Source organism: Rhododendron vialii, chromosome 8a, assembly GCF_030253575.1.
Source record: "Rhododendron vialii isolate Sample 1 chromosome 8a, ASM3025357v1".
Classification (NCBI taxonomy): Eukaryota; Viridiplantae; Streptophyta; class Magnoliopsida; order Ericales; family Ericaceae; genus Rhododendron; species Rhododendron vialii.
The window spans coordinates 8936145-9080323 of NC_080564.1; the positions used below are offsets into that span (position 1 = coordinate 8936145).

At 37.6% G+C, this 144179-nt stretch overlaps 10 protein-coding genes across 11 annotated transcripts; 7 read left to right on the forward strand and 3 right to left on the reverse strand.

Moving 5' to 3' along the window:
- Nucleotides 1-23170: 23170 nt before the first annotated feature.
- Nucleotides 23171-29034, forward strand: LOC131335645 (transcription factor bHLH18-like). The gene is made up of 5 exons (XM_058371100.1): nt 23171-23225; nt 23439-23502; nt 24325-24906; nt 27714-28082; nt 28862-29034. The coding sequence occupies exons 2-5, from the start codon at nt 23470-23472 to the stop codon at nt 28934-28936; spliced, it is 1059 nt and encodes a 352-aa protein (XP_058227083.1). The 5' UTR covers nt 23171-23225; nt 23439-23469; the 3' UTR covers nt 28937-29034.
- A 6274-nt stretch (nt 29035-35308) lies between these two features.
- On the forward strand, nt 35309-81234 carry LOC131335649 (cytochrome c oxidase subunit 6a, mitochondrial). Of its 2 annotated transcripts, none has more exons than XM_058371106.1 (5): nt 35309-35325; nt 72924-73107; nt 74312-74418; nt 74667-74709; nt 80935-81234. In XM_058371106.1, the coding sequence occupies exons 2-5, from the start codon at nt 72996-72998 to the stop codon at nt 80970-80972; spliced, it is 300 nt and encodes a 99-aa protein (XP_058227089.1). In that variant the 5' UTR covers nt 35309-35325; nt 72924-72995; the 3' UTR covers nt 80973-81234. The 2 variants fall into 2 exon arrangements, with proteins under 2 accessions (XP_058227089.1, XP_058227088.1); XM_058371105.1 differs by having other exon boundaries at nt 35309-35321.
- LOC131335646 (leucine-rich repeat receptor-like serine/threonine-protein kinase BAM1) lies at nt 42185-47688 on the forward strand. Its single transcript, XM_058371101.1, has 4 exons — nt 42185-42753; nt 43359-44568; nt 45227-46180; nt 47013-47688. Exons 1-4 carry the CDS (start codon nt 42319-42321, stop codon nt 47471-47473), a joined length of 3060 nt encoding a protein of 1019 aa, XP_058227084.1. The 5' UTR covers nt 42185-42318; the 3' UTR covers nt 47474-47688.
- On the forward strand, nt 63184-66436 carry LOC131335647 (tubulin alpha chain-like). Its single transcript, XM_058371102.1, has 4 exons — nt 63184-63465; nt 64641-64875; nt 64973-65343; nt 65578-66436. Exons 1-4 carry the CDS (start codon nt 63373-63375, stop codon nt 66232-66234), a joined length of 1356 nt encoding a protein of 451 aa, XP_058227085.1. The 5' UTR covers nt 63184-63372; the 3' UTR covers nt 66235-66436.
- On the forward strand, nt 68059-71395 carry LOC131335648 (uncharacterized). Its single transcript, XM_058371104.1, has 4 exons — nt 68059-68260; nt 69013-69403; nt 70104-70318; nt 70437-71395. Exons 2-4 carry the CDS (start codon nt 69157-69159, stop codon nt 71217-71219), a joined length of 1245 nt encoding a protein of 414 aa, XP_058227087.1. The 5' UTR covers nt 68059-68260; nt 69013-69156; the 3' UTR covers nt 71220-71395.
- Nucleotides 81235-81680: 446 nt separating the features above from the next.
- LOC131335650 (uncharacterized) lies at nt 81681-86406 on the reverse strand. The gene is made up of 2 exons (XM_058371107.1): nt 86217-86406; nt 81681-83815 (listed from the first exon to the last, which is right to left on the reverse strand). The coding sequence occupies exon 2, from the start codon at nt 83772-83774 to the stop codon at nt 81924-81926; it is 1851 nt and encodes a 616-aa protein (XP_058227090.1). The 5' UTR covers nt 83775-83815; nt 86217-86406; the 3' UTR covers nt 81681-81923.
- Nucleotides 86407-88765: 2359 nt separating this feature from the next.
- On the forward strand, nt 88766-90626 carry LOC131335651 (cysteine desulfurase, mitochondrial). Its single transcript, XM_058371108.1, has one exon. The coding sequence runs from the start codon at nt 88946-88948 to the stop codon at nt 90284-90286; it is 1341 nt and encodes a 446-aa protein (XP_058227091.1). The 5' UTR covers nt 88766-88945; the 3' UTR covers nt 90287-90626.
- Nucleotides 90627-101246: 10620 nt separating this feature from the next.
- On the reverse strand, nt 101247-103650 carry LOC131335652 (EPIDERMAL PATTERNING FACTOR-like protein 2). Its single transcript, XM_058371109.1, has 3 exons — nt 102974-103650; nt 102819-102856; nt 101247-101876 (listed from the first exon to the last, which is right to left on the reverse strand). The coding sequence occupies exons 1-3, from the start codon at nt 103089-103091 to the stop codon at nt 101637-101639; spliced, it is 396 nt and encodes a 131-aa protein (XP_058227092.1). The 5' UTR covers nt 103092-103650; the 3' UTR covers nt 101247-101636.
- Nucleotides 103651-115335: 11685 nt separating this feature from the next.
- Nucleotides 115336-117893, forward strand: LOC131335653 (probable xyloglucan endotransglucosylase/hydrolase protein 6). Its single transcript, XM_058371110.1, has 4 exons — nt 115336-115669; nt 115794-115894; nt 116298-116494; nt 117237-117893. The coding sequence occupies exons 1-4, from the start codon at nt 115471-115473 to the stop codon at nt 117625-117627; spliced, it is 888 nt and encodes a 295-aa protein (XP_058227093.1). The 5' UTR covers nt 115336-115470; the 3' UTR covers nt 117628-117893.
- A 16621-nt stretch (nt 117894-134514) lies between these two features.
- Nucleotides 134515-136218, reverse strand: LOC131335654 (homeobox-leucine zipper protein HAT22). The gene is made up of 3 exons (XM_058371111.1): nt 135533-136218; nt 135317-135396; nt 134515-135000 (listed from the first exon to the last, which is right to left on the reverse strand). The coding sequence occupies exons 1-3, from the start codon at nt 135941-135943 to the stop codon at nt 134712-134714; spliced, it is 780 nt and encodes a 259-aa protein (XP_058227094.1). The 5' UTR covers nt 135944-136218; the 3' UTR covers nt 134515-134711.
- Between the last annotated feature and the right edge of the window lie 7961 nt (nt 136219-144179).

Sequence of the window (144179 nt, forward strand, 5' to 3'; positions counted from 1 at the left end):
GGAAATTAAATAGTATATATACAGAGCATAGAACAATAGTATATAGGTGGCTTGCTTTAATTGAATGTTGGATAAATAGGAACTCACAAAGGAGAGATAAAGGTTGAACGACTGAACTTGCAGCATTGGGATTGTTGATCGATAGATATAAAGTGAAATCTTGAAAGAGCATAAAATTGTGCATGAGTGAAAGAAAGTGAAGGGTAAGAGACGAATATGTAAGTTATTAAAAATGTTTATTAAGCTGTCCAAACTCTCCTCATCCAAGCAAAATAAATAAATAACTCAAATAATAACAAAATTCTTAGATTTAAATTAAGTTCAAGAGAATTAGGCCTAACTTAATTATATAGCATTCAATTAAGGATGATCAACATTTATGTAGATTTGGATTTCAATAGTAAAGTTTTTCCTGTTAAAGTAGTTGAAGAACATGTGGGTCAATGGGTGTCACTAATTTCATCAATGTGAGCTGCAGATGTAATAAGGGTTGCAATGCTAAAATTGTGTGGCCTTCAAAGTCTAAGGAGAAATTCGGAGGAGAGATGGGGTCAACGTGAAAGATATGGTAAAGAATTCATCTGATAATGGGGCTGAGGATGTGAATGGTGAAAATAAGGAGATCCATTGCTCTAATAATTTTCAATCTAGAGATAATTTTTTGGCGATTAAGAAAGATAATGCTGCCAAGAACCGTGATGTTCAAAGAGGGAAGGTTGATGGATTGGTCTCTTTGAGAAATTCTTCCCTTTCAGAGTGTCAATCTACTACTAGTCCTACTCCTCTTTGAGGCCTGTTATGAAGCGATGTGAACGATAGGAGTGATGAGCTTAGTATCCCAGGAGAGAGATTCATTCACGAAGCTATTGAAAAATTGGAGAGGAGATTGAATAGATTGAGAAGAAAGATTAGAAAGAAGAAATCTCTTTCCGAATTTGGGTTAAAGGAGGCCAAGATGTTAAAGAAATATAAGAAGTTCCCGCTTCTTCTCTTTCTTCTCATGACATATGCAATAGAAACTCCCGCTTAATTAATTAAGCAAGCTCATAAGTTTATGGATATAAGCGCTACTCTTGGCGTTAAGTATTATGGCAGAAGAGAGAGAACATTAAAAAAATATTTTTTTTATCAGCAAAAAAAAGTTCATTAACTCATAACATGAAATATAGAGATATTAAGGGCTTGGGTACACCGGCCTTACCACCCTAGACCCTCTTCTCCTAACCACACGGAGGAAACTGATTAAGGTCCAACAGATTGAGCCTAAACCAGGAGGAAAAATCCTAAAAAATCCAAATGGTAGGAAATGAACCAACCCAACCCAAATAACTCACCCCTAATCAAAACCCAAACCCCAATAGGGCCAAGCCCAACACCTAAAACCCAACCCAAACCCTAATCCTAACCCTAACCCTACAGACAGACCCTAAACACCTCCCACCGCCACCACCACTGCGCCTGCCAACAGAAGCACAGCCACACACCCAACCACCGCCACAAATCCAACAAGCAACATAGCCGCCCAAACACCTCCTACTAGCACCCGCAACCGTCGCCGGCTGGGACAAACCTAACCAGTTTCGCACGCACGCTCCTAACCAACTGATCAAACCAAGGCAGAGGGCAGAAGAAAAGATCTGAGGCAACGAAGAGAAATAGCCTACAAATGCCAGCAATGAAGAAACCTAGGCCATTAAACACGAGACCGACCGGCCCAAGAGATACCTACCGGCGGGTTCCACAGTCCAAAGCCCAAAACCATCAGCTCGCCGCTCTCCATGATAGACACGTAAATGTTCACATACGCACCCCTTAATTTATCCTTGCTAAGTCTATTTTTATATTATTACTTGGAGATTTTTTCGCTTTATTTTTGTGTTATAGGTAATTGAAGGATTTGATACACCAAAAGCCCAAAGTTGAGTTTTATTTGATGTCAAGGCAAAGCCCATTATTAAAATAGTTTCAACGGGTGGGTCCATTGATAGTCGGAAACTACTACTGATTTGGAAGCTAATGGGCCAAGAAAATTGGGTTTCCACACTTTGTTCAATTGGTGGGCTCATGGAATAGTAGTTGCAAGTGGTTTTTCAAGTCCAAGATAAATAAATAAAAAACAGACGTGCTATTCACACAGATGAATAGAGTACAGATCATGCACTGATCAAGTTGTGGGGTCCACTACGGGTTCCACACAAAGAATCTGATCCGTTCATTAAATTTAAAACATTTTTTCAATGGTTCCCGGGTAAAATCAGCTCAATCCGATATCAAGAAGTATTCGATCCAATCATCTAACTTTTCGTGCAGATTCGAAACTGAACGAAACGTTAGATGATTGGATCAAGTATTTATAGGTATTAGATTGAACTGATTTTTCACGGAGACCTTTGAAAAAATATTTTAAATTTAATGAACGGCTTGGATCATTTGTGTGGGACCCATAGTGGGTCCCACATCTCAATCAGTGCAAGATCTGTGCATTATTCGTTTGTGTAAGATATCATTTCTAAAAAAAAAAAAAAAAAAGGGGCAGGAAGGGTTTTAGTTTAAAAAATTAACCCCTACGCACGCACTGCAGAAAAAAGAAAGGGCTGCGCACTTGGTTGGATATCACTGTTTATAAAGAAAACGAAGAACGGGGTTTTGGGGATGGATTTTTTGCAACTCTAGAATACTTAGTTTTCTTTGGAGTTCTTTTCCTTCAAGTTTTTGACACTTTGTTTAATCACTCGCACGCCGATAACTCGTATTAATTTTTATTCTTTAATAAAGTTGTTCTTTGGTACTTGTTTATTTCGTATCTTTTGTTTATTTTGTATTTAGAAGCATGTTTCAAATTAGGGTTTCTCGCGTTTCTTATTCAATGCATAGTAAGAAGTCATATAGGTAGAGTCGCGGGGTGATTAGCACGCCGTGACCAGTTCGGGTACTGCTCCTATTTTCAAACAATGGAAAAAAAAAATTTTAGATTGGTAAAATACTTCCCGTAGAAGAACCTGGGCATTGTCGGAGCCTATGTGAACGGGAGAATTGGGAACCAAAACTTATTCTCCACTGCGCATGGGTAAACGGTGACCATAAGGGTCGCATCTTTCGGGGTATCTTTTTCTCACTAAAATCGAACATTTTAAGAACACCGATTGGAGCAGATCGGTTACGAGTGCTATGAATCTTATGACCGTACTTTCCTTTTAATTATTTGAAAAGAACAGTTGTTTTCTTAAATTTTAGTTAATCTCAATCAAAACGACAAGGGGTGGCTACATAAGAGCCAGTTTAAATAAGTAGCAACCCAAGTTTTTAGTCAGCACACATCATCATTTCTGTAGATTCGACTCCGAACTTACTGGACATTATGCTACGTCGGTCTCAGCCTTACGCTTGGGGCAACCTATTAATTTAGGTCTAGGAAATCGTCAAGCACTCTACCACGCCGTTAGGCACCAAAACCGGATCCAACCGGGAGAGGATCAGACTGGAGGAATGATGAACGGAGGGGGAAAGGAACGCAGAAAGAACAATCAGGCCGGCGAAGGAGAAAAATGGAGGATCTGGCTATAGAGAGAGGGAAAGGGGAAAAAAGGAGGAGGGGAGAGAGGAGCCTTTTGTCTTTTTAATCTTTGGATGTATCTTTAGATATTAATAAATTTCTTTTGCTGACAAAAAAAAAAACATTTATGTGCATACTGCCAAGCCATAAATTTGTAGAGTTGATATAATAACATGTAAGAAAAGGAGAGCATGCAATTAAAGTTTACAAGCCGTACGGCAGGTAGTTATCAATATCAACAGAAGGGGAGAAAAAAAAAACGTATTTGCACCAAATTAAGTTTTCGATTAATTAATACACTTTTGGAATGAATCTAATTTGAGCTGATTCACGTTGGATAATAAATAAATAAATAAATAGAATAAGAATTGAGGGGGTGTCATAAGTTTTCATAATTTAATTAATTTGTATACTACTAGTAATATATGGTTAGCTGTTTTAAATGATGATTAAATATGTATAGTAAGCGGTATTAACGGTAATGAATTTTCACTTTAGGTTGCCGAGCAATCATTGTGAGGAATCTTTTCCGTGAAGATGATATGTGGAAATTATCTAAACTTGGGTTTCAATTGTAAAACTAATCAATTGGTCAATTAATGGCCCTGAATAACGTAACCAGGAAGAAAACGTCTGATCAGTAGAGTGTTTATATCAAGTAATTAAGACAGTGTTAATTAATTACTAATATGTTTCATAATAAGTTGTAGAAATGAGCGCTAAACTTTTGGTCGGAAACTTGTTTCGGTATTTTTTATTTTCTTTAACTTTTTGTTTGGCTTTTCGTTGTGACTTTAGGGTTAATCATTCGTCTCAGCGAGACGAATTGAAAAAGTATAAAAATATGAACCGATCTAGAAAAAATTCAAATAATACAGTATTTTAGACAAATAAGACAGATGTTTGATACTTTTTTTTTAGGATTAATCGTCGAGATGGATGATTAATCCTAAAAATATCACATGCGAATCTAATAAAAATTTTAAAAAAGACAAGAAAACACGTAAAACAAAGAAGAAAAATAAGTTTACAAGAATTGAGATTATCGATCTTTCTTAAACATATTTTTCTACTTTTTAGACCCCGTTCGTTTAAGAGTTTTGGATTTTAGATTCTAATCATTATTCTATTTTTCTTCAATCATTACTCTCATTTTTCCCTATCTATCTATAATCATTATCCTTATTTTCAATCATTATTCTATTTATCTTTACAACATTACTTATAAATCTAAATCCAAAATTTCAAAACAAACCGGGTAGGACTTCAATGAAATAAGTGAATTCATGAGAGGAAACTCCTCAATTTTCTGTCTCTCATGTACTTTTTTTCTCGGTAAAAGAAATTTGTTTTTGAAACTCGACATGGGTAAAGAAACTCTACCATGCCCAAGCAAAGTCAAGCTAAACACGGATGAACGCTGGTATGACTTCAATGATAAAGCTGGATTCCGAGGAATCTTTAGAGATTGCTCTGGTGCCTGGATTCTGGGATACTACGAGAAATTATCGAGCAAATCCAGTCTTGAGTTGGAACTTTGGGCCATTTATAGTAGAGGTCTCAATATCATTCTGGAGAAAGGCATCCTCAAAGTCGAAATTGAAGCAGACTCTTATCGCTGCGAAGCTCATCAATGGAGATCCTGCCATTGCTCACAACCATGCTACGTACGTTAATAGAAAATCCCAAGATGTTCATGACTCAGAAATAGTGAATCTCTCTGACTCACATCTAACCGTGTCGCCAATTAACCAGAGTGTCGACAACCTTGCCCGACTTGGCGCTGAGCAAGATGAAAGCCTAGTGGTGACTTATGATATTCCTGCTGCCACAATGCCGTACGTTCATCCAAGATTAAAGTCTTAGTTTTTGTTATCTTGTGCTTCTCTTTTTCTCTCTTATCTTTATGATTTTGCTGCGTAACAAATCTTGTACTTTCTTTTCTGAATTTTCGAGGTACCAAAAACAAAGAAAAAAGAAAAAAATTAAGAAGAAGGGGTATGCTCACATCAAATTCATAACAAAAGTTCATAATGTTTTTATGTTACGAGCTTTTATCTTGATGTTATGACCTATAAATGCAAATGCTACTAATTTCTACACAAATGTACGTAATTAATTTATGACGATTCAAGTCCCGGCATGCATGTATGCATGGCCTGCATTCGACCGGACCGGAGAAGAAAATAGTCAAGATGCATGTAAGCTGACCCAGACACCCTTCACGGCTTCACCATCGTTAAAAAAGTGGTTGGCTAGCTAGGAGAGAATACAAAGCTAAATGTGCTATAGCTAGGAGCTCATGTATCCAAGTGATATATGGCCGTTCTGGTAACGTGTATGGAGTCTATGGATACAATACAAGACTAATAATTAATGCGACTATTTTAATCTTATTATCACCAACAATAGAGTGATAAACTGATAATAAGATTGTTTTACTTGTACTTATCTTGTTTTAATTGTACTTATCTACGGACACAGTAAATACTAATAATGCGACTATTTTAATCTTATTATCACCAACTAGTAATTCTTGTATGTTTTTTTACTCTCTTTTTCATTCGAGAAAGTTCTTGTACTTATCTTGTTCCTCCTTCGATGTACCCCTTTTAAGTTTATAAAAGTTTCGTTTACCAAAAAAAAAAACAATAGAGTAATTTTTTTTGCATAGATTGGGCAACGTGATAACTGTCAAACAGCACGAAAGAAACTTCCACAACTGATTGTTACTCACAAATTAAAGCAACCAAAATTAGGACAGTTAGGTAATTCTAAACACATGTACGGGAAAATTTTAGTTTGACCCAAGAATGGGGACTGGGGGGAGCTGCTGACGAAGGGGCTCCACTCCGGTCTTATTTCGATGATCGAAAACGTTCACTTCGTAGAGCTCATCGAGTTGAAAAAGTATGCAAAAAATCAGTTTGATCAAATATCATTAAATGCCTGATCAGAACACATATAACTTGCCAATAATGGGTTTTAGGAGATTTGATCCAGTGTTCGGATCCATTCTTTTCAAGACAAAAAGGTTTCGATTAGGCACTTAATGATATCCGATCGAGCTAATTTTTTAGATACTTGTTCAACTCAACGAACTCTACAAAGTGAATGTTTCCGATCATTGAAGCGAAATCGGAGCACGGTCCCCTTGGCCGAGACAGTAGGCTGCTGTCCCTTTGAGGGATAACAGCTCCCCCAACTCCCAAGAATGGAGCCAGAAAGGGGCTAGTAGAGGCTGTCCCCTCTACAATTATCATACTTTTACCTTGAAAAAGAAATTTATCATCAAAAAAAATATTGATTATGTATATTCGCCCCCTCTCTTGCACAAAAATTCTGGCTTCATCTCTGGTCTGACCCCATGTGGTTTGGGTTGGGTGTGATCACACCCCTCTCATTTGAATTTCAACACACCACCTTGTGGTTTGTGGACTAATGTGCACAGTTGACTCCATTAATTTATTGGAACATGTTCGTAAAATAACATTTTGCCCTTTCTTATATATATATTTAGAAACCTAACCGGGTCAGGCTGACCCTCCTAATTCCTAGATAAGAAAGAAGCCAACACCTAGGGCTTCTTTCTGAACCTACGATTTACATAGGTTGGCTTATTCCACAACCCCCCCCCACCCAAATGGCATTTTCAAAATTATCTTCTGACTTGTTACAATATCAAAAGGCTAAAAACAATAGTCGTATTTGCATATGGATAATGTGCTGGTTTGGACGTTGCCAAATTCAGACCATTAGACTATACTGATACAAATCATTTGTTTATTGGATGCAGATTAGGTGATGTAACAAATTTGACAAAATCAAAGTTGCAGTCAAATCTTAAAAAACGACTGAATTTTGCCAAAAATGATTTGGCTTAGTGATTTTTTTATTTTTTTTTGTTTTACAACAGTGTTAGTTCACCAGCAAACATGAATTTCGCCAAAAAAAAAAAAAAATATGATCAGTTAAATTATGGTCCTTTTGCCAACATAGAAACGTAGGGCTTGTTCTTATGGTATAAGCACACGTGCCAAGGAGCTCATATATGTGTATGTTCATATCATGTAATATATGGTTAGGTATATATAAAAATTCTTTTCACATTTGAGCAGTGATTAGAGTGAGATTTTGTGCATAGATCGGACAATAACGTGATACTATAAAAAAATCACTTATCAAACAGTAATTCGATTTTTTTAGAAGAAACTTCGATTATTGATGATCATTATTAATATCAACTTCGATTATTGATCGTTATTATTGGTGATAAAGTACTGCCAAAACTAAGACTATTGGATGATTCTAAAGTTTAGTTTAATTGATGCCTTCTTGTTTTGCATTGCATGGTAGGGTTTTTTTTTTGTTTCAGCTTTATTTTAAAATGTTTAAGGGTCTTAAAATGGGTCCTTTTTTTTGTTTTTGTTTTACAACAATGTTAGTTCACCGGCAGACATGAATTTCGCCAAAAAAAAAAAAATGATCAATTAAATTATGGTCCTTTTGGCAACATAGAAACTTAGGGCTTGTTCTTATGGTATAAGCGCACGTGCCAGGGGGCTCATATATGTGTATGTTCATATCATGTAATATATGGTTAGGTATATATAAAAATTCTTTTCACATTTGAGCAGTGATTAGAGTGAGATTTTGTGCATAGATCGGACAATAACGTGATACTATAAAAAAATCACTTATCAAACAGTAATTCGATTTTTTTAGAAGAAACTTCGATTATTGATGATCATTTTTAATACTATCAACTTCGATTATTGATCGTTATTATTGGTGATAAAGTACTGCCAAAACTAAGACTATTGGATGATTCTAAAGTTTTGTTTAATTGATGCCTTCTTGTTTTGCATTGCATGGTAGGGTTTTTTTTTTCTTTCAGCTTTATTTTAAAATGTTTAAGGGTCTTAAAATGGGTCCTCGAACAACTAATTAATTACTTGAAAAGTAAGAGAAAATAAACATCTCACATCATTATTTCTGTAGGTAGTTGCATCATTAGATTCTAGACGCGGACAGATATCCTTATTTTTTGTGTAATCGACGTCTTGCACGTGAAGATTGATTATTGGTCTCAAGTCATGAAATAATTACTACGAAAAGTTGAGATTTTTTAGGGTCTAATTGCAGATTCTCAGGAAATATTCTTTCATTCTCCTTAGTTTTAAGCATTAAAAAGGCTAAATATGTGAGGATCAGTTATGAATGCCACGTGACACTCAATGAAGCACGTTTCAATTGAATATGGTTAATAGGATGAGCAAAATTAGGGAATAGTCTCTAAAAAATAGAAGTTTTGTTAGTTTTTGACCTATTCAAAGGACCACATGGCAACCATCGGCAGATTTTGATTTTCTCAAAGCCTAAATTCAAGAGACGGTTGACATTTTTCAAGGCATATTTAGGGAATAGTCCTCCACTATAAAGGTTACCAGGAAGTTATTGCTAGTGCTAGTGAGCTATGTTTATAGCAGAAATGGTTTGTGCATGCTTGAAAATGGGAGAAGGCCCCGAAAAATAGAAGTTATGTCACTTTTTGACCGATTCAGATCGATGGCCACGTGGCATCAATCAGGGAAGTTACCACCGATATCAACGGTGGTACATATTTTTAGCTTTTTTGAATAAGTTGGGAGCAATTTTTTGCAAACGACACGAACGTGGAGCACTTTCAGGACCTTTATCTGTTGTTTTTTAGGATCTTTACTGCTATAAATAGGTGAAAACAAGGCAGGCCCAAGACTCTTGCCTCATCATTCAATTACCAGTTTTTACAACTTATCAACATTTACTTTCCAGCACTTTTTCTTTCATGTAAGACTTGTAATTCCGACATTAATTACGAAGTCTAAGTTCTATCTTTTTCTTGTACCTTGTCACTTTATTCACGAAAATACAAGTGGCTTTTGTTTTTTGTCCATTTTGTTATTCACTAAATACTAAGGGGGTGTTTGGCAGACCAATTTTCCCATTTCAGTTTCTCCTTTTTCCATTTTGGCTGTTTGGCCGAGAAACTCAAAACTCATTCCATGAGAATGAGTTCTCTGATTTGAAGAATGGGGAAGAGAAGTGAAAAAGAGGGGAATGAGGAGTTTTTTCCGTTCTCATTTTTCCATTCTCGTTCAACATCCATAGCAGAAGACCATCATGCCTTCTCCTTTTGTCAAAAGTCCCTAAAAATCTCGGATCCGAGGGCTCTGCTGTCCAGAGGGGGCAGCAGCCCCTACCCACACCCTCAAAATGACGTCGTTTTGAAGGTAAGGACAAAATGTTGCCGTTTTGGTGGGAAAAAAATTCCTTATTCTCCGTTTGCAATCCTATGAAGCAGAAACTTGATTATGAGAGTTTTAAAGACAAAATTTGATTATATCTCTTTAAAATAATATAATCAGAATAATAAGATCTTCACACCCGTTCAAACGGATTAAAAATTGGAGCACTTAATTTTTTAATCATATTTTTTAATATATAAACGGTCTCAAAAAATTAAGTGCTCAAATTTTTACTCCGTTTAAATCGGTGCAAAGATCTTGTTATTCTGATCATATTATTCTAAAATGTCATAATTAATTTTTGTCTATAGTGCTCTCATAATCAAATTTCTACTCTACAGGATCCTAAATAAAGAGCATATACTTAATATGAGAGCCCTAATGATAAAAAATTAATTATGACCCTTTAAAATAATATGATCAGAGTAATAAGATTTTTGCACCGATTTATATGGAGTGAAAATTTGAGTACTTAATTTTTTAAGACCATTTATATATTAAAAAACATGATTAAAAAATTAAGTACTCCAATTTTTAATTCGTTTGAACGGGTGTGAAGATCTTATTATTTTGATCATATTATTCTAAAGAGACATAATCAAATTTTGTCTTTAAAGCTCTCATAATTAAATTTCTGCTTCATTGAATTGCAAATGGAGAATAAGGAATTTTTTTCCCACCAAAACAGCAACGTTTTGTCCCCTGCTCAGCAGTTTACCCTCCCTCAAAACGACGTCGTTTTGAGGGTGTGGGTAGAGGCTGCTGCCCCTTCTGGGCAGCAGAGCCCCCGGATCCAAAAATCTCTATGTGAACGTTATCCTCTAACTTGGATACTCATCTTCCACCACACAAGAAAAGAGAGGAGAGACAAACGACTGGAGAAGGAGAAACCGATCTAAACGTCATCTCGCCATTTGTAAAGGTCGTCTGAAATTCTTCACCTCTTTCACGTCCTTGCCTCTAATTTGTTCTCTGTTCAACTCGAAATCAAAAATTCAGATTAGCCAAAATCTGGGTTTCGCTGACATTGGAGTTTGGTGTATTGGGTTTTGATGATTTCTGAAAAAAACAATGAAACTCCAAACTTGAAATGCCCAAGAGCACTTGAAAGCACAATTACGTACAAAGCTATATTATATGTTCGTAATGAACTAGTAAAAGGGACCTGGAGTTCTGGTAACTTCCACAAAGTAGAACAAAAAATACTTTAAACTATAAAAACAAAAATAAAAATTATTTGAAACTTTTAATTAATGAAGAATAAAGCAATTTCAAAATACTAAAACTTAAAAAAAAAATAATTAAAGCAGTATTTATACCCATTACACACCATTATTAATAACCAGGGGCAACATAGTAAAAAATCAACTCATAATTAATTTGCATTCCATGTTTCCAAACATTACTCCTATTGTAAAATAAATTTTATACATATCATTCAAACACTCTACCAAATACAAAATACATTCTGATCATAATCTAAAAAGCCAAAAGGATAAAAAATTAAAAATGAAAAACCAAAAAGTAGACTCCCAAAACACCCCCTAAGTCCTTCATGAGTAAGGTAAAATCCGAACCAATTCTCATAGCCTTTCCCAAAAGGTTGAGGAGCAAACACTTGCAAGAAGTCAGATCAGAGTACTACGACTCCCTAATCCGTTTAGATCACGCACGGTTTTAGTACGCCCGTATCACTCGAACTCAACGTTCCATGACAGCAGAATACGTACCGTTTTTTGAGCAAACAGATAGTGCTACTGATCACATCATCAATGCGTTTCACGTATTGTGTCATATCAGAATGATCACCCCCATTTTTTTAGGTTATCTGAGGTTGTAATATAACGCAGAATACTTCAACCATTGTCGGACCGTAATCATATCATATATACTACTAAATAAACAACACCCACTTGTTAAAGCGACAATCAAAGCTACATGCACACGTGAACCCATGATGCACCATTGTTTTTACTTTTTACTCATGATAATTAAACCAGTCGAGTCACCAATAAGATATTGCAATACCAATATAAAAGGGGGAAAACAAATTGAAATAACCACCCTCGTACAACATGACTGTTTTAGTTGTTTATTTAACGTAGGGTTTTTTGAAAATTCATGTTTCGTAGTGCACAGAATGAATGTTTTTGTCATTTGTTTAAGGTGGTGTACAATGAGCAATGGTGACCATAATTGAGATCGAGTACCATATTTTGGGTACTATGTGAGGTGTTATTGTCGTACGGTATTGATAAAATATGCTTCACTATGAAAATTATATTCTTTATGGTGTTAAATAATTAACAACCTACGTCGTTATGCTAGGGTCTAGAACTATCATGATAATCACAATATAATCATTAAGCGGAAAATCAAAGAATCAAGAACGGCGTATCCGAATCCATTTATGCGGAACTTGAACGATCCAATAAGTGACTATAGCAACCATAATTTACTAGAGTATTAGGCTCCGTTCAGTTGCCAGGAATATTGTACGGGAAAGTTATTCTCAGGAAAAGTCAAGTAAAGTGAAGTAAAGGAAAAAGAAAATTATTTTTCTGTGAGTGTTCATTTGACAAAAGAATTTTACAAGAATAATTAAGGTTTAGTTGTTCATTTGTCAGGAAAAAGAAACTTTTGGGAAAATTTTGTGAGTGTTTACTCATTTTCCTTTTCTCACGACGCAAAATCCTGTGTTTTTTGCAGGACCACTTTTGCAGGAAAGTAATTCCTGCAGGAAAACTTAAAAACATATTTCCCATTACTTTCCTGCCAACTGAACACTACAAAAATCATGGGAAAATTGATTTTTCCATCTTTTCTTGTACTTTCCTGGCAACTGAACGGAGCCTTAAGCCCTAGGTGGAAGACAGGTTTCTCTCCCTTGCCTGTTATTCTAGCTATTTAGTATATCACATTCAATTAATGGAACCCTAGATGCTGTTTTATAGACAGAGAGAGGACTGGTTTCCTTAATGAACGTTATACTTACTTCCCATCAAAGTAGAGTCTATTTAAGAAACAACTTCCCTATTTGACCAATAGAATATAATAAAGATATGGAGAATCATATTAAACCCATAATCAATATGTGCCATATAAAAGATGTGGGCCACCACAATGACTAAATCAAAATTTAGTCTTACATTCTTCCACTTAGCCCATATGATAACTTAAGTAGAGTTTAACAAGGTAAACATAAAGCGCGCCATAAGTCCATATCACATCCTTCTTAATTTGGTCACAATCATAATACTATTATTAAACAACCAACTAGTGCGAGTAATAACGGTTCTACATCACAATGACATAGTCCCTTCCATGTACCACAACACTAACAAACTGTTTAATATAGTCCTTTAGTGAGAAGTGTTTTCATAAGGTCCAACGATAAAGTCTTTTGTCAAAGACTATTCCTGTAATCATAAACCATTCACATACATATACGTACACTGTTCATTACAGAAAATTATCAGAAACACGTAATTGAGATATCTCAAAGTGTCGAATAACATCTTATCATATTGCAGTCCATAAATTTCAACTGTTATAGTTTATGCTAGACTCATTCAATTAGCATATATCTTAAATGTCCTTGCGTTAACCCTTTCATAAGTGGATCTGCAATTAAATGTCCTTGCCTTTAGTGACACTTTTGTTTCTGAAATTTTTCTTAGAAAAGAAAATAGTTGTGGAATCATAACCTCCTAGCGACTTGGTAATGGTGTCGACAACCCCAAGTTCTAAGATAATTTTCCCAACTGCTATCCATGAAATATGGCTTCAAAGCATGCCACAATTCTATCAACATAATTGATGAAGCAATGATAGCTACTTTAAAACTTTTATTTGCTCCTTCACATAATAGGAACAACTCATCAAAAGTAGGCTTTCTACCATCAAAGCTTCAAACAAAAATCTAAATTTGAGTAGCTAATGATCAAGATCATCAAATTTCTTTAATGTGAGCATAAAATCTTTAGTTTAAAAGTTCATGAGAAAAACTTTTAAGTGCAAACAACAAAAATATCACTATAGCAAATAGAATACCATCAACATACACATTGAAAATATAAACTTACTCCCACTAATCTTTGGATATATACACCGGTTAATAGTGTTTTTTCTTAATTCCAAAGAAACCAATAGTATCAACAAACATAAGAAACCAATGGCAGGGAGCTTGTTTACATCCATAAGTTGACTTCCCAGATTTGTATCAAAGTGCTCTTTTACTTAAATTGAGAAACCTTAGGTGGATTCATATAGACTCCACATCTAAGCTTTCATTCAAAAGATTATTTTCACATCCAAACGTAACCCCCAAATATAAGAGTTATGTAGCAACGCCACACTAATTTTTCAGCGAGTTCTTCTCGGATACAATAGAGAAAAGGTCTATTTACAATTACACCTACCTTTTGAGTGTAACCCTTAACCACAATGACTAAATCAAAATTTAGTCTTACACACTATATGACAATGACTCAATACCCATGACCATGACTCGATCTTATATCCGTTCGATGCACGTGAAACAAAAAAGTAATCCTCCTTTTTTTAATGTCTTGTGCATCGAACAGACACAACGTTAGTTAATAAGGAAGAGACCAATCAAGAGGTGTGCGGAGTGACTATTTTTCTGTGACAAATTTGCCGATAAAAGATAAGAAGGAAGTAGCTACATGTGTGGCTTTTTTATTTCGAATTGGAATTTTGTTAGAAATGATATACATTTACGATTAATGTACTCCCTCCGTTCCAATTAAGTTGCTTCTCCCTTGTACTATTCTGGAATGTCTAAATTGTTAGTTCTCTTTGAAAAGTCAAAACAAAAGGTATTTAATCTTCCAAAATAGTTCATTTACCCATAAGAATGATTTTATTCAAAAGTTGAAATATAAGGGCCTTATTGGAAATTAATGTATCTTTTTAAGTGTGAATGTATTTATTGAATGTCTTCTTAAAAAGTATGAATTCTCGTAGAGTATAGAGAAAGACGTGTGAGGGAGGAATACCTGTTTACAATAATCAAACAGGATGAAGAATCGAACAAGCGCGTATTAGTGTTGTGCTCTCGCGATGGACGGAAAGATATCTATATTGATTACCACTAGTAATATATAATTTGTTCTTATTTCTTTTTTCAATTTGCCATGTCAAAGTTGGCAAAATTTTGCATTGTTAGTAACCTTTTTACTCCCTCTATCCTATAAAGTTGACCCCCTATGAAACTACATGCAAATTGAGAAATTATTTTAGTAAATGCATTATAAGTTTGGAAATTGCACCTTTATTTTTTTGAAAGGAAATTTTTTTTTATTAATTTTGAAATTTTTACAAGATTAATTGGATGAAAACAGACATCCTGTTCAAAAAACAATCATTTGCTCAATTCAAGACCCAATCCTCCGAGGGACAAAAAACCAATCGAGAACACCCAATAGGGCCGAAGCCCACCTAAAAAGGTTGAAGCCCAACACCCTATGTGAGTCTAAAAAACTCAGATCATTACAGATACAACACTTAAAAATGGGTCTAGCACAACCCCCAAACCAAACCCTAACTAAACTACCACCGCCACTGCCGAGACTGCCACTGCCGCTAACCACCGCACCATGGTAGACAGCCACCAAACCATCAACCTCGAGACTCCGCAAAAACCGATAGGCCAAGAACCAAGAAGACCAATTTTATGGGATGGATGGAGTATATTTTTCATCATTATTTTTTTTCCCCTATTTAAGTGTGTCTAGACCTAAGTCACATAAAGCGCGTGTAAGTGTGCAAACGTGAAAGTGTCTCTTAAGAATCTCCAAAACAACTAAAATTCATGAGTGCAAAGATTGAGAGAGAGCGAGTGTTGACCATTGTGAAGGATTATGTGACTAAGGTATAGACTTCAAGTAAGAAAGAAAAGTAAAGATTTGATAACTTTCATGGAACATTGTCCCCAACCGAAATGGGGGACCCCCTAAGGAACAACATGGATGTTGGTTCCATCTAGACTGTCCATACTTGTCAATAAACGGCTCAGATTTTACCTCGACCGAACAGATCTCAGCCATCCAGCCGAAGTAAAATCTGAACCGTCAATTACCGAGCACGGACGGCCCCGAGTGTTACACACACCCATCTGTCCACAAATGATCTCTACCCAGAGTTTTAATTTTTATTGGTAACCAAAATACTAGTATATAGAAAAAAAACAAAGCCAGCCCACATTTGTTGAGGCTGATGCGTGTCTTTTGTAGGATTTTACACGGAATGGTGATGATCAGATGATGAACGATCGAAGAAAAAGGTAAAGGCACATGCATGCATTCCCAAGACTAATAATACTATTGATTGTGTGGTTTTGTTATTGGGTAAGTTCCCCAACACTGATTGTTGCTCATTCCCACAATCCATGACAGACGCCACATGAAGGTTGCGTCATGCTCTTACCCTGGTGGCTTGACAGGCCTCCACTGGTATTGTTTCCCCTCTTTTGCTCCTTTTTTGTTGGTGCTATTCACTTCATTTCATTTCTGGTCGTTGCTACAAATGTTATATTGATCTATTTCATCTAGAGAAATGCTAAGTGCAAAAAAAATAGGAAAATAAAGGACCCTTAAAGTGTACATAAACAGCTCAGATTTACTGCACATTGAATTTGTGCCGTTCATATATACTTTAAGGGTCTTTTCTTTGTCCATTTTCTTTGTCCTTAGCACTTTTCAAAAAAAAAAAAAATTGTCCGGCCTACAAAATGAAAACTTAGAAATACTCCCGTTGTCCTATATATTTTGTTAGCCCCTTATTTCATTTGGGGATATTCCAAAAGGTTAGTCTTCTTATTATTTGAAATATATATGTCCCAAAACAAGTAAGGTTGTTACACAGGCTTGGGAAGTGCATGGGGGATTTAATCAATTCAAGAGTGGCGATATGGGTGAAGGCTAAATTCGACATCCAACTGTTGGTTGAGAGCGTAACCAAGCTTTGAGGTGTTCTATCCAACTGTTGGTTGGATGCATTGTTCTGCTTTCTTTTTGCAGCCAAGCATTTTTACGCTTTATCGCTTTTCCCCTCGATGTACCCTTTTCGAGTTTTATAAAATGTTTCGTTTGCCGAACAAAAAAAAATGAGTAAAGTATTTTTAATAGGAAAAATCTAACTCTGAGGTGTTCTATCCAACTGAGTTCTTTTTAATTTATAAAAAAAAAGTTAGAACTTTTCTTTGTTATACAAAGAATTTTTTTTAAGCTCTCGTCTCACAGACTAGACAATGTTTTTGGAATGAAGCTATACTTTTTATTGTGTAAATGGTCAGAATGCCCCTTATTCATCAGAGAAGAAAAGATCATATGACCTATTTTTCCTATAGATTTTTTGTATCTCCACGTAATTGGAAAATAATTTTAAAGTTGAAATTACACTTGGGCTCCATTTGTTTCGATATAAAATGTTTTATCATGGCTCCGTTTGTTTGGGCATAAAATATTTTGCAGTAAAATGTTTTACCTATTTTTCGGTGTTTGGTTGTGTAAAAAATGAGAAAAATATTTTACAAGTAAAATATTTTATATTCATTGGATGAAAATGACTTACTATTAAATCTTCCTTAAATTATTTTTCGAAATGAACCCGCTGCCTTCTACTGCAATTCTAACTGCTCAGTTTCCTCGATCGTCAGTTCTGACCCACGTTCAATTCCAATATTCTCAGGCCTCTCCACTGTTTAAGCCTCCCTTTATCTCTACACTATTTTGTTGATTTTTGAACATATTTTTCAAGTGCCAACCAAACACCGGAAAATAAAAGTTTGAAGTTTATTTTCTGAAAAAATATTTTACATGGAAAACATTCTACATTGAAACAAACAGAGCCACAATGTAAAATATTTTTCATGTAAAATGTTTGTTCAGAAAAAAAATTTCAAACTTTTATTTTCCGGTGTGTTTGGTTGGCACTTGAAAAATATTTTCAGAAATCGACGAAATAGTGTAGAGATAAAGGGAGGCTTAAACAGTGGAGAGGTCTGAGAATATTGGAATTGAACGTTAATTAGGACTCACGATCAACGAAACTGAGCAGTGAGAATTGCAATATAAGGCAACAGATTCATTTCAGAAAATAACTAACGGAAGATTTAAGGGTAAGTCATTTTCATCCAATTAATGAAAAATGTTTTACATGTAAAATATTTTTCTCATTTTTTACATAGTCAAACACTGAAAAATAGGTAAAATATTTTACCGAAAAATATTTTACGCCCAAACAAACGGAGCCTTGATACGACTCGTCGATTTGAGATGCGTTATAAGAGCTAGCTCTTAACAAGTTTTTAAAAAAATTAAAACAAGAAATTCTGGAACCACCACTGTTGCACAATGTGATATATAAGACAATAAGAAGGGTCCCAAGAGGAATGTTTTCCCATATTGTTACATGATATTATATAGATATATAAAACCAACACTATTTGTCACGTTCATCGATGCAAACAAATAATATTAATTTGCCCATCCTCTTTTTTTGTATGATTGCCATGTTTTTCTGTTTCGGTTCGGCGAACCGTTTTGGAACTTGGGTTTGCACCTTCTGGACTGTACTGCATCATTTTGGAATCCCTCTCTCCCTCTCTCTCTCTCTCTCTCTCTCTTCAAACAAACAAATAATTTTACCTAATTAACCTTCTTAGTTAAATCCTCTAACTTCTTCTACATAATTAACCTTTGATTGATGCAAAGAGATAGCCATTACTACTACTATCACGTTAGTCAAAGAAATAAAACACTATATATAGCTCATTATATCTCCAGTAAATCTCTCAAATACAAAATTTCAGAGACATTCAAATCTCACCTGAAATGTTTTAATACAATTGAGATGCTCCAGCAGATCCCTTAAAAACTATCTCACCCCTCCAAATCTCGGCTAAAACCCTTCTTTCTTTTTCGCCAAAATTGTACTCGTATATATTAGTGGAGGGTTATCAAAAAATTAATGAATTAACAACAAAAAGTAGGTGGACGTCTCTCTATAAACTCAAACCCTAGATCCTTCCTTTGAAAGTCAAAAAGTACAACTAGATAGGGTAGAAGTCACATCTATGGCTAGCACCCCTTCAAATGTCAAACTAATACTGTATCACTTTATCGGTTAATCTTTTAATGTGCCTTAGGTATATACTATCTTACCATTGAAGGATTTTATCTTTTGCACAGATGATCATTTTCCATTAAACAAATAGTGTTTGCAGGCTCGTCTAGGTTCCCAACAAGAGGAGGCACTGGTGGTTACCAAAAATGTTCATTTCGCAGCTGGGGTGTTTGTTCTCGTCGATACTATGGGTGTTGAACACCTTAGAACTTAAATTTCGTTCTTGCTTTCCTCTTAGATTTGTCTGTAATATGTATGTAGACACCCCAATTTGGATGCTTTGTTATCTTTTAAGTCCTCGATGATAATAAAAAAGAATTTTGTGAAACTAATGCCATTTTGGAATGAATCTTTCAAATTTCAAAAGTCAACCTCCACCATACGGTAGACATTTCTAACGCGTGTTACACATACGTTATCCTAATCGCCTTGCAGTTAGGGCGGTTACCACTTCCACCGTGTGGTGGACATATCTCCACCATGCGGTAGACACCTCTACCGTATGGTACATCGTTACTTGTGCCACCTTTTCAAAATTAACGGCCAAGACATTTCAAGCCATCATAGCCTAGCTCATAGCCCTCCTGGCCGCCGCAGGCCTACAGCAGGCCGGTAGGTGCTTGAAGACTAAGCTAAATCCTTTGAAAAATCCTTCTATAAATACCCTAGGGTGTTTTGGAGGAAATTAAGACACAGAAACACATTGAGAAATACCAAGACACACTGAAAAATACTGCACAAATGTTCTGAAAAATCCCTGCTCGTTTTCTTCTTTTCAAAAACCAAAAACATCCTCTCTTTTTTTCCAAAAAAAAAAAAAAACCAAGTTCAAAATCCTTTGTTCAAAGGCAACCTATGGTTTGAAAGTAAGTTTCACACCCTGTCTTCAGAGTAGGCCAGGCCAAGTGTTTGCTCAAGACTTTCAAATACCACAAATTTTCCAAAGGAGACTATATTCCAAACAAAGATATAACTTTCTGCTCTTGTATTCTGAGGGGGACCATATGGCCTTATACTGGTTCTATATACCAGCCATCGGACTAAATGGTTCAAACATTGCATGAAAATCAAAGTTGGAATCCCGCCAATCTCCACCATGCGGTACACATTACAACCGTACGGTAGAGGTTTTTCCAGGGGAAAATTTCTTTTGTTTGCAACTTCTTCTCTTCTTCTGATTTGATATAAGATACCATGCTGATTTATGTTTTGTTTTAAGCAATACATGCCATGATAGTCAGATTTATGAAATTGCAATTAAGTTACATAGCATGTTTTTTAATAAAAGTATTGTAACTTAACACATAAGCATACATGCCTGTTTAGACTTCCATGTGCTCAGTTAGTTCATTCTGTGTTATTGACCACAAAAACATGTACCGCAAGGTTCATACTTCTACCGTATGGTGATGATTGTCGTGGAACAAAATCCTTTTCTTTCTTCCTGCCTTTAGATGTTTGAATTAAAGCATGCTCGTCAATACATATTTCTGATATACATTTGTTACATACTGTAGCTGTTCATGTGCAAAGGTAACCATAGAACATGTACCGTACGGTTGAGTTCACGTGGGAAAGTATATTATTTTCTGCAATTGATTGGATATATGCAAGCATGTCTGTTTTGGTTTTCTGTTATTAGAATAAAAACTGTTTAAATGTTTAAGTTCAAAAACATGCTTGTTTGTGTTTATATCCTATGCAATTATATTGTTGACATGTTATAAACTGTTTTTTTTATGTAGCATTAAAAGTTAGGCAGTAAAATGATTTTCAAAATCCCACAAATATTAGTAGAGACCGATTTTATCGGGTGAGGGGGATGCTTTTCTAAACAAAACCTTCCTCTCTCGTAACTTAGCTCCCGAACCCAATCTTTGATTTATTTTCAAATTCAAATATCATTTTTAAAATTTCAGGTTTCTCGGGTGGCAAACCATTTAACAAAAACCCGGGTGGCGACTCTTCAATTTTCAAACGAGCGCACGGTGGGGATGGCCTCCGAAAAGGCCCATCCCGGGCTCTACTAGCCCACAATGTACTTAGTCCGTATGACTATGGCTCTATAGTTTAATTTATGGGTATTTCTGTTTGACAAAAAAAAATAGTGTTTGCAGGGTCATATTTGAAGAATCTATTGGAGTGTACCATAAAAAATAAAAATAAAAATTTGATTCTTCAAATTGTTATATATAAAGTAACAAAATACACTTTTGGTGTTAATCCTCCCACGTCGATATATAGCTCCAGACACTTCTACAACCAGATTGGTCCCAATCATTTTCCCGATCGTTTTGGAAAATTGGGAGACCTGTGAATTGAATAACGTGATGCTTTTTCTTTTTTCTTTTTTTTAAAGGTTTTCAATAATTTGCGGGTGCTATGATTAACCAATCTTCTATCTCCATCAGTATCCTATGGTTATACAAGTAGAAAGATCCTAACCATGCATGAAAAAGAAGGCATAACCCACATCAAATACTTTAATTTTGCTTCTTTAGTAAATGAAAGGAATAAATAATATTATCTCTATATATATAAACTTAAAACACGACATAATTAATGATTAATTGATCAAGACTTGGAGATTTCTCCAAGAGGTTAGATTTTGTTCACTATATAAAATGTTCTTTTGATTGGTACTGTTAGCATGCTTTTTGGACTTTTTGTTGGCATTTCTAAATCTTGCTACTGATTAAAAATACTGGCAAAAGGTTCTGTGTAATGTTTTTTTTTTTTTTCTAAGCAAAAGAATTTATTAATCTTTATAAAATATTAAAAAGATTGAAAAGATCAATGGCATAACGGCAACAAACCACCCAATACCTATAGAAAGGCAAGATGCCAATCGAAAATCAAAAACTAAAGAAAAACGGCCTTAAAACACCAAGACCCGACAAGCAACCGAAAGACAAAACCCCAAAGGTTCTGACGAAAATCATTAGGGTACAATTAATTGACAAGTAGATATATATTATATGCAATCTTGGTCGACTATAAATAAATTTAACCAAAGAGAGAGAAATCTCAAAACTATATGTATGATGACATCATGTATTGTATATATATGTGTCAGCATCAACGGGACCACCAGGTATTATTGCATGCAATTATTTCCTAACAATGGCACACACTCAAAAAAATTCTTTTAAAAATTTGGGGCAAAAGTAGAATTTAAACTTCACGTTGAGAGTTTGTTCGATGTATCGACCTATCACTACGTTCTCAAATCCTAATTTATATGGAAGTAACAGCAAATAGTCCACCACATCACTTGGGTTCAATATACATTAAATGACTCATAGCCATTAAAAGGCTAAGCCTTGTAAGTGGTGAGTTATTTAATTGTATATTAAAGTCCAACTATTTTTCTGTTTATTCGATGTGGGACTTAATGTTCACATATGTTCTAACACTTCACAACAGATGGACCAAAATTTTCCACGCCATACCAATGGTTGAGTCTACACACTCCACCTGGTTTCAAGTTTGTTTTCTTGTATTATTTTGAAAGTAAATGCATGCATGCAACACTATATTATTGGATTCGTGAAGCCTGATTTAGTTCGATTTGTCACTTCTTCGACTATGTCGGGGTTCGAGTTAGAATTATATATATGAATTCATGGTACGCAGCCGTCCATATGATCTGTACTCTTATGTTATTGTTTTGAGTTTGTGTGATGCATTGATCTACACATGCATGCTCGAGACCCAATTTGTTGTGGCGTGACTGCAAGACACCGTATTACTTGGGCTCACTATATTGAACGGAAAAGAATTAGCTTTTATTCTATTTATCCATTGTGAGACTCAACACTCATACAAATTCTAAAAGCTATGAATATTTATGCAAATATTATCATTTGTTTTATACAATTGTTATGTGTTAGGCCCAGAGTGTCTCCATAGATTTGGTTACACAATGTCACTCCCTGCAACTGCTCTAAAAACAGACTTGCGGATACGATATTAAATGTTATAAAAGACTTAATTAAAACTCTCCCTAACACCATTTGATTTTAGGAGAGATGATGAAAAAATAGTATGACGTTATGAATTATATAAAAAAGGGTAAGAAAAAGTAACATTGCTATCTCGGACCGTACATACCGTAGACTCCAAAATAGAAATTAATGTTTACTGTGGCAGTTACATGCAAACTCTATAAAAGGAGTGGGAACCCATAGCCAGCCTTAGAAACAAAGAGAGCTCAGGGGTGCTATCAGTCCAATGTGAGCTTTCCAATCCTCTCCATCAGTAATGGAGATATCTTTATTAATGACTTGTATTGTTCCTTAGTTCTCTCGAATCTCCTATAAAATGAACCTTTTTCCATTACTCTTTGAAAGTTTGAAAACCATTTCTAGAATTAGTTACACAGATAGCTCAAGGCTTAGTTTTAATGCCCATTAATTATCTTGTCATTTTCATTGCCCCTTGTGCAGAAGTTAAGAAGAAGAAGAAGAAGAGTAGTTCATGGACTCGCCGATGCCGTGGCCATCTGAGCTGGTAGGAAACTGATCTTGCCCATGGAAGCTAGAGTTCATTGCAAGAAGAATACTTATGATACAAAGTGATGAAATGCACTACTGGATAATCCAGTGGGGATTTACGTTCTTTTGTAGCCAATTAGCCGTATAACCTATCTAGATTGTCGTTAATTAAGTCCTTTCAGGGATTCGCCTTTCCTTAATATTCGTGTCTTTCTATTCTTGTTTGTTTTTTGTTTTTTTTTTAATTATAAACACAGACAAAGTTTCACGGATAAGGAGAAGCTACACAAAGCAAAATGGCCCAGCTAGACATTGTCACTGCTCATGGTGCTCCAAAGATTTTCTTTATCACACATTAACCTGCAGGTCACACGCTTGGTGACGGAACCCACACAAAAATTTGTGAAAAAAGGACTTGGAGAAACAGCACGTGGCGGTGCTCCGGAACAAATAAAAGGACGCTCTCTCTTTAACTCTCTCTTCATATTTTTGTTTATTATTATACATTTTTTACAAGATGCATAATACCTATCTTCTTTCTTTCTTTCTTTCTTTTTCAATTGTTGTGAAAATTACCTAATATTTTTGTGAGAAAAGGGAGTTAATTCCACGCGTTATTCATCACTGATGCACCAGGACAGCAAGGAACAAATTCTCACTGAATTTTTTTTTTTTTGCCCCCATGCATCGAATGAGCAAGACGCTAGTATGCTCTGTACTCATCATATAAATAATACAGTAATTTACCCATCACTCTAGCAGTTTAATTTTTTATATGAGAAAGTAGTTAAAAATCAAATACAATAATGCAAATGCCAACCACCAAAAAAAAATGCAGGGAATGGAGGACCCAATATTCACGGACCATTTTGATATAATGGAGTATTTTGATGAAGAGCTGGCAGCTGCACTCGGAGATGACTTCCAAAACTCTCTCTCCTCAGAAAGCAACTCATCTTCCTCTACCTTGTTGAACAATATTCCAAACAGCAGCTCCACCACCAACTCACTCTGTGCTTCATCAACCCTAGAAGCCCTCGAAAGCCCCAACTCCAAACACCACAAGCCCAACACTTGGCCCACAAACAACAACAACAACAACAATGACAGTACGGCCGCCGCTAGCCTCGATCAGCAACCGTCTGTTTTTTCTTCTGGGTGCATTCTCTCATTCGGAAACTCGGGTTCGACAGAAAACCCGAAAATATCCCCGGGGGCATTGAATTCGGAGGATGAGGAGGTGGTAGCAGCTGGCATGCTGTTGTCGAACAAAAGTAGCCAAGGGGCAAAGAAGAGCGGCAGTAGCAATCCTAGGCCAGCTTCACAGACTTATGATCACATAATAGCAGAGAGAAAGCGGAGGGAGCAGCTCAGCCAGCTGTTTGTCGCTCTTTCGGCCATTGTTCCCGGCCTCAAGAAGGTACATCTCTCTTCTACCACAACTTTTTACATAATTCCAATTTCGTATCACCCTTATTTTCCCAAAGTTCTAATTAGGTGTGTAAAATAAACGTGGCGATTTGTTTTTAAGATTAATGGTAGACCCCACAAAAATGTATAGTTATAAAGCTGTCTAGAGTACTGTTGGAATGTTTCCCAGATCGCAGGGACATGCCCCATATATGCTAGTTATAAGGCCTCAATTTCCCTCTTCATAACACATGGGTTTTAAGGAACAGTATGGGCTGAGCTTTTCGACTTAGTATCAAATCTTGGTTGAGCCTTTGTTTGGTGAACTATTGTCCGGTTGCCATGTGTTGTGGTCCAAGAGGGTGTAATGGAATGTGTCCCACATCGCCTAAACATGCCCCATTTATGTACATGACAATACTCCCGAACTATCGTGTAATTTCACTAACTTTTGTGAGTTGGCGACCAGCGGAAACCATGGACCTCGAATTACTTAACCAACAATATTTGTCAACAAAACAAAACACTGTTACCAATCTAATTCTGATATTAGAAGTGACAACAGTGATTGTTTTGAATTGCAAGGAATCAGATGCAAATAACGACTCCATTCTTGAGAAAATCTTCTTTAGGGTAGTTTCCGTAACGAAAAAGTTATGGAGCCCAATTGCGACTGTTCAAAGTGTTTTTAGACAATTCGGATTGAAAATCAATTATGAGCGGTAATAATTAATTGTGACTGATCATAATTGAAAATGAATCTCAACAATTAATTGCGCGAATAAACTGCTGAGATTACGTTGCTCTGTGCACAGTTATTCATGGAGCCTCTATAAAAAAGTCTATCTCCTCCATTCTTTTTTTTTTTTTAACAGCTATCTCCTCCATTCATACATTTGTCACGTGATTCAACAATTCCTACATCACGAACAACGAATAGAGATTAAATTATTTATATTGTCGGTGTAAATATTTATTTTCTTCAAATCAATTTTGTTGTGTCACGTCGCTATGTTTTATTAATTGGGACAACTGTTTTAACAATGTAGGGCAATGTAATTGATTTAAAGGAAATAAATATTTACACCGCCGATACATATAATTTATTCTCCAACAAATATTGCTTGTGAAAGAAACTATACTGCGGGTTTTACTGACCATTCAAATTAAGACAAAGAAAATCCAAACAAGTCCATGCTTGCTTTAATCAGGGTCGGTCCAAGGAATTTGGAAGCTTTAGGCAAAATCATGGAGTGAGGCCCTACACATATTTACAATTAAACAATAATAATGGAAAAATATACAAACTATAAGTATATAATTATTCTAGTCCATGTACATAGTAAAGGTTTTGGTTCAAGTGGCTTAGGTAATTGCGTTGTATTCTCATTCTTTTTATCATGCCTTGTATCTTTCTTTCTTTTTTTTAAACAGACAATTCATTAAAACGAGAAAAACATAATTAAGCGTCTACAATTCTAGGGTACGAGACCCCAATCAAATCCGCGTAAAGGAAACTAGATATACAGGCAACTAGGAATAACTGAGTAGATATATAAATCTCCCACCGAAATCGGAGCATCATTTGCCAACGCATCTACACACCGATTAGACTCACAATAGATATGCCTGATAGAAACTTCCTCAAACCCTTGCACAAGCAACCTACAATCAAATAACAAGTTGCCAGGCGCGTGATTCACCATGTTAGTGTCATGAATCAAGTTCAACACAGTCATGGAATCCTCATTAACACACAGGTTCAAAACATAGAAACTCCATTTGTCTATGTTGGAATATTTTATATATATATATCCTATCCAAACACTTTACCGTCCGCACTGCTCATATTCGATGAAATTTTGATGATCTAAACTGTTAAATGTGTTTTAAACGTGGATTCTGAGCAATTATGTAGGATTGGGCCGGGAAGCACTTGATCTGAGTAGTTTTTCATAAAACAGTTTCTGTCAGCATTTATTTATAAAAAACTGCTCAAATCAAGCCCTTCCCAGTCTTTTTTTTTTTTGCCGATTTCTAGCGAGTACCCTTAAAATCACGTTTTAAACACATTGAATAATTCGGATCATCAAAATTTGATCGAAAAATGAGAGGTGCGAACCGTAAGAGGGTGTGGACTTTAAAATTTTTGTATATACGCACACTTATTTAGGAAGAGGCCTCTATTTTGGCCTATAATAAGGAGGTTCTAGGCGGCAGCCTCTTATGCCTTGCCTTAGGGCCTGTCTTGGTTCTCAAACACTTTTCCTACAATCCAAAATTAACAATCTCAAGTATGTTTTTGTTGACCTTTCTTTTTTTATCGAGAAGATAGAGTACCTTACTATGTTGCAACACGAATAGAATGTCGCCGAGCAAAAAAAAACAATTAAGAAAAACAAAAACACCACCCCCAAAAGAAAAACAAAAAAAAATTAAATTAAATTCTTTTCGGCTAATATGGAAAACCCCATATTTCCGCCACCCGTTAGAGATGCTCTTGGTGATTTGAGTAGCATTTTTTTAGAGTGAAAGGAACTACAAGTATTTTTATAGATTGAGAATAGTCACTTTTTTTATTCATGCTCTTCCAAAGGTCCACAAAGGATATGCTTTCATTAATTAACTTTGAAGCAATCCTCAATTTGAGTGGGATCTTCATCAATCATTATATATGAAATTAATTACTAACATATGTACTCAACTCAAGTTTCTGTTTACCAAAAAAAAAAAACTCAAGTTTCTATAAAATCCATAATACTCCTTGAACCTATTGGAAGCATTTTTGTGAAGTCTTTTTTGGTGTTGTAACTGCAGATGGATAAAACCTCTGTTCTCGGAGAGGCGGTGAAGTACTTGAAACACCTCCAGGACCGGGTCAAGACGCTGGAAGAGCAATCCACGAGGCAAACAATCGAATCGGTGGTGCTCGTGAAGAAATCACAGCTCCTGGTCGAGGACGAGGCAGCCGTGGACGAGAATTTTGTTTCCGGGTCGAGCGAGCCGCTGCCCCAGATTGAAGCCAGAGTCTGCAACAGGAGCGTGTTGCTGAGAATCCACTGTGAAAAACACAAGGGCGTTTTGGCGAAGATATTTGGGGAGATGGAGAGGCTCAATCTAGCTATTGTCAACACGAGTGTTGCTCGGTTTGGAGGTTTGGCTCTTGACATCACCATTATTGCTGAGGTATTGAGGCTTTACTCTTAACAATATGGTCATAAATACTTACATTTAAAATTTTTTATGCCAGCAGTTTTGACTATGTTATTCTCTCCTCTTTTTCTCTGCTCAAATCTGAACTGTCCAAAACACGTTTGGACAGCTTAGATGCACTGTTGCGTACCATGTGTACAATATCCTATTTGCATTCAAAAATCTCTTAATTTTTAGGTGCAAATTGGTTATCACGTGGCGGTACCCAAGCGCCCATCCAAGCTGTCCAAACGTGTTTTGGACGGCAGAGATCCAAACACACTTTCTCCTACTCAGCTGATCGGCCACTCTCTCCTCTTTTCTTCTGCTCAGATCTAGACTATCCAAAACACGTTTGGACGGCTCAAATGCGTTGCCGCGTACCACGTGTACAATACCCTATTTTTCTATCCAAAAATCTCTCCTCATACCTGATAAAACCAAATTTAATGTTGGGATTAATTCAGAAACCTTAACTAGGAAATGATCTTTTTCAGAAAATTTATCATAGACGACAACTACACATTTTCCGATACTCAAAGGGATTAGAATCTCTTTCTTTTTTTTCTTTTTGTCAAAAGGGATTAGAATCTCACTTAGTTGGAAAATATGATTCCAATCTGGATAGCTGAATCGAGAATCACTTTCTCATCTCGGTCCGTACTTAGAAAATCGTCGCGGGATATTGAATTATACTTTTGTGTATACATATAGTACTACTAGTGTAATTTGAATGTCAAAGTAATGACAATATGTTTTCTTATTAAATCCAGATGGAAGCAGAACTCTGCGTCACAGTGAAAGATCTTGTGAGAACTCTTCGTCCGGCTCTCCAACCTTTCATGTAAAAATAGGAAGCTTTAATAGTTGTGGAATCACGTCAAGAAGACTATTTGTGAGAAAGTACTTATTTTTTTTGAATTAAATGTGATGTATTGTGAGATAATAACATGTCTCGTAAAGCAGAAAATAAGTACACTTAAAAATAAGAACTTTAACGGAACGGACCCATAAATGGTTTTGGTGTTGATGTTGTTAGGGAGTGGGAGTACTCTTCACAGGTTGCCAGAAGGGTATTGCCATGCCAAAATAAGGTTTAAAATAAACAGTTTTGTTCATCAAGTTTATTGCCTTGATAGGAGCCAATTTGAACAAAAAAGACTTTTTTTGAACGAAAAATTAATGGCTATAATTTTATAAATTAAACTGCGAGCAAAATATTTTTCGTTCACAAGCGTGACAATATCTGAATTGAGATCGTATTAATTTACCCAACATAAATCCAAACGGAAAAAAGAGAAAAAAGAGCACAACACCATTACTACATGCTAAACTATAGCTTCATGGTGGTTCTCATTCATCCAAAAGGCCAATACTGATGGAGAAAAAATTCAGGAAGAGTCAGATTAATCTGTTACGGTACATATGGTGGTGGCCGCCCTCGACAGCGGCTCTTTTTTATCCAGAGACCAAGAATCGATCTAAAAAAATCAAAAAAATAATAATAATAATCGTGGCTTCATTTGAATTTGTGGGTCTTTTTCGTCTTCTTATATGAACTGTTTTCAACTTCAAACTATGTTTTTTCTACTTTTCCGATTCTCTCGTTCGAAACCGAAAAAAAATATGGCACAAAAATTTAACCTGAACTTGTAAAAATTAAAAGAAAGGGGAGCAACCAAAAAAACCATCAGTTCATCACAAAAGGCCCTTGAAAAGCTATACCAAACTCACTCTTCAAACTTGGGACGGCCCAAGAATATTGTACGGGCCAACATTCAATATCTTAATCGGCCCAAAAATAGTCTTACCGTTCTGGAACGAAAATAAGTACTTATTTTTTAAGGAGGCAATTTCAAGCTCAAGAATAATATGTTTACGCAAATAATTTTCCTACCAATATGGATCTTGTTTAATAGATCTTATCAAGATCTTTAATACGGTACAAAAAATATTAAAAAATAATTTTTTATTTATATTATTTTTGAGTTTGAAAATGTGAAATAAACTGTTTATTTTTTCAAAAGGTTTCTGGAACGGGGCCTAGCCGATCAACTGGGCTGACTTGTCTTCCTGGCACGAACAATGTCAATGGCCATGGTGGAATTATTCTTCCCTAAAACACCGGCTTACCCCGTTCCAAGACACCTTCTTAAAAAATAAATATTTATTTCACATTTTTAAACTAAAAAATAATGTAAATGAAAAATAATTTTTCAATTTTTTTTGTACCATTCAAAAGATCTCAATGAGATTTATCAAACAAGATCCATATTGTTAGAAAAATTATTTACGTAAACACATTATTTTTGAGCTTGAAATTGGCTTTTTAAAAAATAAGTACTTATTTTGAGTTTTAGAGCGGACCTAAGTGTTCCACATTCTCTTTTTAAAAAATAAGTACTTATTTTATATTTTCAAACTCAAATATAATAAAAATAACAAATATATTTTTGATTTTTTTTGCACAATTTAAAAGATCTCAATGAGATCCATTGAGATCTATCAAACAAGATCCATATTGTTGGAAAAATTATTTGCATAAACACATGATATTCAAGCTTGATATTGCCTTCTTAAAAAATAAGTACTTATTTTCGAATACAGAACGGAGAAGCAAGATGTTTTAATGAATTTTGTTTGATGGCTTAGTAATTTAGCTGAACTAATTGTTAATATAATCCTGATTTTGCCCCTGACCCAATGAAAATATAAACTAAAATATTCCAATGATAATTTCCTTGAAAAATATATATTTCAAGCAACAATCACGAATGCTTCATTTGAAGTAGTGAAAATATTGCTCTATATTGACATTTTTATCAGAATTTTCGGTTTGTGAATCATTGCTCTTTTTAATGTAGGAGAAGAGAAGTCTTTTCTGATAGAATATTTTTAGTTTTATCAAAATTAAAAATGGAGAAGTGAAGTAGTGAATTTTCAAAATTCTATGTTTGTATATCATTACTCTTTTTCATTAGACAGAGGAGATAACCGGAACCGAACCGAATATTCAAAAAATTCTCCGTCACAAACCGAAACCGACCGAGGACATTTATGGACCGACCGGACCAGAGGGACCCCGATAATTGCGGTCGGTTTTTCATTCGGTTTGGGGTGGTCGATTATATTTTCACCAATCACAAGAAGAAATGAAATCTTTTATTTAGGGGATAGGGTGATGGGTTGATTAATGGGCCGCTTCTGGACTATAGGAGTAAAAGTCGTGGTAAGTAAGTAAATTTTAAGGCCCAAGCCTAACGAGCCACACTATTGGGACAGATAACAAACCACGCCGGATGGAAACGAAAAACAAAAAATATGAAAACGAAAACAAAAGTTATCCCATTTCCGAGTCCGGCTCCTCTCCAATCCGGCCCCATAAAATTTTTTACGGTCGATGATCACAACAGTTTATTTTATTGTGCTTGTTGACATAGGCTTGTTCGTATTGGTCTCAAAACCCCTGCGCATAGTCCCTAATAAAATTTCTCTATCTATCTCTCTACTCATTATCCAATAAACCTCAAACCGATCATGGTCGAAGTATGCAAAAAATCAAGTTTATTGGACATCATTAGGTATGATTTTGGAACACATTAGTATCTTGCAAAATATAAGATTGCAACACTAGAACAAAACCCCTTTTCTAAATCTTTTGCAAAACAAATCTGTTTCGAAATCATATCAAACGATAATTGATCAAACAGATTTTCCGCATGCTTGATGCTCTCAATGAATTAAAAATTATGAACGGTTATGATCACTAAAGTGTGATTGAATTTTTTTTTTTTCCGAGTAAGAATTAGAGAGAGCATTCTCTCCTATCCATTTAAAGGGATTGGTGAGGAGCCGGCCATTTCCACCCTATCATTCTTGTTTAGGTTGTTTTACCAGCTTTCGATGGATACCAGCTAAGTTTCAATTTCTATCTTATCTTGATACTATTACTAATTTACTAGTTTAACTGCCCCAACTTAGAAGCACACTAAAAAAGACAGAATAAGAAACAATAAAGGGAAACAAAAGGAGACACTCGAGAAGACTTCGTTGGCACCCAAAAAAAAATTGATATAATTTGATGTTATGGTTTTCGTTTTCATCATTGGAGATTGTAAGAGCACTTGTACTTATCGTCCATGTTTTGAACTATTTTTTTGCACTATTTTTATCCCAAAATATTTGTCCGTTCTGCAAAATACAAACTTAAAGATGAAGTATATTTTTTCAAGGAAAAATTTCAAAAAATAAATCATAAATTAAAAGAACTCGCTGATATTGTTGAAAAAAATTGAATTGTTCTTGAAAAAATGTACTATTATTTTGTACTTCTCGTTATGCGAACTGGACAAATATTTTGGGAGAGGGTGGGTATTTGATTTTGTCCGCTCATTGAATCTCTCTAAACTGTTGCCGTTTGGAAAAAAAAATAAAAATTTTGACGCCGTTCAAAAAAAAAAAAAAAAAAAAGAACCTCTCTAAATTGTCTTTATAGATTAGGGATTTTGTCATACTCCAATCCAAGTGCCCAGACAGGCTGCAAGGAGGGTTGGTTTGGGGATCTGCTTTTTTTTTTTTGCCCTAAACGCTGCTATTAGAAGCACATCAAACCCCAAGTCCGTAAAATTAATGGAGAGAAATCCCCGTTTATGGTTGGTCTGCTGAACAAGTACTTCAATGCAGTCTCGAATCAATACAACAAAATTATCAGTGGAGTAATTAAATTAAGAGGTCACTTAATGCAAATAGGTCTAACGTTCCGTTCCGTTAAAGAAAATAAATACTTATTTTTTAAATTAAAAATAATGCATTATGAGAGAATGACTTGTCTCGTAAAACGAGAAATAAGTATTTAAAAATAAAAATCTTAGCAAAATAGGATCTAACATCGTAAATGACGGAATAAGGTGGGGGTACCTAGAGCTTGTTTTGATAGTACGAGTTAAGACAACGCACATAGCTCCAACTAGAAAGCTCATCTTATATGAAGTTTGTAAACTTCCACGATGTCATTCATTCAGAGTGACTTCTCCATTAAAAAGTCCGTTTATAGCCTATGGTCTCCGAACACAGTTATTTTTATTATTTGTACTTTTAATTGTTGTATATATGAGGAGAACGACCTATCTCGAAATTTATATTTTTTAAGGCTTAAGACCGTTTAGAAAATATGGGAAACTAAAGTCTTGCTGCTATTTCCATTTTTATTTTATTTTTCGGTCATGCTATTGTCAGCCTACTGCCCTGACGATAAGCACTCTAAAAGACAAAAAAATTATGTATTTTTATATATTTTTTACACCCTTAATACACGTTCACGCACTTATTATTGTCAACCCATTGGGCTGATTTTAGAATTTTCCTTTATTTTTTCCCGTCCCAGTTTCTGATTTTTACAGAGGAAATTAAGTAAAAGGACCAGATTGAAGAAACGTCCAGTTCAAAGTTGTGATGCTTCTGAGCCTCACGGCTTATATCAATAATAGAAAAAACAAGAGAGAGAGAGAGAGAGAGAGAGAGAGAGAGAGAGAGAGTTGTGAACTTCGATCTCGTGATCATCCTTTTTAATATACTCCAGTAAATTAAATTAGTAACCTACGGTCACATTTTCCTTGTAGACCCCTAGGAAAAAATGAACCCATTTGCTTGCATGTAGGGTTTTGTTATTCCAGAGGGAGGGAGTCCAAAGAAAGGGACAAGAAGAACAGCCTCCGAGACCTTCTTTTTTTATTTTAATTGTTTAATCAGTGCCTCCGAGACTTGAAACCAAATGAAATGGGGGACAAACTTGTTTCAAGGGGGAGAGATAGATGAGCATTGGGCTTTGGGGGCAATTTGTAACTGAGCCCAAAGTTTGTAATTTTATAATTGGAGGACTGAAGGGTGGGTTTTTGAAAACACTAAAAAGTAATCAGCCAATACGGTACCCACTCACTGATCTCCATTCCATGTAACCAACCAGGCAGTGTTAAAGCCTCCGGTGTCCCGTTCAGTTTCGCCCATTTGTGGGCCTTCTTCGGGTCTAAATAATGATCGGAACTGTTTATGTTTTAGAGCTTGTCAAGAATATCGGCCACGTCAAAAATCACATTGATCAGATACCATTTTGAAACTATACCAAACCCTATTAAATCAAAGTGATTTTTTGACGTGATCAATATTATCAACGAATTTTAAAAACAAACAATTTTAATTATTATTATTATGGGTCCGATAAAGACCGCGAAACTGAAAAGGACTAGAGGGTATCTAACACCGGACAGGAGCTGGCCCCATAACCAACCAGCGCCACAAATAATTATCTCCGGCAAAGGGATTGTATGCTCTCTGCCTCAGGGTACTTCTCACGCTACGCCAACTAATGGTCCCACATTTTTGGTGGCATTATTTTGGAGTCTCTCTTCGGTCTCGGATGCTTGGTACTGCTTGGAATCTGAAATTATAAGTGGTAAATTGAACCCAAATTCATTAGAAAACCCAAATTTACTTGCTAAAAACAGAAAGTCTATGGGTGCAGAAAAATAGGTACAGATTTTGTACATATATTTTTTGTGGGGCTCACTACGGATCTCACACAAATGATCCGAGTTATTCATTAAATATAAAACATTTTTTCAATGATTCCTGGAAAAAAATCAGCTCAATCTAATACCTATAGGTACTTGATCTAATTATCTAACTTTTCATTATCCGAAAATCTGAATGAAAATTTAGATGATCGGATCGAGTACTTATAGGTATTAGATTGAACTAATTTTCTACGAGGACGCTTAAAAAAATTTTTTACATTTAATGAATGACTCAGATCATTTGTATGGAATCCGTAAATCTGTGCACAATATGTGCACAGATTTTTGTACCAGTAGCAGGGCTCTACTAAAAATTAGATCCAACCCAATTCATTTATAAGTTGGGTTAGAATGGATCTCAACCAACTAACTCATCTATTTATGCGTCTCAATTGAACATCAATTCGGTCAACTTAAATGACCCAATAGGTCATCAACATAACCCACTGAACAAAACACCCCTCTCTCTCGGAAACACCCGTCTTCCCACACACATGTAGACAATTATCCAAACTGAAGCAAATCCGATTCTGAACCCAATTCACAAGTCCGCCATAAAAAAAACAGTCAACCTCTCCAGCAGAGTCGAGCTTAACCTCAAAATAGACAATTATCCAAACTCACACACACATGTATAGAGAGAGAGAGGGAGGGGGAGAGAGAGAGAGTACAGGAAGATCGGGAATTTAATCGGTCAAATGAGGAACGTCTTCGAGAACGTAACCAGCCTCGCCGGTGACTATCTTCGGCTGAGAATTGCTCGAAAAACTCCCCATCGGCAATTGTACAGAACCGTTGTTTGAATTGGAACCAACCGATGAGTTGGGATTACCACAACGATCGAGCCCTCCACGAAACTTGAGAGCAGGGACCGGAGGAGAAGTATTACAAAGCGAGCCCATTCAAAAAATGACCACAAGCTTCAACTAAAGACAAAAAAATATTGGTACATTACTGTTATAAGAGAAATTGGGGTGGAGATAACCCAAGTTTGGCTCAATTTGGCAAAAATCCTTAAAATTTCATAAGAATTTCCATTCGTTTTAGTAATTTTAGTATATAGGGATAATTTGGTCATTTTAGTATATAGGGATATTATGATAATTTTAATATGCAAAGGTAATTTGGTCATTTAAATGTACAAGGGTGATATGGTCATTTAGTGTATATGGGTATTTTTTGTCATTTTTAATTTTAATTGGGTTAATGGGCGGATCGGATTTGATTTTAAATAAATGGTTGGATTGGGTATGGGTAATTGGGTTCCTAACTAATTGGGTCTAAATGAGCCAATGACTCATTAAAGACCCAACCCACTTATAATTTACCCAATTTGGTCTAAACCCGCCCATTTGACACCTCTATTTGAAATCCAAGAGTGCATGTCCAAATTGTTTATGAGTGTTTTAAATTTGAACCATCGGAAGGACTTTTAAAAGATTGTAATTGTGCATTACAGGTTGCTTTGCAGAATCCCCGTATCCTACTTGATACCCCCCAACCTGTGAGTCCACATATCTAAAGTTGTCCTATGGGTTATTTTTTGGCATTTTATTTCTGTTGGTAACATGCTTCGTATCATGCATAGCCGCCGGGCTTGTTTATTGTGTTGTACTTTAGACCTAGCCAAATCAATGTGCTAGCCACTGTTTGTTCATATCGTGTCTCTTCTTGTGCTTTTACCTAGTCGCACCTTGTGAAGATAATTAAAAGGGTACAAAATACCTTAAAATACAAATTGTGAACAATTGTTTTAGAGTTGAATAAAGAATTGTCAATTAGCTATACCTAAATAACATCACAACTATGAGATGCCCATTCTTCCTTTACATTATCATGATTTTGCACTTTAATGTAGGAAATTGATATTCGCGCTCATTTTTTTGATACAGGTGCTCCACTTTGTTCATGAAGTTAAGTTACTAATAACTTCACGTTGAAAGTTAAGCGTCTGCATCAAAAAATGGAGCGCGAATATCAATTCCTTTAATGTAACTTTTTTTAAAATGTCACTTATTAAATCAGACGCTTGTGATGATAAAGAAGTAAGAAAATAATCGTTTAAAACTATCCAAATTATTTAATTGATTGTAAAAAGAATAGATCTCATTTCTATGAAGTTAAAATTTAATGAGTCGATATCATTAAAGCATAAAATGAAATAACACATCTGTCCCAGTGCTCATGCCCTTTTCTTTTTTTCTTTTTTTGAGAAGGTGCCCGTGCTCATATCATGCTTGTGATTTTATCACGCCAATATAGTTCCCCAGAAGGACGGCTTGGTCCAACGACTCCAACCCAGTTTAGTGTTTATGTCCTGTTGTTGCCCACACCGTGATGCATGTTCTGATTTTTAAACTTTCTTACTCGGCCTAATTGCCCTCCTACACTATATATCAAAAGGCACATGAGATAGAGGTGGGTGTAAAGAGGCCAAAACAGTCTTGTTGGATCTCCGGAACAACTTGTGCACTCAGGGTCGGCCCTAGGCACAGGTCCACCAGATGACCACTTAGGGCCTTCCGTTTTGGGCCCAAAAATTGGGCCCCGAAATTGTCGAATATATTAAATAGGAAACTGATTTTCGAGCTCCACTTTTTTCTTTTTTTAACTTCGCGTTAAAAGTGGAGCACCATCAATAAAAAGTGAAGCGCGAATATCAAAATCTTATTAAATATAATGTATGTGAAGAAACATAGAAGTAGGCTATTTTTGTGGCACAATGGTTAGGTGCGCATGCAACGAGTGTAAGGTCGTGAGTTCGATTCTTGGCGCCTTCACTTTTTAAAACAACAGTGGCTTTTGTAGGTGAAGTCGTACGAAAAAATTGTTTCAATATGACAATTTAGAGCCTCAAACTCAGCACCTCAAGGTTCCAAAGAGGTGACACACAATTATGCCACTAAACCATAACACTTTTACTACATTTATTGACCAACTATTTAATATACTAACATATTAGAGACCCCTTTTCAAATACCGCTTAGAATCTTAAAACACTCCGAGCCGGGCCTGTGTGCACTTGGATTTCCGGTGGAATTTGTAATCTATCCATTAGAATGTGCAGTGTGCACTAGGATCACCGTCCAGAGGAACTCGTCAATTTCTCCAATTTTGCGCTAGGGAGGAATCGTAAAGTAAATTCCCGTTGGAGGAAAGGTCATAAAGATTCATTTCTTTTCCAAAAAAAGAGGGCCTCTTTTATAAGACATGATGAGGGACTCAAACAGCTACCGTTTATTTGGATGATGAGCACCTATTCACATAATAACGCTACTTTTTGCATGCACACACCCAAAAAAAAAAAAGGAGATTTAGCCAAAAAACTTTCATATATACATTTTTTAGCTCAAAGACAAAACACTTTTTGTAATCAAACATAATGACAAATGTGCTTATGAAAATGCCTAAACCTCAGGGTAGTCAATAAAAGTGCCTAAAACCCTAAGTACCTTATATACAAAAGTGTTACTAAAACCCTATAATAGGAAAGTGCACTTTAAAACCATATAAAAGTGTCTAAACGTATTTTGACATTTTTGACTAAAAAACTCAAAAAGTTAAAAGAACATTTACTGAAAACTACTTCATTTTGCTGGTGTCCTCCCTGTGAATGAAAACTATTTTTTTGTCCTTACGACTAATTTTCCCAAAAAAAACTGATAATGGATTCCATGAGAACCGAAATTTATTTAGGATGTATCCAGGCGAGAATAAAGTATTTTATGACTCATAATTAAAGTTTTCTATTGCATTTTTTTCTTCGCCAATTCATCCCAAATTTGTTTTTAAAACACAAACTTTAGTACTCCGAGGTGACGCGCAAATCTAGTTTCATAGTAAAATAATTATGTGTTACGGAAAAAATAGAATTTGAAAATGACCGCACAACAGTCTACAAAGTCGGCTCTGAGCTAAAACAAGCAATGCGATTGCTTTAGGCCCCTAAAAAATATAAATTTAAGGGTCCCTTCATATTTTAGTATCCCTAGGTATCTTGGAATATTTGGTTATTGTTGTAGGTTATTTCTTATTGATGAATACTACTAGTATTTATTCTTGAAAGGGTAATTTACCTACTTACATTTTGTTCATTAAGATTTGGAAAAGGGCTTCCTTTTGGTTTTCGTTTTAAGCCTCCCAAAAGTTAGGACCGACTCTGACAACAGAGGATGTAGAGCGGTCGATTCGGCCGTCCATTTTTATGCCAATAGCTTGGATTTAATCTGAGTTTCTATTAATCCGAGTTGTTCATTGCCAAAATGGACGGCTAGATCAGCCGCCTTACAGCCTTGTAGAGCAGCCTGTCCTACATTATCTCTGGTTCCGAAAAAAATAAGGCCCGATTTCCGGGAAATTTATGCACTTGATATTAGGTCGCACGTAGATTTTACAGGGGATGCTTAAATTTTTTTTATAAAAAATCAAACGAATCCGATCATTTGTGTGATAGCCCCAAGTGGATCCCATACAAGGTGCTGTACACGAAATGATGTACTCATAGCAGGGCTCCACGTACGTAATAATTTAGAGGGAGTGGGGTTGAGACATGAGTTTGAAGCACTGAATAATTTCTCCGTGCAAGCACACTTGTCGTTTTCTCTCAATGCCAGTCAACCTTATGTGACCAGCTTTACCTTACCTGCCCCACACCACATATGATTGTTCCACATCTGATCGTACCCAGTAGTTACCTACCCTACGCCATGTAGAGGGCATTTGGGAGTAGTTTGGAAATGAGTAAACTTTACATTTACCTACCCCTGAGGTATCTGACTAATAAATTGGCATCCCATACTTTTTCTGAACCTTCATTGACATCCCTTGTCCTCTTTTTTTTTTGACAACGAAAAAGGATATTATTAATCTTTGAACCATATAGAACGTTACGAAGATTAAACGGATTTCTTGCACCAGTAATGCGCGCAAATTCATTAGAGCTAGGTGTCCATGGTTCGACATCCCTTATCCTCACCAGCATTGCCCTTCACTCGTCGTCGTCGACCATGACGCTTGCAAGAAAAAGTACTCTGGCATTTTTCAATATGAGTGTATATATAAAGTGAGCTACTGCATTCACCGATCTTCAAACAAAGTTGATTTTGCAACATCCGAACTAGTTCATTTCCATATTCGCCTATCATTGTGATTAATTTGGTTGGATAGGGTAGATTAGATAGCATGACAAAAAAAGAGAAAGATCGTATCACATTTCAATGAAAGAACTAAAGTTTATATGACGATTTATCAAAAGGAATCATTAATAGCTGTGATTATAAAAACAAGTGATTCATATTTTAGTATTTCATATTTCTAATGAAGTTCTGCAAATTGTATGCAGTGGTTTTTTACGTTCTTGGAGCAGTGACTATCAATTTACGAAATGTTTTGGCAAACTTGTTTAGTTGACGATTTTCGACCATATTTCTAATGAACTTCGTTCCGTTTGTGTCTTTTGGTCAAACCCGAGGGATTTTGTGAGACTTTAATGAGAGAGAATCTGTATTTAATGAGAAATTTCAATTAGAGGTTTTTTTTGGATTGTAATAATGACAAAACTGTTTTTGTTAGTGTTAAAACTCCGGTGCATAAAAAATTTATACACTGGATATGATACAAGCCTTTTATGCATTGAAATTTTGACACTAACCAAAACAGTTTTGGCATTGTCACTTTCTTTTTCTTTTTTTAGAGAATTTAGATTTATTGTGGAGTTGGTGAGTGTTTCTTTGTGAGAGTTTTGTTTATTTGTCACTCTTGTAGCTTTTCAGAGCATTGTTTTTTCACATAGTGCAATCATTTTTTGTTTGTTTGCCCGTGTAGTAGATTTACAGCCGTAAGCTGAACCACATACATATTGGTCTCTCTTATTCGTTTTGTTGGTGGTTTGGTTTCTCCGATTGTTTTTGTATCTATTTGGTGGTTTGGTTTCTCCGATTGTTTTTGTATCTATTTGGTCTGTTATTTTTCCTTCAAATTTGATGGTCGTCAACGATCGTCGGGTTGCGATTAGGTCTTTAAGGACCCGTTGCACAACAAATTATTTCAAAAAAGATGATGCAAATCTTTAAAAAAAAAAAAAAGAAAGACATACAAACCCACAAAACGAGAAAGACTCGAAAAGTTTACTAGTGATGGATTACATAAGAAAAATGATTTTCACATTCCTCTTTTAATCATTCACACTCACTTTTTTGTTTTTGTCCACATGAATGTACAATATTGTCCTTGAATGTGTGAAAAAGTGTATCGAGTAAATAACGAGATAATAACTTCAAGTGGATACTGACATGGACGGTGGCACTAGGCCTGTCAATGGGCCGGATCCGATCCGGATCTGATAAGACACAATTCGATCCGGATCCGATAAGACTCAAATCCGATAGTGGTAATCCGGATTCGATCCGGAAACTTTTTTTACTTCAAAAATTTTAGAAAAAAAAATTTTATTTTTCAAAAAAAATTTATTTTCCAAAAAAAAATTAAAAAAATTAAAAATAGAAAATAAAAATAAAAATACAACTTCTTAAACATTTTTTTTTTCAAAATAAAAATTTTACTATTTTTTTTAAAAAAATTAAAATTTTAAAAAAAAAAAGTTCGGATTCGGATTGATAACGGATTTAATCCGATCCGGATCCGTATTGAATTACCGAATTCGGATTATCGGATCGATGTTATCGGATTCGGATTCGGATCCGAATCCGGATCGAATCTGGTCCATTGACAGGCCTAGGTGGCACAAAGAGACTAGTCACTTTGATTTTTCACAAGAATATTTGATAATTTACAACCAAATTTTGCTATTTTGATCCTACAAAACATCTCTAAATTGCCGCAACTTGTTTTAAATGCATAAAAATTTCAAGCGTTTTCTTCTTTTCAAGAGTTGATAGTGCTAGAAATGAGACTATCATGTATTATTTTTCAAATATAACAACTCTTTTGGGGCCAATTATGAGGCAAAAATGAATTATTAGTGCATTTCAATCTTATAATTAACCTCTTAATTTAGTTATTTTTGCACTTGTGAAATATATTACATATGAATCTAATTTTTAACTCTACTAAACAAAATTCTTGGCTCCGCCCTTAGATATAGACAAAAAATGGAGTGTGGATGATTAAAATAATGTACTACTTTGGCAGTTAAAATAATACTCCCTCCGTTCCATTTTTATTGTCAATTTTTTAATTGTGTGTCATTTTTTAATTACTTATATATTTTAATTTATAATATTAAAAATTTATATTATAAAATTAATTGAGATTTATCAAACAAAATTTATATTATATATTTTTTAAAATCTACATAAAAAAATATATAGGCAAAAATAAAAAAATAATAATAATAATAAATAATGAAATGGGACGGAGGGAGTATCGGAAAAGACCCAATAGTCCTAGACGAGTCACGACAGTTCGGCTGATGAAAATGACCGAAGAGGACCCTCTTCTTTTGAATTTAACAAAATGACAACGAAAGGCCAAATACAGGGAAAAAATGCACATATAAAAGCCTCACGTTTCTCCACTGTCTAGTGTACTCTCTCCCTCTACTCCTCTGGCTCCTTCGTCTTTTTCTTTCCCTGTTTCCCACTCTCTCTCTCTCTCTCTAAAAAAAACCCAAACCAGAGAGAGACAACCACCCGAACCAAAAAATGCGACTCCCCGCACTCCTCCTCCTCCTCCTCTTCCTCCACCTTAATCTCCGCCGCTCAACCGCCGCGATACCACTCCGCATACCGGAGTACAGCGCCCTCCTCTCCCTGAAAACCGCCATCACCGACGACCCCCAGTACGCCCTCTCCACGTGGAACGCCTCCACCAGCTACTGCACGTGGTCCGGAGTCACGTGCGACCGCAACCGCCACGTGACGGCGCTCGACATCTCCGGTTACAACCTCTCGGGGACCCTCTCCTCCGGCGTCGGCCACCTCCGTTACCTCCTCAACCTCACCGCCGCCGCCAACCAGCTCTCCGGCCCCATCCCCCCCGAGATCTCCCTCATCTCCTCCCTCCGTTACCTCAACCTCTCCAACAATGTCTTCAACGGAACCTTCCCTCTTCAACTATCCCGCCTCAGATATTTACAGGCAAATATCTCATCTCATTACATAGTCACGCCATTTCTAATTTGACCCCAAAAAAAAGTAAAAAAGAAAAGAAGTTACACGTTAGGTTTTTGACGCGAAATTCGGTCTAATTTGTGCTTCGCGGACTGTTCTGTAAAAATCAATTTGTCTTTCTCTGTCTCTTTGATTGTTCTTTTGCGGATTGTGTTTCTATTGGTTTGCCCGATTTCTCTACAGTATGTGCTCACTTTCTGTGTTTATGCATCCATTCTCCGTTCGCAAACTAAATAAAATATTGTAAGTGAGCTTGCTGCCATGATTCATTCATATTCACACCTGCGTTTGAACAGAAGAGGAAAAAACACTATTCCTAATTTGAAAAAACAATGAAAACTATGTACTCACACATTCCCCATTTTTTAACTTAATTTTGAGAGCGGTAACAATCTACTGATCTACTGAGATTCAGCTCTATACCTCTCCGATTTGTAGCTAGAAAACTTGACCCAAAAAGGAAAAAGTGTCTAAAATTCAGGATTCCTAGTTTAATTGCAAAGACAATGGAAATTCTGAACTCATAGATTCGTCATTTTTTAACTTAATTTTTGGTTCCTCATTTTTTACAGGTGCTGGACCTTTACAACAACAACATGATCGGAGACCTTCCGGTGTCCGTAACCCTAATGCCGAGCCTCCGCCACCTCCACCTCGGCGGAAACTACTTCAACGGCACCATCCCGGCGGAGTACGGCCGGTTTCCCACCCTCGAGTACTTAGCCCTCTCCGGAAACACCTTAATCGGCGTAGTTCCACCCGAACTCGGAAACATCTCGACCCTCCAACAACTCTACATCGGGTACTACAACACATTCTCCGGTGGCCTACCGCCGGAGATCGGGAACCTATCGAAGCTCATCCGGTTCGACGCCGCCAGCTGTGGACTCTCCGGCGAGGTTCCGCCGGAGATTTCCAAGCTCCAGAACCTGGACACGTTGTTCCTCCAAGTGAACACGTTTTCGGGTCCGTTAACTGTAGAGCTGGGGTACTTAAAGAGCTTGAAATCCATGGATCTTTCGAACAACATGTTCACAGGTGAGATGCCAGACTCTTTTTCTTACTTGAAAAACCTGACCCTTCTAAATCTGTTCCGTAACCAGCTCTATGGCTCGATACCGGAGTTCATCACCAGTTTACCGGAGCTACAGGTGTTGCAATTGTGGGAAAACAACTTCACTGGAATAATCCCTCAGGGGTTGGGAAGTAATGGGAAGTTACAGATTGTTGATCTGTCTTCTAACAAATTGACTGGGACCCTGCCTCCTAACTTATGTGCTGGTAATACTCTTGAAACCCTAATTGCATTGGGGAACTTCTTGTTTGGCCCGATACCAGAGTCGCTAGGACAGTGTCAGTCCTTGAGTCGAATTCGATTGGGAGAGAATTATCTGAACGGATCGATACCGAAAGGGCTGCTGAGCTTGCCTTTGCTGACTCAAGTTGAGTTTCAGGACAATCTTTTGTCTGGGGAATTTCCTCAGCATGATTCGGTGTCAGTTAGTTTAGGGCAGGTTAGTTTGTCAAATAATCAGCTCACCGGTCCTTTACCAGCAAGTATTGGGAACTTTTCTGGTGTCCAGAAGCTTTTGCTCAACGGGAACCAGTTTTCGGGTCCCATTCCTCCTGAGATTGGGAAGTTACAGCAGCTATCGAAAATGGATTTCAGCCATAACAGGTTTTCGGGTCTAATTGCACCAGAGATCAGCAAATGTGTGGTTTTGACTTATCTTGACCTTAGTCAGAACCAGCTCTCCGGTGAAATTCCGACTGCGATTACAGGTATGCAGGAACGGAGCTACGTTATGTACCTTGTGTTTTTCAAACTTCTGTTGCTCTTATACTTTGTGAGCATTTCACTGATTACCATAGAATGGCACCCCTAAATTTGGAATCAAATTCTTCTTCTAGCCTTGAGTTTTCCTGCAATGCATATTGGAGGTCCCAGCTATTTTACATACTATACAATGATATAATATTTATTGATTTTCTGTTATATTATCTGCAAATGCCGATTGTTTTTCCGGTTAGGGCATCTCCGGCCTTCACCCATATTTTTACTCAAGCTTGAGTAAAAAATTAAGTAAAAGCTGCATTTGATATGAAATGGTCCAACTGACCCAACTTTGAGCGTAAATTTGAAGGCTGTGTATAAATTTGAACAGAATAAAATATCCTTGCCGAAGTTGGTTAAACATTTGCATCTCCATTGATTTGATTAAATTTGAGTAAAACTGAAGTTGGCATATGTTTGTGTATAAGTTCGAAAGATTTGTGAAACAATCTTACAAAGTACCCAGTCAGATAAATTGGTTTCATGATTTTCATCATAGTACATGTTTCTAATGCATATATAACCAATTATCTTCATTTTGGCGTAGTAATGCACCAAAATTAAACTTCATACCCCCATAAACAAACTTCTGCTTTGTCTCTGCAGGCATGCGGATTCTGAATTACTTGAATTTGTCAGGAAACCACTTAGTAGGGTCCATTCCGGGGGCCATAGCCACCATGCAAAGCTTGACTTCTGTTGATTTTTCCTACAACAATCTATCCGGGCTAGTCCCGGGCACTGGCCAGTTCAGTTACTTCAATTCCTCGTCTTTTCTCGGAAACCCTAACCTCTGTGGCCCATACTTGGGGCCTTGCAAAGATGGAATTGCAAGCGCCACTCCCCAAGGCCATGTCAAAGGCTCATTCTCGTCTTCCTTGAAGCTCTTGCTTGTTATGGCATTGCTTGTGTGTTCCATAGCTTTTGCAATTGCTGCCATTTTAAAAGCCCGGTCCTTGAAAAAAGCAAGTGAGGCTCATGCGTGGAAACTGACAGCTTTCCAACGTTTGGATTTCACTTGTGATGATGTATTGGATTCTATGAAGGAGGATAATATTATTGGGAAGGGTGGTGCTGGTATTGTTTACAAGGGGGTGATGCCAAATGGTGATGAGGTGGCAGTCAAAAGATTACCAGTGATGAGCCGCGGGTCGACCCACGACCATGGGTTCAATGCAGAAATACAGACTCTTGGGAGGATTCGTCACCGTTATATTGTTAGGCTATTAGGATTTTGTTCGAATCATGAGACAAATCTTCTGGTTTATGAGTATATGCCTAATGGGAGCTTGGGTGAAGTGCTCCATGGGAAGAAGGGGGGGCATTTGGTTTGGGACACGAGGTATAAGATTGCAGTGGAGGCTGCAAAGGGTCTTTGCTATCTTCACCACGATTGTTCACCATTGATTATTCATCGGGATGTGAAGTCTAACAACATATTGCTTGATTCCAATTTTGAAGCACATGTTGCCGATTTTGGGCTTGCCAAGTTCTTGCAGGATTCAGGCACTTCTGAGTGTATGTCTGCTATTGCTGGCTCGTATGGATATATAGCACCAGGTAAAATTCCAACCGTAAATTATTTGACAAGATATGAACTTCTGTGTTTCAGTTGATATATGCCCTTTCCTTGTTTAAGTCCTTTATTTGTAAAACATACGTGTCGTCTGCGTGAAACATCAAAAACGCTTTCACTTGACTCAAATCCTTTTTCCGTTTTTTTTTTCCCCCAGAGAATTTGCATTATTTTGCATGCATTCTTCTTGTTTTGAGCCAGAATGGTATTGCTAAAGTCATCTTTTAGCTAGTTACCGTCGCAAATTACCATTATAAATTGGCAAAGATTCAGGCTAGGTACGATTTTTTGGCAATGGATTTAACTAGCCATTGGAGTCGATATTTCTAGATATGCAGCCACATTATGGGTTTGACTATGAGTTTGGCTACCCATAAGGGATGCTCTTATTGTGATCTAGTTTAACTTTGCTGTTTCAAGAAACATGACATGTGATCGTTGGTTGTCCGTTTAAGTGACATTTTTGTGACAATCAGTCTCTTTCTCTGGCTCTGGCATTAAATAACTATATTGGTAAAATGATTCTCATTGTTCTTGATTGTTCACCAAGTGATAGGCCTGTTGTTCATAAATGGGGCTTAGGTATGTAAGTGATTCCTAACTACTTAGGTACTGTTTGGTTGGTATTTTAAAAGTACTACATGCTGCTGTTCAGATCAATAATCAAATCTACTTTTGCTTCCCCTAGTCAGAATAGGCATATTTGAAATGTTGTTCTACCTAATTTGAACTACTACACTAAAACAGTGCAAGTCGCCATTCTATGACTTTGACTAACCCATTTTCCATTTGTACCTTTTTTCTTTTTTGTCGCAGAGTATGCCTACACACTGAAGGTTGATGAAAAGAGTGATGTGTACAGTTTTGGCGTAGTTCTCTTAGAACTAGTATGCGGTAAAAAACCGGTTGGAGAATTTGGCGATGGAGTAGACATCGTACAATGGGTGAGGAAGATGACCGATGGGAAAAAGGAAGGAGTGCTAAAAGTCCTCGACCCTAGGCTTCCCACGGTTCCGCTTGAGGAGGTGATGCACCTATTCTATGTAGCAATGTTGTGTGTAGAAGAACAGGCTGTCGAACGCCCAAAAATGCGTGAAGTTGTTCAAATTCTAACAGAATTTCCAAAGTCGTCGAATAGCTTAACACAGGAAGACTCAATGGGCACAGGGTCCTCAACACCGCAAGCCTATGCTTTGGAGTCTCACACAGAAGCAACTAGAGATACCAAAGGACAGCACCAGCCTCAATCTCCAGCACCTGATCTTCTTTGCATTTGAAACTTTTTGTATTGGCATAGGAGTGTTTGCTTTAGTTTTCTAGAATTGGGTTGGCTAAGGGTGTTTCAATTTCTTCTTTTCTTTCTTGGATAATTTCGTGGTTGTTTTTTTTTAAACTCCTTTAATTCAAGGAGGTTGTGACGTTTGCAGTTTTGTATGTACAGTTTGAATGCTGGGGCCTCCTTTATGACATAAATTGTCTTCACGTTATGCTATTTCTACTTCGTGTCTGCCTCCTATCTGAATCATACAACTAACTTCGTCTTTTGTATCAGGTGTGGTGCTCTAGATTAACGAGCGCTCTAAGAATGGACTTGCGGGCCTACAGGCCAACTGTTCCTCAAAAGTAGGGTTGAGCTTGGCCCTAACCGTTGATTGTGTATAGCTCGATAAGTAGTATATACCCTTAAAAGAACACACATCGGCAGTTGCATAACTAAACGAAATTTATTCTCGTTTGTATTTTCAAAATTGCATTTGCCATTAATTTTTCCAAGAACAACATATTTCGATCTTTGATTTATTAACGTCCGATAAACTTAATTATTCGCTTGGATGGTCTACTCATTGAGCTCTACAAAATAACTTTACAGATCAAACTTTTGAGTTCGGGATGAAAACCGTCTTGGAATCACAGCCTCTGTTGTGCCCCAGGTCCTCTAAGTAATACTCCTTTCGCAGTTTATATAGAATTTATAGAATCACTTGTATTGTGAAAACAAGGTGTACAATGTAAAATTGGTCTTGTTATTGTTGGCTCAATGGGCTAACGATAAACACACTAGAAGACAAGAAAAACACGTATTTTTGTGTACCTTATACACCATTTAATACATATTCACACACTTACTATTGTCAGCCCATTGGGTTGATTATAGAATTTTCCATGTAAATTTTTTGGTAGGATGTCAACCAATGCCTCGGAGCCTCAGAGGGCCGTCAACCAAAGCCCTTACACTAGCCAAGAAAACCAGATGTGTGACAGACCCAATTGGGTGGAATGGGAGATGCTTCCAAGCGGGGTGCTTGTGCTTGGCCGCGGTGCCGAGCGGCCGATCCGGCCATTCATCTCAGCAAGGACAGTTCGGATTTAATTCGAACGTATAAAATCTAAACCGTCCGTTGCTCGAATTAAGATTCGAGCCGTCGATTACCGAAATGAACGGCCGGATTGACCCCTTCGCACCACTGCCAAGCACCCCCACTTGGCCCCATTGGGTTGGCTTATGGATAAATGGATCAATAGAGGAGTAAATGATTGCCCCTTTATAGAAAGTAGATATTGGAGTGGACCGGAAGCAGAGAGTGCAGTGCCGTTCAAGTCCCGGCATTATGGGAGGGCTCAGAATGAGGGGTGAGTCTTCCTTGGCCTTCTGGCTCTTCCAACCTCTGGACTTGAATTCAATTCGATTCATTCGACTGGGGCACTGTGGAGGCCTAGCTTTCCTGTAACAGAAGCAAAGGAAATTTCTCCCTATCTCTTGGTTCGATGATGTGTCCAGACGAGCTTACACGCACCTTAACTAATCATTTTTTCAGTCCGGTCAAAACCAAATCATCCACTCTGGCACAATGTAATGGACAAGAGAATACATTCTTGGGGTTTGACACCAAGAATCGAAATACTGGTCAATTGTACAAGTTGTAAACCCATCAATCAACCAGACTAACTAACGCTTGGGGCCTCCCTCTCAGAACATTACCAGCCATAAATCTCTGTGGGGGCAAATCTAACGGTGGTTATGGGCCGATCAGTAGGTGGACCCCTCAATTTGATTTATCCTATACGCCATGCACTTCATCCACATGCTAGTAAGATGACAAGGTGTTAAAAAAAAAAGTGATTTGGTGTACGGGTTAGTTGAGATTTTTGAATCATCAAAATGGAGAATCTGTTACTTAAAATGTTCAGACAGCTCCCTTTGATACTTCTTGTCGACTGCTAATACAAAATGGCATGTAAACTAACGTTCTGTTCGCTAAAGTTCTTATTTTTTAAGTACCTATTTTTTGTTGTACGAACAAATTATTCTCTCTCTGGCGCATAATACATCACTTTTATTTCAAAAAATAAGATAGAGGATCTCGTGTTATGCACTTGTATATATGCTTATTGCTGTGACGAATAAAGATGTCAGTTTTGGTGTTTTCATCAAGACTTGGTGGTGAATTACGACTTCATTGTCATTTTTTATCATTAGCGGCTCGACGGCGGAGGCATTATGGCAAGCATTAGCAAGTGAGCTCAATCGACCCCATTGACTTGCAAAATTTTCATGAACAAGTTTCCAATTTAAAGTTTTTCAAACTAGTAGACCACGCGGTATTAAAGCGTTACATGACCAAGGACGATCTCAATTGGAATTATAACATTTTCCCCCTTTTCGTTCATCGCCAAACACATTTTTCCAATAATTAACTTCGAAAATTCTAGTTCCGTCCCCCGGACACTCTGCATTTGGTACGTATTATCCAGCCGAAGAGAAGGCCTGTGGAATCTTATACTCCTCCTAGCTACTAGTTAATAGTTATATTCTCTGTATTGGGTGTGGGTTGGTAGTCAGTAGTTGCTCTGTTCTTCCTTGTTAGGTAGACCGAGACCAAAGCTCAGGTAGAGTAGAGGCTGTCTTTGTAGCCTTTGGTGCTAGCTAGCTTTAGGTTTTGTTTTGTACATCATGATCCGTCTGGCTACGTAGCAGTACGTACAACAACACTTGCATGCCCATGCCAATTATTGTTTGAGATGCCAAGATGTTTAGGTAACCATTTTTGGTCAGAGAAAAAAAGTTTAGGTGCCAAGAGCATCTTTAACTGATTTTTTCAAACTTTGACTCTTTTCTTTTTCCATAGTTTATACATCAACGAGATTAAAGGAGTTGGGGCACTAGTAAATAAGTCCATAGCCCTGAACCCCTCCCATGCCTATCGCGGGGCTCAAACTCCTGCCTCCACTGAGGAAGGCTTGGGATCACGCCAACTGGCTCATTGGCTAAAATTTTGACTTCAAAAGTCTGTTTTTCCTACTTCCTACAATAATTTGAAAGATGAATTTATATGGTGAACTCCAATTAATCCTTCAAGAAAATGGTTATTCTTAAAGGAAAAGACCAGAAAAGTAGTCGAAGATTTTTCATGTGCGTTGTGAAGTACTGGCATTACTAGGGTACAATCGAGTTCTAGCTATACCTAGAGCTTGATTGTCTTCATATCGTCGATTTTGAGCAATAAAATTGTATTAGTTTGGCATTTGAAGAGTGCTACCGGTCTTGAATTTGAAGGTAAGAAGCAAAATTTGAAGGGTGCGATGGTGTTTGAGACATGTTGGAGTATGCAAAAAGTTCTAAAATTTTCAAATCTGTAGATTTTAAGTGCTTGAGGGACTGCTGAAAATGCTCTTAAGAGTTACTATAATTTATAAATATTTTACTACTCTTGGTCCCCAATTATTCATGACCAAAAAAATGAAAAAAAAGATCCGCAATTATTTGTCTATTCCCTCTAAACGGTGCTCTATTTTAACGTGTTTTATTAACCTTGAATCTTTGCCAAAGACCAAAGTGGTTTTTCATTCAAGGAGAACGTGAATCCAGGTAGCAAATTAAATCAAATGGCTTCGAATCCTAATTAGATTAAGTGGGAGAAATGGCAATGTCACCTTTGGTGCAAAGTTTGGCACCAAAAATGGCATTGTCATTTTTTTTGACACCAATAAATGGCAATAGATGGACTTAGATGTTGTAAAAAAATAAAAATAAAAAACAAAAACAAATGATAGTTGCTACGGGGTGAACTTGCTCTTATTCTCAAAGCCAACCCAACAATAAAGCTAAGGTAACGTTCACACTTCACCACTTGGGGAACGTTGAAAAGTTTTAATGTTATCGTCGGGTTCACCCAAAAAAAAAAAAAAAAGTAGGAAAAACAATTGGACTCCAGAGCATATAGTAGAACTAAATTATTGAGATAGCCATTGTTGTCGAATAACTTTACTTTTGCATGAATGCTCATGAGCACCAACAAAATGATAGAGGTAGATAATTAAAACAGGCGAGCTCCGTTTCTCCTGACATAAGGATTTTACTATCGAGACGTAAATGGGTACTCCAATATTGTCAAATACAAGAATTGTACATTGATTTTCTTACGTATGAGTATTTTATTGTTAGTTCATTTTTTCGGTATGAATCATTTATTGCGTAACTCGTAATTCTTTCAATAATTTTTTCCCCTCGTAATTCTTTGAATACTTGACATAAAAAAAAAAATTAAAGATTATCGAGGAAAAGGTGATCCAAACGAAGCAGGCGACAAGTTTCTTGGATTCCACCGGCCTCTACCCAATAATAACCCATTTACACGTGAAGTTAATTTTCTTTTTTGTGATTAAAACTAGACAGAGAGGGAAAGAAGACAATTGATTTGATTTCGTAAAAGCAAAAGGGAGATGAGAAATGTGTTTGCCTTTTTATGCATGTTGGAAACTTTTGAAATTTCTATCCTGAGAAAAAGTGGCATGGGGGGGCGAGGATAAAGCTGTGAAAAGGAAATATGGTTAGAAGAGACTTTTTGCCACTAACTAGGTTCAATAATTTTGTTTTGCCATATAGTGAAAAATGGGCCATGGGATGAAAATGGAGGGACTGAAAGTTGACTACGAAAGAAAAGAAGATAAACTCGGTCTCCATCATATCCTTCTACAGCCCACCGTCGGTGGCCTTAAGCAATTTTCCACCGACGTTCACGCGTGGACCCATTTTGAGTCTGCAATCCTGTAATCTAAATGAACTATGGGATGGCTGGATCGAGCACCACACATATCGGATTGAGTTAATTTTTCATGGGCCTGACTCGTTTTTTTTTTAAATTATTGAACAGATCGAATTTTTCGTGCAGGATCCGGAGTGGGCCCTGCGTGACCATCGGTGGCGCTAGCTTTTTCGCCATCATATCCCTGCTGCTCAGGGCTAAGGCGAAAGAGGCGGCGTAAGGCCCCTAGGACACCCAACTATTTTTAGTACCCGATATACAAGATCAAAAAAAAAAAATTAATACCCAAAATGTAAGCCTAAAGGAAAAAATTAGAGCTCCTTCTTCAAAATTCGTCTCGAGGCCTCCGAAATGTTAGGACAGTGTGCTTAGACGATTAATTTGGCTTTAATTATGTACAATCACACTTTTCGGCTAGTGGTTAGTTTATGCTATGATAAGACATGGTCGTCAAGTTCACAACTGGCATCCATTGTTGGGATTATAAATGTGTATAACTGTATATTGGTTACGCAAAATTGTAATTCAGTAGTCTGTCATTCGACACCACGATAGCCCATATTTTGGCCCAGTTCCCTTCACATGATTGCCTTGGGCCCATAGAATTCCTTTCCCATAAGCACCTTATCTGAGCCCAACTCAAGATTAGCTATTGTAGGCCCAACTCTGTAACTGAAAAGCTCAATCAATAATACGATCCAGAGCCCCAAATTTGCAAAATAGTACTCCTATAAAAGAAGGAAATTGATTTTGGCACTCCAGTTTTTACCATTGGCACTCCACTTTGTGTGTTAATCATGTGAGAAAACAAAACTAAAAGTGCAGTGCCAAAATCATCTCCTAAAACGAAACACAAGGCAACGATGAGTCACTGACGTAAAAGTTAAAACAAGTTCAATGTGCTAAAAATGCAATTGCTTTTTGTGATGAGAATTGATTTTTCCACTCCATTGTTCTCTAACGGTACTCTCCTTCTATCCCAAAACAAATCACCTATTAGAGACACAAAGGGGAGCGCAGTTAGAGAAAATGAGAGTAACAAAATCACTCCCCTTTCTAATTTGGTAGAGTCAGGAAAATATATATAAAAAAAAAAGTAATAGTATTGGTTTTTTTTTTCCCAGTGATTCCGTTTCCTTTTTTATTTCCATTTCATCTCCCCGAATTTAATTTTGTTCCCCCTCTTTTGAACATTACCGTCTTTCCTATTGGGTGAAATAGTATAAATCCTACCACAAAGTAATATTATGTTTATCAAAAAAATGAATTGCATGGGTGAGATAAACATCATTTCCACAAGGGGCCTATAAAGGAACCAAGTTTCAAGATGTGGCTTACACTTTGGCCAATTTCGGACGAAAATGCCCTTGGGTTCGAAAACTGGTTGGTTGAATTTACTTCTTCTGGGTTTTGGGCTTTTTGGTAATTTCACACCAAAAAGTGGTGGCCAGAGACACTACTTAAGTTATTTACGAATTACTTTAACAGGTTTTCGGACTTTCGATGTTTTCCGTCTGTGTCCCAAATTTTATACACTATTTTGTCTCTTAGTGCTGTTGGGCTAGAGGACTTTGTGGTAAAATTGTATTCCCATACCACTTTTCCTACGGAAATCCCGGAAGGCTCCTTGTCTCTCGAAATCAAACAGGTGCCATTTTGTACCACGCAGCAAAACAGAGGCGTTAAAAGCATGTACACTAGTTTTTATGTAAAAATGCTAGTGAACAGTGCGATTTTTCATTTTACCTACTTATATTTCTTTCAACACCACATCAATACTATGTATTTTTCCTATCCTCTATTAAAATATCATTTCTTTCTTCATTCCAGAACAATTTCTTTCTTGGTTGTAGAGAGAGAGAGAGAGAGAAAGAAAAAGAATAAATAATGGGAACGAATGAATAGTTCCACGGTAAAAGAAGCTCGGAACTGTTCACAAAGGAACTTTACCTTTTACTTTACCGATGCTGCTGCAGTTGAAAAGTTCCCACTTTAGTTAGGTAAAATAGATATATAGCTTGTTTATCGAATCTAGTAAACTTGCTCTAAAGTGGAAACTTTTCAACTGCAGCAGCATTGGTAAAGTAAAAGGTAAAGTTCCTTTGTGAACAGTTCTGAGCTTCTTTTACCGCAGAACTATTCATTCGTTCCCATTATTTATTCTTTTTTTCTCTCTCTCTCTCTACAACCAAGAAAGAAATTGTTTTTGGAATGAAGAAAGAAATGATATTTTAATAGAGGATAGGAAAAATAGATAGTATTGATGTGGTGTTGCAAGAAATATGAGTAGGTAAAATGAAAAATCGCACTGTTCGCTAGCATTTTTATATAAAAACTGGTGTACATGCTCGTACTTAGGTAAAATAGATATATAGCTTGTTTACCGAATTTGGTAAACTTGCTCTAAGCTTGTGATTGGCGATCGGCGAGAAAAAGAGAGGACGTAGGGGAGAAGGCCGGCGACCAGCAAGAGAGAGAGAAATGGAGGGAGAGCAATGAGCGGTGGCCGGAGATGGCGATGGAGGGAAAGAGAGAGGTTGCAGAGACCTGAGGAGTAGAAAACCCCAATGTTGAACTCAAAGAGGGGGAAGAAAATGGGGGAAGGAAAGCAAGGAGCGGCTATGGTGGTGGAGATGCCAAAAAGGCTGCGAATTTCAACATCGTATTGGGTTTGTTGTGATTGAGGAGCTCTTGAAGCCGTTCTTTGGGAACATTGGTTTGAACTCCAAGGTAACGTAATTATTGCCTTCGTAGAAGTATGTGTGTAGTTGTCAACTAGGTATTTGACGAAATGACTAGGAGGATTAGTTTAATTTACAGAAGAGGGTTTTGTTTCTGATTGTGATCATGGGTTTGATTTGATTGGGTGTTTTTGTTGTTGTTGATATTTTGATGTGATTTATATTGGACTTATGATGGGTTTTGTGAGTCAAGTCCAAGAATGGCCAGTCTGGGTCCAGCTTCAATTGGGAATTCCAGAGGCCTATAAAACTTGAACTTCATGTGTGAATGTTTACCACTTAATCAGTACAATTTCCATTGCTTTGATGTATTGCTTTCATTTAGAGAAGAGGGCTTTTATCTGATTATGGTTAATAGGGCATATCTATCAAGTAGATGAAATTCGTGGAAAGAGTAAGAGAGTGTCAAACCAGAAATTAAAAGGCTTGAAGAGATAATAGATACAAAAGAGAGTAAAATGGAAGTTGACCTAGAGAATAGCGTCCTTTCTGGTGCTTCAAGTCTGCGGGGCATGAATGACGTGGCTGACGAGTTCTTTGATGTTCCTGAACCATGAGATGACAACCACGAGCATAAAAGGCTGCCTGATTTGAGTCCAAAATTGCATTATCTAGTACTTACTGCTCACCAAACTTGTCTCATGCATGTAAAAGTAGCATAACCAACCTTACAAACATGGATGCAGAGTCAATGGAGCCCATATGTAGATATAAGCAAGAATCAAGAATCTATTAATTTCTTTTCACTATATCTCTCTCAAGTCTCATCATTCTCATCATTTGATTCGGAGCCAAAAAGACCTCGATGAGATGTAAAGAATCTATTGTGTTTCACATAGATTTTAAAGAGAACCTGTCAACACATTGTGTTATTTGTTGCATTTTGATTTCTATATTTTCTTTCATCTCTTTGAAAAGGGTTCACTTTTTGGGTTCATGTGCTGTCCCATCTATTATTTACATAGTTTTGCTGACTATAGCTGCAAATGTATCTAACATGGTACCTTCCTGACTCCACATGAACACCTTGTTAGCGGTTTTGATGTAACACTGAAAATCAAAGTTGTTCATTATGTTTTCACAGGAATTTGAAAGAACCCTTTTTGTCTCTCGAAAATTTGTCTTTGTTTCTTTTATATTTTTTCTTCAATACTTTCTTAAAATAGGTGTTAACTTCAGGTTGTACTGCTGACTTTCTGTAATCATTTGATGGTTTATGGTGGTGGTTTTGCCTAATGTGACCTATTAGTGTATTCAACTTCTAAAGTGAATTGAAGTAATTGAACTCTTGACCATCGACCTTTTGAATTTCTGATTGCTATTGTCTTTGAGAAGTTTCTATGCTGACACATTTTATCTCCTGTGGTTTTTGGCTGCATACCAACCTCGACTATCATCCGCAGCTGGTTTTGCAAAAAGTTGCATGGTCTTACTGATGGGTGTTGTTAACACAACTAAAGCTATCTTAGTTGATACTTTAATAAAATATGGAATTCTTTTGATTGTTTTGTTATTGATGCAGCTCAGAACAAGGGTTATGTGGACTTACATGAAGTGGCTTGGAAAGAAAATGTTTCTCGTTGCTATGGGGCCACTCTTGCAAAAGACCCAGGTTGTGATTTACCCTGCAATTGGACAACTGCCGATCCTTCAACATTTCTAATTCGAGGAGAAACTTATTTACAAGACCATCAAAATTAAGGTACTTCTCCAATTCCATTTGTACATTTGGAAAGAATAGAAATTTTATAAATCTACATTGGACATTACAAAGTGAAATATGGAAGGTTGATAGCATGTGGCATACATGGTAATTCTAATTTTTGGCTTATGTCTTGTGCTAAATTATATGACTTACAACTCATTTAGAAAGTGCTACCATTTCATATGGGCATATTCATCTGTAAACTGACCTTATTTGTAATGCATTTTTATTCGATTTTATCGTTTGTATTTCCTTGTCAAAAAAGTTTGGCAAAATGTTGTTGGAAGGAAATGGGAATGAACATTGGCGGCTCAAGTATTTCTTGTCAGGGTGGTCATTACGAAAACTTTTCAAAAACTACTGTAACTCAACTCAAACTGATTAGTCATTTTTTCTCTAATTTGAACTCAAAATTTATTTTTAAATTATTTGAAGATGCAAAAAATTTATAGACAAAAGAGGGCATGCTCTTTTTTTCCTGAATATATATATATATATATATATATATATATATATATATATATATATATAGAGAGAGAGAGAGAGAGAGAGAGAGAGAGAGAGAGAGAGAGAGAGAGAGAGAGAGAGAGAGAGAGAGAGAGTTTTGTGATTTCTCTTGATAGATTTCTGTATAGATGTTTGATTTTGGTCGATTGGAGTGATGTGGTGTTTGGTTTTGAGGTGTTCATGGTTGTGTTCATATCGAAATCCTAATAATTTGGGAAACCAGTTAGAGAGTTGGAATAGTTGCTATACTGATTATATAAATAACTCTTAGTCACTATGCCAATCTAATTATTTTGTATAACCACATAGGAAAGAAATACGAAACATGACTCCGGAAAATTTTCTCAGTCATCTAACTATGTAGGCCAAATCATGGTTAGAACCATCGAATTAATTGGACTATTGTCATTTTTATACTGTATGTCATGCATGATAATCTAATTGGTTACAGAGTCTGCTGTAAATCTAATTGGTTGGATTTCTTTTGAAAGACTCTGTGTGTGGTAAAAGTCTCTTAGTGTACGTCAATCATCCATGGAATTGTTTGTTGATTTCGTTAGTCAAAAACTGCACTCTAATAGAACATAAGTTGTTGTCATACTTTTAACATGTTAGGGAAAGATTAGGAGACAGTTTAAGCTGGAGTTTTGAAGAGTTCTTTGAGTCCGTAGTCAGTTATAGTTGAAAGATGTTGGGTGGATGCTTGCCATTGTAATGATGTTTTACGTTATACGACCAGATGTAATATCATAAGCCTAGCTGCCTTTCAGATGTATTATGGTTTACAAACAAGGACAGGTGAACGGAAATATTGCCTGTTAAGCTGGTAAGCAAAGCAAGAACACGAGCTATACACTGAGGTCTTCGGTTGGACTTAGTTCAAACTAGATGAATGACTTAAAAGTTGCAGGCAGCAAGAAAGAAACTAATGTCAAGAATGCAAGCAAATCTAGAGAGAAAACCAAAAGAAAATTGATATATGTTACTAAGTTGTTCCTTGAAATCCTACTGGCTTTGTTTGGAGATTGGAAGGATTTTATGAGGGAAATCCCTTGTATTAATTTCATTATATCTTCTTCTTCACTGTTTCCTTTACCCTCAAAAATATTTTCATGTCTATGTAGAATTGAAATCTTCTGTTGGCCAAAAAAAAAAGGAAAAAAAGGAAATTTTCTTTGAGTATTATCTTCAGTCGCTGTCAATGTTGAATGCAGAATTTATAGAGTGTAGCTTAAAGAAGAGTTTTAGTTACAGAAGTTTTTGGCATTTGGGTTATTGTTGTGTCTGATTTAGTCAAGGCCAGTGTTCTTTGTTCTATCAAGTTCCCCTTGTGACTAACGTCAATTATTCTTATTTCTAGGTTTGAGAGAGAAAGGACATGCCCTTTGTGCAGGACCTTGGTTAGACCTTCGGATCTTCGTTCATTCAGGGATGGATCAACAAGTTTGTTATTCCAATTGTTCTGAAATTCCGTGCTGTTGCAAAGCATTTATCTTCTTCCCCATCAAACTGTTATTTCCCCAAAATTTTCATCTCTTTGCATAGTCTTAGTTTTGACTTACTCCCTCCGTCCCAATTTACTTGTCACTTTTGGGGATTCGCGTTTTATAAGGGAACATAATTATTACATGTTTGATCACTTGAATTTCCTGTTTTACCCTTCATTCTTTTATTGAGTACACCTAATTTGATGGTGCACAAAACTTCTCTCTTTTTGAAAATTAGGCGCCAAAATAAAAAACTGAAACAGAGTAGGAGTAAAATTTGTGGAGTACTCTGCAAAAGAAGCTGCCAGAAGACACGTGAAAAGGAAAAACGCGCTAGTTTTGGAATTCAAATCCAGTGCATATTCTAGTCCGGACTAGTAGTACTCATTTTGCCAAATTTCCCTCTCTTTTTTTACTGTATCATTTTGGTAGTAATGATTGAAGAATAGAAGGGTAAAATTGGAAATTTGTTAATCATTACCCATCTAGTTTTGAAGTGGGACAATTATTTTGGGACGGCAAAAAGTGCTAATTGAGACAAGTAAATTGGGACGGAGGGAGTATTACATTGTCTCGTTCTTGAGTTGCCCTTAAAAATTGTTGGTTCGAAGGTATCACCAGAATTAGCAGATGGATTGACAATATGTTCTTTTGTTGTATTATTGGAAATTAATGTACATTTGGCCTCGGGGTGAGTTGATTTTCATGAAAGTGATCATCACTATTGCTTTACCTTAGTGCTATGATTGAATATATCAGGCTATGTAGCACAAACACTCCAAAAGGACGCTATGTCCACGTACTGGAGTCGGGGACACACGAGGACATGTATTGGACACACCACATGACGTGTCCAATAATTTTTATTATTTTTTGATAGGAGACACGCTAGGGACCATCGAATACGCTAGCAGATTCTTCAGTGGAGTCGGGTGAAAATCATTTGTTCATGCACACAAGTTATCAACCTACCACACATTAGTACTCAATCTTAATGTACATGTAAATTTACATACCATGGTGTTTGATGTGAACAACTGTGAACGCATCTACTCTTGGTATTGATATCATTATGCAAGGACTGTGAACTTCTACCTAATAAATACATGTATAAAAACTGATCAACCTTCATTTCGCAGCAACCATCACCATATTTCGATCCTCAAAATATCGCTTCGAACTTTTTTACTGAGCACGCGATTCGTGCGGAGCACGTAGCACGATACTAGTCAACTAATAAGAAGGAGAGTAATATGTTCAAAGCAAGGGAGACGGTTTGGGCAATATACTACTCCTTGTCTTGATAAACGGGCCTCAATTTTGGAAGATTCAAAAAGCGTTTCACTGATGCCTGGGCTTCATGTTTGTTTTTTTTTATCCGCTTTGGGCTTCATGTTCAACACAAAAGTTTCTCAAACGCCAGTTTGAGTTTTTCGGATGGGCATCCTTGGCCTTGGATCACTTCAATGATCGCTACTATTCCTATTTTGAAACTTATTGAGAACATCTATCTTTATCTACACTATGAGAGTATGTTCTCTCCGCCCGAGGTGGAAACCATGATGTTTCCACCACCGTCTGTGGACCCCATAAGATTTTTTTTGTTCTAATCTGAACAGTTCATCTTGTAGGGTACATAGAGTAGTATATCTATGAAAAAAATCAGCTTGATTGGATATAGATAGATATATCAAAACTAAAATTTTGGTTTACAGAATGGACGATCATAGATTTTGAAGTTAAATTATCCATGACTGTCCATTTCCTAAATCGAAAGTAGATTTTTAATATACCTATTGACATCAGATAAATATCATTTTTTGCGTGGATATACTATTCTGCGGATCCTACAAAATAGACGATTCAGATTATAACAAAAGATACCTTGTGAGACCCGTAACGGGCCGTGGTGGAAAACCCTAGTTTTCCTCCGCAGGTGGAAAGAATTTTAATTCCTATACTATATAGTATTGCTGGATGACATTTCGTGAGAAGCAACAAGTGTCCCTTAATTTTGTACGCTTTTTCATTTTATAAGCACTCGAAAATTCCTAAAGGTATCGTCTTCTTTTTTAATTTCAATATAGGACATGTTAAAATGAGAGGAGGCAGAGGACGGGGATAGATATTGACGAAGAGAGAGAGAGAAGGGGAGAGACAGATTGAAAATACGAACATGTGCATGTGCATGTGCATTGGCAGTTATTAAATCGGGGCAATAGTGTAAAATTGCACTCACAGGACCTACATTGAGTTGCAGTTATATATATAAGATAAAGATTCCCCAAGCCATGAACTAAAAAAAATGGAACCGGCTGACCCGGGCTGGGCATTATCCATTATTTTTTAGGTGTTGCCATGTGACTTTCAAATGTGATGATAGGTGGATGGGTGGCATAGTTGAATTTCATTAGTTTATCTGTTTTTTTCAGAATGATGATGTGTTCGACCAATCAATGAAGTTAGGTGGATCTGCGATCATGCTTTCATGTTACTCCCTTGGGATTTTTATTTTTAATCAAATCTCACTGTTTGATTAGCTAGGTTTGTATAGATATTTAGTCACAGTGTGTGTGTGTGTGTATATATATATATATTTCACCCATTAGAATTTTCATTTTCGTTTTCGTTTTCGTTTCTGGGTTCTGGTGTTGTAGATTTTTGTAAAAATTTTAAACCTTCTTGGTATTAAGGCTGGAAGTGTAAAACTAAATATAGACTATTGGAGTTTACAATGAAATATAAGAGCCGAACAATAAAGGTTTTTTTTTTTTTTTTTTTAAAATTCAAGACTGCATAAGAAAGATAATCCGTATAAAAAACAAAGCTAATTGCTTACCAGAAAAAATAAACAAAGAAAAAAGAGAGGGTTTTTTTTTAAAAATGGAATTTTTCATTCGTCAAAGGTTTCAACGATACTTCCACAAGGATTCTATCCGAATTATAGAGATAAGAAACAAAGATCCAACATCGTACGAAGGATAACACAACTAGGATAATCGAAGGGCAGCAAATTGTGACTTCTTCCTTACTTTTTTTGTAATATAGGAGTAGTTCCGATCGATGAAAAGGAAAAGGGAAAAAGAAAAAAAAGAGGAAAAAAAACTGCAGGAGTTCTTTTTAGAAGCTCTTAAAAAAGAAGAAGAAAAGCAATGTGCCTTTTCGATATAATTATCTAGGCACCTTTTCCATGTTTCTGGAAGAGTACAAGACTATAAGCAGCCCAAAGGATCAATTTTGGGTTCAACTAATTAACTTTGCCTTTTCCTCCTATTTTAAGATAATAATTCATTCTTTTTATGAGCAAGCTATTTTCATGCTTCACTTTTGTTTAGGGTGTCTCCAATGATGTATCCAAAAATAGATAATAAAATCCGACACCCCCCCCCCCCCCCCCCCCCCCCCCCCCGCTCTCTCTTCAAGTTTGGACAGCGAGAAATAACATTTTCACCTCATAGAAAGATTTATTGTTATAATTGGTGTCTTAATTTGTTTCTTTTTTACCAAATAAGTCTTCAAAGCCAAAGAAGTAGTAGAAAATTTAACGTTTGAAGAATTTCTTAAAATACAATCAGAAGTGACGCTTCAACTTACCGTGTCACCGAGGTTAAATTGAGAGAAAAGTCTACAATACACATCCATTAAAAAGGTATACCATAAGCACATATTTTATGGTTCATTCATAACATTTTAGCGTGCTTCATAACTTTTGTTCTAGAATTTATAACTTAATTCGTAACATTTTCATTATGATTCATAACATTTTGGTGTATCTCATAACCTTTATACAAATCGTAACTTTTTAGCAATATGATTCGTAATATTTTCTCTATAATTCATAACATTTTGAAAGTGCATATGATACACACAAAAATAAAAGGTGTGTATTGTAGTCTTTCCCTTTCACTACTTCCTTACAAAATGCTCTTATTTGATCGGGTCATTTAAAAATACCATTACAAGTACAATTTCGGAGGTTCCAAAAAAGAGTTTAATTCCACAATACTCTTAAACTCACGGGAAGGCCTATGATAAATTCTATGTCAAATCAAGTTTGAATTTAGATCATCTTTGGTTTTTCCTGAATGTTGGTTAAAATTCATCCATATATTTTTACTTTTTAATTCCTCTCTACGAACAAGTAAATAATTCAAAAAAATCAACGTAAAACTAAAAAGCTTTGCAAAAACAAAACACCGTAAAATGAAACAAATTAGGTCAACTCTATTCGGATTATTTTTTCCAGAAAATTGTTTAATTTTAAATAGTTAAAAAAAGGCTGGCCAATCAGGCATCTTCGCTGGCAGCCGGCGGAAACAACGGTTACAACCTCCCCAATCCGAGTAATTATCCAGTGCCCCAGGAGCACCACGTAGCAGTGCACCAAACTCTTTTTTACCACACATATTTGTGAACGCTCCACGTGCGGTGTAAACCACACACATTTGTGTGTGGATAAAGAGTTTATAATATCACGTGACCGTGCTCCAGGAGCATTAGATAATTTCCCCCCAATCCCCCACCTCTCAGATCTATACCTATTTCCCACCCTCCGTCCTATTTAAACACAGGCCAAGAGCGTCTCTCGAGCCCCATCGGAATTTGAATCCCGGCGGCGTCTTCATAAACGCCACCACAATCTCTCTCTCTCTCTCTCTCTCTACATTTCAATCCATCCTCGCTTAACCGAAAATGAGGGAGTGCATTTCGATCCACATCGGTCAGGCCGGTATCCAGGTCGGCAACGCCTGCTGGGAGCTTTACTGCCTCGAGCATGGCATTCAGGTATATACATATTCTTCTCTCTGTTTCTCCCATGAATCTTTATATATCACTATGTGATTGAGTTTCATACGTACGTATGGTTTGCCTTCTTGTCAGTTCTAAGACGGTTTGATGAATCGCGTAGTGTATTTTTCATTCTAGATTATAGGAGTCAAATCCTCAATGATTACATTTTGATCCTGATATATATACGCATGTATAGATCTAGATGTCGTTGGGATCCAATTTACATTCTGGATCTGCGAGAAGTTTTCGAAACGATTTCATTTTGGGCGTTCTTGTTTGGATTTGAGTGAACAGGCTATTGTTTCCTCGATCTGATATATCTGATATAGGATCTGGTCCAACTGAAATGCATAGATCTTGCTGTGATTTATATCTTCGAATCCACGTGTCACTTTTTTAGATGTAATGATTTTGCTTTGGATCCCGGTGATCCGTGCGTTATTGCATGATTTCTCCTCATTTCGTTATATTTAGGTCTCAGGATGATTGCTAGTGGTTAATTAATTGCGATGTGCATTGCATCATCTATAACTCTCCGGATTGATGTTTAGGGATAGGAAATCATCATGTCCATGCATTCTGCTACATTCCCCCACAGTCGTGCCATATTTGGATGTTGTACCATGAGAATATAAATCGTTAGTATTCTTTTGTATTCCGATTGCCTTCATTTGTCTACCTTATGTCCAACGTGTATAGATCTAGGCCTTTGCTGATTTATTACATTCATGGTTGTTATTGAGGGCAATCGGCAACTGCATTTTCTACATATTACTCATTGCCTGCATATGTGATTCAACCGATGATCAGATTTCTCATGTTAATCTCTACTTGTTAGGGTTTGCAAAGTATATTCTAAATTCAAGTACCACGTAATGTCTAATTCTGGCATAAGTCGGTTGTAAGAACTAAGAAATGTTGTCAATGAATAAATGTTGCTTAAGTCCGTACCCTGTATGCTCATTATTGGCTGAGTATATGTTTGGAACTGAAACTGTATACCTGTAACGTTTTTGGGGTGGACTAGAGTGGCAAGGAAGTTATTTGTTTCTGCAATTTGTGAATACTGCTGGACGGATACTCTACTTGTTTTACATCACAAAACAACTTCTTTTCTGGATTGTCTCTAGTCTGGTCCTAATTTTTTATTTTCTTTTTCTCCATGGTAGCCTGATGGCCAGATGCCAAGTGACAAGACCGTTGGGGGAGGTGATGATGCTTTCAACACCTTTTTCAGCGAAACTGGTGCTGGGAAGCATGTTCCCCGTGCGATCTTCTTAGATCTTGAGCCCACAGTCATTGATGAGGTGAGGACTGGAACATACCGCCAACTCTTCCACCCAGAGCAGCTCATCAGTGGCAAGGAAGACGCAGCTAACAACTTTGCACGTGGACATTATACCAGTATATTGTTTTGCTCCTTTTAAATTCTGTTTTGGTTCTTCTAATTCACATTTCAGCAGTAATATTCTGATTGCATTTGTATTTTCACACTGAGCAGTTGGGAAAGAGATAGTTGATCTTTGCCTCGATCGCATCAGAAAGCTTGCAGACAATTGCACTGGTCTCCAAGGTTTCCTGGTCTTTAACGCCGTTGGTGGAGGCACTGGTTCTGGTCTTGGTTCGCTTCTGCTGGAACGGCTCTCAGTTGACTATGGAAAGAAATCCAAGCTTGGATTCACTGTCTATCCCTCACCACAGGTGTCAACGTCTGTTGTTGAGCCATACAACAGTGTCCTCTCTACCCACTCGCTTCTGGAGCACACTGATGTTTCTGTGTTGCTTGATAACGAGGCTATCTATGACATTTGCAGGCGCTCCCTTGACATTGAGCGTCCCACCTACACCAATCTCAACCGTTTGGTTTCTCAGGTACTGCCAATGGTTCTTGTTGGGTTCTTCTTGCTAGGGGGTTAAACGAGTTTGGATTGTCTGAACCTATCTTTTCCATTATTTTCTTATAGTCTTTACTGACATTTTTTAAGCTTTTGTCAATTATTATTATTTTTTTCAAATGAGAGGTCGGAATAGTAAAACATATGGAGGTGAATTCATCCTTTCAAACTTGTCTTTCTCATATTCGTCTTCTTTTAATGCATGATGCAGGTGATTTCATCCTTGACTGCCTCTTTGAGGTTTGATGGTGCTTTGAACGTCGATGTGACCGAGTTCCAAACCAACCTGGTGCCATACCCCAGAATTCACTTCATGCTTTCCTCTTATGCCCCGGTCATCTCAGCCGAGAAAGCCTATCACGAGCAGCTTTCAGTTGCAGAAATCACCAACAGTGCATTCGAGCCTTCCTCCATGATGGCCAAGTGCGACCCCCGCCACGGCAAGTACATGGCTTGCTGTTTGATGTACAGAGGAGATGTGGTCCCCAAGGATGTGAACGCCGCCGTTGCCACCATCAAGACCAAGCGCACCATCCAGTTCGTTGACTGGTGCCCCACTGGATTCAAGTGTGGAATCAACTACCAGCCTCCGACTGTGGTTCCGGGTGGCGATCTGGCCAAGGTGCAGAGGGCCGTTTGCATGATTTCTAACTCGACAAGTGTGGCTGAGGTGTTTTCAAGAATTGATCACAAGTTTGATCTGATGTATGCCAAGAGGGCTTTTGTGCACTGGTATGTGGGTGAGGGAATGGAGGAGGGTGAGTTTTCTGAAGCGCGTGAGGATCTTGCGGCTCTTGAGAAGGATTATGAGGAGGTGGGTGCTGAGTCTGCCGAGGGCGATGATGGAGACGAGGGAGATGAGTACTGAGGTGACTTGGTTTGGTCGTTTGTGCTCTTTGGCATTCGCATCTTATGTTTTTCCATGTGGTTGTGTCCTTGTTACTGTTTGTGTTCGCGTTGTTTGTGATTTCATTCGTGTTGGAAGCAGCTTTTAAGGTGGCTTTTGGGTATGTTTTCATGTTCTTGTGACAGACCTTTTTTATCATATGAATGTGGCTTCGGTTTGAAAACTTTATGTGCCGGGTTGTTTGTGCTCTTTGGTGTTCGCGTGTTATGAATGTGGCTTCTTTATTGGTTGATCTTCTGTTTTATTTCCTGCGTGTGTGGTTTAGTTGGTGGTTGCAAATTTTCTCCTCGGGAAAAATTAGCTATCAAGTTAATCTTTTTCCATATGGCAGAGACTTTTGCTGTATTGCTGTCTAGTATTTTAGCAGATGTATTGCTTCTTTTTTTTCCTGGTCATGGGGTATTTGTTTACCCTTGTAGATTTTGATCTGACTATGTATTACTCCGCAAGTGTTTGGAAGGTTATGACATCTTTGGAGTTATTTTCTTACTTATTTCATTTTATGTATTGTCCATTCTAGGTTTTAATCATCATGTTTTTTCTCTTGTTTAGTCGGAAATTATTCAGCATTTGTGATGTTCTCTTGCCTTATTTCATCCTTGCATAACATCTGTGCTTGATTCCATTGTAATTTCCCTGACTGGAAGTCTGGAAAAGCAGAATCAGACAGCAAAAGTTAGTTTACTGCTAATTTGTGCACGAACCCCTATTGTATGCGCATGAATCCCTATCATATGCATATATTCCTTTAAGTTACATGTAACATTTTATTTCACGAAATGTTAAAGAGTATTCAAAGAATGTGAAATAAAGCCATCCTAGCATCATTACACATGAAAAATCAATCAATTGGGCAACTAGATGCATTCTAACTGGTACCAGGAGACGTTATTCATTGGGACTCTACATTGTTACTATATTGCTTCTACGCCTTGTTATACATTTGCATATGGATCAAATACAAATGGATGCCTCTTTGGAGAAACGGGGAAAATGGCACATGACTAAAATTTATAAGCCAGGTAATCAAAATGTTGAACACAGTCAACGTGGAAAAAGTCAACAAGACAAGTATTTTACCACGTGTCTCCTTAGATTAAGAGTCAAGAATACATTTGAAATAAAGAGACAAGGGCCGAAGATATAAATTTTACTATTGATTAAAGGCAATGTTACATAAGTTTTTGCTGGGCTAAGCAAATAGCCGAGTACAAAGATAACATTACGAAGAAAGAAAAGTAATCGATTCAAGAAAGAAGATATTGGTGTGAAGGGCTCCCCTCCATCTCTGCCTGATCCCCGATTAAGAGTTAGAAATACTCGTCTATTCAGGTTCCATAGATTCCACAGAAGGGCCCCCTAAAATCCCCCTGAGCGCTCAGGCCTCTATTTGAGCCGATGATCACACCCAAAACAGTGAAGCTCTAGCCACTCAGAAGGCTCTACACCGCGAGAGGAATTACCAAGGGCTCTAATGGAAGAACTCAAGTTAGGAGCTGTGAATAAGTTTTACGGAATTTAATCTTGGGCGTTCAAAAGTGTTTTGGACGATTTGGATTAAAAATAAACTATTACCAGTCAGAGATATTTATTACCGATCAATGTTTAAAAACATATCATAACTATTTATTATCGAGACGGACGGTTGATATTGCATAATAACTTATTTCTTGCAAGTCTTAAAAAAAAAATTGAAATTCCTCACACTCTCTGTGGGCTCTGGAGTCTGGACACCTGAGCACTTTCCGAGGTCCTTATTTTTCCTTTTGGCGCCTTTTTACATGTCTACACACACTCTCTTTCTCTCTCTAGGGCAATGTACTACTACCTGTTTTGCTCTTCCGAAAAAATATCTTGCTCCTTTGGGATAGAGAAGCAAATGAAGACATAATCAAATCATTATTAAGCCATGGAAAAGAAGAAGAAGAAGGATTGCAAGCTTCCTTACATTACCTCTTGAGAGGCTAATGAGTCAAACCAGCCCTTGGTAACGATCCCTGCTATTTCCCCCCCTTAAAAGTAGGTTTGTTTGAATTTTTCCTATTCCTAGTTATTGGGTTTTGCCAAACCCTATTAAAGTTTCCTTTTATTTTCCACTTGGGATTGAATTTGTCTTTAGTTTTCCTATTTACTTGGGGTTTTGATCAGTATGTCATCTTATTGGGTGCCCTATTCAATCGTTCTTTTTCGGTTCTGTATGTCCAGTTACTAATGCTTAAATCATACCATAAGCTGGAGTAGAATGCAAAAATCTTGTAGAACAACTCAGGAAGTTTGCATTGAACAGATTCTATTGATCTTATTCTAGATTTTTTTTTTCCCAAGTTGCACAAAATATATGAAATTTGTTCAAGTGGGTTGCATTTCATTGAAATGATGCAGCTCTTTCAAATTTTCAGTCTTTGTCAATTATTTTTTGTGCATTGTGGCTACTATTTATTTTCAGATGATGATATTTTTTAATAACATTTCCACTGGTAACCAATAATTTGCAATTGCAGCAAGTGCCCATGGGAGTGGTTAAGAAGCTAAAATACTGTTTAGTCCTCAATAATATTGTGACTGTACAATTCTTTGAGGCATGGTTAAGTAGTAAACCAATACTCTATAGTTTTGGTTGTGATGCTTGTACTGAATTACCTTCCGTGGCACAGTTGTCTTTCCTTGTATGTAACTTGAACGGAACACTGAATTAGTTATTACTGCTTATATTTGCTTGACGATTTTAACCATGACCAGAGGAAGGAAGATCAAAACCAATGTAGTGTCGGACTTGCTGCTGAAAAGTATCGCACAATTAGTATCCCGTCGCATGACAATGTGCCGTCTTTGAATCTCCAGTTCCAACCGGTTTTTCATTGGCCGTATACAACCCTGTATGCAATGGAATTACAATCTCCATTAGTCCAACCACCCTCACCTGCTGCCCATCAGGTCCAACACGGCCAACCACTCTTGCATCTAGCCCAACAAACAATGCCTGTTTGGCCTGATAACACATTAAGTGGTGTCAATGCACATGTTTCTTATCAGCCATTTGCCATGACTGGAGGAGGTGTTCCAGCAAGTAATCATGCCCCGATTCCAAGCTATTGTTACCATTTTGGTTACCCATTTCCAGGCTTCCCAGGTAATTGGATGGGTTTTTACGAAATTCTTGATTGAAAAATCTCATTTCTTAGTGTAGTAAAATGCATGAGCAGCTGCAGCAGATGTCGTATCTTGATCCTATGAAGTTGTAGTTGACTTTGTGTATCTCTGATCTTCCATGGCAGTACAAATTAAAAAATGATCACAATGTTCCTAGAATTTCATGTTTAGGTTGACATCTTCATAAACCTTGGAAATTCATAACTATTAGGTATGTTATTTAAACTCTTGGAATTTTATACTATAAAGTATTAAGTATCAGTGTCACACACTCAACACTTGAGTAACGGTACGTGATACGTGTCTGACATTCTAGTGGACATTCACCCAGGAAACATATTCAATAATCCAAGTATGCCATACTACTGTGGATAAAACTATTATAATTATGCATGCAATGTTCTTTGACACCTTGTAAAAATCATTCTCCTTATAGATTGGAGCTTATGCGACTAAGATGAATCCCAAACTAAACACATACCTGCTACGATTTTACTAAATAAGTGAATATTTTGCTAGGTCTCTGAGTGTGTCCTTCGAATGCGAATGAGATGAACTGGAAAGTAAACACATACCTGCACCTTGGAGCATGTGACCTGGGAGTTTATAGGTGTACTTGATAGTTGCTTAATTTACCTCAAATCCGGAATAACATTGTGGTTTTATTTTCTTGTTAATAGGTCCTTGGGATCCCACATCTTGGTGGGGTCAACCGGGACCATCACTGCCTCCTTGCACCAACTCTTCCCAGGGACCAGGAGCATTTGCCTATGTATCTTCAGTGCCACCACCAATGCCTAGTAGCCTAGCCACCTCCAGTGAAAATTTTCAGAGAGGAATCATTAAGCTGCGAACAAAACTTTCCCTGAAGCACCAACAACTGTGGGGAGCTCAAGTATGGATATCCTTATTCTCTTCTCACTTGTAACTTTTGTTTCAGCTATTTTCATATATGTACTGTTAATTATACAACAGAGGAAATAACAATAGGATTTTGCACTGTTGACATGCAGTCAGCAGAGAATGTTCAGCTATGGGCTGTGGTTGGTCAGCTGCAAACTGAATTGGCTGATTGCAAGAGCCGACTAATGAAGCTTGAGTCAGAGGTTCTCTCTCTGAAACCTAAAGTAGAAGAGCCCACTTGTCATGGTACTGGAACTTCGTTAGCTGGGAAATCATCAAAGAGAGGGAGACCAGAGAAACAAACATCTTCTGTTGATGCATCACCAAGTCCACTTGATTCTCACCTTCATGCTCGTGGTGGAAAGCCTAAACTAAGTAATGTCCAATCTGAGACTGAAAATCAACATTTCAGAAAGAACCATATAATCAAAGTTGAAGGGAAGGAAAATTCATGTCATTCTACTGGAGACATGGAAAATTTGTTTTATAATCATATTAGTGGCATTGAGTTTTCTGAAAGCAATCCTTTGTTTCATAGTCAAATTGAGAATGATGTTCGAGGGGCCGGCCTTTCTTCCACTGAATCAAAAGCTTGTGATGGCAAGAATGGTGCTTCTATCAATCTACTGGGTGGCACCAATGACAAAAAGTTTGAGTGTAATTCGAACACACAATCTGAAGTTTGTGGAAGAGAGCTGATTAACGTCAAGTCTGAACCATATGACGATGATTGTAATGGTGTAGGAGGGAATTCTGTCGTCAAATGGAGTTTTGGAAATGACGATTCCGCTGCTATAGGAGTTCGAAATGCCGCAGTAGAGTCTGGCAAAGATGAAGACGATGATGAAGAGATGGATGATGGTGAGAGCTCTAGTGCTGAAGATATTGCATGAAAAGTTTGGTTACCAATTTTAGCCTAAGGGGTTTGCATCAGTTAAGTAGCCTGTGACAGGATTTCCTCTGTTTCTTTGCATCTGTTTTTTGTCACATATGTTTTGCCATTTCAATTCCCGGATGAAGAGATGGACGATTACAATGATATGTATTCCTTGCTCAGTTGGGTTCTCATCGGGTATAGATAGAAGAGTTAACCCAAAATTTTGATAGGAGCAGGATTTCTTATCCTCTTCTCATTTTGATCCTGTCAACAAAATACAACAGATGATATGCCCCTATCAACAACAAACATCCATTTCAAGGTACTGAGTATCTGTTTTGTTTCCATTTTTCTCATGTAGTGTATCTACAATTTCCCTTTTGAGCAGCATAACCTTCTTGCGAGTCTAACCACTCTTAAGTTGCAGGGCAATTCAAAGCTGTGAAAGCAAGATATATATGAAGAGATTAAGCTAATGTATTGGAAAAACTTGCAAGGGTAAGTTTGCGAAAAAATGTATGACACTGTTCAAAACAAGCCAAAACAGAAAAGACCAAAGGTGTCCAAATGTTTGGACACACCTCTGTATTACCAAAATTTTGGATAATTTGTACACTATAGGCATACAAAATTGTACAAAATATTTTCGCGTACAATTTACGTTTCACTACACAAAGTTTTGCGACGTCTACTCTGTTCTATATCATTCATCCAACACAGTGGAAAGGAGTGTTCATTTTTTTTGATTTAGTCGTTCTTCGAGTGTTTGGAGCAAACTAACTAGTACTGTACTTTTTTTTGTTTATTTTCCCCAGCATATGAAAAAATAGTTGACGGGGATATGCTTATAAGCTGGTTGAGGTTTTTTTTGAGTATCTAAGAAACACAATTACGCATACAATCACATGAATTGGGTGCCGATGAGAATGCCTTGATTCTGAATTTAGCTCAAAATTGTGAATAACAAATAGAATGATTTGATCAAGTACTTATCAAGGTAACTAAAATTGCGACTAATTGATCAAACACATACCGTGGTTTAATTGAGTTGCTTTTTTGAAATGCAAGCATCAAGGTCCACAATTAAACATATATGATCATCAATTTACATTCATTATGAACCATAGACAATATGGGTCCATATTTTGGGTAAAAAAAGGGGCATTTGTCTTCTTTCTTAAAGAGAAAAAAAAAAAAAAACTTACAAATACCTTCTCTCGACAAAATATTGAGCATGTAATTCTCAAATTCAAAATATCCATGGATACCCTTATTATCAAATTAAAGATTGCATCTCCAAATTCAGTCAATAAATACACAATAAAAAAGCATTTAACCTACTCATTAAATTTTTCGAACAAAATTCAAACAACAAAAGTGATAAAAGTTGCAATTTTTAATCTACTCTTATTTTGTGTAATTATTTTTAATCTATTCATATTTTGTATAAAAAAAATTTATACTATATATTGCGATGCCTCGCCACAGAAGATAGGCCGAAATCACATTCACTTGCCAAATAACAAAAGATAAATTTGATTGGCCCTTATAGATAACTCATAAAATCACATTCACTTGCCAAATATCTTGGGTCTACCTTCAGATTAACGACTCCAGTATAAATAACCAGTAAAAAAAAAAAAAAAACCCAAAACAGGACGTTGCGGAAAAACCTCTTTCGCACGGTAGATTCGGGTGAAGGGTTTTGATTGGCAAAGGAAGAGAGAGAGAGAGAGAGAGAGAGAGTCGTAAATCGTTTAGAAGTCGGGGGGAGAGAGAGGTGACGTAAATTATGGCGACGGCGATTGCAAGATCTGTACTCAGGACGACCCTACGCGGTGGTGGTCCACGGGCTCCTGCTTCGAAGAGAACCTTTTCTTCCTCTGCCCACCACGACGACGCCTGTATCCTCTCTCTCTCTCTCTCTCCTTCTCTCTCTCTCTCTCTCTCTCTCTAGGCCTATCTATGGATGTAGTCGCTCATAAGGCATTTTTATGTTAACGATCTGATTCAACTGCCCATCTTGTCTTTGTGAATTAAAATCACTTTTGACTCGAAGAACCATGACTCTAAGGGGCTTTGATTTCCTTCGCTCTAAATCTGTGATTGTGTATTTGCGATGAATGAAATGTTGATGCGATTTGATTATCCAAGCATTGCAAATTTAAAAGACATCAATCACTATGCATGGGGATTATAAGATATAGTGTTGTCCAGAATAAATAAGGATCAAATGTCGATATACTTATATCAAAGCGCAAGCGCACCAGTTATGCGAGGAAACTAACCCTACAATTTACCCTCTTTTTGTTGGGATAACTTGGGGCTAGTTTATGTCCAATCCCACCATCCACCAGGGGCAGCGGGGCTAATCCCAAATGGACTGGCCCCGTCAGGATTGATAGCACCTGGGCTTGGGAGGTTCTGAACCTGAGAAGTTTGAGGGAGCACAACCCTAAGTCCCAAGCTTTGACCATGAGGCCAACCATTTGGGGTTACTGACCCTACAATGAACTTCCTGTGGAGCTTCTATGTGTTCGGAACTGAAAATATCACTCCTTTCTACTTGGACCACTTATATTGATTATAGCCTTCAACCTTTCTTAGTATCTTTTCTGATGTAGGGCATGCAGAGCCTAAAAATCCATGGTTGTCGATAGTACGTATAGAGGTGTACCCATTTTTGTTAGGATTTGGCTACTTGCATCTATGCATGTCCATGTATATCAATTAGTGACTGTTGTATTTATCCTGTACATGATGTGTTTTATACCTGATTGTACTTGAATTGTTCTTTGTAATCTATGCAACATGTCATATGCAAATGCATCCATTGATATGTGACGACACTTGATATATCTGCGTTACGTTCTCATTCCCTTGATTATGTCTTTGTTTGGTTCTAGACTTCTAGTTATTTAAATCTCCCCTAAATGTGTCAAGCACAACTTATAAATTTGTTCTATCTTATGTTGATTGGTTCTTTAGATTAATTTTATTCAATCACTTCACTTCCAGAGGCGGAAAAAAAGGCTCTATTAAGCTCATGTGGAATTTTGGGTCCATTTGTAGAATGGTACTTTGATGTCTGCATTGTTTTCTTCGCAGATGAAACGGCAAAATGGGAGAAGATAACATATGCTGGCATTTTCACTTGCACTACTTTGGCAATCTTTATCCTTTCAAAGGGCCATGCTCATCATGAAGAGCCTCCTGTAAGCTTTTTTTGGGCCCATCTAAATATCTCCAATTGGTCCACGCGCCCTTGAATAACTAGGGTTCCGTTTCTATTTGCAATATCATTGTTCATCAGATGAACACTTCGAAGTGGACACTGATTATTTTATTGGCTTTCTGACCTTTATGGATTTACGCCTTGTGTGCGAGCACCGACATGTGTATCGCGTGTGTACTTCATATTATGAATATCCTATTTCCTTACGAGGCATTTCTGTGAATACAGGCATACCCGTATATGCACATTCGCAACAAGGAGTTCCCCTGGGGTATGTTCGCTATACCTTTGTGAAGACTTGAATTTAATGGTCATTTGATTTCTTTTGTACTGGTATTTTCATCTATTGATTTTATCCTTTTTGGTGTCGTTCAATATCTGCTCTAGCCATATTTGTTTGGCATTTCAGAGATTACTTTTTAAGTATGAGAATAATGAAGTACTCTTTTGATTTGATTGTGTATTTGTTTTCCTGCATTTGACATAGAATGTGGAAATATAGTTGGTTGACTTGTCTTTTGTTGGATAGATTACATGGAATAGTGATATACCATGGAGGACAATGATTAACCTTCAGTGTCAGCTCCAATGACATTGAAAACACATTATGCAATGGTTTCTGTTCATATTAACGAGATATGGTTTAACTCTATTGGTTGATGATCTATAGTTTTAGGTTAAAACCACCAAGTTTTAGACCCGTTGATTGGTTATAGAAACTAGAGGCCAGGGCACACGCGATGAGTGCGCAAATCAAAATTTGCAAATTTTTCCAAAATTCGATCAAACAAACAATATGCGGGAAGTTATTGATCATATTCTGTCAAAATTCGACTTGCACATGCATTGCGTGTGCCCCGGCCTCTAGTGTTTTTCTAAGAGTGAAAATTTTAACGTTTTGAAGATTTGCAAGTACGTGGAAGTTTATCTCCTAATCACGAGCCTTGATTGTTTGGAAAACAAAATCTACAATACAACAGAAGATAATTTGGAGAAGGAAATGATCCCTCTTGAAGTTATCTACGTTTTTTTTTGTTCAGTTGATTAGTCTTGAATATGGAGAGAGAAATTGGAACACAAAAGTTTTTTTATGCCTTTTTCCTTTTTGAGCAGCAATTTTTATTTATTTATGCTTTTTGGGTTATACCCAAACAAAACTGTCGATTTCTTTTGTTCTCCTTAGTCTCGATTTCCGAAACCTAAAGCCATTGTAAGAACTCCTAAGAAGAGTCGGAGGATGAAAGTGATTGATCAAGTCTGAAAGTACACTTATCCTGTGATTGATCAAGTCTGAAAAGTACACATATAGTATAACGTGTGTTGGAGCTTGTCCCACATTGGTTAAATATAACCTCCAAACCTAGTATATGAGCCAAGGTGGCCTCTCCACTCATTGCCAATTGGTTTTGAGTTGGATGCTTTAACAACGTGTATATATACATTTGCATAGAAAATCGAGTAGCATTGTACTATAAAAAAAGTGAGAAAGCCATTGGCATACCTGTGTATAGCAGAGAAGCCGCAGGTCTGGTTTTTTTTCTCTGGAAATTGAAACGGAAGGGGAACGTGTGGGGGTAAGGCTGTTGGAGTGAAGTATTGGTTAATCTCACCCCCAAGCAGTTACTACATGGAAAGCTCCGTAAAAAGGTTATTGGGGGGCAAAAGTGGAAAACACTTTTGTGACAGGCCTTCCAAGATGGGAGACACCAAACTGGGGCTCTCCATTTATATATTTATATATATTAGAATAGATATCTAGGCTACTGGAAAGTGTACAAACTTATGAAGGAAACCTTATTTGTGGTACCATTTTGTCATAAATGGTTGCCATCTGGCGTGTTCTATTTGCAGTTTTGAACAATGACTAATAAAGTAGCTAATAAAATGTCCTTCCATTTTGGGGGACGACATGGCCTATTATTTTGAGAGGGTCAGATGGTGACATGAGGTTTTGTGTATCTATTAAGACTTATGCATGTACAAACATTTGTGGTCTTGAAGGATGAGAACCTATGTAGCAGTGACAGAGACATAGATAAGGACACAACAAACTTTGAAACGTAAATTTTTGAAGTTTGGAGGACACAATGAGTTGGGGACACGTTGAATAAATGTTCATGTATACCACTATCGTAATAAAACATAAAAAAGTGATGCTCTAATTGTAAATATGAAACACCGTGTATATGTTAAATCATTTTTATCATAACATCATATACAAAAGTATTTCAACAAAATCATTTCATCATTGATGATTGATGTATCTTATAATCAGTAAAACATCACCAGTGACAAAAAATGAAGACTTTCCTAAATTCAAGTAGAGTTTACTAATTCTGTTAACACCCCCAACTTGTTTTGCAAGTGTCCCAAGGGTGTCCAGATAATATTTTAGAGTTTCCAAACGAAAAAAGGTGAGAAAATATAAAACGCCTTGAACTTTAGGGTCGGATGCGTGGCAGGAGAGTGTCGGTGTCCGACACCGGTATGTGACCTCCGACAAAGTCTGTACTACATCAATGAGAACTAATGGGGGATGATGTTATCCAAGCTAACTGAACAACATGACCAATCTGGCAACTTGATGACCATGATGTTATCACTGTTTGGTTTGTGATTTATATCTTGGTGATACATACTTAAGCTCAAACAGCTGGATAGTGGATACCGAGTCAGCCTTGTGTGTCTGGAGCATTATTGTAAAGTGTGATTAAGTGGAAAGTATGTTGCATTCACAGGCTTGCAGCAGATAGAGTTGTGAGGTTTTCAATGCCTGCTGATTCATCCCTATTCCCTGCTCAACTCGAACATTTTCTTTGAGAAACAAATAAGCTTGTCTTTATAAGGTTTTGCATTGAGTCAGTTTGAAGTAGGTATAGGCATGGCTAAGGCGTTGCGATTTATAGCCGAGTACGGGGTATATAGTTAAGGAATAATGGCCTCTATTTCCCACCAGGTCTTTTTGTTAGAATTTCCTTAAATAGTTTTCTATTTATTAAGGTACCATCGTAGATCTATATGTTGAAGCTTATTTTCTTGGTTCAAACAGTTCAAGTCTAAATGAGTTATTGTTAGGATTGACGTTCCCTCTCTCTCTCTAGTAATCTTCTCTCTCTCTCTCTAGAAACAACAGCCGCCTCTGGTTAGGGTTTGGGGGGAGGCTCCGCCTCCTCCCCCTGGTCCCCCCTTCTCTCCTATCTCTCCTCCTCCTCTCTTTCATCTCCCTCTTTCTCTCCTCTCTTCTGTTTTTTGCTGCTGTTTTTCACCCTTTGTTTTGGGGGTTTTTGTGCTGGTGCGATCTGCGTGGTGGTCATGGCTTCTGCCAGTGATCCTTCGGTTGCTTGGTCCCCTCCGGGCCTTTCAGATCTACTGGGTGTTGGTGGCGGCGCTAGGTTGTGGGGTGGTGAGGGTTTGGGGGTTGTCGGTGGAGGAGGTGAGGGGTGTTGGAGTTTTTTTATTTGCGGCGTTTTATTTTTGTTTTCTCCGACGTGGCCGGTTCTCGCCGACTGGTTTCCCTAGTTCGGTTTTGTTACCAGTCTGAGGCTTCCTTAGATCTGGTGGGTAGAGATGGTGGGCGAATAATGCTTGCGGGGCCTGGCTTCGGAGTAGGCGGATAAGGGCCGGGGCCTGGCCCTGGTGCCCGGCGTTCCAGTTTTCAGCTTTGGGGAGTATCTACACAGGGGAGATTCACAGTCATTGGCGCCGTGGGCCGGTGTTTCGGAGTTTTAGCCCAGGCGGATTGCTTCTTCGTTTCTCCGTGCCCGGAGCTTGCTCTTGTCAGCGGGGGCTTGCCGGAGAAGTTCTCTCCACTGCTCCAGTTCAGGATCCAGTCGGTGCCTCCATCTTCGGCGGCGGGTGATTTTTTCCTCGGCCGGGGTTTTGGCCGGCGTGCATCAGTGGTAGTTTTCCATGGTGGCTGTGTTTATTTCCTTGTTTGTTGTTTATTCCTGTTTCCATCGGTTCAGTTTAGTTTGTCTCTGATTGGGTGCGTGCTTCAGGCCGGGGCAGCTAGGGGATACGCTGAGGGCCCCTCGTGACCCGACCCTTTGAGGCGGTGAGACGTGCTAAGGCCTGTCCTCTAGTTTATGTCGGTTTTGCCGGTGTTCCTTTGTCACGTATTTTCTTAGCTTTTTTTTCTGTGATGGCTTGTTGCACGTTTGCCCATTCTCTGTTTTCTGATGGATTCGCTGTAATTTGCCATTTTTGGCTTTAATGAAATGTGATTTGGATAAAAAAAAAAAACAGTTCAAGTCTAGAATTTAGATCTTTTAACCATGATGTGGGAATGTATAATACGTCCTATATGTGCCATGCATCTGAGGTGGAATTTGATGGGTTCTTCATATTAAGGTACTTGAACCTACTTAGCAGTGTTCTAAAAAGCGGCCGCCTAGGTTGACTAGTCCCCGCCTAGGCGCTAGGCGGTGGTCCGACGCCTAGATTAGACAGCCGACTAGTCGGGCGCCTAGCGATTTTTAGAACATTGCTACTTAGTTTTATTATTTTATACTCCTTTGCTCTTTTAGTGGAGCTAGTTGTGCGATCAATGTTGTAGGTGACATTAATTCTAGTCATTTTTCCATTTGCTGTATGGGATGATGACCTGGTGTCATTATGAGAAATAGAAGTATGGTTGTTGTCAGAATGCAGCTGCTTAGGAAACCATTAGGTTTGGTCGTAGTAACCTGGCCTTAGAATGTCTCAGATATATAGTTCTAACAAACTAATGGTAAACTAGAAGAAGAGCTCTGTAAAGAGATTGGAGCTTTAGCTAGCCAAATCATTAGAAAAATTAGTCATTATGCTTCTAGAATTGTGTTCTACATGAATTATTAGACTGAATAATGCTCTATTGACTGAAAGCTCATCTCTTGAGATAAGTGTATCTGAAGATTACGATCTATACAAGCCCACCCCCACGTTCTACGTAACAAAAGTATCTACACTACGTCGGCTTGGTTTGTCTGGAGTTGTACTATAAAGAGCAACTAAGTTTCTACTTTTGGGAAAGTATGCGTAGCCGTCCATAGATGGATATTAGATTTGGGATTCCTCATTCATCCCTTCTTGACTCGATTGATTTTTTTTGTTTTCGTCATAATAAACTCGACAATGACTTTATAACATTTAGCCCGAGTATAGGCATGGTTAAGACTTTGTCATTTATATCTGGGTACGGGCTATGTTGCACGAGTGCTCCAAAAATGTTTTCCGCTGGGTACGGGAAAATACGTACTAGGTATGCCAAAGACATATCAGCTACATTTGAATGTTTGGGTACAGCATCATACAGGATGAGTACTTCTGTGGGTACAGGAATGCTATCCCTGTTGTGTATTTGATTTACTTGATGCTAGATATGTGTGCCTAATGCTTTGTTCTTCTCTTTTTCCCCAAACCTATGGTCTTGTGTCCTTCTGTTCTTAGTTTTTTTAATACATATGAAATAACTAATTTAACTCCCGCACCAAAAAGAGAGAGAAGAGTATAGAAAGTTTAAGTGGAGGTGGTGGGACACCACCCTTGAATGAAGAAGATCATTTTTCTCTTTTGGAGTTATGTTTTCTTTAGTTCAAGATGATTACTTTTGGAATTTGTTCCTTTCATTTTGTTTTGGGTACATGTGTCCATATTAATTCATATAATCCGGCATAAATAGTTGTATTTCTGTATAAAAATACAGACACAACCCGACTGTACATGTAAGCTGTGATGCATTTTTTGAGGTTTTGGTGTATCGCCATATCTGTAGTGGATACTTGTGCTTTATACGGTACGGTGTATCTAGTGATTCTACTTAATTAATTACATCTGCTATTTCCTATGACCCAACCTACTCCTAGCTTTCTTTTCGTTGGAATTTCTTAAATTAGTTGTTTCTCGTCTTTGTTAAATTACCTTCGGGAAACTATATACTGAAGGTCATTTTCATCGTTCCAACAACTATCTACTGGAATCTCTAACTCATAACGTCGGAATGCATATTATAATATCACCTTCCATAAATGTTTAGGGTACTTGGGACCTGCTAGGTTTTATATTCATTTGCTCTGTCAGTGGTCCTAGTTGTGCCGCTAAAGGTTTTCATTTTCTCACTTGTGAACTGTCTGGGTTTCAGTTTCATGTTGTTCTATTGGTGTTGGCCATTAGGGACGATGACCTTGTGTCACCAAAGGAAATTGTAGTTGTCGGAAGGCAGCTGTTTAATAAAACAAAAGCTCCTGCTGCAGTAACTCGTACTACTGAGCAAAATGCAAGAGTTACGGAACCCTATAATTTGTAATTGTTATCGTACTGGAAAACTAGTGGTGAAGTGGAAAAAGGTTTTTTCTACTAAAACATTGTATGTGTGAGGTTTCAACTGCATATTTACTTGCTGGATTGAGTGACGCCATTCATATTTCATACATTACCTTTTACTTTGTATTACTGTATTCTTCTAATTAATGTTGTACATTGACACTCTTCTTTCTTGCATCTCCTATGAAATGCACAGGTCCTGATGGTCTTTTTGAGGGGAAGAAGCATCATTGATCCTTAAAGGCAGGCAATACCGTGGATATCTATCTGTCTTGGAATAATTGTTGTTCAGTTCTATCCGGTTTGTGTCATCTGGAATTTTACTCTTTGAGACAAAGATCTCTATGAATTCGGTGTTAGGAGTTCGCATTACAGAATCTGGGATTCGGGCTGAATGTTGAAGTTTGTTCGTCTCTTGTGTTTCCTCTTCTGACTCGTTTTTCATACCCTGTTTGCTGCAAATAAGAACTTATGAATTGGATGTCCTCCAGATAAATGTGCAATTGATCTCACGGAGAGACGGTGCTCTCTCTCTCTCTCTCTCTCTCTCTCTCTCTCTCTCTCTCTCTCTCTCTCTCTCTCTCTCTCTCTCTCTCTCCATGCATACGGTTGGTTTATCACTTGAAGTCCATAACAGCGAATCAGTCACCTGGATTTCCAATAACTGATTTACGCAAGTTGTCCCTAGGACCTCCTGTTTCCATACTCCTGCTGGTATGATCAAGTTAAGAAAAACTGAAATGTTACTCTCTCTGCAGAAACTTTAGTAGCGGAAAATCTGTTGCCTCGATCTTGGTGAGAGAATTCTAGGGACTTTGGCTGCTTCTGGGATCCAATTGTGCACCTGCTGGATCTCAGCTGTAAGTTTATTGCGCCACATTTCCAGCATAAGATAAAAGACTGAATACTTAATGAAAATGAGAAAACTCATCCAGAAGGAAATGAGAAAACTCATCCAGAAGGATGTGATAGTATTTCTTTATTCAGAATTGAGAATTATATTCGTATACAATGCTTCCCAACTTAAACTGTCTGTCAAGATTCATGCAGAAAGCAACGTAGAGCCACAAAGGTTACAACATAGGGCCACGTAGCAGAGAGCAACAAAGGTCACACACATGACACTTATATTATTAATCAAAGGAAAGGACCATCTCAAATTATTTTAGCAGTTGCTACGAGGCATCACTCAGCGGCTGCAGCATCATTGTTGTTGTTGTTCCCTTCCCTTTTGTCTCCCGCTAAACTTCCCGGATCCGTGCGAGCATCTGTCTCTTCATGCCGGATTGAAGAATCAGAGGAATCAACTGGATCACGCGTAGTGCTGTTAGCGTCTTCATTCTCTTTTAAAGAAGCCTCTTTCTCATCTTGGGGCTCTGAAGAGTGAGAAGAACTATCAGCTGACTCACTTTGGTTCCCATCTGCATTTTCACTTATGTTGGAGGATGTATCCTTTTCTACAGCTTCCGCCCCAGGATTAGTATTAGACTCACTTTGGTTCCCATCTGCATTTTCAGTTCCGTTGGTAGTTGTATCCTTTTCTCCTGCTTCTGTCCCAGGATTAGAATTAGACTCACCTTGGTTCGCATATGCATTTTCACGTCTGTTTGAGGTTGTATCCTTTTCTTCGGCTTCCGTCACAGGATTAGCATTAGACTCACCCTGGTTCCCAGATGCATTTTCACTTCCGTAGGAGGTTGTATTCTTTTCTCCGGCGTCCGTCCCAGGATTAGCATTAGATTCACCCTGGTTCCCATATGCATTTTCGCTTCTGTTGGAGGTTGTATCCTTTTCTCCGGCTTCCGTCCCAGGATTAGCACTCTGATTACCATATGCATTTTCACTTTCTTTGGAGGTTGCATCCTTTCCTTCAGCTTCAGCTTCCGCTCCATGGTTAGTATTAGACTCCATGTTCTGAACTACATTTTCATTCTCATTTGAGATTAAAGATACAAAATCATTCTTTGCCCTTGCAGCTGTGTTATTGCTATCATTCTGCTTGTCTGAAATCGCAGAGTCAATGTTATTTAAAGAGTTTGAGGGTACTACATTTGAATCTGCGTATAAGTTTTCGCCCGCATTTTCAGTTGTGGAAAGAGTCGAATAGGGATTAGATATTTTCTCGTTGGAAACTGTTTCCTTTTGTTCATGTTCCTCTTTCAGACCACTCTGCGAGTTGTCATCTTTAGAAACTGGATTTTCCTCTGGTTCATTTTGGTTTTGAGCCACATAAGATGTAGAGCCATTGTTCTTCTGCTCGTTTCCATTAGATTCCATCATTTCCGCAGTTGTGGGGTTGGAACTATCCACTTCTCTCTGCTCTTTCGTCACTTCACCAGCATCCTCTTTGCTCTCTCGTTTCTCTTCGTCTAGTTCTTTTTCTTCGTTCTCCCCCACACCTCCGCTCTCCTTGTTTAGTTCACTCTCCCCTCCAACTTGTGTTTCCTTTTGCTGTTCTCTCTCTTCCGCTTTGATTTCCTCCTGTCCACCTTCATTTTCTCCGCTTTGCTTCTGTTCGTTCTCTTCTCTTTCCTTCACTTCACCTCCGTCATTTTTATTCTCATCACTTTCTTTCTGGACATCGTCGCCACCCTCCTCTTTGCTTTCCATCTTGGCATTTTCTTCGCTCTCCTCTGTTTTCCCTTCATTCTGGTTGGTCTCTTCTGTCTCATTTTCCCTACCCGGAAGTTTACTCCCATCCCCACCTTCCACACCGAATTTCTCTTGAGAGTGATCGAGCATCGCATCATCTCCCCCTTGTTTTCCTTCACCCTCACCCTCTTCAGGCTTGATGTCTTCAAGGACCTGCTGACTTTCTTGTTGTTCGTCCCCCTTTTGCTTCGGATCCTCAATCGTTGTTTTCTCCACTCGAGTATCGAGGTCTTTCCTTCCTAACTTTATAATTTCTTCAGATGAGTGCTGGACTGGGTAAACAAGCCATACGCAAATGCCAATCAGCGCAAGTATCTGCAAAGCATGCTTTACCTTGAAACCTTTGGATCTGAAGTTCCTACGAGGTGACATCTCGAATGCCATGGATTTCGCTAGCTTTGAACTTATATTCAAGCAAGGCACACCTGCATAGAAAATTTAACCTCTATTAACTCTTCGACTTCTTTATCAGAAGAGATCGACACAATCATCCTAAAAAGATGTCTCATTTTGTGAGAAATAAAAATCGCAAAGATGCTCATTGCTAACTCATCAGCAGAATTTAAGATCCTCTCCAGATGTTCCTTGCAAAAGGCTAGAAATTAAAATTACCCAAGAAAACCAAACCCCAAGTAGAACCTGTGCTGATCAAAAGACAGCACCCACAAAAGCCCAAGCTGTCCTAAGCTGTTACATGTGGTAATTAAGGACCTTCTCTTCCTGCTAGGTGATAAATAAAAAGAGTTTTTATCTAGATTATATTGACTCGTTCGTATACGGGGGATTCAAGGTGATTCAGGTGAATATCTATCTAGGTGTGGAACCCTCAAACCACCAACCGAGGGATACACAGCCTTGGCTAAATCAAAATTTTCAGTGTTTGAAAACAATTAAAACAAAATAGACATATAATTACAGTGCCAAGTATCTAATAGGACGTCAGACGCATAACACATTATATATGTAAGTGAGGTCAAGTAATCCACCAAATTGCCAAAAATCCTTAGAGCTGCAACTTTAATTAGTTTGTATGCATTTGGAGCAATCCCTACTGTTTCTCCTGCTAACATTGTCGGGAGTCTAATTTACCCCCGGTTTTCCCATGTATGTGTAGGCCCAGTCAGCTGGGGCCCGGGGAGAGTACCCACCACAATCCCTGGATCCAATATAGATTGAATGATCTATATCTACTTGAAAGGCTAGATCTTGTGAGTGGTGAGCCATGTAATTGTATATATTAAAGTCAACTCTTTTTCTGTTTATCCGATTTGGGACTAAATATTTTGGGAAAATGACGGCCAATGACATGTTTTGATAATTAATACCTGCTAAGGACATTTTCAGCATTAACAATTATTTTTAGCATGTCATTGAAGGGTATTAATTATCAAAACACGTCCTGGACTGTCATTTTCCCAAATATTTTACACATGTTTCGAACAAACACCCAAACCCTTATTCAGTGTCAAATTCCCCTTGAATTTTTTTCAAGAGACTACATAAGACAGGTAAAAATACCAATAAGTAGAAAGCTGCTAAATAGTTAGCTACAACTTTGGTTGTTTACTTTGAAGGTTAGTATTTTATTGCCTTCATTGGTGAAAAGGTAGTAGTGGTGAATTTTTTTGGGTTGTCAAGCTGTATACTATTATAATTGTGTTAGACGATTAGTTTGGCTTTATCCAAATTCTTTGTAATGATCTCCGTTTTGAAAGCGCCGCTGGACGTTTATCAATACAATCTTCTCACTTTTGACACACATAAAAAAGTGATTTTTTTTTCGAATCTTTTTATTTAGTCGGTGATTTGCCATCTTCATTTTTTCCCTTTCTATTTTTTGAACAATTCTATGGGTATCAACCAAGCATGCACCGATGGTGCACAGATAGGCGTGCAGGGTCCACTTCCGAGTTCCGAACAAATGATACAAACGGTTCATTATTTTTGAAATTATATTGAGTGGCAAAATGGAAATTCAGCTCAATCGGATAACTGCAAGTGCTTGATCCAATGAACCAATTTTCCAAATTAATGAACGGTTTGATCTTTTCTATAGTACTTGAAAGTGGGCCATGTGCGCCAATCTATGCACCATTGGCGCATGCTTGTCGGTACTAATATAAACGGACTGCTATTGTTTCTTGATTTCAAGTTATTTTAATGTAAGTTTAAGTGGTATGTTGAAATTCTGCGAGTAGGAACACTAGAAAAGGTCATTATATTTTTCGAAACTCTCTCATGCATTCTTTTTCTATTACACCCATTTTCATTTTTTAATTATTTGCGATGGATGAAAATTTTCTTTGCCAAGTAAAAAAAACCCCAGAAACAATAGAATTAGCAATAACGTACAAAGAAGTTCTCTGAGGTCTTAGGATTTAGCTCCAATTATGTCTCTTACTACTTTGTGATGGCAAGTAGCTCAAACCTTTTCTCAGTCTAAGCATGATCAATACAACAAAAAGTAATTTACCAAAAAAAAAAAGTACAACAAAAAGTAAAAAAAATACAAACACAATTATAGTATACAGCTTAATCCTACCCTATGGAAATCAAGCTTCCATACCGAATATGAAGCTCTGAAACTCAAGTTCTATATATACCTGCCTCAAGTAAACATGCATCTAGCAGATATCAAAGCATATCATCAATTTTTTCTATCTAAGAAAAGAAAAGAAAAGAAAATTTGGAAGACAATACTTATCGGCGGCGTTTCCAATTGAAATTCTACTAAACTCAGATCATGCAAATTTGATACAAAAGAAAAAATAGAACATGGCATTCAAGATTGGGATAAAACTCACAGAAGTAGAAAACTATATGTACCTCCAGTGGTGAAGAGATCCAATGTGTCTCAGAAAACTCAAAAGTGCTAAACGAGTACCCCCCCAGATCCTGAGATATGAAATGAACAATTGGCCTTCCTTTCTTTCTTTCTTTCTGACTTTGGCTAAAAAGAGAGGACCCAAATGAATTTAGTTACTGGTATGGCACGTCAAAAAAAAAGAGAGAAAGCCTTCCTTGGTGGTGAAGGTGAAGCAGATTTAAGTTAGGAAGTTGAAATGGTAAATCAAAGTTGTCGAGACAGGTGAGCTGTTTTTGTTCGTTGAATGGATTTGCAAAAGCGGACCCGCCCATAACATCTCGGGCCCTTGACCGGGCTTGTTTGGATGGGGGCTACCGAAGGGGTATTAGTAATACCCTTCCTAAGACCGTGGGCCCATGGTTAAGCCATGGTTTGGGAACACATTTTACCGGGGTATTAGCTAAGCTTCGGATTGTCTTGTAGCCCATAATATCCCCGGCGGGGGATTATTTATGGGAAGGTTCTGGGGTGTTATTACATAATACCCTGGATAATACCCTCTTTTTTCCATTTCAACTAGAAAACAACATTATCCCTCCATTTTATCCCTCATCCAAACTAAAAAGTACTATTTAATCCTCCCGTCACATCAATGTGGGTCTACTCTTTTTATATAATATCCCTTACTATCTTATCCCCTTTCAAAACTAATACCCCCAATTTTTATCCCGTATCCAAACGGGCCCTATTTTGAAATCACTCTATAATTAGGCCATTAATAAAGCATTTATTCAAAATTGTACTTAAATTTGAGTTTATCCATTTGAGTGCTTTGTATCAAATGAAGCTATTACATATAATGGGAAATGATTTTGACACTCTCTTTTTTGTTAACGCCACTCCCCTGCAAGTGTATTTTTGCACCAAAAATATACTTGCAGGGGAGTGGCGTTAACAAAAAAAGAAGTAGCAAAATCAGCGGCCATTTTTTTACTCGAATTTAAATAACTTTAAGGACAACAAATGGAACTTGTATGTAGTACAACTAGTTGGAACAGAGAGAGAGAGAGAGAGAGAGAGAGAGAGAGATCAATCGTCCAACTCCCCTAGTTTTATTGAGATCGAGTTGTTTATTTGATGTGTCAACGCCCTTTGGTGCGGGAAAAGGTTTTGACATTCTCATTTGAAGCTTCCTTTTTCCTTTTCCGGTGTAAATTTACTCTTAACCTTATGGAAAATGGTTTTGACCCTTTCAACGTGGGAACTTACTGAGTAGCATGTAAATTTATGTGTATCGGATAATTTCGAACATTACTTTGTTCAAATAATGTTTGAATAGCAGCGTCAGTGTCACTACCTAACCTTAATTTCTCGAGGATAAAAAAAGTACACACGCGGAGTCCTCCATCTGTCCATGCATGCACAAACATCAAAGTTGACGAAGCTAACTATTAAAATTAATGTGAGCGGATATAAAAAAAAACTATTAAAATGTGACTATTTTCCCAATCATAATTTTTTTGATAAGTACCCAATATGCCATCTTGTTATTATTAGAAGATACATACTACATTTGATGCTCGTGCGAATTAAACGAATCTCTTTTAATGAATGATTCGAGTTCTTTCACAATTTAACTACCTCAAAAAGTCAAACCTATAAGGTTTGTCTACTAACAATGGCAAGCTAATCAAATTGCCAACCCAAGAGAAAAAAGTTTATTACCACCGCCTTTGGGTGGTTGAGATTTTTACCTCTAAGTACAAGAAATTGAAATTTAATTCTCATTAAGGAGAGATGAAATATTTAATTATAACTAAGTTCATTTTTAAAAAATACATTTACCATTAATGGAAGTGTCACCCTTGAATTTTAGGGTACCTAGTTTTAGGGTTTAAGATACCATAGGGTTTAGGTTTAGGCGCTTTCACAGAACCCTAAGGGTTTTAGATTGCACTTTTCTATTATAGGGTTTTAGTGGGGGTTTTTTTTTTTTCCAATAGGATTTAGCAATTTAGATACTTTCATAAGGTGCCCTAGGATTTTAGACATTTTTATAGGGTACCTTAGGGATTAGACACTTTTATAAGGTACTCTATGGTTTAGGCACTTTTAGGGTTTAGGATTGTAGGCACTCTCATAGGGTTTCAGTGTTTTATTAATTAAAAGAGATCTGATGAGAATTACTCACTATTTTTTGGACCTAGAGGTAAAAAGTTCGCGGTGGTTTCCTCCTCTTTATTCCACTAAACTTTTATTTTCATGGGGTCCCTTTTAATAATACTATAATTTACCATCAATAAAATTTTCACCTTTTGATCAAGATATTTAACTTTTTAAATTTGTTTCAATGAGAAGATTTAGAAATAAAAATTATACTAAATGACATTGAAGAAAAATTTAAAAAACTTGCGAACTTTTATATTTTTATCTTTAATAAATGTTTTTATCATTTAATCATAATAGCCAAAATTTTATAATTAAAAAAATTAAATAATTCAGAAAATTAATAAGCCAAAAAAAATAAATTACATAGGCTAAACCTAATCTCAATCCTTTTCATTTTGTCCAGAGGCTCCTATTCTTCCACGTGTCGCCCATACATTCCCGCACACCTCCACCGTTGAGTCGGTCATTACCCGACCCGTTAACCCACACACTCTCTCTCCCTCTCTTCCTCAATTACACCCTCGACGGAACACCTCACCCTAAACCCACACAACAAACGCAATCAAAAAATCAATCAACCATGGCCTCGAAGCGTCTAGCAACCACCCTCCGCCGCTCTTCCCCCTTCCGCTCCCTCTCCACCGCCGCCGCTGCCGCCATCGAATCATCCCCCGAAGAAGCCGGAATCTCAATGAAAGGCGTCAAGATCTCCGGCCGCCCCCTCTACCTCGACATGCAGGCCACCTCCCCTGTCGACCCCCGCGTCCTCGACTCCATGCTCCCCTACTACCTCTCCCGCTTCGGCAACCCCCACTCCCGCACCCACCTCTACGGATGGGAGTCCGACGACGCTGTCGAGCGAGCCCGCTCCCAGGTCGCCGCCCTCATCAACGCCTCCCCCAAGGAAATCATCTTCACCTCCGGTGCCACCGAGTCCAACAACATCTCCGTCAAGGGCGTCATGCACTTCTACAAAGAGAAGAAGCGCCACGTCATCACCACCCAGACGGAGCACAAGTGCGTCCTCGACTCCTGCCGTTATCTCCAGCAGGAGGGCTTCGACGTCACCTACCTCCCCGTTAACCCCGACGGCATCATCGACCTCGATGCGCTCCGATCCGCCATCCGGCCCGATACCGGGCTCGTCTCCATCATGACTGTGAACAACGAGATTGGGGTAATCCAACCGGTCGTAGAAATAGGGCAAATCTGTAGAGAGAGAAACATTCCTTTCCACACGGACGCCGCGCAAGCAGTGGGGAAAATTCCTATAGATGTGGAGAACATGAATGTGAGCTTAATGTCTATTAGCGGGCATAAGATATACGGGCCGAAGGGGGTTGGGGCTTTGTACATGAGGAGGAGACCTAGGATTAGGGTTGAGCCGCAGATGAGCGGGGGAGGGCAGGAGCGAGGGATTCGCAGCGGGACGGTCCCGACCCCACTGGTGGTCGGGATGGGGGCCGCGTGCAATGTGGCGATGAAGGAGATGGAGTATGATGAGAAGAGGATTTGTAAGTTGCAGGAGAGGCTGTTGAGTGGGATTAGGGCTAGGTTGGATGGAGTGGTGGTGAACGGGAGTGAGGAGAGGAGGTACGCGGGGAATTTGAACTTGTCGTTTGCGTACGTGGAAGGGGAGAGCTTGTTGATGGGGTTGAAGGAGGTGGCGGTGTCGAGTGGGAGCGCGTGTACCAGCGCGAGCTTGGAGCCATCGTACGTGTTGAGGGCATTGGGGGTGGATGAGGATATGGCACATACGTCGATTAGGTTTGGGATTGGGAGGTTCACGACGGAGGAGGAGGTGGATAGGGCGGTTGAGCTCACGGTGAGGCAGGTTGAGAAGTTGAGAGAGATGAGCCCACTTTATGAGATGGTGAAGGAAGGGATTGATATTAAGAGTATTCAGTGGTCGCAGCACTGATATGTTGGTTTGAATGTCATGATGATCGCGAAGACAATTGCAAGAGAGGTTGTGGGGTAAAGCTGCTTAACTATGTGGAGGAGGACTGGTTGCAGGGTATCATCCAGGTTCTCCCTAGGCTTACTCTTGTACATGCCTTGGAGTACTTGTAATGTTTTATTCTAGATTGGAATCTTGGCAAGAAGATGAATAAGTTTTGATTTGCGGACTTTTGGTTGTGTAATATACCATACATGCTTTCTCTTGCTATAGATATTTTGTATGTTGTACAGTCCTTCAGGCTTCAAGTAGTTGGATGGTGCTTGTCCTTTTGATCATGAGTAGTCATTTGTATTCTTGAGCTATTGTCTTCGGTGTTGTGACTTAGTGTGTTGAGATTGTGGTTGCTTATCAAATTTTCGTTCTCATGTAATCAATTTGATATAAATATGTGACGTAACATTGGTAAACCTATTGCTTATCTTATTACGACTCAGATTAGAAGAACACATGAAAACAAAGTAAAAATAAAATCTAGACTAGTCTAGTCATGAAATATTGCATGAGTAGTTCTTGTGCACTAAATTTCTTTCCGTAGAATGTTTGTACAACTAGGTAGTTTCACTACAAGTCCCCTATAATTTAGTGAAATCAATTATGTAGGGTCCCACTACTATAAGCGAACTAACCAACTTGTGAACGATTTTAAAGCAGTAATTTTTTGGGAGATTTGGTGATAGGTACAATATAGAGATTTCATAAGCCCACTAGCCCTGCCCAACATCTTTTAAGCCCACAAGTCCACACACTTAACATAACCTAAACCCCAGTACCCTATGAAAGTGCCTAAAACCCTAAACTCTATGAAAGTGTCTAAACTACTAAACCCTATGAAAGTGCCTAAACCACTAAAATCCTATAATAGGAAAGTACACTCTAAAATCTTATGAAAGTGCCTAAACCCTAGGGTACCCTATCCTATAATAGGAAAATGCACCCTAAAACTCTATGAAAGTGCCTAAACCCTAGGGTCTATGAAGCACGGGTACTCCGAAACTAGTCACGTACGAGTATCGGATACGCGAGGGATACGGATACGCGTCCGATACGCCCCGATACGTATCGGATACGGCAAATAAGTATCCTGCATTTAAATTAAATATTTTTTATTTCAGATACGCGAGGGATACGTGGGGGATACGGCAGGATACGTTTAGGATACGGCAGGGGTTAAAATGAATTTTTTTAAAGAATCAAGTACAAATTAAAAGGGAAAATTTGTAATAATAGCATCACTAAAAATATAAAACTTAGGAAATTATGCACATCGAGTGATCATTCCATGAACCGGTCGATATTTTCCTACTCTAGATCGCTTGAACCTTTGATCACAAGGTTCTCTCTCTGTTTTACTTGTGTGGGTTTCTATTGTTTACATTATATAATAAATTATATCTAATACATACACTGGTACATAGATATATGTGTATATATATGAAGTATATTATATGCATACCGATTAGTCTATTGCCTACTAACCTGTATTTTTTTTTCTTTTTTACCAAATTCTAATCTTTTGGATGATAAGTTCCTACTCTTTTGAGATTGACATGTACTTCATGCTTGGTATTAGCAATTCAACTACTTTTTTTATTTCTTATGACTTCACTTTTATGCCTAGGAGACTAATAATTATAAAAATGTATAATTTATACAGCCGTATCCCTGAAGTATCCGTATCCTATTTTTTTAGGTTTTGACGTATCGCCGTATCCGTATCGTGTCGTATCCGTATCCCGTATCCGTATCTGTGCTTCATAGCCTAGGGTACCCTACCCTAGGGAGTGGATTGGGCCTACTATGAACTTTTTAAAATGGACTTGACACCTTGCAAAACTAAGAGATGGACTTGTGGGCTTATGAAATTCACGGGACCTAAGACCAATTTTTTATAATTTTTAGCTTGTCATCGTCCTCGGAGAGTTTGGAAGATTGTAGGCACTTGATCGAATGGGGCAAATGGGATGAGAAAGATAAGAGCTGGAGGAATCATTTGAGAGTGAGAGAGGAGTTGTGATAGAGGCAGTGATGTATCATAATCTTGTTAGGTGTGACAGGATTTCAAGAGGCCTGGGAGAGAGGAAGTAAATGCTTCTAGGCGAGGGGGAGTATATGCTTCAAGGGGGGAGGGGGAATTTACTTTGAGGTACGCTTTTCCAGGCTCATCGAAGTGTTGTTGTCCGTGGTCTTCTTTGAGTGCATGGCTATCCGGTGGCGGACCTAGATCAGGAGGGGAACCCGTGGATATGTTAGATTAAGTCAATTCTCCTTAAAGCTCTGTTAGTTATATCAAGGTAATTTTGTTTCATGGGATAGTTGGAAGTTATATGTGTGAGCACCTCCTTTGTTGTATTATGCTATCAGAGCTTCAGGCGCATACGGTTAATGGCAACTACACCTTTGTTGTATTATGCTATGAGAGAGAGATCAAATGTGCTACTATGGTCACTTCCTTTGTTGCTGCTAGAGAGTTGCTCTAATGTCTTTCACATTGCTTCTATGGTGAGTGAGAGAGAGAGATTGGCAGAGTTGCTCTAGCGTCTTTCACATTGCTTCTATGGTCACTTCCTTTGTTGCTGCTCGATTCGGTTTTTTTGAATTCCTGCTTCATTAACCAAATCCACGATCAGTTCTATATGTTTGCATTATTCCTATGGGCACAATGAACTCTAAGCGTGCACTTGATGTTATTAGGTTCCTTGGTTCGGCACTTCTCTCTTTGCCTCTTTCCAAGTTTACCGTGTCTTACCTTCACAAAGATTCCTGTGTTTGTGAAGTTCTATATATAGGGTGTTGTCATGTCAAACGTTTTGTTGGCTTATACAATTATGCTGCATATTTGATTTCAAGCAAATTATAGAAACCTAGTACAACTAGGGTGTAGGGTAAATCGAGGCCTGACCCTGAGATATCCAACCCAATCTTTAATGAAGCTGATGAGCTCAAACTCAGCCAAGTTGAATTCCTTGAGATTTGGTTGATGATGGGTCAGCCAAACGGCCCAAACTAATCTAAGTTTTTTATCCGTCAGTTTGTCCTTAGAGAATCAACATTATTAAGGTCTTGCGTTCTGTTCCTGCAACGAATGATAGAATTTCTCGATAAAAAAAGGATTCAAGAGGAATAAAAGAAAAATGAGCTGAAAAGGAAAGGGTTCCAGGAGTTTACTAATTCCTTGGAAAGTTCATGTCTATGGTTGCCAAGTTCTATTTCCCACGATTTTTGAGGAAATACGATGACCAATGTTTTTGGCGACGGCCTTTTCCGGCAGCGAGAAGTGTGATGGCCCCCCGGCCCCATATCTTATCCTTGTCATTAGTCTCCATAAAAGTAAATGTTCGTGGTCTAAAGCTGTCATATTGAGTAAACACGGTTTCTTTCTGCCAGTTCGTTACTAGTACAAATGAAAAGTTTATTACTAGCTATGAAGCACCGACACTCCTAGAGGTGGCTGTATCGGCGTGTCCGGTACGGGATACGTGGGGGACACTGCTAGAAACGTGTCCGACATGTCACGTGGCGTGTCCACTAATTTAATTTATTTTTTGGAGTGGGACATGGCTGGGGACACGGGGTGACACAGTTGGGACACGGATGAGACACCTCTGTGTGGATCATTAGGTTTTCTCTTTGTTGAACAGAACTTTCGTATAAAAGCCCAAACCAGAATACAACAAGAGTTCAAGGATAAACCCCTTGCCTACAACAAAACATCCCTATACGTGCAACTACTACTAAAACAACAAAACAGAAAAAAACCAGAAATAGTGAGAACTTAAGAGATGCATTGTACAGGAGGAGCTTCAAGAATACAATGGGGAACATTCCACCTCTTACATGTCTCCCTAATTCCAGAACTTGCCCTTACCTTTCTCCAAGTCAGCATGGAATCCCTGATAGCATTGATGATCTAAGAACTAAGGGAGCAAACATCCATTGTTTTGAGTTGAAAGATTCTCATATTCCTTTCACCCCAAATGTTATACACAGCTGTAGACAATGAGAGCTTCAGAATTGATTTCTGAAAGCCCTTTCCTGAAGTGTATCACAAACTAATCTTTTTCCCCAACCCAGTCCATAGCATCTCTATCAACCAGATTTCTCCTTAAGATAATCTTCCACAGACTTGGAAAAGGAGCAGTCAAAAGATTAAGTGATTTGTAGTTTCACTGGTACCGTCCTTGCACAGAATACAAGTTGCATCACTGATAATCCCCCAATGAAGGAGAGCCATCCAATGTACTAAGCCGATGTATAAAAGCCCATCTTGGGACTTTTTTTTTTATGCAGACCACGCTATGCCAGTCCTTGATAGGACAAGAGGTTCTAACAGCATCCCAAGCAGAGGACATTGAGTAATTCCCATGAGTGGTAGGGAATCACTGCATCCAAAATAGCAACATTAGGAACAATTCTCAGGAGTATGTAGACAAATCTCTTGAATAGCCCTATACCTACTCCTGATTCCACATACCATTTTGAATAATGGAGGAGGCTTGAGCACTTCGAGATCTACGGATGTTTGAACAGACCCTATGACCATATTTCTTGTACAAACGAGTGACGACCCAAAGGGTGCCAATGGTCCAAGCAAACAAGGTTGAGTTTTCATTTCCAATTTTATAAAGGATCAAAGGTTGACATAGCTCCCTCATCTGAAAAACCGTACAGTCCATGAAGGATTAGCAGGGTGCCAGGGACAGTCATGGTTCTGAGACTTTGTTCCTTGATAATACAGGAATGTACCCGCTTCACCCAAAGAGAATTAGCTTTCTTGGTAAGAGCCCATATCCTTCCCTGTATAAATAGAAAATCCTGCCTCTTTTTGAGGCGGGAGATGGCTTTGCTTTTTGGCTCCTTTTTTCCATTGTTACCCCCTTCTTTTGTTGGTCTGTGGTGTAAAATGCTTGGCTTTTCTGTCATTTCACTTCCTTTTGTTTTATATCCATAATGGCATTGGTCTGTTTGTTTGGAGGATATTTAGTCTCTCCTATGTTTCAATTCTACATGGCTCCTTCGCAGATAGTATGGGGTTTGAGTTTTTTTTGGTAGTTAAGTAGTTTGAGTGCTTCACGTCTCTCCTTTTTTCCAAGATTGAGTAGCTCTATCTCTTTCTAGAGAACGCTGCAGAGTTAACCGGTCCGGTTAGATCAATTGCTTCACACGATCAGTAAAAGGGCAAAAGTAGGAAACCATTAAACAAGACTTGGTGCAGTTGAAGGACGAAATCTGGCATCATGGTGGAATGAATTGGCAAAAAAAGCTGTCTTGGAATGATAACCCTATATACGGAATAGGAACAAACTGATACTCAATTTGTTACAATAACTTAGCTGATACAAGGTGATGCGGTAAGATTGGACGGGAAGAACTGCCTTTAAGAGTTGGACTGAGGCCCAATGTTTCTTGATGTTGAACCTAAGCTTCTCCATCTCGCATTGGCGATTCCGCACAGAACCTCTGTTACTCATAAGTTGATTCTTTCATTTTAGGGTTTTCGAGAAAAGTCTCTTTGCCCTTCACATGATTTCTGGTAATTTATGGTCTGAAAAGGGGAATAATAGGTGTCGTGTTGGTTGGTAAATTATGGTTTGAATTTGAAAGGATCAATTATTTTACGAACTGGGTGTGGGTTTTGAATGAATGGTTTGATTTATTTGATCTACCATTTGAGATGCTATAAAGGGTTTCAACGAGATGGGTTTTGTTTGAATTTGTTCACTTTTGGGTGACTCTTGTAATTCACTTATGCTCACTTTGTGATTGCTTTTGTGGGTGATTAACACTTCCGGCTCACAGTTGAGAAGGTGAAGTTTGCTAGGAATTTAGGGACGGGTGAGAATGTTGCTATAAAGATTTTAGACAAGTAGAATGTTCTCAAGCACAAGATGGTCGGTCGGGTACTTTCCATTTCTCGTATTCATCCGTTCTCTGATCTTTCCAAAACACTTGATGGATTTTGGATTGGGTTGAACCGGGATTCCATGTGGGTGTTTGTCAAAACATTTAATGGGTAAAAACTTTCTTTAGAGCAGAATCTAATGTTGATTCTCTTGGTTCTTGTATCTGCAATCTAATTCATAGATATTGGATTGTGTTCAACGTAGATGCCTTGTGGTTTTGTCAGGATTTTAGAGGGGTAATCCTAATTTTGTAAAGCAGAAGCAGAATCTAGAAAGCATCGAAATGGTAGCATCTCATTATGTTTATGCAGCTTTTTTAAAAAAAAAAAATGTTTTTCCAAAAGCATAATCAAGTTGGCACACTTCTGGGGTGCGAGAATCCAAAACCTGGGAATTATTGGTGTTTTAGTAGTTGGACCTGGACCTGGACCTGTCATGGCTAGTAAGTCCTTTTGTTTCCATGCTTAAAAAATCCTTTGGTTTCTTCATTTAGTTTCCCTTGTTTTGCTCCATTGTACACAGATTGTTCAAGTCATTCGGTTGTGAATAAGACAAGGACAGTTTTGGGCATTAATTTTGGAAGACGGGCGTAGTGCTAATCATGTTGGGGTCAGTTAATTGATGGTACTAATTTATTGGAGATGAATTAATGAATCTTTGGTGTAAAGACTTGTGAAGATATTAATTTTGCAAGTCATATTAAGGCTTGGTAATTGTATAGTCTTTCTCATGAATAGAGCACATGAAAATGGGTTCTTTTAGCTGCGGACGCATCTGCTTGTCAGTTTTTAGTTGTTGGAACCGATGCTTTGTGATAGTTGAATTTGAGGAGGAATGGAGTCAGTGAGGTGCTTGTTTTGCAAGTTCCGTTCAAAAGATCAATATGTTTTTGAAGAGGAGGTTACAAGCACGGGAGAGAAGGTTCAAAGGCAACAACATCCGAGGAAACTCCTTCAAATTCCACTAAGCAAAAGGTTGCAGCTGCTAAGCAGTATATAGAAAAGCATTACAAAAAGCAGATGAAGAGTTCGTAGGAGAGGAAGGAGCATTTGACTTCCGATATATACATTCCAGACATTATTTGTATCCGTAATAGGGTCAATTTACCTGTTTATATTATATGGATTTCTTCTTGTTAGAAGGTGGAAGTTGTTTGCATGCTCATTCATCCGAAAAAGCATTTGTCTGCATAAGTTTTTCATATTTTAACTGTCATGCGATTTCATGCAGCAGTAGCACCACTGGACAATGTCTTCCTCCCATGAAGTGAAGATCACTCCCCTGGCAAGTGAAGTAGTTCAACCTCCTTTTTACTGTAGTAGGTTTGTCATGTTCTGCCACTGGCTACAGACCAGCTTACGTCCCAATATCACTGCGGCTTATCTCTTTAATTTAAACATGTCAAATATTTTATCGATAGTAGCGGTCTTTTCAGACTATATATGGTGGTTGCTGTCTTGGTGACCCAATCCTGTTGTGTGGTCTGATATCAGCTACAATATTGTCTAGCTATGCTATCGAATACAAGTCAAGTTAAAATGCATGCAGAATGAGTTTATACAGCCTTCCAAGTAGAAGTGGCGCTAACTATCTTTTAGGTTAGCAACAACATGAATGCTTGACTGGAGAATATGAAGAGGGCATTGGGTTGCAGATAGTTGTGCAAGGTGTTTATCGACTACCCATGTGATGTGGGTCTGTATAATGTTCTCTCAGTCATTTAGATGTTAATTAACGAGGCAAAATCAACTTTCTATGACTAAAGGGTCATGTTTCTTTGAACAGTTTACTCAGATTTATCTCCTCTTAGTAAGTGTATATAGTGTGAGTGACTTTGTGGAAATTTAACTCTGAATCTGCAAATAATACGAGCTATGGGAAGTATTTGAGAGTGGGAAATTGCAAGGGTACTCTTTAGTGCTTGATTGGGGGTGGTTTGGGCAATGGGATGCCAGGACCACAAAACCACCGAAGTGATTGTGCTGATCTTGTTCTTTATCGTGGCCTAAAAAGAAACCAGACGAAACCCGGTTCGACAGATTGAACGACACTTCTGTTTTGGATGAGCTGTTTGTTTTGATGATGCAAGCTGTCAATGATAGTACTGAAACAAATATGCAGGTAGTGAATTGTAATGTTGTTTGCTTGCAACTGAGCAAGACGGGATATATCGCGGTTTCCTTCGTCAATTGAGAGCATGAATTGATAATCACGGGAGAAAATTGTTACGTTGATGGAACTATGTGTGTGTAACAGCGTTATTGAACCATGTGCGCGTAACTGTGACTAGGATGCAGATGGAACTAACATATAATACAACCATGAGCACGAGTCTTCAACTAGTGTGTTTTCAGATTACAGCTTCATTACTACCTCTAAGCCTATCATGCGATATTTTGGACTTCTCTTTTTGTTTTCCTCGTGATCACCTCGAGTTTTCTTGTGATGAATCAAATGCTTAAAGCGTTTGGAGAGCAAGTATTTGCTGATTTTTCAGAATTTCAAGCCTATTATATACTCCTATTACATTTAGAAACCAGATCGAAAGTCTACCCCCACAGATTTGTTTCAAAAATTTGGACTATTGATTGCTGAGATGAATAGTGAGATTGAGCGGAGCGGTGAAACAGAGCGATGTAGCAGTCTTGCTCTTGAGAAATACAGTAGCTTTTCAAAAACTTGTACTGCATTTTGATGCCACCGGAAAAAATGAAAGATACTACTGCTCTGTTCTGTTACACGAACAGATTCTTTGTCTTGTTACTGTCGTCTGCCCCTTGTCCTGATTTGGGAACAAATGCCATCACTGGACAAGTGGCCCACGAAGATGTCCTCACAATGAAATGGGCTGTGTTATCATCAGATCAGATGGAACCCTGATAATTCTGTCCGAGTCCGGGGATTCTTGACATCTCCTTTTCATTCATCCAGGGTTGGTCTTGGGCTGGAAGCTCCTCAAACAATCTTTGTTTGGTTTTTTAGATTTTCGGGGGGTTTTCTGAGTAATGAATAAATAGAGATAAGATAGAAAAATTAGAGTAATAATTAGAGAGAATCTATTGGGAACCGGACATGGAGAACACAGTCTCTTCAAAACTTAAGCAAACACTAGTATGTACTCTAGATTGACCCTGTGATCAACCAAACATTGTCATCAAGCATTCACCTAATTGACTACTTACAAGATTGGGCTTCGTAACTGCCATTTGCAGTCGCTACGTTTGCTATGCTCCATGAGCACTCCTTGGAACAAGTCTTTGGTGCGGGAATTGACTTTACGGAATTTATTAATTATTCATTTTTCATCATGTTACTGAATCGAAAAGTCAAAAAGTAGTATGTTGTACCATTTTAGCACAATTTCAAATCAAGACCATTGGATTATACTCCTATTTATTTATATGCAAACTAAATGACTTGGATAATGTGAAATAAATGTTTATAGCCATCTTTGGTTTGGCACCAGAGATGACATTGTCATTTTTGGCATCAACAATTGGCTATGGGTGAATCCGTGGATTAGAAGTTCTGTCAAAACATGGCCTTGTCCATCCAATGGGTGCCAAAACGAAATTGTCAAAGTCATTTTTTAGATTACTACATCATCAAATAGCCAAAAAGAATATTGCAACGTTGCTATACCAGTACTGTACAATTTTGGCACAATGTCAAATCGAAATCATTGGATTAAATTCATCACATTTTTTAGTGCAAATAAAATAGTTTGGATGATCAAGTGGGAGAAATAAAAATGCCATCTTTAATGTCAGACAACATCATTTATTGGCATCAACTATCGACAATAGTTGGATTAAATTTTTATCAAAACAAATACCCCAAATTATATTTATAATAAGACAAATGACTATGAAGTGGACCTACCCTAAATAGCAATAGGTGAACTTGCTTTCTTATTTATTCGATACTCACTGTGTGGATCCTATCATAAAGTGATGTTATGCTTACAAAAAATATATTGCAAAAATGAGACCTACACTATTTTAACCAATAAAAGAGAGGACAACGTGAACAAAATTGCACTCCTCCAGTGCAACGTTAAACGACGGATTAGCACTTCGGGGTAGCTACAAGATGCTAAATTTATGACTAAATTTCACTTTTATCCCTGTTACTATTCAATTTCTGCTTAATTAATCCTAAATTCATCAATTAAATCAAGTTAGTCCTTCAACATACCAAATAAACTCCCACTTAGTGTGGATGTTTTTATCCGTCTATATAATAGAACGTCAGAAACTCATACTCCTATTTTTTCTTAGGGACAATATTCTTGTTTGTACTTGGATGAGAAAAACAATGTTCTTGTACTTTTTTTTTTTTTTTTTTTAAATTTTGAAATTCTCAGACAATATCCTCAGCTATTTTATAAAAAAAACCCTTCCTATCAAACCAAGATGAATGAGATTGGTCTTGGTCTGACCTCTCGCTCAGATATAAGATTCCCGCCGCCGACAAATGTCTCATGCTACTTTTCGTGAACAGCTATGCCCGAGAATGAATGAATTGTGATATAGCGCCGAATAAGCCACTGCTCTATTCCCGACTCGAAATCCATAAAGGAATTTAAGGGAGAGAAAATAGGTCACTCCAGCCGTACCTTCCTTCCCATTCGAATCATTTCACAGTGACTTTGTCGTTGCTGCACGACACCTTTCCAACTTGTCCACTCATCTTTACGAAAGAGCTTTTCTCTAATGAGAGCGAAAACATTTCTAGCTTTCCTTGGAATAAAAAAGGGCATCTTTCTAAAAAAAAGAGATTTTTTTTGATTGACATCCTGTCTATATATACACAGTATATATGCATATCACAATTGGCTGGATATTGTCCCCATTAACCACCACATCTGATGACGATAATGAAAACGTCTGTTTGGTAAATAGATTGGGAATTCGAAATTAGACCAAGTGGATATCGATTTGGAAAGTTTAAGAACACAATAAGATTCTTTGGTAGATTAAGGATGAAATATAAAGAACGAAATTCGATAGTTGAGGGGATAAAAGTAAAATTTAGCCTCCATTTTGATTGTCAATTTGCTACACAAGACTTCAAAAAAGATACGGTACGCACTAAGATGAAAATTTCCCAAGCTTATGCTGCTGACAATCCTATACCAACCTTGATGTTGGTCAAATCCCATTGTTTCTTCCTAAAATTGGAACCAAAACCAAAGTTAAACAAGTGCCGTGTACAAAATACTACTCTGAACACATATGACATTGACAAAATAAATTTTTTTTTAATACGCGGTATCCCGGACCAGCTTGCGCACCTCAGACTAATTCATAAAGCCCCTCTCATAACAATTTCGCACGCTTACGCGTAGAGGTTATGTGCCCCCAAAAATTGTTGACAAAGGAAAATCAAACCGGAGACCTATATGATCATGGGTTAAAGATGGAATCTCCACATTTACACTTCCAAGTCATGGGCTTATAGTTGGAGCTGTCATCCACTCTAGCATAGTCAATTCTGGACATTGAAGGAGAGTTTGAATTGCTCCCTGCTTTTATTTGAGGGTTTGTGGGCACCTGAATCGCTTCACAGTGCCCACATGAACTGCATCTCCTCTCGCACCTCGGTGGCCTCGAACCGATCTGCCCGTTCAGTAGCTCGTTCCCTTCCTATAGTATCCATCCAATCCAACAAAATGAAAAAACACACATATCCATTAGTATTACCATCAGATAGAGGAAACAAGTTGTGTTCACCCACTTGACGGGTGAGATGTGGGTGGGTGAAACCGCTCTCTTGGGATAGCAATAATGCTAGCTGCTCATCAAACTTGTGAACTCCAAGGGATTGGCCTGGTGAATAATATTTTGCTTAGGTAGCTCTCAAGTTTTAAACTTCTATTTTTGACTTTTATTCGAGGGTTAGTATCTCAGCTGGCTCGGGGCTCCTTGCGGTGCTGCCTTACGCTTGCTTTAATACCAGTATGTTACGTTACTAGAATAGGCAGTTGGTCGCTGCGCTACTGATCTCACCAGAAGGGTCTTTTCCTTTGCTTGCGGAAGTCAACCTGCTTGCTCTGTATTATAATGGAGTATCACTTAAGTACTACTGACCCTGGTTTAGTCTACACAGGAACCACGTGTTATAAATTTTTTTTTTTAGGAACAATACAGGAAACACTAGTTGACGACAAGACTAGTCGCGGAAGATTAGTCAAATGTACATAAACTGATCCATACACTATGAGTTATAATAGCATTTATGATCAATTTTTATTGGTTAAAATTGAAAGATCAACTTAATGCATGTGAGGAAAAAAGTGCTCCTGGAATACTGTCACGTGGTATTCTAAGCCTCTCTCTCATCTTTTACATTCATAAATGGATCCTACGTGAAAGTGTGATGGATGAAAGATTTGGGCAACATATGACGGTGTCCCAGTAGCACTGAATTATCTCTAGCTTTTTAATTGAAATCACAGATTATTCGAAGTCACCAATGATGCATTATTTGAAGTCACCAATGATGGTATGCAATATTGATTGTTCAGCCGCCTATCACTGAGATCAAAATCTCGAATTAATATTATCAAGGGGGAAGAGAGATCTCACCCAAGAATGATATTGTGCCGGTCTGAAAATTGCTCGACCTGTGACAAAGAAACTACTCCTATTAAAAAAACAGAATTTCAACAATGCATGCCTCCAGTCCAGTGGATCGATCATGTTCAAGAAAGAAGTAATTAAATAGGGTAAGGGAATATTACCTTCAGCCATAAATCTAAGCTGTGTCGTCCAACATGAAATCAAGATAAAGAGAAACGAAATACTCCTAATAAGATGTTGGAGTTTATAGATGCATATAAATTTGTGACTCGAGCCCATTTTGAAGGAACGAGAAACCGAGAAAAAACAAATGGAGGCAACAAGTAGGGGAGAGAGAAAGAGAGACTAATAAATACTGTATGAAGATGTGGGCTGAATCTGCTTAATTGGCTGCTGATTGACGTGTGAATTGTAGGAGTGAATACGAAAGAGTGTGTTAATAAATGAGCAAAAAGTTCAGCCAAGTGAATGACACTACGAAAACAGCAGGTTGTAGTGGCAGAGAGAGAGACACTACGAAAACAGCAGGTAGTAGTGAGAGAGAGAGAGAGAGAGAGAGAGAGAGAGAGAGAGAGAGAGAGAGAGAGAGAGAGAGAGAGAGAGATCAGGTGGCGGAAATGGGGAGGGGTGGGCTGACAATACGAACGAGAAAGAACCATAACAGCAAAGAGGTACACACAAACGGACATCTGATTACAGCTGTTGGATTTGTCCCTGATTTGGGCTTTTCTTGTAGTGGTTGGTTTCTGCAGTCCCACCACTTCACGCCATATCCTCTCTCTCTCTCCCCCCCCCCTCTCTCGAGTTCGTTCTCAAGACACGTATATACATGCACATGAATATGAGTGGAACAGTGAAAGGACGACCTGAGTTGCAAATGAAAGAAACACACAAGTGGCATCATCTCTCCTGACCTCAATGTGTGCTGCCTACCTATATATCACATGATCAAAGTATGGGGTCCTTCATTTTGTGCATTACTTCTGTTAGGGTCGGAGAAATGCTGGGACACTCTTCTCAGTCATAAATGTATAATGATGCTTACCTATTTACCTCGGAATATTATTGGATGGTCTTGGGGCTTGGCCACATGCATGGCGGCCACGGGAGAACCAGAATTTCTCGATAGTGGAGTTAAATATATAAAGGTATACTCGATTTGTTTTCCTTTGGGTAAAATTTCGACATTTGTGGTGCCAAATATGTAAAATATCATGACAAATCAAACCTATATATCTTATGGAAAATTTTCGACTCAGTGGGATCGTGACATCGTGTGACCCCTCTTCTCACTATGCCCCTCCGTCCTTGGTGGCGCCTCAATACTTTTTTCCGCGACATATTCAGGAGGAACTCTAAATTTAATATATGAACCCCAGATGAATTTGTGGTGGAGATTCGAGAAGAAAAGAGTGTTCGGGCACCAAGACCATTGAATAATTACTCAGTTTCCCTTGATTTTGAAGTAATATTACCATTTTCTTTTATAAGGTTTATCAGCTAATTGAAAATTCAAAATAGAACATGTTGAAAGTATATTTGCTTTCCATTTAGTCCAGCAGATGTACTCCAGTTTTCGTAACTGCAAGTCTGCAACGTGAGGGTACTCGCAATTCCATGGAAAAAATTGAAGAGAAATATTAGAGCGAGGGATTTTGTAAGGACCTTCTAAGTTCGTAAACAGACACCACCAAGGGTACGTGCTTAGTGGTTCATAGCTTATTCCCTCAAACTTTGTCCTTTTCACAAAGCTCTGCTGTGTTCCACTAGCTAACTCTTGGTTGGGCAGCTAGCATAAGCCTCCGCTCTTTGATTCTTTTCGGGGCCCGCCTTAGATGATCATGTTCAAGGGAGTGGTGCTATGTCTAGTCGACCCTCTACTTTTTTTTTTAGTATCCAAAAAAAAGAAGAGAGAGTTCATATATAGATATAGATTGAAATGAATTTGCAAACAATTAAATAGGGGGACCAAGATTTTATTTTTCATCAGCGCAGCAAGATACAACTCCGTATGAAGAAGCACAGAAAAAAACTTCTTATAAATACGCATTAAACCGACAGTACTCCATAGGAGAAATACCCCGACTGAGATCCCCTGTCCGACACCCCTGTCCGAACCGCTTGTCCCACCTCTCTCCGCCGTTGATCTCGCAAATCAACGGCTGAGATGGGCCGAGAATGTTTTCCTCCAAAACGACTTCGTTTTGAAAAAAAAGTGCTCGGTCCATCTCAACCGTTGATTTGCGAGATCAACGGTCGAGAGGCATGGGACAGACGGGTCGGAAAGGGGGAGAGGGGATCCGGGTTCGAAATACCAATCTGGATTGCAACGGTTCGTTTCGGCCTGGGTTTTGCTAAAACTAGAATTAAAACCACAATTCCAAATATATATATATATATATATATATATATATATATATTACGGTGTTTTTGTAAATATTTTGTGGTTCAGTTTAATTTGGGTACGGTTACGGTGCTAGTATTCTATAAAATCAAAACCAGAATCGAACCGGCTGGTTGTTTAAATAAAAAATTACCTAGACCAATCCCTAGTTAAAAAATCGGTTAAAGCCCGTCATGATTGGTTCGGTTCGGGTTCCTATCGGTTGGCGTAGGATTGTCATCCCTAATTCCGTATGCATTGTGGAGAAAATGCTGGTTTGATTGGACTACAAAAAAGGTAAAATAAGATCACTAATTTTGCAATAGTAGAAATGCTGATCAAATAGAGTAACCACTTTCTGGATACAGATCTTTTGAGAGTATAATTTTCTTGTCGACCATAACAAATGAAGAGAACATTTGATAACTTAATCAAGAGGAAAAATCTGCATTTCTACAAGTCTACAACCTGATAAACAAAAAGGAGAAATACTAGGCCTCCTTACTATTCTTTGGGCTCAATTTAAGGTCCAAAATTTTTCTACTCATATTTGATTCAGGTACAATGGACCCAATTTGACTGTTTAAATGAGCACCTCATACATGGGCCTTGACAGTACCGTAACTGGGCCATTGCCTGGAGCGGACACCCTGTCGGTTTATTCTTAATACTCCTTCCGTCCCAATTTAAGTGTCCTCAACTGAAAATAGAATTTTTTAAGAATTCAAATTTTTTTATTTGAATTTCAAAATTTACACTTAAAAATTGTGAAGTTAATTATATGCATTTAAATTGCTTAATTATATCTTTCAATATAGATTTTAAAAAAATATGTAATGTGAATATTGTTTAATAGATCTCAATTAGTTTTATCATACAAAATTTTCAAAATCATGAAAAGTGTTATAAATAGAAAGATATTGTCAATTTAATTAAAAATGAAATGACTATAAAAAACTGTCAAATCAATCAGTTTTTACTGTAACTTAACCATAATTTCGCAACTATGATAATTATATTTATTTGCTTCTACTAAAATCTAAAATCAAGAATCTGCAGCTGAAACTGAAGCTAGGATTTAAAATCTGTATCCACAGCTATCACAAACACGCCCTAATCCCTTCTTTACAAATTAATTCTTGATTCAATCGCTATCTTCTTCTTCTTCTTCTTCTTCTTCTTCTTCTTCTTCTTCTTCCCGTGTGTGTAATGTCCTTAATGTGCTAATCTACACATGTAAAGAAGATGTCTAGATTAGCACATTAATTAAACTCTTACAACATTACCCATGTTATTTTAAAAAAAAAAAAAATTTAAAACCAAGCAAACTTGGACTAAGACTTCAAGAGCATTGGTCCACCAATCTCAATAATTTCATGAGACTGCTGATTACAGTGCACACAAATTTCTCACTTTACTTTTCTTATTACTATCAATAATAGAATTGGATAATAAAGTCTCCCTAGAACACACAATGCACGAACTATTTGGTCATAGCTAGCCATAGCCATGGATGGACCACTAATTAATTAAGTTGGATGAGTGGACAAGGAATGAGGGGTTTTGGACAGCTCTGCTCGATTGGCAACTTCCAAATTCCATGAATGATCAGTTGAGTTCCATATATATACTTGCAAATATATATACTACAAGGCTAGCTTAATTGATCATGTCTAAATCAAAACTGCACACGGCCAACCAAATTATACAAGGCTTGATGTGGACAGAATACCATATCACAATTCTCGAATCACTCTCTCTCTCTCTCTCTCTCTCTCTCTCTCAAGAATGTGGTACAGTAGGAGTTAGCTTTCCAAACACTCCCTTATCTTGGACCACAACTCCAGTAAACTAGGTATTCTAGGATGATGATAGTCAATAGCGGCAAGATTATGAGAATTTTAAGTCTCACGTCAGAAAAATAGAATAAATGCTAAATATAATATTGGAACTAACCCGTTATAGGCATTAAGATATTAACTGGGCATGGGTTCATACAATTTAAATTGGATTTAAGGGATGTAGTGTGGTCGACTCTTCGATTTTTGACCAACAAATTGGGTCTTGACCCATGCAATAGTGGAATCAATTCATCGTACCGTACCAACCCTAGCAATTTTTGCTAGAATTCTTTTCAAAATATTAGTTGTCAAATTGAAAACACCTTAATCGTTTACTTGATGTATTCGTTTTGTGAAAATACGAATCAAAAATTCGAATTTGATTATGATCAGATTTTGTGGGGATGTTATTATGAATTAATGCAATAAAATTTATAACTTCAATACAAAAGTTATCAATTAGAAGTTTAATTTTTTGGTGAATACCACCATATTATGCATTAAAAAAATAAAAAAAAGAAGTGTGCGTGTTGATTAATGGGACAGTAGTGCAGCGGTGCAAGCTGAGCTGTTTACTTAAGTATTATCACGCTCATGTACCCTAGGTTCGACCCCGGAGGTCCCCCTCCACCGCCTTTAATACGAAAACAAAAATCTGTGTATTGTAGCACTCCTAGCTCCTTAATTAAGGCCATGCCATAATCGATCTTCTTGTTATTTTGCTTCCTAGCTCGAAAAACTGATACTGGAAATAGCAACCTTAATTAATTAATTACCACTGCCGACTTGGATAACTCGAACTCAAATATATATATATATATATATATATATATATATATATATATATATATATGTGCCTACATTCTTAATAAATTCGATAGCTATGATCTTATATATCTTGATTTACTTAATTATGATGATATATACACACACACACTCTCCATCGATCATAAGTACAATAATTGAGAGCAAAATGGAAACACATAACCACCGTTTTAATTAGTAGGGCACTCAGATGTTGTTGTATGGTCAAATCGATCGATATTCCACCCAAATTAGCATAACAGGTTACAATAAATAAAATAGAGGTTGTCTGCCCCTAATTAAAATCATAGGCCTTTTTATTTAGTATATTTGAAAGCTAAGTTTACCCGCCACATCAGGCACCGAGAATTTTGCGTAAAAACTCTGTTCCTAATTATTAGTCCATTATCTTCATTTTTGGATGTTCCAAATTGTTGGTCCTTTTTCTAAATGAGGAAGTAGAAATTTGATGATTTCCAAACGTGCCCCTCATCAGTGAATATAAGTGTTGTTAAGTAGGTAGTATAATATAGAGGCGATACTGGAAATGATGTCATTAAAGTAGAATGTAGGAGTAATTATTGCACGTCTCCTTAAAAAAGTTTGAACTCCCAAAAGGGACCATAAAAAGTTGTTTACAACTCCATGGTCCCCGGTGGTTTGGCCGTCTAATCGTGTGCTGCGTTTGCTGGTACTTGCTGAGCTCAAAGGGGGACGACGATGCGGTGGAGTGCGGCGGCGGCTCTTGGCTGGTCTTGAGGAGAGTTTGGCCTTCTCATTGGTGGTGAAGGGTTGCGGGTACTGTTTGCTGCTTCTAGATCCGAGCTGTTTTCGGCTGTGCATGGGCTTTTTTGGTGGTGGTTGGTGGCGGCAGATTGGGGTGGCGGGCTGCTAGGGTTTTGGTATTAGATTTAGGATTGTTTTGGGTTCTTGGGATCACCTGATTGTAATATCTGGGTTTTTTATGTCTTGTTCGGTTAGGTTTTTGGAAAAAAAATTTCAACTCAAAAAATACTCATTACCTATACTTTTAATTATTATTCTCCACTTATTATTCCTATCTCTAATCATTATTCACATTTCTCTCTCTATTCATTACCCATACTTCCAATCATTACTCTATTTCTCTCATAACCTCAAAAAATTTCTCAAGAACTCATCCATATACAACATTAGATTTATAGAGGTGTTTGGGCTTCGGCCCAAAGGGTGTCTTTGATTGGCTTCTTGCTAATCGTAGGTTTTGGATCTTGGATTGGACTGATTGTTTTTTGAACATGATGTTATTTTCTTACTCCTATTAATCTTGTAACAATTTTAAAATTAATGAAATTTTTTAACCGTTGAAAAAAAAACTAACAACGATGAGTGTTGAAGCTCCTTCATAACTCATTTCATCCACAGATAATGGACACTCTATTTAGTGAGGACTTGCCCCACCCTCCTTTCTCCCTATGAAAACATTGATATAGTTTTTCTAGATTAAAAAAACCCACAAGGAGCATTGTTATTTTTAGGGTGAACAAAATGAAAGTTCAAGAATGATGCCGTGTCAACTCTGCGAAAGAGTATTGTCTCACCGCTATCATTTGGAAACTCCACCGCATCGACGTCAGGATCGAAATTAAGATCCTACCACGCGTGGTAGTATCAGAGATAGTATGTTTAACGCCAATAAAAGGCTACGTGGACCTGGCCATATCCAACCAAATCCGGTTCGGCAGTGTCGTATTGAATATGCTGCGTTTGGGCCTGAACTCGTGTAGTTATTTCTACTAGCTGTCTGGCATTAGTTCTCATTGGCCCCCCGTAATTTACTATACCTACAGGCGTCAGGATCGCTACGAAGCCCCGATTCGCACCTTTCGTTACTGCCACCCGTCCAGTGGGATAGAACCACGTGGACATGACATTAAACAACTGGTATTGCTGTTAGGGCTCGGAAATGGGAAGAAAACGTGGTCAGGTCGCACAAGTTGGCCACGTGGCGTGTTCCGGTTGGCCTTGCATGAATTATTCCCGTTCCTAGTATCTTTCCATTTCCACTCCCATAAAACACAGGAAAAAAGCGATCTGTTTGTCTTCAAGCAGAGCAATAAACAGAAAGAATTACGCGTAGGGCAGTGTTTGGTTGGCCCAGCCCAACTATTCGTTGTTCAACTTCCCCCTCCTATATACTTCTCCAAAGGGAAATGAGAAAAATCTTGAGTTTCGTAATCCAGCTCTACATGACTCTTCAAGCTTATCAGCAAAAAAAAAAAAGCAAAGAAAAGGCCTATACTATAATCTAAAATTTTGATTGGTTTAGGAGCCGCCGCGTGTGCGCGATATCAACCTTTATCCATGAATCATAATACCCCACCCGTTTCAGGTTTCTTGTCCATTTTCACATTTCTGAATATCTTGAAAAAATTAGTATCTATATTTTCAAATGTATAATATTTTTAAATCTGTAATATATGCAATATATATTTTATTTGATAAATTTTAATCATTTCTATTAAAAAAATTTAAAATCATAAAAATAATAAAAAAATATAAATTATTAAAAAATAACACGCATGTCCGGGATAATAAATTTGAAATGGAGGGGTAGCTTTCTAAGTTGGGGGGCGTATTCCAGCTGGCAAGTGCCAATCTCAACAATGCATGGTGTTAGATGTTAGGGCCCACTAGCAAGTTTGTGGGGCCTAATCTTGGACTTATTCACCAACCCTCCCGTCGGATATCTATCCTTCTCTTGGCTGTCCACAGGTGGAGAATAAATGGTGCATGATTAAGAGTAATTATTCAGTAGTCCGAGAGCACCGTCACATGGTGCTTCGGACTACTCCGCCACCACATATTTTTGTGAGATCTATACACTTGGTCGTTGATTCCATGAGAACATGTGATTGTAGAATAGTCCGGAACACCACGTAGCTTTGCTCCGGAACGATTGTATAATTTCGCCATGATTAGGGCCTCATTTTCTCAACAATCGACAGCAAAGTTCACAATCTTAAAAAGACACACAATGTTTACAAAAAACATTTTTGGTTTACATTTCTTTTTTTGGGATATGAATGACTTGCTATGAACGTTTTGCTCTTGGAGCAATGCTGTACCCCTACCTCACATATATTATCTTTTAGCAGGATTTTTCGCTATCATTATGAATCCTTACTCTCGAGAATTTTAGTAATATATATGAAATGTAATCGGAACACGTTTTCAAGATTGCATTCACAAATGTGCATCGTGCACGCGTTATGTGCTTACCTAGCTCTACACCAATCTGCAATTATACGAAATTAAGTTGATGGAAAATCCAAAGGTTGGGTGAAAGTTTACATTACAACTAAATAAGGCTACCGCGACGAAATCAGGTGATGAATTTTGCCGCCGATTATACACTTTAGGTGACGAAATAGAATGTCGTCGCCTAAAGTGTGGACGAAATCTATTTTTTTCTCAATTTCTGTTTGAAAAAAAGAAAAAGAAATCTATTTTTCTCACCAAATATATAATACCCTTTCGCCGACAAAAATAGAATTCATCGCCATTGCTTGCAAGGAAACCAAGATTTTGTCGTCAAAAAGGTGCATTTTGTTAATTAGGAAAATAGATTTCATCGCCAATGCATGCTTTCGGATACAAAATAAAATTTTGTTGCAAATGTACCATTTGGCGACGAAATATTTCGTCACCTCTTTTAAGACTAATAAATTTTTGATATACAAAATATTATATATCGTCGATATATGTATTGATATATATACACACACACAAAACTTCAGGTAAGGGCACCCTTACCTTGTTAAGGTAAGAAACTTATATTTTCCGATCGAATTTTGATGATCCGAGCCATTTAATGTTTTCAGAACGTAATTTTAAAGGTACTCGCAAGAAATCGGCAAAAAAAAATTACCGGGAAGGGCTTCATCCCAGCAGTTTTTGTTTATTTTTTATCGAGCGGTTCAAATAAAAACTGCTTGGATGAAGCACTTCCCGGTCTTTTTTTTTTTGCTGATTTTTTTGGGGGTATATTTAAAATCACGTTTTGAACACATTGAGCGGCTCGCGTCATCGAAATTTGATCGAAAAAGGGAAGAAAATGGGAGGTCCGCAACTTAATACGGTAAGGGCGCCCTTACCTGAAAGGGACTGATATATATATATATATATATATATATATATATATATATCAAAAGGCCCTTATCTTTCCAAAGTAATCTAACAGTGTGTCATGGGCTAGAGAGAGGGGACGTGCTCAACTATTAGATCAAATCTCTCTATCCCTCTCTGTTATTCTTTATCCTCTCATCAGACTCATATGCTGCCTCTCCTCTCCGTAACCCTCCTCCTATCTTGCCGATTTCCACCGCACGACGCTGGTTCCTCATTTTTTAGGTGGCTACGAAGTAAGCAAAAGCGAGAGAAATGCTGGCTGAAAGGAAATTTTGTTTGAGCGATCAGGGAAAATTATATATAAAAGAAATTTAGTTGAACACTTTAATTATTTGTGTTGTCTGTTTCGTTTATGATTAATTTAATTAAACACTTACTGAACTATACGTTTGATTTCATTGGTTTTAAGTTGCTTATTTTTTTCAAAGCTCATTTACTGTAACTGTGAAGATGAATATGGAAAAGAATTTGGTCTTGGTCAATAGTAAGAATGAATAATTGATTTTAAATTGATCTTGATTATATTGCATCGTATCTCTAAATACAGACAGTTAAACCTTGCTAAAAAGTGAATTTCAAGTCATGGCAATTTATTGAATGCCGGTTTTCGAGCCGTGCCTTTAGGCACATATATATACCAAAAAAACACCTAAAAAAATACCCTAAATCTTAATCTCATAGTTTTCGATCAAATTTTTATGATTCGAACCGTTCAATGTGTGCAGAATGTGATTTTAAGGGTGCTCGCGAGAAATTAGCCAAAAAAATGACCGGAAAAGGTTTAATTTGAACAGTTTTTATTTGAACCGTTCAGTAAAAAACTGTTCAAAACTGTTCGGATCAAGCCCTTCCAGGTCATTTTTTTTGCTGATTTCCCGCGGGTACCCTTAAAATCACGTTCTGATTACATTGACCAGCTCGGATCATCAAATTTTGATCGGGAACTATGAGGTATTTTTTTAGGTGTTTTTTTGGGTGTCCTCGGAACCGCCCTATATATATATATATATATATATATATATATATATACACACACACTTAAAAAAACACCTCATATCTCAATCTCATAGTTCTTGATCAAATTTTTATGATCCGAACCGTTCAATGTGTGTAGAATGTGATTTTAAGGGTGCCTATGAGAAATTAGCAAAAAATATGATCGGAAAGTGCTTGTTTTGAATAGTTTTTAATTGAACTGTTCATTAAATCTAAACTAAAAACTGCTCAGATCAAGCTCTTCCCTGTCTTTTTTTTTTTGCTAATTTCTCGTGGATATCCTTAAAATTACGTTCTGATCACATTAAACGGCTCGAATCATTAAAATTTGATTGAAAACTATGAGGTGTTTTTATAGGTGTCTAAGTTGTCCCCGGAACTGTCCCCTCTCTCTCTCTCTCTCTCTCTCTCTATATATATATATATATATATATATATATATATATATATATTCGGGTGATACTTTTAGGTTCCAAATGAATGCGACCTTTTTTTTTGGGGGCACTTTCTAATCCCCTAAAATCAATCTTTTATTTGCGTGCAGACTACACATGTATATAGGCATGCATGACAATGTCACATGATATTCCGGAAGGTTACACGGGTTAGGATTTGCCTAAGCAACACAAATGATTAAAGTCATATATTCATCTTGGTTCGAGAAATGGAATTACGTGCCAGATGATTATTGTTCTGCAAATCACTATCAATGTAGTAAAACCTTAATATCAGAATGTTGTGGGAATACCCAGACGTGTAAGGCAGTGAAACATATGTACTCCATACAAATGGAACTCCTTTTTTTTCCTTAACCACCAGATGTTCGGATCAGTTTGCTGGCATTTTGACTAATTTTTTAGTTCATAAAGTTAATGACCTAAAAAATCCTCGATTGATCCTAAGATTTGAAATTTTTGATTTTCATAAAATTCAAATATGCGACGTAATATTTATTTAATTTTTTATGCCTACTTGATTTATAAATAGGAGTGGTTATTAATGGTACTGTAGCTAGCTAGCTATCTATCTATAGATAGATCTAGGTATATGTGGCATCTATATGCAGGGGTATTTGCCTAGCTAATTGGATATAAGGATAAGTGTACGTTAAAAGAAGAGGCGGGAAGACTTGACAGACTTTAAGGATGAGTTACACTCGTTCCCTCAATTTCCACTTCAGACCTGAATGTTTATTTGTTCACACTTCAGTGCCTTACGTATCTAATTCGTTCCCAGCAATGTCAATCGGTCAAACCACCCATTAGCAGTTCACTCCTGTAGACCAGATACATTTGAAAATTTATTTAGCTACTAATTAAGCTAGCTTCATTCATCAGAATCTTTACAAGACACTAATACAAAGCCAAAAGACCTTATTGCTTTGTTTCTAACCGATTTGGGAATATTGAGAGCTCTTTGTAAACACTTGGCAAAACATCCCTTTTCGTTATAACCTTGTCATATATAGTATACTAACAAAACTCACATTTGAATGCATATGATCATTTCTCACATATTCAAGGTATATTGTAGCTTGTGAATCAGATCAAGTATGTAACAGAAAGCAATTTTTTATTTTTATTGTTACTGGAAATATTGTAAGCTGTCATGCATGTATAGTGCCCTTCCGATACCAGCCATAGAAAAATACACCATTAGAATGATGTGAAGCTTTAGATAGTTTATTTATAATATTGATATTTTTATGCAATAATCTTTTATTACGTCCCAATTCATTTTTGGTTAACCTAGGTTTGAACCAGTAACCTATCCACTCGGTCTCTTTTCTAGTTTACTCAATAATTAATCCGGTCTTTAAAACATTTTTGCCCACAAGGGCCACAAGGCACCAATGGCGTCCATGTTTTATGTAATAAGTCACCTAGTTCTACAGAGTATCGATCCACTCAAATCAAAATCAAGATCAAGGTATGAGAATATCAACTTTCTTTGCTTAATTTCTTTCTCCCATTTTGTGTGCAATTCAGCAAGTCATTCCCATAATTCCCATGATCCATACCAGGTGTGCCAAACAAAACTATTAATGACCTTGTGAAGTTGGTCCACAGTCGATCGAAGAAGCCACACACTTGAAAGATGGACGAGAAAAATAAAACCGTAAAGGTCATGGTGCGAAAACCATGGAACTTAACGGTCGTGAAGTGTAATTCTATCTTGTCAAAAAAGAAGAAGTGTAATTTTATCCAAAACTAATAATAGGGTTGGGTAGAATGTAGATAGAGAGGGAGGAGAGAGAGTGAGATGGCGGGTCCAATGACGGGCTTACCATTAGCTGTATGAAAAGCTAACCTTTGGTTGGTACTTTTCATTTGAACGCAGCTATCCCTATCAGGCCATCACTTGTTCATCGCTACCCTCTCTCACTAGTCTCTCCCCTCCATATAAATACAGAAAGCCCCATGCCTTTCTCATCATCATCATCATCTCATTTAAAACACAAACAATGGCCACATTGGCATACCCCTCCTTGAGAAATATCATTCCGATCTCTCTTTTCTTGCATAGCCTGCTTGCCTTTTCCTTCACAGCCCTTGCTCGACCTGCCACTTTTACCCAGGACTTCAGAATCACTTGGGCTGATTCGCATATCAAGCAAATCGAAGGAGGGAGGACCATCCAACTTGTCCTGGACCAGAATTCAGGTAATTATATATATGTACCTGAGTTAAAGGTATTAGTAATTGTTTATATTTTTAATGAGTTAGTAGTACTGAGTTAAATTTGGGACATGCTCAAGTTACTATGGTTTTTCTACATGCTATATAGGTTGTGGGTTTGCCTCCAAGGGCAAATACTTGTTCGGAAAGGTTAGCGTGGCGATCAAGCTTGTTCCCGGAGATTCTGCTGGGACTGTCACCGCGTTTTATGTGAGTTTCGTCCTTCCAAAATATTAGTCAATGAGAAAAGTCATGTTAGTACTGCGTAATTTTTTTAAATTACACTAGATAAAAGATCTCAATAAATTTTTTAAACTGGTGCCAAAAAAATTCAAGATATCATACATGAAAATACTTTTCCATTTTATTCAATAATTACATGATATCCCATAGTTGACTAAAAATAGAACATTACTATTAACATAACAAGAGGGAGTAGAAAAATACAAAAGGACCAACAAAATAATTGGCTAGTTACAGAACTACAAAAGCAAACCTGAAAAATGTCTTTTTCCGTAAGTTTAATAATTTGAAACTTTTTTTGTTCCGTACGTGGTACTATTGTTTTCTTGTCACTTGGGGAATCAATCAGTTATACTGAATTGGATTTCAGATGAATTCGGACACCGACACCATCCGCGACGAGTTGGATTTTGAATTCTTGGGAAACCGGAGCGGGCAGCCATACACGGTCCAAACCAATGTGTACGCACATGGAAAAGGTGACCGGGAACAAAGGGTTAACCTTTGGTTTGATCCTGCAGCTCAATTCCACACTTATTCGATACTCTGGAACCATCATCATGTTGTGTAAGTTATACTAGTAATATTTTTTTTATAACTAGATGTTGCTAATCAGCTTATCACCGTTTACCACTATATTATTCTACATTGTACGTAGTTACCCCTCAAAGAATCTAAATTCTATGCACTTGTGAAAATATGTTTTTTAATCTTTGTTCTGTATCCCTGAAAAAGGGATCTGTGGGAACCAAAATTGGGTGTCATTTTCACATATTTTTAACTCCTCCAGTCAAGAGTAGAGTAGGGTACTGTTGCTATGTTATTATATCAATAAAGTACTTCAATAATCAACCGTCCCAATTTAAAGAAATTAATAGGGTTCTTAGACTAAGTACTGGTCCAAGGTCATGTGGTGCATGGTGAAGTTATACGATAATCCGGAAATACTGCCACGTAGTATTTCGAATCACTTTTCAAGCACACATTCTTGTGAGGAGTGTATGAACCCCACAGGAATGTGTGGTTGAAAAGTGGTCCGAAATATCACGTGGCGGTACTTCCGAACTATTAAATAATTTCTCTGGTGTGTGACCACCGAAACCACACGGTGAGCACCGTCGAAGTGTGGCTGTGATGGCCTCTGTTACATAATTCGAGATCAATTCGTAAGAATTAATTTTCTAAATCAGAATGTTAAAAATCTGGCTGCACATATAGCTTAGGTGTGGCTCATACTACATCAAAGTTGATACCTTTTTTTCCAATTTAATTTTATTGGTAACTGATTCAATTAACTATGGAATTGCAGATTTTCTGTGGATGAAGTACCCATAAGGGTTTACAAGAACAACGAAGCCAAAGGAATCCCCTTCCCCAAATTCCAACCCATGGGAGTCTACTCCACATTATGGGAAGCCGATGACTGGGCTACAAGGGGTGGGCTTGAAAAGATCGATTGGAGCAAAGCCCCTTTCTATGCCTACATGCAGAACTTCGAGCTCGAAGGTTGCGCCGTGCCGGGCCCCTCAACTTGCCCGTCGAGCCCCTCAAACTGGTGGGAGGGAGCTGCGTATCAACAGCTCAACGCCGCCCAAGCAAGAAGTTACCGGTGGGTTCGTATGAACCACTTGATCTACGACTACTGCACCGACAAATCACGATACCCAGTGACTCCACCTGAATGTGTGGCCGGGATCTAAATATCCATTCAACCGGCCGCCGCCCGTGGATCCACTGTCACAAATAAATATCAGTTCGTATATACATATATGTGGATACACTACCTTGGATTGGAAGCCATATATGCAATTCTGAAGTGTCTGAGGGGACGAAAAGTCAATGTTGTCTGTATCTGTAGCACCATGCACATTTTGTGTGTGCCCAATAATGCTTTTGTATGTTAATAATTTCTTTCAAGTGTATGTACTATTTCTTCTTGATTAATAAAATTATCTATTTAAAAAAATCACTGTCGCACAAAAATAATGCTTTCGTATGAGTGCCAAGGAAATGCATTTTGGATTGTTTCAGAGAATTATTAATAGTTGACTGAGAAGCAGCTAAGTTTGCATGGGCCAATCAATTTGTTCCTTCCTTTTAATAAATACCAGACCTAAAATCAGGTGGACATTATTGAGCCGTTTAAAAAAATGGGCCCTTAATTTAGTTAAGCTGTTATGAATGTATGTTTTTTTTTTTTGAAAGGATGAATGTATGTGGTGTACACGAAAAGTTGTTCAATGCTGGGATTGCTAATCTTGTGCTACGTCGGTTGTCCCTAGCAGGTCTTTTTTCACTACACATTCAGTATGAGGCCTAAGACAAACATGTAAGTCTAACGAACGATTCCAATGTGTGGCGAAAAAAGGGTCTGAAACACCGGGGTTGAATTGACGGGTCATCCGTCACACGTGCGTGTCCAAAGGGTCACGTGTAGTTCTATGCCATATAGGACCGGCCTGCAACCATTAATTCATGGTGTTAGAACTGTGACTCATATGTTTAGTATGAAGTGATACTAAGGAGGACATGATACGGTATCGTACAAGGGTATTTTTGGGATACAGGCCACATACCTTGTTAGGGTTAGAATAAAGTACGTATAAATACTCTATTTTGTAAACCCTATTTCGTACTGTGATAATAAGAACAACAGTCACTCTCGCTCCCGTGGACGTACCCGGTTTTGGGGAACCACGTATATCTCTGTGTTGGTTTCTTTACTGTTTTATACTTGTAAAATCGTGCGTGTGTGTGACGATCCTAACACATGGGTTAAGAATTGTGTGGTTTGATAGTCCACTAGTACTGGGAAACGAAAGGACTGTCATGGCCAAAGACACTTTGAACGATCGATGACAGATTATTTCCATTTGTTGGATCTTTCTGTTCTATAAAGGCTATATCATATGGGGTGCAATCGGTTCGGTTTGGTCCGGTTTTGGCTAATTTTACGGCTAAATCAGTTAATTTGTTTGGTTTCGAGATTCCGAAATTGAAACTAGAAATTACTTCGGTTTTGTTTTGATTGGGTTTATTTGGGTGGTCCTGTTGACTTGCTTTTTTCGTTTTTGGGCCACTAACAAATCTTAGTGAAAAACAAACATGAATAAAAAATATATATATAACTCAGTCCAAAAACAAATAAAACCCCAACTATGTACCCAATAAAACCAAAATCACATAAGAAAAATCTCTAAAAGAATTAGAAAACATAAAATGAAATGACAAAAAACTCTAAACTGATGTATAGAAACAATTTCCGTTTACCCTGTACCCATCAAGCCTAGTTTAAAAAACAAAATAACCGGGTCTTGGAGAATGGGTGATAAAAGTTTACAGCGGAGAGAAACACCTAAATAAACAAGCCCAATACTCAACCAGACACGCAGACAAAAAGTATATATCAATCCATAAAATGTGTACTGATATCCAAACTTGTTTGTCATACATTATATACTTATTATATTCCACCTAATGAGCAGAGATTAGCTAGACCGTTATAAAAAAATTCACCAAGCCAATCAAGAGTGAGTATTTAATGCACCTAGGGCACCTCCACAGAGTTCTATAGGGGTCTTTTCTACCGCATATAATAGTGCGCGAGAGTCATATATACTTGATGGTGAAATTCACACCAATATGTAATGAAAAATGCTCCTAAAATATTACGTGGTGATGCTCCATCAGCAATTAATGATTTCCCCCAACAGATACCCCTACATAGGCACTCTATACATAGAATAAAATATGTCACGGTGTTTGAACCACGCATGCATGAATAAAGTATGCGGTGGTCATTAGATTATACTTCCTAATGTGCCCTCCCATATGTACCGGGTAGCTTCCTTTTGTTTTACTATTTTGTTGGAAAAACCCATGGTAGGTGTTCCATATTAATGTTTTATATATGTACTTTTTGGTTTATGTTACATAATTTACTTCACTTTACGGTTTTTTATTTTTATATAGTGTCTATAGTGTACAGTATTGTAGCTAGATTGACTGATGCTGTAGTTACGAAGAGTTATATGAATCTTAATATGAATTTGAAAAAAATAGATATCATACAAGAATGGACCAATTCCAACACTATTCCCTTAGAGTCTAGTTGTTTGACGAGACCGATAGTAAAAACAAATATAATTAATTGCACCATACTAACTATGATTATGAGATTAATAGTACAACATTTCCACATAAAATTCTGAATCCCATTCTTTGTGATAAGATTATATATATATATATAATACATGATTAATCGAAATCGTAAAAAAATTAAAACATACCAATTATGTAGCCACCTTAAATTAATATTGATGCTTATATCCAGTTGATTAAACAATCAGGCAAATAAAGTATGATGGCAGAAAGAGGAAGAAGAAATACATGCAAAAGGACGACAGCAAAATGCACGAGAGGAAAGACAAACTTATCATAGGCATGCGATAAAGTCATCTGCACCACTAGTACGTACCCCAAAACCAAGGGAACAACTCTTGCAAACAAATAACATCCAAACAGTTGATGATAAAAGGATCCATATAATTCCTCCCAAGAAAAGAAAAATAGAACAATAAAATACAATGCAAGAAGGAGAGAGAGAGAGAGAGAGAGAGAGAGAGAGAGAGAGAGAGAGAGAGAGAGAGAGAGAGAGAGAGAGAGAGAGAGAGGTTTGAGAGAGAGAGAGAGAGAGAGTGGTTTGATTCCCTCTTTCTCTGTCTACCTGTTATGCAGAGGATCAGCTCCGGTTGGAATACCCCTTTTTTCTTCAGTTGCATTGCAAGAAGAATTACAAGAAGAAGAAGCAGCAGCAAAACTAGAAACTTGGGTGAAATTCGCAAATCCTAAAGGCGCCACTCGGATTCCAAGCCCATGAGAGTTCGTGAGAAGAATCAGCAGAATCACTAGTTCAACTAGACCACCCATTTTTTTAATCACTAATAATTGACGTGACGAAAAGCGAACCACGGAACCGCACGATCAGAACATAGCACCAATAGTAATAGTCAATCGCTAGCTTCAACTTGAACACCCCCTCAAGAACTTGAGTTCTGGTGATAAGAAGAGAGAGCAGGGGACTATAACTTCTCTTTTTCTTTTTTTTGGATCGAATAAGAAGCACTGTAGCCAATCTACGTATGGCTGAGAAGTGGACCCCTTCTACTGGCGCTTACTTAGGTGATCTCCGAGAGTGATCGATAGAAGCTCCAGTTACACAGCTCATGAAGGAATATCTGATCCAGGCACAGCAGCTTGCTTCGGCTATAAGGCTTAAGGGGACTGTACCTTGGAGATGAAGAAATGGAGGAGAAAAGCTAAGGGAATGGTCACTGACACTTCCAAGCTTCAAGTAAAAGAGATCTGTGGATGCTTTGCCATATACAACAATGGCGACCTGAATTTATGGAACAGAACATATATGAGACAGAGGAAAAGTTTGTCAGAGCATGAGTTTTTGTTTCCCAGAGCATAAATATAAATCATCTCTGGACTACTACGGCCTAAGGGCACCTTATAATTTGGCACCGGGGCCCTCCTAGTACATTTGTTTTTTAATGACTCGGGCATTCGGTGCAGCTTACGTGCAACAGGAGCCGGCCTAGGCCCAAGGCCCAAGAGACCTGAGCTTTATGCATTTAAAAATTTTCAAAATTTAGGGAAACTTCAATATTATTTGTAAATTAGTATATATATATTATTTGTTCGTTCTATATCACAAATGTTTTTACTAGCTCAGTGGTAAATTGCTTTTAGTCCATATGGAGTGTCTAAGTTCGAGTCTTCTGGGCAGCTTTTTCTTTTGAAATTATTTTCCCCAAAAATCATGCTATTGTAATTTTGAAACAAGTTAAAGTTTCGTTCACTCTCCTTCAAAAAGAGGGTGAACATGCACTATCATCCTTCCTATTAGTTGAAATAATGTGGATCCCATCACAAAGTGATACATTGCCTACCAAAAAGTGTATTGCAGAGGTAAGCATGACATCACTTGTGGTGGGATCTACACCATTTCAACCAATAAAATGAAGAGTAATGTTCACCCTCTTATAAGGAGGGTGAACAAAATTGCACTCTTTTGAAACTAAATCATGTAGAATTCAAGCCAACCATTTTGGCCACTGGTGACAAAGCAATTAACATACATTATGAAGTCTAAAGTAGTAATATAAAAAAATATTTTTGTCATTGTTGTTTAACTCTAAAAATACGTAGGGCATCACCCCATAATTTAGCCTTGGACATTCAAATCTCTTAGGCCAGCCCTGCGTGCAACGCGACTTGTTTAAGGGACTATTCCACCGTCCACTAGCCGGGGTTCAATTGAAGCCCAAACAAATGCCCCATATAGACCGATTCCAAAAGAGATTTCAATTACTTGGTTCTAGTTGTCACTTCATAACTATAGTAAGTGTGTGCTTTTATTAAAACCCACAATCTACAAGCTAAAGTACCGAAAACTTGTAAAAAGTAAAAGACATAAGTACTATTAAAATGACACGAACTTTTAAAAAAGACAAAAAAAAAAATTGGGACGGAGAGAGTACAAGTGACATTGTTTTATCGTTTTGATGCGTAAGCTCATTGATAAGTTTCGCATTTCCTCATCAGAAATCCTCAAACCTGCTAACTCCTTTGGACAACTCCTGAATGGCCCAATTCTGACAGGAAAGCCCTCAGTCACATGATTAAATTTGGGCCTGTCAAGGCTCTTTTAACTAATTTGGACCAGTCCAGCTCGAAATAGGCTTTCAGGTGGTATATATGTGCGACGAACGACTATGTGTGCCCAATAATTAACTGGAAACAACCTTGAAGATCTTTATTACTAACAAACAGTGCAAAGAAAGAAAAGACATATCTGAATACACAAAAATGCTATCGAATCCGAAAGTTTGTTCGGTTAATTGATGAGTTTGCCTACACAATTGAACAAGTTTCGAATATTGAGATCAGACCGCAATAATGTACAATAACCTCTTGTGAATTCTCGATCCCCTCTTGACGCTGATGGCATGACTTTAATTGGACCGGAAAGTGAATCAGTCGATGTACGTATAAGTTTGGCCTGAACACCCTAGCCGCCTAACTAAACAGAAAAAGAAAAGTCTCCAACATGGCCACATGGGACGGTGGACCCACAGTAGTCACTGTCTTTCAAAGCTCACCCTTGATATGGGTATTTATCTGGTCTTGATTTCTGTTACAAGCAGTTTTCCGTTGGCGGCTCACTTGGGCCCCCCTGGCAGTTGCAATCTCTTTAGTCAAGCTCACGGCTAATCTTGGACCGTTCACACGTTAGTATCTTTTCTGCTAATACGTTTGCCACCCAAATAAATATAATTACTTATAAATTCAATGATTCCTCAAATACTCCTTCTGTTCCTAAATAAGTGTCCGACGCGCAAAATTAAGCTTTACAAAACATACATATTTTTTATTAAAAAATTTAATTTTTTTTCACAATCTAATAGAACTCATTGCTATCTATTGATTTGTGAAAAAAAATTAATTTTTTTAATGAAACAAATGCATCTTTTTGAGAGCTTAATTTTGCGCACCGAACACTTATTTAAGGATGGAAGGAGTAGTATATTTCAAGTAGAAAAGGATTGCATGGAGTACAAGACTGGGTGTTTGTGAAACTCAAAACTCACTATCTTATAGGGTGTGTACGGGTCGGGCAGGTTTGGTTTGATCCCGAACTCGACCCGAACATGTCGGGTAGAACATTTTAGGACCCGCAAATCGAACCGAACAGGGATAAGAACCGTTCGCGAGTCTGATTTTTACTTCAGGTCGGGCTTGTCAGGTTTACCTTTCTGGTCGGGTTGGGGCCCCACGGGTAAGGAATGCACCAACCTGAAACCCGAACTGAAACTCGTTTTTTTATTTATTATAGAACCCAACCGTACCCGACCAAAGCACCTTTTCGAAGCCACCCGAGACCCTTTGGGTCGGGTTTGGTCGAGTAGTTGGGAATTTTGCCCATGCCTACTATCTTATGAATAAATCATTATCCATTTCGAAAATAAGGATATATATATTTTTGGTCATTTTATGTTTAAACATTAGGCTAAGTTCCACTAAAGAATTTTTGGGCTTTTTCCTTTTTGTGCTTGTTCAAATTTTCTTTTCGCATTTGCTCATTTTGCGAAAAATGTTCTACCCTTATTAATTCATCTCAACGAGAGAAATCAGAAAAAATAAATTTCTTTTACCTGAGTATATCCTGAGAGTGGTGGCCTGAGAGGAAAATGAAAAAGTAGAACCAACAATACCATCCGAAATACTGTAGAGTTACTGAATAAGTCAACAAATATCATTTCAATCTTGTCGTCGGGAAGTTTTCGTTGAGTTTGGTTGGGAATTTAGTTTAGTTAGTTTTGGTAGTGGGTGGAGAGAGAAATAGAATAATGATTGAAGATATGGGTAATGATTAGAGAGAGATAAAAAGAGATGAGAAAGTAATAATTGAAAAAATAAGATAATAATTAGAAAAAAATAAAATAATAATTAAAAATAAAACTAAAACCAAACGGTGAACCGAACGTTCATTCGCTCTTGGTTTTTCTCAACGACTCCCTTTCTTTCAGCATGGTCTCTAGCTAATAAATTTTTCTCCCATTATTACTCTTTATCTCTCTAGTCATGATTACACCAAAAACCTCCCTGATCAAAACCTAAAGAAACAAGGTCTTGTCCCATAAGTATCTGGTACGTTTTGTAAACACATTAAAAATATATACGTGCATGTTAGACTTGTCCCACATCACTCATCTAAGCCACCCAAGTTTGGTTAATAAATTTTAGAGGTTACTCCACCTATTGCTAATTGGTTTTAGATTGGAACCCTCCAAGAAATCTCATATGATATCAGAGCTAGATCTTGAGTGGCCTCACCTCGCGTGGGAAAGTCTCTGTGATCTCTGTCGCCCGAGTCAGTCAGTCAGTCAGCTCTTGGTCTGTCACATCCACGTGCATCCGGGCTGCACGTGAGGGGGAGTGTCAGACTTGTCCCACATCACTCATCTAAGCCACCCAAGCTTGGTTAATAAATTCTAGAGGTTACTCCACCTATTGCCAATTGGTTTTAGGTTGGAACCCTCCAAAAAATTTAACAGTGAAAAACAAATGATGGGTACTCTTTTTGAGAGATACTTGTTGGGTCGTATGCACGTCTATCAATATCTGATACGTAAATGATACATGTACAACACATTTTTCGGGTTAGATGCGTTTCATACGTATAAACACTTGGAAGGAAATGATACGATTTGACAATAGTTTCTCAAAATTATGTGGAACTTTGGTCCTGAATTAGGTCGGCTGGCTTTGTCTTACAATTATTGCCTATTACTTCAGCTTGATTACAAGAATGGAGAATTTAGCCCAACTTATATCAAAGCAATACCAAACCAACCAACATAATAAATAACTATTAAATAACAAAACAAAGTTTTATTCTTTGTAGGCTGGTCACTGGTGATAACTTTATCTCACTCTCTCTCCAATATTCATAACTCTTTCTTTTAGTAATAAATTGCAATTATCTCTTTCTCCATTTATTACCAACCATTTATTTATTCTTTTTGGCTCGGCAATTACCAACCATTTAGTGCGGCGGACGGATTTGTTTACCTACTAATTTTCCGGATATAAACAATTTTGCAATGATCTATGTTTTTCATGAATTATATCTGCAAAATTATCATCAAACATATTTTTTAAAATATAGTGAAATCGATCATGTTTTTACCACAACACATGATAAATTTGCAACAAAACATAAAGTTACAGACATGATAAAATAAGATAAAAACATGATAAATTCACAATAATATTGTTGTACACATGATAAATTTGCAACAAACATGACAAATAAGTTACAAACATAATATAATAATAAAATAGGTTTCAAAAATGATAGATTTGCAAACCCCGTCCATCTCTCCTCTCCGCGGCCGGACTGACCACTCACAGCACCAAACTTATGTTCCACGAACGTAGAGGATCGATCGTTCATTCTTAGGACGTGCTGAATAATTTTCTCTTCTCCAAAAGAGGTTACCACCACAAGTACTACTTTGAGATTTCGTACCTAAACTGCATAGTAGACATCACCTTCAAACAAAAACTTCATGGCGGACGCCGTTGAGCACGTCCCAATCAGCCACCTCGCTGAGTCAAAGATCAAGTCGGCTGCATGGCGCCGTCATCCTCCACTCCCTATCCTTCCTCTACACTTCATGGCAAGATTTGGAAGGTAACACGGTTCTAGTAGGGATTCCAACGTCGAAACAAAAATACAAACCTAGATGAATTTGAACCAAATCTCAACGAACCCGCATTCAGAAAAAGATATGACGAAGAGCAAAAGAATACTAATGTAGAATGACGAAAGCCCAGATTACTTTCGAACCCAACATCTTGATTCCTAACAGTTCCCAATTTCGACACAAGAATTAATGAAAGGGGTTCAGTTTGGGAAAGAGAGTAATGGACGGTGTGTTTCCAGGGATTATGGAACTATACACCAAACCGTTTTTGTTTTGGGATTAGCCGGTTAAAATTATAAACCAAAAAAGAGGCTAAACATAATGAAGGCTGTTTTGGGATTTTTTTGAAGGGAGGCTTAATTAATCGTCCTAAAAACCTAGAGGAGTTATGATTTCGTCCTACCAGTTTCATATAATTATGATTTCGTCCTTCTACTACTTTTTATACCGCTTATGCCGTTTAATTCTTGACTTATCTATTATATATATATATATACACACACACACACACACACTAATTTTCAGTTCCACTCGCCCAGATTTTTTTATGGTCCGGATTTTCCCTTTTCCGATCGATTTGCGATGATCCGAACCGTTCAATGTGTTCAGAACGTGATTTTAAGGATACTCGTGTGAAATTAGCAAAAAAATGATCGGGAAGGGCTTGATCCGAGTAGTTTTTTACTGAACCGTTCAATAAAAAACTATTTGGATCAAGCCTTTTCCGATCATTTTTTTTGCTAATTTCTCGCGGGTACCCTTAAAATCACGTTTTGATCACTTTGAGCGGCTTGGATCATTAAAATTCAATCGGAAAATACGAGGTCCGGACAGTCTGGACCGTAAGGCGTCCGGACCTGAAAAGAACTAATATATATATATATATATATATATATATATATATATGTGAGTCCCCTTCTTATAAGGATTACCTTATTTTAATAAAATGCGGACCTCTATTTTTCGATCAAATTTTGATGTCCGAGCCGCTCAATATGTTCAGAACGTGATTTTGAGGGTACCCGCGAGAAATCAGCAAAAAAAAAAAACCGGGAAGGGCTTCATCCGAGCAGTTTTTGTTTGTTTTTTTATCTAACGGTTCAAATAAAAACTGCTCAAATCAAGCCCTTCCCGATCATTTTTTTTGCCAATTTCTCATGGGTACCCTTAAAATCACGTTCTGATCACATTGAGCAGCTCGGATCATCGATATAAGCATATAAGGTCCTTATTTTAAGGTCCTTACTTGAAGATTTCTAATATATATAGCGTTGAAATTTGGGATGAAATCATAATCCCTTTCGTTCCTTACTTGAAGATTTTTAATATATATATATATATATATACACACACACACCACGGATCCAGTGAGGGATCCCTTACCAGTCTACCGTGCGGACCTCCCCTTTTCTGATCGAATTACGACGATCCGAGCCGCTCAATGTGTTCAGAACGTGATTTTAAAGGTACCCGTGAAAAATCAGCAAAAAAAATGATCGGGAAGGGCTTGATCCGAGCAGTTTTTTTACTGAACCGTTCAATAAAAAACTGCTCGGATCAAGCCCTTTCCGATCATTTTTTTTGCTAATTTCTCGCGGGTACCCTTAAAATCACATTTTGATCACTTTGAGCTGCTCGGATCGTTCCAATTCGATCGGGAAATGGGAGTCCCACACGGTAAGCCCGTGTGGGATCCCTTAAGGGAACCGGACTATATATATATATATATATATATATATATATATATATATATATATATATAGCGTTGAAATTTGGGATGAAATCATAATCCCTTTCGTCCTCCCTTGAATCCCGTTGCCTCCAGTTACCATTTTCTACAAAATTCTCACGTCCATCTCGGAAATGGAGTCCAAAACATGATACTCCTCATCCCGTCCCGCGATTTCCATTGAGTCAATCCCGAAAATTTTGGATCACTTAAAAATCTGGTGGGATTCTATACATAAGAAAGCATCTCTCTCTCTCTCTCTCTCTCTCTCATCCTCCGAAGTCCTCCACTCATCCTCCACAAACAGCCGCCGCCATTCACTAGTCCTCCCTCCAGTGGGCGGCGATCCACCCGTCCTCTGACAACAGTTGCCAGCATCCATCAACAGCCGCCACATTGGAGTTCGGATCCCTATCGGAGACCTTGAAGAATATAGGTGGAGCCAACGAATCAAGCAAGCCACGCAACGACCTGTCGCTGTCGAAACTCCCAACGTTTTCGTACAAATCGGAGTTCAACAAGAAGGCCTCACGAATTGAGTTGGGCATCCACGCTGCAATTTTATTTCAGAGTTAAGGTTTGTGTTGGCTCTATATTGATGCTGGTGGTGGTTAATCAGTTCGGTCCATTTGTTGTTACTACTAATTTGTTCTTGATGGTCGTGGATGGCCCTCAATTTTAGGGTCCTGCAGATCTTAGTCGTGGATGGCCATGTTCTTATTTTTTTATGATAATTTATCCATGTTCTTTTTTTTTTTTTATGGTAATTTAGTCATGTTCTTACTTTTAAAATGGTATATAAAGTCCAGATGGTTTTGGGGAATTGATTGTTCATTATTTAAATTGCAATAGAGAATGTATTCTTTTGCTCTAGAAGACTTTTGATTGGGCTTTCCTAATGCTGCTTGTGCTTTCATATTTATCGTGTCCAAGTTGTAATCGTCATGGTATTTTAACCATGTAATGTCATGGTAATTTAGTCATTTAACGGTTTGAGTATGTCATGTTATATATATATATTTTTTTATGGTAATTTAGCCATGTTCTTATTTTTTTAATGGTAATTTAGCCATGTTCTTACTTTTAAATTGATATATAAAGTCCAGATGGTTTTGGAGAATTGGTTGTCCATTATTTAGATTGCAATATAGAATGTATTCTTTTGATTGTGGGCATTTAGAATGTAACAAAAAATGGACCACCGAAATGGTTAACTTGATAATGAATTTTGCTTCGATCTGGGTAAATTATCAAACATAGGTGATTTACCACCAAAACCTAATGTTGCACGGTGGATTCACAGGAAAGTTTCGTGATGAGCATGGCTTTGAACATCTTATTTGGGACATATATTGATCATGTAAGATTGATCATCAACACAGAAAAGGATATGTTTGGCCTACTTGACATGATAAAGTGATAAAGTGATCAATTTACCACCAAAAATAGAACTGAGCAATCAGTGGGATTTGTTGGAAGTTTGAAAGTCTGAAAATAGCGATATGTTCTTCCCCCTGTTGTAGCCGTAAATTAAGAGAGTGGAATTCATCTGTCCTCTCTCTCTCTCTCTCTCTCTCTCTCTCTTATATATGTTTAATACACACACACACACACACACACAAATAGAATAAATGGTAACAAAGGTAATTTATATATTGCAAGGATGAAATCATAAGCACAAAAAAAAAAGAGGGGATAAATTCTTATATGGCATAGAAAAAGAGAATGTATATTTAAATATTCCTTTTTTGAAAGTCAGGAAGGAAACATAATAATCATTCAAATCGACTAAAGATGAACCTCAGTTGGATGGTCGTATGTATTTTTTCTTGTTTTCTTTTTCTTCTTGCCTTAACGAGTGAGTGTTTTTGCACAAACTGTGTTCCCCCCCTCGATGTATTCATTTCAAGTTTTATATTAAAGTTTCGTTTGCCGAGGGAAAAGAAAAAAAAAGGTGAACCTGATCAGTTGCTTTCCAATATGATCTGTGAATGACAGAACAAAACAATAGCACCAAATTACATGCTGAATCAGCTTACCATATTCGTAATCCCACAACAAAAATCGACAAGCCGACAATTTGCTTAAAGCGTGACATGTGTCTTCCAATCGCTATTTAAATACGTGTTTATTGTTGCTCGTATATAATTACGTGGGGCATAAGGGAAACTATCTCCTCACTATTGTCCTTTTTTCGGAATAATAAAAAAATTACTATAAAAAAGGTCCTAAAACTAGACTAATAGTACGTATTAGTACTACGATCTTGCTATTGTCAGCCCAGTATGCTGACGATAAGCACACTACGATCTTTTTGTGTATTTTTTACACCCTTTAATACATATTTACACACTTACTATATTTTAGAATTTTCCTTAGTACTAAACTTAGAAAAACACTTTTTCAGTTCCACGCTTGTTTAGAAACTATAAATTAATAATCACTAGATTATTAGCATTCATGCTAACAAGCATATTTCAATGACAGTCGTGCTACTCCCACCGTTTTAGTTCACCGCTTCCCCCATCGCATCGCTCAATTTCATCGTCCGCCTCGACAATCAATGGTTCGGATCTTTTAAAACCCGGTGGGGGTAGACTCTCTGTTTCAACATTTTGGCCCTTGGTTATTCACTTACCCATAAATTCTTTCAGGTTTCTTCATAAGAATGGTAATTAATCACAACGTCATGAATGGTGGATTAACTCGGCATGAAAAGTGTATTAAAATGTAAAAAGAGCATAAATTAAAGCTGCTAAAGCCGTTTGGTCAATAAACAAGATTTTGGATATAGATTATATTGGAGATGACGAGGAAGTTATTAGCAAAATTATGTCTATGGAAGCAGAAGATGATGAAAAAGCTAATATTCAGTCTCCTCCACATGTTTGCTCGATCCTTTGGCATAATGGGGGGTTGTATGTTTGAGGATGTTTTAATTTGTGGGCTCTAGGTTTGGAGTTCTTTCTTGTGGTTCCGTTTGTGTTATTTTTTGTGGGTGAGTTGGAGCATCTTTTTCGATCGGTTTTTATTTGGCATCTCGCAAATTTCGTGTTGTTTTTTCCCCTTCAGATCTTGGCGGCACATGCTCTTACAAAAATAATTATTACTTGATATATGTAGACATAAGATAAGAGTCCTATATACCTGAAGGATTAGTCGGACCTAGTAAGGATCCTCTCACCTAATGAAACCTCATGCGATCCATAATCCTCTCACAAAGTGATATATACCTCATGAGATCCATGATGTAACGCAAACTAAGATGCATTGAGGTCACATTTGACGTCCCGAACCATTCATTTCGTAGATCATTTACGCGAAGAATCAGCGTGGTAAAATAACGATTTGGTTGAATCACATTTGTTTTAAGAGTAAAATTAGTAATGAACGTCATACGATACATTCAAATGAATGCTGATATGCTTGATCAGTCTTAAGTTTTTTTTGTTTTGAATAATGAACACATTGAGAATACCAAAATAAAGAGTTTAATCAAATCGTCAATATAATTCTGACGAGTTTCATCACGTACGTCAGATACGGTGTTACGGACGGGAGGATATACGGTGTATGGGGGGATATGATGACGTAGATGATGATGAGACCTTGCATGCATCAAAGGTAGCTTCCTAGAAAGTCCTCTAAATGATTTTGTTCGTCGACGCCATCAATTAAAAGCAACGAATATGAATGATTTGGTGCCAAGTGGGACCATATGACCACGCGAAGAGAAGAGAGAGAGAGAGAGAGAGAGAGAGAGAGAGAGAGAGAGAGAGAGAGAGATCTTTCTCCTCCTCATTATTGTATATTTAATATGTAAGCTAGCCTTCAACATTACCAAGCATTTTTTGCCCACAACCCAATCATGATTGCGTGTCTCCAAAGCAATTGTAGCCCACACGTAGTATTTTACTTTTGTGCCCATTTATCCATTCATTGTCCCACCGATAGGGACATATGTATATATTTTTTTCCAGGGGATGGTGCTTATCGGAATCAAACCATGTCCATGTACATGAAAGTGTAAAGAAGACACTAACTACACTTCATACCACTTGATACTTGCGATACAGATGATATTTGAGACCAGGGAAAAAACATATTTTCAAGAGTTTCTGTAAAAAAAAAATATCTTATTTAGATATCGATAAATACTCGGTCGATTTTCATTTCTAAATTCGCAGGAGGTAAAAATTGGATAAATTGATCGATCAAACTCTTAACGATATCCGAATGAACTGATTTTTTGTTTAGATATTTAAAATTATATTTTAAACAAGTTAAAACTGTTCCGGCCATTAATGTAGAACCTCAAAAAAATGAATGGGCGCAATCTCGAGTAGTGTACTACGCATAGTGGGGCTATTTGAGAGAGTAAAGCTTTCTCGTGGGCATCTTCAGTCCGTCTTATAGGTCTGCATACTATCAAGCGGTGGCCGCATAAATCTCGGGAAAAGAATTACTATGATCAAGAATTTCGGATTTTGTCCTCATTATCCTATCCTAATGGATAATAGTATGTCGATCCTTAATTTCAGCAATTTGTAGTGGAATTGCTGAAAGTGTTTACCGAAAGTGTTAACGGGGTGCCCCTTGTGTCTGCCCTGCCCTAAGCAAGTCGACGCATAGCACCGACTAAGAGGGTGTTTTCGGTAGGAGATAAGTTAAGGAGATTTTGTTTTTGAAAAATTATTGGTCTCACTTACAAATAAGTTGTTGAAAAATATTAAACTGTTTTCACTACTCAATAAGTTGTAGACAAAAAAATTGTCGAAAAATGTCAAGTTATTTTTACTAATTAAAAAGTTATTGCAAAATGTCAAGTTATTTCTGCTAACCAATAACTTGTTTTTTTTTTTTGAACTAAGAATTTTTTTTATTAATCTTTGAAAACAAATTACGAAGATTAAATGGACCCTAAGCACAACTTGTTGATTACCAATAACTTGTTAATTAGTGTGAACAATTTGGTAAAATGCCATAAGTTGTTGCCGAAAAAGTTAAAAAGTTCAATGTCTGGTCCAACGATAGCACAGCCACACTTAGGTGTCAGGAAAAAAAAAAAAAAAAAGGTCAGGACTTCAAAATGCTATAAACTATCCTAACAATAATGACTTGTGCCAAGCAAAAAAAAAATGTTAACAAGCTGAAAGTACTACATTCATTCTAACATTGCATGATCTTATTGTAATAAAAATACTGTGCTCTAGATATATTCATTCCGTCTCAATTTGTTTGCTATGTACGAAATATTTAACTTTTTAAAGTCCTTACGAAATTTGATTAGATCTTCAATATTGTCCTTTATCATTTACCTTTAAAACTACTTCTAGTCACTTACGGGGTTAGTTTTGGAAACCCATATATTTTAGGACATTCCAAAATGAAAAGGTAAGGAAACAAAATGGTACGCCGAGGGTATCTATGTCTATCATATTTTACCACTTCTCTTTGAAAATGTCATGCATTATCACTTTTAATCAATATTGCACTGCGTTCATACTTTATATTTTTACTCTCAAGAAACTACAAACATATTATTTTTAAGTTTAAAAATTTCACGTAGTTTCGTACGAGACCAAAATTATGAAACAGAGGGATTAATTTGGACGTGCTTTTACGGCGCTTTCATATTCGCGCTCACGCATGTATATGATTACGTGAATGAGATCACGGCCTTATTTAAAGCCCATGTAGCATGAAGGTGGAGTGTTTGGAAAAGGTGAAGTAAGGGGATGGGGGGGACACAGGGACATCACGTGGGGCGTGACCCACCAGTCCCCTAAAAGTTAGGGCATCTCACGCTCCCATCCATGGCCCATGACCCTACAAAATACATTATTCTCCTTTGGAGGGATCATTTGAATAGTACTACTATTAATTACTCCTTGAGTATTTTGTGATCTATCCACTTCTTCTTCTTCTTCTTCCTTTTTTTAAACTGGATCTATCCACTTCTCAAATGAACGTATCTCACAAGTCTTCAACCCCACTTTCTCTTGTACTCTTTATACTTTTCTCTGTCTACAACCAAAAGGAAACTACAGGCACAAGTACGTGAGCCAACCCCCAGTGACCATGACACACAGGCCCCCAACTCATGACAAAGGGCACTTTAGAAAATTCATAATATTGTATGAAAGGTCTATAAGTCCCGTTTCATTGACTTGAAATAAGTACTTATTTTTGAAATAAGTGCTTATTTTATGAATTAAATATGATATATTATTTGAAAATGACTTATCTCGAAAATGAGAAACAAGCACTTAGAAAAATGAGAACTTTAGCGAAACGGTTAATACGATTCAGGTTGACTATTCCTTTTCCATACTTCCATAAATCAGGCACCATATATTTTCACTTTCATACAGGCAGAAAAGAGGAGCTTTTAGTAATTTTATGAAATTGCATGAAGTGTAAACATAAGCTTTGACATCAATTGAGGGACGCAAACTAAATGCCAAACACCAAAAAAAATAAATAAATGGGCTTATTTATCTTTTCGGTCCTAATAACTCAAAATCAAAGCAGACCACCCGTGAAAGATATGACATCCGAAAAATAGAGATAGCATATCACAATAATCACACCATAGATACTCAATTATTTGGTAATTTACAAACGACAATTAGAAAGAGCATGAGATAGATTAGTAAATTCTAACTACAAATTTAACTACTCTAATCTGTCGATTATATATATTTTCCCTCAAACCAATAAAAAAGATTAAGGGTGATCTGTTTTTTACTAATAACAACAGTACTACGTACTTTTAACAAGCGGCGGACGGATTGGCGAAGGGATTAAAGAAGTGAGGCTTCGGAGCCATCGAAAAGGGGCTCTTCGGAGCGGTATCGCCGCCGCTACCGCCGCCACCGATCCGCTCGCACGACGGGCACATGGTGAGGGTGGCTGCCGGGAGCTGCATGTAGAACGGTTGGGACAGCTTCAGTGCTTTCAGTTCTTGTAATTCCTTCTGTAACCTCCTGTTCTCATCTGTTAGTGTTTCGCAACACTTCTTCAAAAACTCACAGTCCACTTCAGTTTGCTTCAGCTTCGTCCTACAAAAATACCATTCACTTAATTACTTGGATTTTCTTGGTAACAAATAATCAATTAGCTTTTTCATTAGGAATTTCAACAATAGGCTTCACTAATTGATTTTAAAAAAAAAGCTTAGCAAAAAAAATATTTGATTTGAAAAATAAAAAAAAAACATGCCAACGAAAATTTAGCATAAACAAAAAGGTAATATTATAAAAACTGAAAAATCACATCCAAATTCCACATAGAATGATGTGCTAGACTTTGATTAATGGGTTTTTTTTTTTAACGAATTATCAATTATGGGTTTTATTAAGTGTTGAAGACACAAACCTGGCTCGCCGATTTTGGAACCAAACTTCAACTTGTCTAGGCCTTAGATTCAATCTCCTTGCTAATTCTTGCTTTTGTTTCTGTAAATCCAAGGAAGTTAAAAAAAAAAAAAAAAAAGAAGTAAAAACCCATCAGTTTTCTTCCTTAAATATGTACGAGGAGAATAACGTGTGTGTGTGTGTGAGAGAGAGAGAGAGAGAGAGAGAGAGAGAGTACCGGATTAAGCGTACTATGTAGCTTAAAACTTTCCTCCAAAAGGGCAGATTGGTCTTTATTGAGCCTAAGCTTCTTCCTTGCATTAGTACCATCATCATCTTCATCACTGATTACTCTAGAACTCACTCTCTCTAACTCCACCTCCTCGCTCCCAACCTCTCTCTCCCTCTTAACGCTACCGTTCGAGAACGACGACGCACCGCTGTCTTGACGATACAACACCTCGACGGCGTCTTTACTGCCTTTATTACTCACTCGATTATACGTATCCCCGCACAGCCCCAGGGTCAACGACGGCTCGAAAACACTCGCCGCCGCTGCCGGCTTATTCGGCCTCCGATCCTCGGCCGTCGGTTTGGAACCTAGACCCAAACCGAGACCCGTGTTGCACACGACGTCGTCGAAACCCATGTGTGTTTGTTGAGAGATAGTGGAACTACTAGGTTGTTGGAAGGGGTGGAGTGAATTGGAGGGTTGGGAGAGAGAACGAGGAGAATAAGAAGGGAAGGGAAAGGGAATGAGGAAGACTTTTGTGTGTTGGTGTTGGGATGGAGGGGTGTGGGTGGGTATGAATATTAATCAATGGAATGAATGAGTAGGGAGAAGAATACGGGGGTGTTGGGAGGAATTATGAGGGAAGAGAAATGGTCTCTCTTTCTCTCTCTACATAGGTTGACCATTTCGAGTGTAATTATTCAGTGCTCTCGAAGTATCATGAGCCGCTATCTAAATAATACTTTCAATAAATTTTGTATCGATAAATTATTCGATGAGAACATAATCATTTACTTTTATTAGGTAAATTGGGAGATAATAAATGACTCACTTTGTGTGGTGACGATTTTTTATTAGCAGAGAATATCACATACAGTTCAACTAGATTAAACAGTAGTATCACAGCTGTGGATTTTTGGAGGTTGGAAATCGTGGATCGCTAAGACCCGTTTGTTTTAGGATTTTAGATTTGAATTTGGATTTGGATTTGTAGATAATGAATGTAGAGAGAAATAGAATAATAATTAAAAATATAGATAATGATTAGAGAGAGATAGAGGGCTAGAAAAATGAGAGTATGATTGGAAATAAATAGGATAATAATTAGAATTCAAAATTTAAAACCCTTAACCGAAGAAGGTCTAAGTGTTTTTGGGTGTTTCAGGTAGGCTTCTTTGGGTTTTTGCTGTTTTTGATTGGCGTCTTGGCTTCTTTTTTATTTGGTTTCGGGTGACACATGTCGGTGTGGCCTTGATTCCTTTAATCTTTATAATCTTTTATAAAGATTAATAAATTTATTTTGCCGAGCCAAAAAAAACAAAAAAAAAACCCGTAGTATTACAAATGTTACGAAATTATATTACTGTGGAAATACTGTATTTGAGGGCTAGAGTCTATATTACACGATCCCTCATAATTAATTTGGTGAATCAAAGATGACTTTGAAGCCGGAATTCGGTTGCTCATTCTCAAGTGGATGAATTACCTTCTTTTTATTGATTGGTTTAAATAGTGCAGTCCACCAAATTTACTACTTACAACTAACATAATTGGATTCATCACACAACTTATCTACTTACTTTTAATGGGTGGTGAACAAATTTCTTTCCTCTCTCTCTCTCTCTCTCTCTCTCTCTTCAATACTGTTACAGAAAAAAGAATAAATATATACATACGTACATACATACACACACAGTATATGCCTAGCTAGGACGAAAGATCGAATACGTGGATTCACACAAGGTATAATGGGAGACACATCAAAGAGAATGATTCGTCAACCCCCGCCACCCATTAACCTGCCAAATTTCACAATTATTACTTCCAATATCCTCCCATTACTTGTGTACCTTTTTCTCTTTTCAACGATTCCTTTGCCTATTCGAATTTTTGCTTTACACAACACCATAGGACACCAATAATTAGCTTGCTTTCCTCTGTGTTTTTTGTTTTTTTTTTTAAAAAATCTTTTATCACTTCAGGAATACGATGTTTTTGTTAACACATACTCCACTAATATATCTTCCGGACATTATTTATTTCTTTTTGTCCATTGATATATACTCCGTTCACAGTGTCTGACTCACCTTACATGTACCAAGCTCAATCAATGTTTTGGGTATTCAAATTTTACATTAGCTAGCATTTCTTTGTTTGATCTAATGTCACTGCAAGAACAAGATATCTTTTCAATTAATAATATTCACCGGACATTTTATAATCCATGGTCTCGAGCCATGGTTTATGCGCACTTGGTACACCACTGAAGACTGACCAATTAAAGCAGCGGCAATATCTTGTATGGATCGATCGGTAAATATGGATACTTAGGAGGTTTCGACCATGAAACATAAGAAGGTGCAAACCTCTAAATGGGTACCCTTTGCTGATGTCCAAAAGTACCTCTAAGAAGGACCAATTAAAGCAGCGGCAATGTTTTTTTAAATTACCTTTCCCTAACAACGTATGTTTACCCCTTGCTGATGTCCAAAGGTCGAAACGGATCTCTTTCCCAAATTAAACCATACCGGTTATGGCGCTACTTAATTAGTCGATCTCCCTAATCATGGAAATTATTAGAAACCCTACCAAACTTTTTTTCGCAATAGGCCACATGAGCTTGTCTCCCACCCTATCTTTGCTTTAACTAACTACTAGAGATGGCTTCACATTACAATCTACATCCCAATTTCCGCTAGGTGTAGTTAATTAATTCCACATAGGTGGTGGCTGGTAATTAATTCAATTCTGAATGAGGAAATTGAGACAGAGATGGGCACTACCTTGGAACAGGTCTCGTGATTATGGCTTCTAATTTGTTCTTCTTTGGTGTGTGGGGATCGAAGAAAATTAAAAGCAATTGGGAAAAAAAGTGGGGGGTGGAAAAGTAATTAAGAAAAAGTAGGTAGCAGTAGAAGAAATGAACAATTGGAGTTTTTTTCAAAGAGCTATAATGGACTGGGTGCCCCAATGGAATATGATTCATCAACGAGAATACGGATCTTTTGCTTAACTAGAAAGTTGACATGGAGTGTGTTTGCTTTAGGGACCTACTTTTTCACTACAATACAATCACATTCAATAATGCATTGTCGGCTAAATGCTGATTACAAGTTAGGTCACCAGTTAAACACATGATTTATAAACCCTAATTAAATTATGGATCCGGCTTCTCTGCAGTTGACTTCAAAGAAAGACGTACAGTACAGTCCAATTATATTGACGATTAATAATTCGGATCGGTTGAATCTTTTACCAAATTCAAAATAAATATGGAGCATTGAAAATGCTAACCGCCGATTGCGATTACTTGGACTGTATGTTTGCGGTCCAAACCTGGACGGCAAAACGAGCCATATCCTTAGATTGTTAGGATGATGAATGATCATGAGCTTCGATTAGTGGAGTACAAGTAATTGTAGAAATTGTTCCGATATGGTATGTAGGTCCCCCAGTGGGCCAATAAGTAACAAGGAAAGTGGGGTGCACCGGTTTATTTCCACAAACTGTAGTTGCCGGCTGGTACTATGAGCTTACTTTTTGATTAGCTATTCAAAAGTTAACAATGATACTTTTTTGGCTTTTCTCTATTCAGAAATCTTGGTAGGCACTAATAAGTAACAAATTGGAAGGAAGCCACTACTATATTTCATCAAAACTTCTTCGTTAAGACATGGGAGAGAGTGGTGGTTTATACTTTTCAGAACTCGAAGCATCAGGTTCAGCTTATGTGCACACGATTACATTACATGTTGAATTCTCAATCTTCGTTCAAGCATCCGTCTATCTCACACATTCCATACCCTCAATTTTTCTTCCGGTTTTTATCCCACTAAAGTAAAAAAGTTAGCGATATCAATTTGTAAATTTGTGTTTGTGTTTCAGAAGTTGTTAAGTGTTTCTGTAGTAAATAAATTGTTGAGAAATATCAAGTTGTTTCCGGTAGTGAATAAGTTGTTGATAGGTTTGTGAGTAGAGTTACTGTAACAAAAAACAATTTTTGTTGACAACTTTTGTGTTAGTGGAAACGAGATTGTAAAATACTGAAACTTTTTTGTTAGTAAAAACGAGATAGTAAAATGCGTTAAGTTTTTAGTTTTTTTCGTTAATGGAAACACCCCCTTAAGTCAAAGGTTTGTTTGATTTAATACACTACTCATAACAAAACTTTTTTTTTTTTTTGGTGGAGGAGGGCTGAAATTTGCTCCAAGAGAAAGCACTCATTACACAAACTTATTGGCTATTCAGTGATAGATAAAAACATAACACCTAATTCTAAACCTTTTAAGGTCGGCCTGGTACTAAAGGCCTAAGAGCTAGTAATTTTTAGCAGCAATTCTTAACGTCACCTAATCCCAATGCGTAAGCATGTGAAATACCTTTGAGAGAAACTATTGGAGGCGTGCACAAGCTGGAATGCATGCAACACCATGCTGTCTTGCATTAATTAAAAATAAGATTCCTGTAAAAACCAAGAATGAGAGCTGACTTTATACGAGCAAATCCCGAATAAATAAATAAATAAAAAGCATAATGCAAAAAAAAATTCCTGAATTAATAAATAACATAATGCAGAAGATCTAACTAGTTGTGACATAGTATATATTAGTCGGTTATCAAATAAATAGGATTATCCATATGTTCTCTTGTTGCATGTGTGGCCAAGCACCAAAAAAGCATGGAGATAAGCATTGACTTTGACACACTCGAGAACCTGAAGAACAATTCTTAATTGCTCTCGTGTAGTATATATTCCAAATTAAAAAAAAAAAAATACGTGCAAATGATCTCCCCAACTTTCACTTTATCAAAGCTTAATTAGCAAAAAAAAAATAAAAACTTTCACTTTATCAAAGATGATTGGAACTAATTGCACGTCCATTAAATTAATCTCCCCTTAAAACCTAACCAAACCAAAACAAAAGTGGAAAGAAAGCAACCAACAGTGAAGTGCACAGCACTGTGCTGTGTACCTTCGAACCGTGCATTCGACGGCTCGAATCTCAACTCAGTAATCAAAGATCGAGAGCCGTTTATTGCCGAAATGAGATCTGAGCCGTTAATGCACGATCTGACGGCTCACAAGTGCGCAGAACCGTGCTGCGCATACTACTACACAACACAATCCCCCATTCCATATAACCATAGTTTTCTTGCCGTTGATCATTAGCTGACTATGTTGTGCAGCAGGGAGTCTGGGACGCGTGGGACCTACTTCAATTTTATTCCGTTTGTTATTTTTCGAATCAGAGATGGATGTCATCCGTTAATATATATATATATATATATATATATGAGATTGTTCTGATAATCGTTACAATATGATTCGATCGACGCTCTGAAAATAGAGCATTTGGTTTAAAAAAAAGACATACGGAATCGATTATATTTTGTGAGGACACAGGGGCTAGAGAAGCTGTATGGTATCTGTAGGCATGCCGTCTTTTTCGTAGACTTGAAATTTGTGTTCAACAGTATCACCAAAATGCAACTGGTACGGTGTCCAATCTCCTCTATTGCGAAAACTCCAATGCCTTTATGTCGAGAGGTTTTCCGGCCGTTAAATTGTCTTTTTTTCTTAAAAGATTTTAAATCTAACAGCTGAAAAATCCCTTGACACAAAGGCACAGAGATTTTCGGCATGAAGGATCCCTCCTCTGCTGGTACAAGTTACAAGTGGTCCACATGCATTTGGACAAAGTGTTTTTTGTGATGGACAAGGAGGACCCACCAATGATTTGGTGTGATGGGCATTTGATTCTGTGGGGGGTGGTAGGGTACTGGGGAATTGGTGGATTGTGGATGGTGGGAAGTTGGCAATGATATGGAAGAAATTTGAGAGAGAGAGGAAAAAAAAGAGCAAATGAGAATTATCCTTTGTGGGGATAAGGTTTTTTAGTTTCTCTTTTGTGCTGTGTCCGTGATGTCCCTTGTTAGTTCCTCCCTTTACGGCCAGCCGACCAATGTTGCTTTACAACTTTGCTTTGTATCTCTCCGTTGAAGAAAACAGGGGCGGTCCCAAGGGCTCAATTTTTTTGGGGGACCTGGGCCCTCTGCACAATTTCAAATTATCTCGTCTATTACTTCTGCCGTCTCATTTTGTTTGTTCATTTTCGTTATTCGTGTCCTTTATTTAAACGCTTATATATTTCAATTTATAAAAAAAAATCATAATTTTGAAAATTTTGTATTATGGACTTAATCGAGAACTATCAAACAATATTCATATTGTATATTTTTGAAAATTTATATTGAAATATATAAGTGATTGAAGGCTGAGACGAACATAAAAAAAAAAAAAAAAGACAAATAAAATGGGACGGTGGGAGTATATTACTTTTTTCGTACCCAGAAAGATGTCAATTTTTTGTTTTTGTGCCAATTTTAGTTTTTTGTATATTTCAATATGAATCTCAAAAAATATGCAATAAAGATATTGTTTAATAGTGGTAAACCCTCGATAGTGTAAATAAATGGAGTTTATTCCTTTCAATTTCAAATTATCTCATGTATTATATTAATCCTGACAGTAAATAATGTCATTCTATTTTATTTAGCTTAAAACAACTCTTTTCTATTGCGCATTTAAAGATGTTACCGTGAGGGCAATGTGGGGTGCCTAACGCCCTCCCCACTCATAACAGTGAATTAATAAAACCTTTATTTTCTATCTTTGTACATAGACCTAAATAAAACGGAGTCACTCTTTTAAAAACCAGCCCTTCGGGCTCGCGGAATTAATTTCAAAACACGTCAACTATTCTTTCGGATAATTCAAGATGTGACCCGGCATACCTAAACTCTATGTCTAGTGGCAATTCCGAGTTATTATCTAAAACCTCTCCTTTTTACCTCAAACTACGTCAGACCTGATTCTCCCTCTCCCCAGGAAGAATATGTAGGATTAAGAGCTCAATCACAATTTTTCTCAACTCTTATCCATTTATGCTTTTGAAACATATTTGCTACGATCTTTTATCCGAAACCGGCCCCTCTTTTATAAAACACAAAACTCTTTCTCAAAATTACATTGCATTCAAGAAATTTGGATTACTTCATTCCTCTCGGTTGACCCTATCTCCTGCCCAAGATAGAGGCCGGTGACTGTGATGGAAAATCCCTTGTGCGACAATTTGTAACCACCTAATGTTTCAGAATTGTTTGAATTATTCCCATAATTTTTATCCATTGAAAAATTTTCCACATATATCGGTTTGTTCTTCTATTACTTGCTTTCCATTGCTAGATTAGTTTATATATTGATTGGTTATATATGCCTTATTAAGAAAATGAATTTCCATACACCACATGTAAGGGCAAGTGCAACAACAAGCAGCCAAAAGTCTCAAAATAATAGTTTTGCTTGACAATTAATTTTGCATCAAATTAAACTCTTAACAACCCTAGTCAATATTAACAAGCCAACATCTCAAGAAAGTAAGAATTACTATCAAAAAAGGTAGAGGTTGTGAACAGGACTTTGGCAAATATACCTAGGTACTATAGCTTTAGGAACTTTACCTAGCTAGTCTTTTGCCAAGGCTCTTGGAGAGCTCATCATTTTGTAAATTTAGGTAGGTAAAATAGCTAAAATGTCTTTTTACCGAATCCATTGCTCTTTGTTCTAATATGAAGCGGAGGCAGTAGCATAAAAGGGTATTGTGCATGCTTGGCTAAGAAATAAATAAATACAATATATCATGACTTTGTTGATTTGAACGGCGAAAAAAAGTTACTACAATAGCTTTTTTTTTTTTGTTGGGGCACGCTCTCCTGGTTCCCCTCGAGGTACGCAGGGAAACCTGTGGTCATATACTAGTAATATCTTAGTTTTCTAGTCAACTTTGCACTCTATTCGAAAGATTGAAAATATCCGAAATGATTGACATTTTTTTGTATGGTAAGTTAAAAAATGATGAATGATTGACCTTTAGATAGAGTCTTGTAAGGGCTTAGTCACCAATGATTGCAAAATTTGCAGTCATAAACCTCAACAGATATTTACTAGTAATCGAAAATGATATTGGTACCGACGGGATCGGTACAGAAATCGTAAGGACGGCCGCGCCGGGCCGTCTCCAGCCACCGGACGGCTGATCCGAGTCATCTAAAAATTCTATAAAAAAAAAAAAACGAGGGGGCCCTCGTGGGAATCAATGGCATCCGAGGTGTGTAGGGTACTTGATCCGAGCACCAATTTTTCGTATGCATATATACATGAAAAAGGGGTGCTCGGATCAAACACCATACACACCTCGGATGCCGTTGATTCCAGCAAGGGGCCCCTTCGTTTTTTTTTTTTTACAATTTTTTAACGGCTCGGATCGGCCATCCGATAGCCGGAGACGGCCCGGCGCGGCCGTCCCTACGATTTCGGTACCGACTAGTGCTACTCTTTACTAATTAGCATTTGCTCTTTTTCAATCAACGGAGATGAATTTGCAGCAATTTACTGCGGGTTTTGAGGATCAAGAGTTTCAAATTGGTTTTTTAATTTCAAGGTTTGTCGCGAGAACTTGATCATTTGGTATAGGATTCCACAAAATTGCTCATGTTATATACCCCGAAAATCCTATTGGTACCTATGGTACCGTAGGGAAAATGCACCGACGGCCGTCTCCGGCCACCGGACGGCCGATCCGAGCCGTCCAAA

What these genes read in the sequence shown, in the direction of transcription:
- LOC131335652 (XM_058371109.1), bottom strand. Translation starts at nt 103,091, where the DNA reads ATGGGCTCGAGTCACAAATTTATATGCATCTATAAACTCCAACATCTT. An exon ending in GCTTAGATTTATGGCTGAAG is followed by an intron (nt 102,857 to 102,973) that starts GTAATATTCCCT and finishes TCTTTGTCACAG; the next exon opens with GTCGAGCAATTTTCAGACCG. An exon ending in CGGCACAATATCATTCTTGG is followed by an intron (nt 101,877 to 102,818) that starts GTGAGATCTCTC and finishes TGGATACTATAG; the next exon opens with GAAGGGAACGAGCTACTGAA.
- LOC131335646 (XM_058371101.1), top strand. Translation starts at nt 42,319, where the DNA reads ATGCGACTCCCCGCACTCCTCCTCCTCCTCCTCTTCCTCCACCTTAAT. An exon ending in AATTCCGACTGCGATTACAG is followed by an intron (nt 44,569 to 45,226) that starts GTATGCAGGAAC and finishes TTGTCTCTGCAG; the next exon opens with GCATGCGGATTCTGAATTAC. An exon ending in GTATGGATATATAGCACCAG is followed by an intron (nt 46,181 to 47,012) that starts GTAAAATTCCAA and finishes TTTTTGTCGCAG; the next exon opens with AGTATGCCTACACACTGAAG.
- LOC131335650 (XM_058371107.1), bottom strand. Translation starts at nt 83,774, where the DNA reads ATGGCATTCGAGATGTCACCTCGTAGGAACTTCAGATCCAAAGGTTTC.
- LOC131335645 (XM_058371100.1), top strand. Translation starts at nt 23,470, where the DNA reads ATGGACTCGCCGATGCCGTGGCCATCTGAGCTG. An exon ending in TGCCGTGGCCATCTGAGCTG is followed by an intron (nt 23,503 to 24,324) that starts GTAGGAAACTGA and finishes AAAAAAATGCAG; the next exon opens with GGAATGGAGGACCCAATATT. An exon ending in ACATCACCATTATTGCTGAG is followed by an intron (nt 28,083 to 28,861) that starts GTATTGAGGCTT and finishes TATTAAATCCAG; the next exon opens with ATGGAAGCAGAACTCTGCGT.
- LOC131335647 (XM_058371102.1), top strand. Translation starts at nt 63,373, where the DNA reads ATGAGGGAGTGCATTTCGATCCACATCGGTCAGGCCGGTATCCAGGTC. An exon ending in GCCTCGAGCATGGCATTCAG is followed by an intron (nt 63,466 to 64,640) that starts GTATATACATAT and finishes TCTCCATGGTAG; the next exon opens with CCTGATGGCCAGATGCCAAG. An exon ending in TGCACGTGGACATTATACCA is followed by an intron (nt 64,876 to 64,972) that starts GTATATTGTTTT and finishes CACACTGAGCAG; the next exon opens with TTGGGAAAGAGATAGTTGAT.
- LOC131335651 (XM_058371108.1), top strand. Translation starts at nt 88,946, where the DNA reads ATGGCCTCGAAGCGTCTAGCAACCACCCTCCGCCGCTCTTCCCCCTTC.
- LOC131335654 (XM_058371111.1), bottom strand. Translation starts at nt 135,943, where the DNA reads ATGGGTTTCGACGACGTCGTGTGCAACACGGGTCTCGGTTTGGGTCTA. An exon ending in TACATAGTACGCTTAATCCG is followed by an intron (nt 135,397 to 135,532) that starts GTACTCTCTCTC and finishes TTGGATTTACAG; the next exon opens with AAACAAAAGCAAGAATTAGC. An exon ending in TTCCAAAATCGGCGAGCCAG is followed by an intron (nt 135,001 to 135,316) that starts GTTTGTGTCTTC and finishes GTATTTTTGTAG; the next exon opens with GACGAAGCTGAAGCAAACTG.
- LOC131335649 (XM_058371106.1), top strand. Translation starts at nt 72,996, where the DNA reads ATGGCGACGGCGATTGCAAGATCTGTACTCAGGACGACCCTACGCGGT. An exon ending in TGCCCACCACGACGACGCCT is followed by an intron (nt 73,108 to 74,311) that starts GTATCCTCTCTC and finishes TTTTCTTCGCAG; the next exon opens with ATGAAACGGCAAAATGGGAG. An exon ending in CTCATCATGAAGAGCCTCCT is followed by an intron (nt 74,419 to 74,666) that starts GTAAGCTTTTTT and finishes CTGTGAATACAG; the next exon opens with GCATACCCGTATATGCACAT.
- LOC131335653 (XM_058371110.1), top strand. Translation starts at nt 115,471, where the DNA reads ATGGCCACATTGGCATACCCCTCCTTGAGAAATATCATTCCGATCTCT. An exon ending in TGTCCTGGACCAGAATTCAG is followed by an intron (nt 115,670 to 115,793) that starts GTAATTATATAT and finishes CATGCTATATAG; the next exon opens with GTTGTGGGTTTGCCTCCAAG. An exon ending in GGACTGTCACCGCGTTTTAT is followed by an intron (nt 115,895 to 116,297) that starts GTGAGTTTCGTC and finishes ATTGGATTTCAG; the next exon opens with ATGAATTCGGACACCGACAC.
- LOC131335648 (XM_058371104.1), top strand. Translation starts at nt 69,157, where the DNA reads ATGGAATTACAATCTCCATTAGTCCAACCACCCTCACCTGCTGCCCAT. An exon ending in CCCATTTCCAGGCTTCCCAG is followed by an intron (nt 69,404 to 70,103) that starts GTAATTGGATGG and finishes TCTTGTTAATAG; the next exon opens with GTCCTTGGGATCCCACATCT. An exon ending in AACAACTGTGGGGAGCTCAA is followed by an intron (nt 70,319 to 70,436) that starts GTATGGATATCC and finishes GTTGACATGCAG; the next exon opens with TCAGCAGAGAATGTTCAGCT.